At 43.4% G+C, this 144,179-nt stretch overlaps 4 protein-coding genes, 4 non-coding genes and 1 pseudogene across 11 annotated transcripts in view; 2 read left to right on the forward strand and 7 right to left on the reverse strand.

The window, feature by feature from the left end:
* Positions 1 to 6,368: 6,368 nt before the first annotated feature.
* Positions 6,369 to 68,868, forward strand: LOC121575094 (lysyl oxidase homolog 2A). Its single transcript, XM_041887934.2, has 14 exons — positions 6,369 to 6,535; positions 21,953 to 22,292; positions 23,750 to 23,925; positions 43,918 to 44,126; positions 45,829 to 46,045; positions 46,670 to 46,853; positions 52,527 to 52,678; positions 55,105 to 55,272; positions 61,747 to 61,912; positions 63,348 to 63,588; positions 63,900 to 64,015; positions 64,119 to 64,255; positions 66,044 to 66,155; positions 68,408 to 68,868. The coding sequence occupies exons 2-14, from the start codon at positions 21,998 to 22,000 to the stop codon at positions 68,479 to 68,481; spliced, it is 2,247 nt and encodes a 748-aa protein (XP_041743868.1). The 5' UTR covers positions 6,369 to 6,535; positions 21,953 to 21,997; the 3' UTR covers positions 68,482 to 68,868.
* Positions 32,286 to 34,901, forward strand: LOC121575729 (annotated as a pseudogene).
* Positions 68,869 to 77,113: 8,245 nt separating the features above from the next.
* Positions 77,114 to 84,916, reverse strand: LOC121575093 (golgin subfamily A member 7). Its single transcript, XM_041887933.2, has 6 exons — positions 84,715 to 84,916; positions 84,186 to 84,311; positions 80,290 to 80,442; positions 79,940 to 80,041; positions 79,683 to 79,742; positions 77,114 to 79,355 (listed from the first exon to the last, which is right to left on the reverse strand). The coding sequence occupies exons 1-5, from the start codon at positions 84,721 to 84,723 to the stop codon at positions 79,695 to 79,697; spliced, it is 438 nt and encodes a 145-aa protein (XP_041743867.1). The 5' UTR covers positions 84,724 to 84,916; the 3' UTR covers positions 77,114 to 79,355; positions 79,683 to 79,694.
* A 16,650-nt stretch (positions 84,917 to 101,566) lies between these two features.
* LOC121575092 (60S acidic ribosomal protein P0) lies at positions 101,567 to 106,299 on the reverse strand. 2 transcript variants are annotated; one of them, XM_041887931.2, is made up of 8 exons: positions 106,200 to 106,299; positions 105,573 to 105,679; positions 105,045 to 105,220; positions 104,101 to 104,188; positions 103,527 to 103,673; positions 102,866 to 103,051; positions 102,277 to 102,417; positions 101,567 to 101,806 (listed from the first exon to the last, which is right to left on the reverse strand). In XM_041887931.2, exons 2-8 carry the CDS (start codon positions 105,624 to 105,626, stop codon positions 101,651 to 101,653), a joined length of 948 nt encoding a protein of 315 aa, XP_041743865.1. In that variant the 5' UTR covers positions 105,627 to 105,679; positions 106,200 to 106,299; the 3' UTR covers positions 101,567 to 101,650. The 2 variants fall into 2 exon arrangements, with proteins under 2 accessions (XP_041743865.1, XP_041743866.1); XM_041887932.2 differs by lacking the exon at positions 106,200 to 106,299 and having other exon boundaries at positions 105,543 to 105,613.
* On the reverse strand, positions 102,493 to 102,621 carry LOC121576096. Its single transcript, XR_006002448.1, has one exon. It is a non-coding gene; the product is annotated as a small nucleolar RNA SNORA63 (small nucleolar RNA).
* On the reverse strand, positions 103,245 to 103,394 carry LOC121576092. Its single transcript, XR_006002444.1, has one exon. It is a non-coding gene; the product is annotated as a small nucleolar RNA SNORD15 (small nucleolar RNA).
* Positions 104,262 to 104,390, reverse strand: LOC121576094. Its single transcript, XR_006002446.1, has one exon. It is a non-coding gene; the product is annotated as a small nucleolar RNA SNORA63 (small nucleolar RNA).
* Positions 105,358 to 105,487, reverse strand: LOC121576093. The gene has a single exon (XR_006002445.1). It is a non-coding gene; the product is annotated as a small nucleolar RNA SNORA63 (small nucleolar RNA).
* Positions 106,300 to 110,552: 4,253 nt separating the features above from the next.
* LOC121575091 (paxillin-like) overlaps positions 110,553 to 144,179 on the reverse strand; it is a 47,330-nt gene continuing 13,703 nt past the window's right edge. The window contains exons 1-12 of one of the 3 annotated variants that reach the window (XM_045223037.1): positions 128,972 to 129,087; positions 127,349 to 127,539; positions 127,058 to 127,113; positions 126,818 to 126,948; positions 126,433 to 126,628; positions 125,554 to 125,698; positions 121,592 to 122,806; positions 115,924 to 116,082; positions 115,053 to 115,226; positions 113,470 to 113,551; positions 113,133 to 113,281; positions 110,553 to 112,420 (exon numbers count right to left, since the gene is read on the reverse strand). In XM_045223037.1, coding sequence (XP_045078972.1) covers positions 112,154 to 112,420; positions 113,133 to 113,281; positions 113,470 to 113,551; positions 115,053 to 115,226; positions 115,924 to 116,082; positions 121,592 to 122,806; positions 125,554 to 125,698; positions 126,433 to 126,628; positions 126,818 to 126,914 — 2,484 coding nt within the window. In that variant the 5' untranslated portion in view covers positions 126,915 to 126,948; positions 127,058 to 127,113; positions 127,349 to 127,539; positions 128,972 to 129,087 and the 3' untranslated portion in view covers positions 110,553 to 112,153. Of the gene's footprint in view, positions 112,421 to 113,132; positions 113,282 to 113,469; positions 113,552 to 115,052; positions 115,227 to 115,923; positions 116,083 to 121,591; positions 122,807 to 125,553; positions 125,699 to 126,432; positions 126,629 to 126,817; positions 126,949 to 127,057; positions 127,114 to 127,348; positions 127,540 to 128,971; positions 129,088 to 144,179 lie in introns of those variants that run through there. The other 2 variants (XM_045223036.1, XM_045223038.1) reach the window with 2 other exon arrangements.

The following is a 144,179-nucleotide window of genomic DNA, read 5'->3' on the forward strand; positions in this document are numbered from 1 at the left end:
AGTTCCAGTGAAGGGAAATCTTAACACTACAGCATACAATGACATTCTAGATGATTCTGTGCTTCCAACGTTGTGGCAACAGTTTGGGGAAGGCCTTTTCCTGTTTCAGCAATGCAATGCCTCCGGGAACAAAGCGAGGTCCATACAGAAATGGTTTGTCGAGATCGGTGTGGAAGAACTTCACTGGCTTGCACAGAGCCCTGACCCCTAATCGGCCAACATCAGTGCCCGACCTCACTAATGCTCTTGCGGCTGAATGGAAGCAAGTCCCCAACAATGGTCTCCCCAACAACAGCTAGTGGAAAGCCTTCCCAGAAGAGTGGAGGCTGTTATAGCAGCAATGTGGGGGACCAACTCCATATTAATGCCCATGATTTTGGAATGAGATGTTCGACAAGCAGGTGTCCACATACCTTTGGTCATGTAGTGTATTTTAGCATTAAACAATGTCTTACTGCAGTAACACGCAGTAAACACTCAATTTCAACAGTGCCACAAATGACTACTGAAAGTGTGAAATATACAGTACTGAGTACATAAACACAAAACCTATTATAAATGCTTAATTTTAATTTGACTAATTAATGTGCATGCTTAAGCTAAATCTGTGATGTAAATTCTACTTAGTTTAAATAAGTTCACTGAGAAGCAGAATTGTTGTGTCGACGTTTGACAAATAAACGTTCAACAAAGGGAAATATTTACATTACAAACACCAAGCAATTAAAGCAGTAGCAAGAACATATCTGGGTCAGCGCCCGCAAGGTCCTCCGTGGGCCTCCCGAGTGGCGCAGTGGTCTAAGGCACTGCATCGCAGTGCTAGCTGTGCCACTCGAATCCAGGCTCTGTCGTAGCTGGCCGGGAGACCCATGGGGCGGTGCACAATTGGCCCAGCGTCGTCCAGGGTAGGGGAGGGAATGGCCAGCAGGGATGTAATGTAGCTCAGTTGGTAGAGCATGGCGTTTGCAACGCCAGGGTTGTCGGTTCGTTTCCCACGGGGGGCCAGTATGAAAAAAAATAAAAATAAAAGATTATGTATGCACTCACTAACTAACTGTAAGTTGCTCTGGATAAATGACTAAAATGTTTTAAAAAAAGGTCCCCCTGCTCAAGAAAGCACATATACAGGCCCATCTGAAGTTTGCCAATGAACATCTGAATGATTCAGAGGAGAACTGGGTGAAAGTGTTGTGGTCAGATGAGACCAAAATGGAGCTCTTTGGCATCAACTCAACTTGCCGTGTTTGGAGGAGGAGGAATGCTGCCTATGACCCCAAGAACACCATCCCCACCGTCAAACATGGAGGTGGAAACATTATGCTTTGGGGGTGTTTTTCTGCTAAGGAGACAGGACAACTTCACCGCATCAAAGGGACGATGGACGGGGCCATGTGAGAACCTCCTTCCCTCAGCCAGGGCATTGAAAATGGGTAGGGGATCAAATACTTTTTTCCCTCACTGTACATGTTACCAGAGATTTGATGTACTGTATTTAGGATTTCAAGCTGAAAGTCTGCACAAAACATTTTTCCAATTCTTGATTACCTTTACTGAGGTAATCAAGACCAATGTAAATCATCTCACCCTGACTATCTAGAGGCCAGGTGTGTGTGATGACTGGGCAGACTGACCACTGGGGATATCGGACTCTGATCTCTCCTGTTTGTCTCTGTGGACAAAACATGAGATTATACACCTTACTCTGTACATACAGTACCTGGACACACAAACAAACACACAGGTTTATAAATATCATATGGGCATATGATTATGTGCTGTATTTTAAGATATAGCTCTTGTATCTCTGTTTAGTAGATACGTCTTTCTTGCTGAATTTAAATGGACGTTTCATAGACTGGTTACTCTTCATGGGAACACAGCTGGGTGGAGGGGAGTCGCGTCTTTCCAGCTGGATTGGGCTTCAACACAACAGAGACCTTCAGTCTCTAATCTATTCTGTCTACTGATGATGTAATATACAAACTCAGAGCATAAACGCTACAGTGTACTCACGCATGCACCCACCCACCATGCATGCATGCACACACTCACTCACTCACTCTCTTTCTAAATTTCCTCCCACCTTTTAGCTTTTGTGTTAGTGTCATGTTCCCCAGAGAGATTCATCTTAGAGGCAGTGCACCGTCCTCTCTCAACCCCACAGAGACTCATCAGAGGCAGTGTCCCCCTTCTCTCTCTCCCTAGAGAGCCTCTTTGAGCCTAACCAAAGACATGCAGCGTGTGTTAAAATGAATCAATAATACACACAGCCATAAAATAGTTATAAAACACAACAGCTGAAGCAAAGTACAATGAAGCACAATACAATTACCAATAAAAACGTGCTTATGGAACAGTCTTGATAGGGATCATTTGGGAATGTGGATTACCTTTTGTGGGTGTCCATTTCTATTTCTATTGGAGATTTTGCTGTGTATTGTTCTGTTTCCTCTTCTCATGTTGTCACGCCCTGGCTCGGGGGACTCTTAAATGTTGAGCCAGGATGTGGAGTTTCTGTTTCATTTTCTATGTTTTCGTTCTAGATCGTTTAGATCTATGTTGGCCAGGGTGGTTCCCAATCAGAGGCAGCTGTAGCTCGTTGTCTCTGATTGGGGACCATACTTAGGCAGCCTGTTTTCACTAGTTTAGTGTGGGATCTTGTTCCGGAAGGTTTTGTGTATAACCTAGGACTTCACGTATCGTTTGGTTTATTGTTTTGGTTCGTGTTGTGTACGCAATAAAGTATGTACGCTTATCACGCTGCGCCTTGGTCCGCTTCTGTCGACGAGCGTGACAGAAGATCCCACCACCAGAGGACCAAGCAGCGTGCCCAGGAGGAGAAGTTGGCGATGTCCCAGGTGGGCAAATGGTGGTCTTGGGAGGACATATTCGCGGGCAGAGGGCCATGGGCAAAAGTAAATGCCCAGGCAGGAGAGGAGAAACGGTGCCAACCGTGCCGACGACGGACAAGCGAGAGGCAACCCCAAGTAATTTTTTTGGGGGGGCACACGGCGTGGACGACGGGGCTGCTGGAGGCAGCTACAGGGCGAATCGGCGGACTAGGAGAGGAGGCCACCAGGTTTGGGGGGCTGGAAGGGTGGTTGGCGGAGCCTAGAAGTAGAGCAGAGCCAACTCCCCGTACTCGGGCTAGGCAGCGTAAGACTGGGCAGGTTCCGTGTTATGCGGAGCCACGTACTGTGCCGCGAGTGTTCCGACACAGTCCTGTACGTCCTGTGCTAGCACCACGCACGTGTCGTGCTAAGGTGGGCATGCAGCCAGGACGGAGTGTGCCGGCTCAACGCTCGTGGCCTCCAGTACCCCTCCTCGGTCCCGGATATCCTGCGCCAGTGCCACGTGCTGTAGTGCCAGTACGAGTGCACAGCCCTGTACGTCCTGTGCTGATGCCTCACAGAGGTTGTGTGGAAATAGGCATTCAGCCAGGACGGGTTGTGTCAGCTCTCCGTTCCAGACCTCCAGTCCGTCTCCACAGTCCAGCCCGGCCTGTTACTGTCCCTCGCACTAAGCCTGTGGTGCGCGTCGCCAGCCCGGTCCGGCCTGTTCCTGCTCCCTGCACCAAGCCTGTGGTGCGCGTCGTCAGCCCGGTCCGGCCCGTTCCTGCTCCCCGCACCAAGCCAGTGGTGCGCGTCGCCAGCCCGGTCCGGCCTGTTCCTGCTCCCCGCACCAAGCCAATGGTGCGCGTCGCCAGCCCGGTCCGGCCTGTTCCTGCTCCCCGCACCAAGCCAATGGTGCGCGTCGTCAGCCCGGTCCGGCCCGTTCCTGCCCCTCGCACCAAGCCAGTGGTGCGTGTCGTCAGCCCGGTCCGGCCCGTTCCTGCTCCCTGCACCAAGCCAGTGGTGTGCGTCGTCAGCCCGGTCCGGCCCGTTCCAGCTCCCCGCACCAAGCCAGTGGTGCGCGTTGTCAGTCCGGCACGGTCCGTGCCTGTTCCACCGGTGCCTGGTCCGGCACCGGTCAGCTGCTCCACACCGGAGCCAGAGCAATCCGCTCCACCGGTGTCCAGTCCAGCTCCGGCCAGCGGGGCCAGACCAGACCAGGGGCGCTACGGGGGGGTAGAGAGAGAGTGGTGGTCACGCCCGGAGCCGGATCCGCTTCCGAGGCGGAATGCCCACCCGGCCCCTACCCCGTTGTGTTGGTGTGGTGCGGTCGCAGTCCGCGCCTTTGGGGGGGGTACTGTCACGCCCTGGCTCGGGGGACTCTTAAATGTTGAGCCAGGGTGTGGAGTTTCTGTTTCATTTTCTATGTTTTCGTTCTAGATCGTTTAGATCTATGTTGTTAGGTGGTTCCCAATCAGAGGCAGCTGTAGCTCGTTGTCTCTGATTGGGGACCATACTTAGGCAGCCTGTTTTCACTAGTTTAGTGTGGGATCTTGTTCCGGAAGGTTTTGTGTATAACCTAGGACTTCACGTATCGTTTGGTTTATTGTTTTGGTTCGTGTTGTGTACGCAATAAAGTATGTACGCTTATCACGCTGCGCCTTGGTCCGCTTCATCTGTCAGCGATCGTGACACATGTAGTGAATTCTTTATTTCTCTGATTCAAGCTCAATGATACAAACAGTTGCAAGTGAAGTGCTTTATCAATATTGTATCAATAAACCCAAGCCACAGTCCAGTGAAACAAACTGACACCTTGGCATAAGTACCACACCAGTGTTTATTATTTTAGCCTTTTCTTGTATTTACTTTACTAGAATAATTACTGTAAACTTTTTGTTTGTAGGTTGTGCTCTATCTAGGTAGAGAATGTGACAATGTTGCACTAGATAAAGTCCTTATCTCCATTGTGCTGAAAGCTTTCCTTTCTCTGCTACGTTACTAGAATCAGACAATACATTTCATATGTTTTCATCATTAGTTGGGTCCTTACCTTGTGGTCTGGAATCACAACCAGAACATCAGGACATCAAATCACTGAAATATCTTTATTTCTGTTTTGAAGGCAGCTTGAGAAAAGTTGTTTGTCCACCTCTGAAGTACAATGTAGCTCTTTGGCCTTTTAGGTGGCCTTCTCTGGTTTCTACAACTCAACTTTGGATTCCATGATACCAGCAATAAATGATGACAGGTAAAGTTCTGGGTGTACATTTATTTTGTTATGATAATTAATAACTGAAGTAAATATCCAAAATCCTTTACCCAGCATTTCCCAAACTCGGTACCCAGGACCCCAAGGGGTGCACGTTTTTGTTTTTGCCCTAACACTACACAGCTGATTCAAATTATCAAAGCTTGATGATTAGTTGATTATTTGAATCAGCAGTGTAGTGCTAGGGCAAAAACCACAACGGTCACCCCTTGGGGTCCCGAGGACCGAGTTTGGGAAACCCTGCGTTTAACCTTTAAACACCAACCCAATATGCAGGCTGACTCCACTTAGATTGCTTGAGAAAATCTTTTTGATAGTATTTTATTAATTTTTTTATTAAAAGGAATCCACAGAGCAGGTGTGAAGGCTCCAGCCAAAGTATGTATTGGGTATGATCACACTCCTGCAGTAGCTTACTCTCTGTTGGCCACTTGATGGGGGAACAGCACAGCAATATTAACTTCAGGATAGAGTAGGCTCAGTCTGTTTGAATACCATTTGAATATTTTCCTTCCTTGTAGAAATCACAAATCTGACATGGTAAAATGGTGAAAGCACTGGAGTGGAATACATGATATCACCTATTGACATACACACACGCACATACATACATACCCACACACACACACACACACACACACACACACACACACATACACACAGGATCATTGACAGATCAGGATGAAATTATGTATTTTAAAGTTCCTGAAAGACACCATAGGACTGACACCTACATGTCAGAGTCAGACACCTGAGAAACTCAACAAAGTGAGGTGCTAGGCAGCCAATCTATCTCAAGCATCGGGTCTTTATGTTAAAAACTTCCATCACATTTCCCAGATCTACATCCAGGGGTTGTCACTTCAGAAGCTTATTGTACACAGGATATTTTTTACACTTCTGGAATTGTTTTTGTTTTCAAGCAGCTGTAAATTATTTTAATATTAGGCTCATTGAGGTGAGAGAATGTGTTTGTCGCTGATGTAGCCTATGATGTAGGGCAGGCCTATGCCTACTAGTCTTTTATATTGGCTGGTGTAATGTAATGTCTATTTTGAGGGGATCAATTTAGCAAGCCTTTATGGAAATATAAACTATTTGTTTTCCCCTAGCAACTGGCAGAACTTCATACTAGTGCTACAACAAGCCAAGTTCAGTTGTTTTCGTAACCCTCCTGTGGACAAGGGGGCGGGAAGGATGCCGAATACGTCATGACTGCAGGACTCCGCTTCCATAGATATTAAGGGAGGAGAACGTTTCGAGGATTGACCGGAGTGAGAGCGGTTATAGGACTGAAGCAGAGGTTGGAGGGAGGCTTGACAGCATCTTCAATAAAGGGACCAAGTCACTGCTGCAGCCTAGACACCGAGAAGCCCAATTCAATTGAAACGCTGCTCTTTTTGGCGCGAGGTTATCTTCTGCATTTCTTAAAGTAAGTGGGTCTTTTCTATGCATATTATAGTTGTGATATTTCAAGATGCAGAGCATTTTAATTAAATAACGGGAAAATCTTGAATTTATACGCGTATTATAATCGTCAACTTCATAGCCATGTTTGATCAGGCTATGGTTGTTGGTTCTGAATAACACAGTAACTTCGACTAAAGGTAGTTGAAGGGAATGATGTTCCATTATTCCCGTAGTTAGTAAAACTGCTCTGTATTTAAAATGTATACTTAACTTTTTTTTCTCAATTTGCTTAACCTTTTTCTTTAAAAGCCAATGTCAATTATTATATATTAAAAGACTAGACACATCAAAGAGCAGGTGTATACCAAATAGCCTACTTTATTAATTAAACATATATTTTGGTACTCTTGTTGTAGCCTAAAAGGGCTTTACATGTAGACTTTCAAGGCAGTTATGCCTCAAACTGCTTCCAAACGTGATTGACGTTGATTCTGGATTGTGAACAACCAAATCAAGTTTTCATATTAAGCCTGTAAGCCTAGCACCTTCTACAGTCATTTACTTTTTAAAAACTTCTTAAAGGTGGAGAAAAGAGAACATTTACTCACTTAAAGGTGGAGAAAAGAGAACATTTAATCATACGGATGAGATGTAGGGTACTAGGGGGTAACTAGCCCCCTGTGGCAACTGCCCCCCTCCCCCCTTCTTAAAGGTGGAGAAAATAGAATATTTACTCACTTAAAGGTGGAGAAAAGAGAACATTTAATCATATGGATGAGATGTAGGGTACTAGGGGGTAACTAGCCCCCTGTGGCAACTGCCCCCCGCCCCCCCTGTAACTCACATTAAGACCACAAGATGTCACCAAATTATTTTTCCAACACTTTCCCTGGCTGGCACTGCTCTTGCTAAAAGAAAAGTCCTCTGTGTCATCTTGTGGTAAATTGATCCAATTTTTGAAATTTTCAAAAAGTTGTAGATATATTGCAATGAAGTTAGATCTATAATGTTTTTTTTTTAATATACAAGTAGGAAAGCCTTTAGAGAAATAATCCACTTGTTTAGAGAGAAAAATTTAGATAATTTTTGAGTAAAGTAGTAATATGTTGGATGAGTGTGTTGGTGGGGCTAGTTACCCCTTTATGGTTATGAATGTGTTTCTACCTATCATATAGACAATGACAAGCCCAGTTAGCGCTAGTTTATGCTAACTTGCTAGCTAGCAACTTCACTAGCAGTCAATGCTAGCCAGCTAGCTAGTTACCATAAGCTGCTAGGAGTACTAGCTAGCACCTTACTACCAGATCGTCTGAGGTAAAATACATTAAAAAGATAACGTAACTTAATTGTAGTTGTAAATGTTTCCACTAGTGACTGATAGCTTTACAGTTAATGTTACTTTATAGCCTTTTAGCTATTTTACACAGCATTTTATGTCATATAGCTAGAAAGCTAGCTACGTTTTTAAGAGAGCGCTTTTCCATTGGCATCTCTACCCCTGTTTTCAGTCACTGTCACGACTTCCTCCGAAGCTGCCTCCTCTCCTGGTTCGGGCAGGCTACGGCGTTCGTCATCACCGGCCTTCTAGCCACTGCCGCTCCTCATCTCATCATTCCATTTGTTTTGTCTTGTTTATTACACACACCTGATTCATATCCCCTCATCAGTACCTGTATAAGTGTTCCCTCTGCCCCCTTGTATTTGTGTGTGATTGTTTATTGTGAGGAGAGTGAAGCTTGGTTGAGCTCCTTGTATTTTGTATTGCCGGGTTATTTTCTGCGTGTGCCTAGTTGGTTCCAGTGCGGCTGTTTTGCGCACTGGACTGTTTTGACACATTACTGCGTAACTCTGTATTCCGGAATAAATCCTGTTATTCTGTGATTTACCCTCCTGCGCCTGACTCCCTCAAATCACCTATCACAGTCACAGGTGGGGACTGGATTAGGTGTGAGCAGTGCAGGAGGTGGGCTTATGAGTTGTGCTCCAATTTGACTGGGGATAGCTTTATTTGTGACCTACAGCATGTCACATGCGCCGAATACAAGAGGTGTAGACCTTACAGTGAAATGCTTACTTACAAGCCCTTAACCAACAATACAGTTTTAAGAAAAATAAGTGTTAAGTAAAAAATAGATAAGACAAATATTTAAACAAAACAAATAATTAAAGAGCAGCAGTAAAATAAAATAACAGAAGGGAGGCTATATACAGGGGGTACCGGTAAGGAGACAATGTGCGGGGGCACAGGTTAGTCGAGGTAATTGAGGTAATATGTACATGTGGGTAGAGTTAAAGTGACTATGCATAGATAATAAACAGAGAGTAGCAGCAGCGTAAAAGAGGGTTGTGGCGGGGTGACTAAAACTGAGCTTTTTGGCCATCAAGGAAAACACTATGTCTGGCGAAAACCCGACACCTCTCATCACCCCAAAAACACCATCCCCACAGTGAAGCATGGTGGTGGCAGCATCATGCTGTGGGGAAGTTTTTCCATCGGCAGGGACTGGGAAACTGGTCAGAATTGAAGGAATGATGGATGGCGCTAAATACAGGGAAATTATTAAGGGAAACCTGTTTCAGTCTTCCAGAGATTTGAGACTGGGACGGAGGTTCACCTTCCAGCAGGACAATGTCCCTAGGCATTCTGCTAAAGCAACACTCGAGTGGTTTAAGTGGAAACATATAAATGTATTGGAATGGCCTAGTCAAAGCCCAGACCTCAATCCAATTGTTAATACAGTGGGGAAAAAAAGTATTTAGTCAGCCACCAATTGTGCAAGTTCTCCCACTTAAAAAGATGAGAGAGGCCTGTAATTTTCATCATAGGTACACGTCAACTATGACAGACAAAATGAGAAAAAGAAATCCAGAAAATCACATTGTAGGATTTTTAATGAGTTTATTTGCAAATTATGGTGGAAAATAAGTATTTGGTCAATAACAAAAGTTTCTCAATACTTTGTTATATACCCTTTGTTGGCAATGACACAGGTCAAACGTTTTCTGTAAGTCTTCACAAGGTTTTCACACACTGTTGCTGGTATTTTGGCCCATTCCTCCATGCAGATCTCCTCTAGAGCAGTGATGTTTTGGGGCTGTCGCTGGGCAACACGGACTTGCTAAGATTTTCTATGGGGTTGAGATCAGGAGACTGGCTAGGCCACTCCAGGACCTTGAAATGCTTCTTACGAAGCCACTCCTTCGTTGCCCAGGCGGTGTGTTTGGGATCATTGTCATGCTGAAAGACCCAGACACGTTTCATCTTCAATGCCCTTGCTGATGGAAGGAGGTTTTCACTCAAAATCTCACGATACATGGCCCCATTCATTCTTTCCTTTACACGGATCAGTCGTCCTGGTCCCTTTGCAGAAAAACAGCCCCAAAGCATGATTTTTCCACCCCCATGCTTCAAAGTAGGTATGGTGTTCTTTGGATGCAACTCAGCATTCTTTGTCCTCCAAACACGACGAGTTGAGTTTTCACCAAAAAGTTATATTTTGGTTTCATCTGACCATATGACATTCTCCCAATCCTCTTCTGGATCATCCAAATGCAAACTTCAGACGGGCCTGGACATGTACTGGCTTAAGCAGGCGGACACGTCTGGCACTGCAGGATTTGAGTCCCTGGCGGCGTAGTGTGTTACTGATGGTAGGCTTTGTTACTTTGGTCCCAGCTCTCTGCAGGTCATTCACTAGGTCCCCCCGTGTGGTTCTGGGATTTTTGCTCACCGTTCTTGTGATCATTTTGACCCACGGGGGTGAGATCTTGCGTGGAGCCCCAGATTGAGGGAGATTATCAGTGGTCTTGTATGTCTTCCATTTCCTAATAATTGCTCCCACAGTTGATTTCTTCAAACCAAGCTGCTTACCTATTGCAGATTCAGTCTTCCCAGCCTGGTGCAGGTCTACAATTTTGTTTCTGGTGTCCTTTGACAGCTCTTTGGTCTTGGCCATAGTGGAGTTTGGAGTGCGACTGTTTGAGGTTGTGGACAGGTGTCTTTTATACTGATAACAAGTTCAAACAGGTGCCATTAATACAGGTAACAAGTGTAGGACAGAGGAGCCTCTTAAAGAAGAAGTTACAGGTCTGTGAGAGCCAGAAATCTTGCTTGTTTGTAGGTGACCAAATACTTATTTTCCACCATAATTTGCAAATAAAATAATTAAAAATCCTACAATGTGATTTTCTGGATTTTTTTTTCTCAATTTGTCTGTCATAGTTGACGTGTACCTATGATGAAAATGACAGGCCTCTCTCATCTTTTTAAGTGGGAGAACTTGCACAATTGGTGGCTGACTAAATACTTTTTTTCCCCACTGTATGTGGTATGACTTAATGATTGCTGTACACCAGCGGAACCAATCCAACTTGAAGGAGCTGGAGCGGTTTTGACATACCCCAAGAGACTTACAGCTGTAATTGCTGCAAAAGGTGGCTCTACAAAGTATTGACTTTGGGGGTGGTGAATAGTTATGCACGCTCAAGTTTTCAGTTTTTTTGTCTTATTTCTTGTTTGTTTGACAACAAAAAATATTTTGCATCTTCAAAGTGGTAGGCATGTTGTGTAAATCAAATGATACAACCCCCCCAAAAATCAATTTTAGTTCCTGGTTGTAAGGCAACAAAATAGGAAAAATGCCAAGGGGGGTGAATACTTTCGCAAGCCATTGTAGGTGTTCCTTTTGTCCAGGTGGGAAAGGGCAGTGTGGAGTGCAATAGAGATTGCATCATCTGTGAATCTGTTGGGGCGGTATGCAAATTGAGTGGGTCTAGGGTTTCTGGGATAATGGTGTTGATGTGAACCATGACCAGCCTTTCAAAGCACTTCATGGCTACAGACGTGAGTGCTACAGGTCGGTAGTCATTTAGGCAGATTACCTTAGTGTTATTGGGCACAGGGGCTATGGTGGTCTGCTTGAAACATGTTGGTATTACAGACTCAGTCAGGGACAGGTTGAAAATGTCAGTGAAGACACTTGCCAGTTGGTCAGCGGATCCTCGTAGTACACGTCCTGGTAATCCGTCTGGCCCTGCTGCCTTGTGAATGTTGACCTGTTTAAAGGTCTTACTCACATCGGCTACGGAGAGCGTGATCACACAGTCGTCCGGAACAGCTGTTGCTCTCATGCATGCTTCAGTGTTGCTTGCCTCGAAGCGAGCATAGAAGTAATTTAGCTCGTCTGGTAGGCTTGTGTCACTGGGCTGCTCGTGGCTGTGCTTCCCTTTATAGTCTGTAATAGTTTGCAAGCCCTGCCACATCCGATGCGCGTCAGAGCTGGTGTAGTATGATTCAATCTTAGTCCTGTATTGACACTTTGCCTGTTTGATGGTTTGTCAGAGGGCATAGCAGGATTTCTTATAAGCGTCCGGGTTAGAGTCCCTCTCCTTGAAAGCGGCAGCTCTACCCTTTAGCTCAGTGTGGATGTTGCCTGTAATCCATGGCTTCTGGTTGGGGTATGTACGTACAGTCACTGTTGGGACGACGTCATCGATGCACTTATTGATGAAGCCAGTGACTGATGTGGTGTACTCCTCAATGCCATCGGAAGAATCCCGGAACATATTCCAGTCTGTGCTAGCAAAACAGTCCTTTAGCTTAGCATCCGTGTCATCTGACCACTTCTTTATTGACCAAGTCACTGTTGCGTCCTGCTTTAGTTTTTGCTTGTAAGCAGCAATCAGGAGGATAGAGTTATGGTCAGATTTGGCAAATGGAGCGCGAGTTAGAGCTTTGTACGCGTCTCTGTGTTACCCCGGTACTTAAAATAAACATCCCTTTTCTAAAAACAACATTTCATGAAATAACTAAAAAAGTGTAAACTGTAGCAACTTATTTACATTAATAGTTTATTCGCCTAAGCATGACCTTCATCCACATAATTAATTTTTTCCAAATGTTGCTTTTTTGTGTCAGCAATTAGATATTGTTCTTAAATGGGGCTAGTTACCCACTAGTACCCTTATAGCTATCCAAGTCAACTTTAGAAAACGACCTACCCTTGCACTGATTTTGTGGAGTGGAGCAGGGGGGACTGGCCATCTGCCATTACAGGCAAATGCCAGAAGGGCTGGTCTACTTTTAGTCTGGTGGGTGGGCCTGTCTAACTTGTTTTTATTTTTGGTCAAAATTTGCCTGATTTTTTTTATTTTTATCCTTGTCTGCCTTTTGCTGGGAAACAGTTGCCAGGGCTTTGATACAGTTGAAGTCGGAAGTTTACATACACCTTAGCCAAATACATTTAAACTCAGTTTTTCACAATTCCTGATATTTAATCCTAGTAAAAATTCCCTGTCTTAGGTCAGTTAGGATAACCACTTTATTTTAAGAATGTGAAATGTCAGAATAATAGTAGAGAGAATGATTTATTTCAGCTTTTATTTCTTTCATCACATTCCCAGTGGGTCAGAAGTTTACATACACTCAATTAGTATTTGGTAGCATTGCCTTTACATTGTTTAACTTGGGTCAAACGCTTCGGGTAGCCTTCCACAAGCTTCCCACAATAAGTTGGGTGAATTTTGGCCCATTCCTCCTGACAGAGCTGGTGTAACTGAGTCAGGTTTGTAGGCCTCCTTGCTCGCACACGCTTTTTCAGTTCTTCCCACACATTTTCTGTAGGATTGAGGTCAGGGCTTTGTGATGGCCACTCCAATACCTTGACTTTGTTGTCCTTAAGCCATTTTGCCACACCTTTGGAAGTATGCTTGGGGTCATTGTCCATTTGGAAGACCCATTTGCGACCAAGCTTTAACTTCCTGACTGATGTCTTGAGATGTTGCTTCAATATATCCACATAATTTTCCTTCCTCATGATGCCATCTATTTTGTGAAGTGCACCAGTCCCTTCTGCAGCAAAGCACCCCCACAGCATGATGCTGCCACCCCGGTGCTTCACGGTTGGGATGGTGTTCTTCCGCTTGCAAGACCCCCCTTTTTCCTCCAAACATAACAATGGTCATTATGGCCAAACAGTTATATTTTTGTTTCATCTGACCAGAGGACATTTCTCCAAAAAGTACGATCTTTGTCCCAATGTGCAGTTGCAAACCGTAGTCTGGCTTTTTTATGGCGGTTTTGGAGCAGTGGCTTCTTCCTTGCTGAGCAGCCTTTCAGGTTATGTCGATATAGGACTCGTTTTAGTGTGGATATAGATACTTTTGTACATGGTTTCCTCCAGCATCTTCACAAGGTCCTTTGCTGTTGTTCTGGGATTGATTTGCACTTTTCAACCAAAGTAAGTTCATCTGTAGGAGACAGAACGTGTCTCCTTCCTGAGCGGTATGACGGCTGCGTGGTCCCATGGTGTTTATACTTGCGTACTATTGTTTTACAGATGAACGTGGTACCTTCAGGCGTTTGGAAATTGCTCCCAAGGATGAACCAGACTTGTGGAGGTCTACACATTTTTTTCTGAGGTCTTGGCTGATTTCTTTTGATTTTCCCATGATGTCAAGCAAAGAGGCACTGAGTTTCAAGGTAGGCCTTGAAATACATCCACAGGTACACCTCCAATTGACTCAAATGATGTCAATTAGCCTATCAGAAAATTCTGACGCCATGACATCATTTTCTGGAATATTCCAAGCTGTTTAAAGGCACAGTCAACTTAGTGTATGTAAACTTCTGACCCACTGGAATTGTGATACAGTGAATTATAAGTGAAAAATGTTTGTAAACAATTGTTGGAAAAATTACTTGTGTCAGCTGTGTTTTTGGTGTCGAAAGAAGGATGGATGTGCAGGAAAGAACCTTATACCTACTGTAAAATATGGTGGTAGATCTTTGATGTTATGGGGCTGTTTTGTTTCCACTGATCCTAGGGCCCTTGTTAAGGTCAACTGCATCATGAACTCTACCAAGTACCAGGACATTTTAGCCAAAAACCTGCTTGCCTCTGACAGGAGGCTGAAACTATATCTTCCAGCAAGACAATGACCAAAGGATATCCATGATCTGGAAAGATTCTGTATGGAGGAATCGCCTAAGATCCCTTTCAATGTGTTTTTTAACTTGTTAAATAAAATCAATTTCTCTGAGCAATTGTACAGTGGGGAAAAAAAAGTATTTAGTCAGCCACCAATTTTGCAAGTTCTCCCACTTAAAAAGATGAGAGAGGCCTGTAATTTTCATCATAGGTACACTGTCACGGTTTACTAAGCCAGAACCCAGAAGCAGACCAGGACAAGGTAAGTGGTGTCAAAGGTGAGTGTTTATTTAACTGATCCACGAGTGCTGCTGAATAATCCAGGGAACAGAGCGGGCGGCGTGGATGAGTTGTTGAGGGTGCAGTAGTTGGTCCAATGATGGCTCGGCAGCCGCCGACCATCAGGCAGAGGTTGGGTGAAGGTTCCGGACGAGTGACTGCAGGGAGAACAAAACGGAGGTAAGCATACAACAAGCAAACAAGGTGCAAAACAACAAAACTAATGCTCTAAGCTCTAAGACTGATCCGCTGATAAACATACTGTTCATGGCTAACGATCCGGCAGGGAATGGATGTTAGGCCAGAGCCTAAGAAGGGTGATGATCAGGACCAGGTGTGCAGATTGCTGATGGGATGCAGGTGCGGAAATCAAGAGAGCTCCCGCCTAGCAACGTTGCCCGGCAACCAGGCAGGGAGCGTTCCAGAACCCTCGGGAAACTGGAGATCACGAGCAGAAAAACTAGTACACAGACAGGACCCGACTCAGACTGCCGGGATCGTTACATACACGTCAACTATGACAGACAAAATGAGAGAGAAAAAATCCAGAAAATCACATTGTAGGATTTTTTATGAATTTATTTGCAAATTATGGTGGAAAATAAGTATTTGGTCAATAACAAAAGTTTCTCAATACTTTGTTATATACCCTTTGTTGGCAATGACACAGGTCAAACGTTTTCTGTAAGTCTTCACAAGGTTTTCACACACTGTTGCTGGTATTTTGGCCCATTCCTCCATGCAGATCTCCTCTAGAGCAGTGATGTTTGGAGCTATCGCTGGGCAACACAGACTTTCAACTCCCTCCAAAGATTTTCTATGGGGTTGAGATCTGGAGACTGGCTAGGCCACTCCAGGACCTTGAAATGCTTCTTACGAAGCCACTCCTTCGTTGCCCGGGCGGTGTGTTTGGGATCATTGTCATGCTGAAAGACCCAGCCACGTTTCATCTTCAATGCCCTTGCTGATGGAAGGAGGTTTTCACTCAAAATCTCACGATACATGGCCCCATTCATTCTTTCCTTTACACGGATCAGTCGTCCTGGTCCCTTTGCAGAAAAAACAGCCCCAAAGCATGATGTTTCCACCCCCATGCTTCACAGTAGGTATGGTGTTCTTTGGATGCAACTCAGCATTCTTTGTCCTCCAAACACGACGAGTTGAGTTTTTACCAAAAAGTTATATTTTGGTTTCATCTGACCATATGACATTCTCCCAATCCTCTTCTGGATCATCCAAATGCACTCTAGCAAACTTCAGACGGGCCTGGACATGTACTGGCTTAAGCAGGGTACACGTCTGGCACTGCAGGATTTGAGTCCCTGGCGGCGTAGTGTGTTACTGATGGTAGGCTTTGTTACTTTGGTCCCAGCTCTCTGCAGGTCATTCACTAGGTCCCCCCTTGTGGTTCTGGGATTTTTGCTCTCCGTTCTTGTGATCATTTTGACCCCACGGGGTGAGATCTTGCGTGGAGCCCCAGATCGAGGGAGATTATCAGTGGTCTTGTATGTCTTCCATTTCCTAATAATTGCTCCCACAGTTGATTTCTTCAAACCAAGCTGCTTACCTATTGCAGATTCAGTCTTCCCAGCCTGGTGCAGGTCTACAATTTTGTTTCTGGTGTCCTTTGACAGCTCTTTGGTCTTGGCCATAGTGGAGTTTGGAGTGTGACTGTTTGAGGTTGTGGGCAGGTGTCTTTTATACTAATAACAAGTTCAAACAGGTGCCATTAATACAGGTAACGAGTGGAGGACAGAGGAGCCTCTTAAAGAAGAAGTTACAGGTCTGTGAGAGCCAGAAATCTTGCTTGTTTGTAGGTGACCAAATACTTATTTTCCACCATAATTTGCAAATAAATTCATAAAAAATCCTACAATGTGAATTTCTGGATTTCTTTTTCTCAATTTGTCTGTCATAGTTGACGTGTACCTATGATGAAAATTACAGGCCTCTCTCATCTTTTTAAGTGGGAGAACTTGCACAATTGGTGGCTGACTAAATACTTTTTTCCCCCACTGTATCAGTATAAAATAATATAGTTTCCCCCAAAATAATTAGCATACTGTCACGATCGTCGTAGAGAGTAGACCAATGCGCAGCGTTAGTTGCAAACATACTTAACTTTATTATCTTCAGTGATAATAAGAACAACAAAACAACAAAACGAAACGTGCAGTCCTACGGTTCAACACAACCAACAAGGAACAAACCAAACGGAAACAAGATCCCACAAACACTAAGGGAAACAGACTGTTTAAATATGGCTCCCAATCAGAGACAACCAGCAACAGCTGACACTCATTGCCTCTGATTGGGAGCCACTCTGGCCAACATAGAAAAGCAACAACTAGAACTCCCACACAGAACATAAACACATGGAATCTACACACCCTGGCTCAACATATAGAGTCCCCAGAGCCAGGGTGTGACACATACAATATAGCTCAGTATTTGTATAATGTATTTTATACAGTATTTTTTGCTTATCTTTATCAAGGGTGCCAATCATTTTTACTTCACTATTTCATGAAATCAAGTTCCTTGTTTTACTGCTGCTGAAGTGATTGCAGCTTGGGAATCTGAAATCAGAGCCACATTGTGGTTGCAGACAGTTACGGTAGGTAAGGGAAAGATTGAAAGCCAGTCAGAAATTTTGAAAAAGTGCTGACAAATCCCTTTTAATATGTTCCATATAAGAAACGTCTGGGTCAGGGCCGGTTCGTGTCGTTCTGTGTTGCTTCACAGTCCCCGCTGTTCCATAAGGTGCATTTTTATCTGTTTATTAAATCAAATTGTACTGCTGGCATGAGCTACTTGATGTGGAATAGAGTTCCATGTAGTAATGGCTCTATGTAGTACTGTGTGCCTCCCATAGTCTGTGCTGGACTGTGAAGAGACCTCTGGTGGCATGTCTTGTGGGGTATGTGTGGGTGTCCGAGCTGTGTGCCAGCAGTTCAAACAGACAGCTTGGTGCATTCAACATCAATTCCTCTCACAAATACAAGTAGTGATGAAGTCAATCTCTCCTCTACTTTGAGCCAGGAGAGATTGACATGCATATCACTAATGTTAGCTCTTTGTGTACATCCAAGGGTCAGCTGTGCTGCCCTGTTCTGAGCCAATTGCACAAAGTCCCGCTTTGTGGCACCTGACCACATGACTGAACAGTAGTCCGTCCAGGTGCGTCAAAACTAGGGCCTGTAGGACCTGCCTTGTTGATAGTGCTGTTAAGAATGCAGAGCAGCACTTTATTATAGACAGACTTCACCCCATCCTGGCTACTGTTGTATCAATATGTTTTGACCATGACAGTTTACAATCCAGGGTTACTCCAAGCAGTTTAGTCTCCTCAGCTTGCTCAATTTCCACATTATTCATTACAAGATTTAGTTGAGGTTTACGGTTTAGTGAATGATTTGTCCCAAATACAATGCTTTTAGTTTTTGAAATATTTAGGACTAACCTATTCCTTGCCACCCATTCTGAAACTAACTGCAACTCTTTGTTAAGTGTTGCTGTCATTTCAGTCGCTGTGGTAGCAGACGTGTATAGTGTTGAGTCATCCGCATACATGGACACACTGGCTTAACAATCTTTGTCGTTAGTAAAGATTGAAAAAAGTAAGGGGCCTAAACAGCTGCCCTGGGGAATTCCTGATTCTACCTGGAGAGGCTTCCATTAAAGAACACCCTCTGTGTTCTGTTAGACAGGTAACTCTTTATCCACAATATAGCAGGAGGTGTAACGCCATAACACATTAGTATTTCCAGCAACAGACTATGATATATAACGTCAAAAGCCGCACTGAAGTCTAACAAAACAGCCCCCACAATCTTTTTATCATCAATTTCTCTCAGCCAATCATCAGTCATTTGTGTAGATGCTGTGCTTTTTGAAACAGGAAAGGGCCTTCCCCAAACTGTTGCCACAAAGTTGGAAGCACAGAATCGTCTAGAATGTCATTGTCATCAACTAAGTGGCCTAGCCCGAACCATGAAAAACAGCCCCAGACCATTATTCCTCCTCCACCAAACTTTACAGTTGGCACTATGCATTGGGGCAGGTAGCGTTGTCAAACCCAGATTCGTCCGTCGGCGTGTCAGATGGTGGAGCGTGATTCATCACTCCAGAGAACGCGTTTTTACTGCTCCAGAGTCCAATGGTGGCGAGCTTTACACCACTCCAGCCGACGCTTGGGATTGCGAATGGTGATCTTAGGCTTGTGTGTGGCTGCTCTGCCATAGAAACTAATTTCATGAAGCTCTCGACAAAAAGTTATTGTACTGACATTGCTTCCAGAGGCCGTTTGGAATTCGGTATTGAGTGTTGCAACAGATTTTTATGCGCTACGCGCTTCAGCACTCAGCGGTCCTGTTCTGTGAGCTTGTGTGGCCTACCACTTCAACAGCTGAGCCGTTGCTCCTAGACATTTCCACTTCACAATAACAGCACTTACAGTTGACCGGGGCAGCTCTAGCAGGGCAGAAATTTGACGAACTGACTTGTTGGAAAGGTGGCATCCTATGACGGTGCCACATTGGAAAGTCACTGGACTCTTTAGTAAGGGTATTCTACTGCCAATGTTTTAGCCTATGGAGATTGCATGGCTGTGTGCTCAATTTTATACACCTATCAGCAATGGGTATGGCTGAAATAGCCAAATCCACTAATTTGAAGGGGTGTCCACATACTTTTGTATTTTATACATTTTATGAATGCCCATCCATGTGGTAGGCCCACCATTTGTAAAAAAATAAAATAAATAATAATTAAAAAAGGCAGTTGCATTGGCTTTATTAGTCCTGATTCCTGTGACTAATCAATTTGGCTATTTAAGCTCTGAATATCAGCTACCCAACTTTATCAGGAGCTATTGTGAGCCTATTTACAATGTGTTTACACAGCGGGAAATGCAAAAGTATTTTATTTTTCGCTATGATCAGCTTGTCAAAAATTGACGGATACAAACTTGAAGCCGCTGATCATGACAATGGTGTGAAACTCCTCGACAACAGTTGTGATTGTCCATTCCATATTGTCAATTTTACTTTGATCTGTCGTGTTTTTAGGATATGTTGTTTGTTAATATGACAGTGCATTTTTTATTTGATTGGGCGCCATTTAGGTTAGGCTATTTGATCGGAGAAACCTGCATGATGTAAAAAGTGTCTGTCTCATTACAATGTCATACATTTGATCTCCAGTCTGTAGGCTACAGAAAAGGCAACATACTCTTTATACCATATCCTATATCTGCTACATGATTTATGTTATTAGATTTTTTTTGACGGAACGTTGGTGGAGCGCCGCAGCGATGCGTCTCTCCAACAGCACCCTGGAGAGGCGCGCTGGGAATGGGCAAGCTAAATACAGTGGCTTGCGAAAGTATTCACCCCCTTGGCATTTTTCCTATTTTGTTGCCTTACAAGCTGGAATTAAAATTGATTTTTTGGGGGTTTGTATCATTTCATTTACACAACATGCCTACCACTTTGAAGATGCAAAATAACAAAATTTGTGAAACAAACAAGAAATAAGAAAAAGAAAACAGAAAACTTGAGCGTGCATAATTATTCACCCCCCCCAAAGTCAATACTTTGTTGAGCCACCTTTTGCAGCAATTACAGCTGCAAGTCTCTTGGGGTATGTCTCTATAAGCTTGGCACATCTAGCCACTGAGATTTTTGCCCATTCTTCAAGGCAAAACTGCTCCAGCTCCTTCAAGTTGGATGGGTTCCGCTGGTGTAGAGCAATCTTTAAGTCATACCACATATTCTCAATTGGATTGAGGTCTGGGCTTTGACTAGGCCATTCCTATTTTGTGTATGTCCATTACATGAAATCCAAATAAAAATCCATTTAAATCACAGGTTGTAATGCAACAAAATAGGAAAAACGCCAAGGGGGATGAATACTTTTGCAAGGCACTATATTTTGCGCCCCTGCCTTTGACAAAGTGGGCACTGTTTATCACAGGGCGCCATCAGTGCTCACCTAAAAAGCCCATATTCCAATGGTTGAGAGAAACTGTCATAGTTTTTGGGCATAATTATGTGATATTTATGTGTTGTTGTTGGAGGTGTGTCTTGGTCAGTTTAGCTCAGAAAATGATGCCTCGTCAATCTGCCGCCATAGGCGGCCACCTAATCCTGCCTAATGAGCAGGCCGGCTGTGGTCCGGGTTATATATAATATTAAGGAAAAACTAAGATATTTATGACTACTTGATTAATAAAGGGTGAACAGTTTGATCATTGCCCCCTCCCCCCATGACGTCAACAGGGAAAGTTGCCCCCTGGCTGGGGCTTACGTGCAGGGCTGTCTCCTCTCCCCCCTCAAAGACCTCTCGCCGTTGACACTTTCATGGCCTGGCTGAAAAGAGAAGTAAAGCAAACATTCCCTTTATCTGGTTCAACAGCCCTGAGGGGTAGTTGAGTCCCTGTCTGGGGCATGCTGTTCCCTTCCGCCCAGCAACAGGAGAAAAGCCTGCACTGCTGACAACCCTACACATACTGTACCTCTGTCAGTAAATGGTGAAGCAAAGCAGTAAAATGTCCATAACATAGAGGCAGCAGTTGATTTATTTCTCTAAAATGTATTATAGTGTATTATGGACTTTGAACTGAATGGGGAAATCTTCCCATCCACCCATCTATCTTTCGATCAATCCACCCATCTATCTATCCATTAAACTAACATCTCTCCTCTGCTGTAAACATTGCTCACCGTGAGATAGATTTGTTTTGCTCCCACCATCCCCAATCCTCCAACATTGCTCAGTCTACCCTGGCCTGGAATTGTGGAGAATTCTAGATTGTTAGAGAAGGCTGTGAGGCTGAATGTCTGCCAAATAGCCAGTCTCTAATGATTTGATAACTGACGACCACCCAAACTGTAGCGGTCCATTGAATACGTTTCTGTTTTCTGTTGGTATAGAATAGATGTTTTAGAATAGATTTCAGAAATCCCTCAATTGTTAAAAGGTGTAAAAAGAAAAAGAAACTTTTGATACGTGAATATCCCTTCATATTCAAGTTTGCATCCACATTTTTAATTTCTGCAACCCATAGCATAATACAATGGTCTTCAACTGGCGGCCTGTGGTCCAAGTCCGAGTCGATTTGATGTGGCCCGCAAAAGTTGCCTAAATGTAGTTAAATACCTATGTAATAATACATTACGTTGCTTATTCCAGTAATTCATTGGTCTCTCTGGTCTGTGTCCCTCCTCCAGGTGGTCTACAGTACAGTGTGGTGAGTTCCCTGCTCATTCCTAGCAATGCCGTCTCCTTGCTCTCTCCTGTGCCGACTGGCCACGCTTCTCTGTGTGTGGACACTATGCCAGGCCCAGTTGGACACCAAACCACCCCCTGGCACCCCCATCATCCAGCTGCGTCTGGCAGGGGACAAACACAAGCACTACGAGGGCCGGGTTGAAGTCTACTATAATGGAGAGTGGGGCACGGTGTGCGACGATGACTTCTCCATCCATGCGGCCAATGTCGTGTGCAGGGAGCTGGGCTACGTTGAGGCTGTGTCTTGGTCTCCTTCCTCCAAGTACGGCAAGGGAGAAGGTAAGGAACACAGGGAGAAGAGATAGTTCAGTAACATGTTGGAATCTGAAATCCACTCTGACCATTAAGACTTAATTAAAGGGATAGTTCAGAGAAATTATATATTTTGAAACAAATACATGTATCCCAGAGAGACTTACATTTTGTATTTTTTTGTCATTTAGCAGACGCTCTTATCCAGAGTGACTTACAGGAGCAATTAGGGTTAAGTGCCTTGCTCAAGGGCACATCAACAGATTTTTCACCTAATGGGCTTGGGGATTCAAACCAGCGACCTTTCGGTTACTGGCCCAACGCTCTTAACCTGTTCTATTACAGCAGAAATATACATAGGTGAGATACAGTATGTCCCTCTTTGCAGGAACTATGATTAGCATAGCAAGGAGACGATGTCTCAATGGGAACACATGAGTCATTAACAAGGGCCGGTTGTGTTAATAACATCAATCATCTAGCTTTTATAGAGAGCAGCTGGAGCTTCATACAGCTCCATACATACTGTTTCATTTACAACCTTCAATCAGAATTATGGAGTTGGGAAAGTAATTAGACATATGACAGTACTAGAGATCTTCAAGACAAGGGGATGATGAGATTATGTCTATGCGTCTGGCTTAGTGTGTTTCCAGTTGCCAGTCGTTTTCCCCACGTAGGGTTTGATTGGTGTGTATCAGATAGACTGTAATGGGTAAAACATTGCTTTTTGAGGGATTAGGGTCCAAGACAGGGGAAACATTAGTCCCGGGATTTCCATAGAACATGTCACTCTGTTCTGAGCTGCTGAGACAGAAGTCATATAATGTCAGTGGTGTCTAGTTCACTGCATGTGCCCAGATGATTTATTGATCTTGAAATATGTAGACTGAAGAGTTGTTAGCTGGGAAAGCTAGACTTATTTTTTCCAGGTAACATAGGAATAAGGTGTGGATATCCACCAGCATAGGGCCAACATCCCCAGAGCAATTCTGCAACATTTATCATCTCAAAAGGCTGAGTTAATATGCCCTATCAGAACCTGAATGGAACATTATCAGAATGTGAAGAGAACGTTAGACCATTTAGATTAGTCTAAAGAGCCATAAACCTTTTTTTGACAAGTGATGGCAACTGGAATTCTGTAACACTTATTTCTTGCACGAATGGTCAAATTTGGCCATTCTAACCTAAGCATTAGGTGAGTTGTCAGGAACTTAAAAATGGATTTGATCAATCTCATGGCCTGCTTTATGAAGGTCCCGGACCCAGATTAAGCCTAGTCTTGAACTTAAAATAATGTTAAATGGAGAATATACTGTACATTGAAAGTTGATAACTAGACAGGTCCAAATTGTTACCCAAAGGTGTTGTCTGTTGAAGCCTAAAATGGATATAGGGTGTTGCTGTTGAGAATGGAGAGGGTTCCCTTACCTTCATGTGTGGTCATCAGAGAATATGTCTCTGTCCCCCATTGTTCGTAGGTCGGATCTGGTTGGACAACGTCCACTGTTCGGGACAAGAGAGAACCCTGGCCCAGTGTGAGTCCAATGGCTTCGGAGTGTCTGACTGCAAACACTCTGAGGACGTGGGAGTGGTGTGTAGCCAGAGACGAATCCCCGGCTTCAAATTCATCAGCACCCTCACCAACAATGTGGAAGTAAGCCTAAAAACATACAGACACACGTGTGAGCACATAGAAATGCACACACGCACGTTCATACACACAATTATGTACGCATGGCTGCGCACACACACACATGCCATCTACATGATTGCATCATGTTATGTTGCTTGTGTAGCAATTTCACAGCAATGCAGGACAGATGAGAATATGTGTTTGAAGTTTGAATAAACAACAGAGTAATAATTCTAGTGTCGAAATGTCTTACAGTTAGGTCGTTTTCAGTGACCGTATAACCACCACACTGGCAGTCATGAGTCATGACCGCAGTGAAATTCCACTGGACATGCGTTGGTAGTACCTAACTCGCTAACGACCGTCAGGTCGCTAATGGCCTGGCACTCAGCGCTCTATTGTCCCTCTAACCACTCTGACATCAATGTAAATGCAATTGAAAATCACATCAAACACTTATCATCAAAACAGTATCATTCTTTAAAAATCACCTCACTGTGATGATCAATTTGAAGAAAGAAGTTTAAAAAACTGGTTGAAACTGAGTGGAAAACATTTTTTGGCTACTTTCTCAAATCATCAATAGCCTATAGTCACACCATGCAGCCCATATATGTTTTGATTTCTAAGACAGTCTAAGGTTTGTATCATTCACAACTAAAGTTGCCAAATAACTCTAAATCTAGCATATAGGACCTGTTTCAAATGATCACTTCTACGCTCAACATAGTCACTTCATATGCACACTCGTTCCGGAATGGGAAAAATATCCTTTCTATTTTATTCAGCTAGGTTCAATTATATTCTTCTTACTATAAAATCATATAATATTAAATAATGGCACGGGACTTATAAGCATACCTTGTCTGCTAAATGAACTAGATAACATACAGTAGGCCAACTCATATTCTGTTCTTCTGAAATACATTTTCTTCATATCATGTTTATTTAGACCTGCCTAAAATAAATAATGGATTTATTGTGATGGTGTACAGGTATATATATATATAGGGCGGCAGGTAGCTTAGTGGGTAAGAGTGTTGTGCCAGTAACCGAAAGGTCGCTGGTTCTAATCCCCGAGCCAACTAGGTGAAAAATCTGTCGATGTGCCCTTGAGCAAGGCACTTAACCCTAATTGCTTCTGTAAGTCGCTCTGGATAAGAGCGTCTGCTAAATGACTAAAATGTAAATGTATATTAAATGGATTTATTATACTTTTTTAAAGATGTAGATGTTCCAAAGGCGCACATCAAAGGCTTGTATGTGTGGAGGCCTGGAGATACTAAACGTGTTTATGTTAATTAACGGTCAATTACTGCGAGACAATATTTTGCATGACAATACTCAGCTGACAAAATGTCATGACCGCCACAGCCCTACATACAGTAAACCCTTTCATTAAACCTAGTTTCCATGCTCTAACCTGTTGGAGGTGGAAGGGTAGAGCAGGGAGGGAGTTGTAAGGGTAGGAAACAGGAGGATGTCTGAGTTATCTTTAATGAGACATGAGAAATGATATCACATTCCATCCAAACAAGCAGAGGGGGTTCCCGCGGGTGGTTTTATTTCGCCCCCCATGTTTTCTGAGCAAAACAATTAAATATACAGTACCAGTCAAAAGTTTGGACACACCTACTCATTCAAGGGTTTTTCTTTATTTTGACTATTTTCTACATTGTAGAATAATAGTGAAGACATCAGAACTATGAAATAACACATATGGAATCATGTAGTAACCAAAAAAGTGTTAAACAAATCAAAATATATTTTAGATTTGAGATTCTTCAAAGTAGCCACCCTTTGCCTTGATGACAGCTTTGCACACTCTTGGCATTCTCTCAACCAGCTTCATGAGGAATGCTTTTCCAACAGTCTTGAAGGAGTTCCTACTTATGCTGAGCACTTGTTGGCTGCTTTTCCTTCACTCTGCGGTCCAACTCATCCCAAACCATCTCAATTGGGTTGAAGTCGGGGGATTGTGGAGGCCAGGTCATCTGATGCAGCACTCATCACTCTCCTTCTTGGTCAAATAGCCCTTATACAGCCTGGAGGTGTGTTGGGTCATTGTCCTGGTGAAAAACAAATGATAGTCCCACTAAGCGCAAACCAGATGGGATGGCGTATCGCTGCAGAATGGTGTGGTAGCCATGCTGGTTAAGTGTGCCTTGAATTCGAAATAAAATCACAGACAGTGTCACCAGCAAAGCACCCCCACACCATCACACCTCCTCCTCCATGCTTCACGGTGGGAACCACACATGCAGAGATCATCCTTTCACCTACTCTGCGTCTCACAAAGACACGATGGTTGGAACCAAAAATCTCAAATTTGGACTCATCAGACCAATGGACAGATTTCCACCGACCTAATATCCATTGCTCGTGTTTCTTGGCCCAAGCAAGTCTCTTCCTTTTATTGGTGTCCTTTAGTAGTGTTTTTTTTGCAGCAATTCGACCATGAAGGCCTGCTTCACGCAGTCTCCTCTGAACAGTTGATGTTAAGATGTGTCTGTTACTTGAACTATTTGAAGCATTTATCTGGGCTGCAATCTGAGTTGCAGTTAACTCTAATGAACTTATCCTCTGCGGCAGAGGTAACTCTGGGTCTTTCTTTCCTGTGGCGGTCCTCATGAGAGCCAGTTTCATCATAGCGCCTGATGGTTTTTGCGACTGCACTTGAAGAAACGTTCAAAGTTCTTGACATTTTCCGGATTGACTGACCTTCATGTCTTAAAGTAATGATGGACTGTCGTTTCTCTTTGCTTATTTGAGCTGTTCTTGCCATAATATGGACTTGGTCTTTTACCAAATAGGGCTATCTTCTATATACCACCCCTACCTTGTCACAACACAACTGATTGGCTCAAACGCATTAAGAAGGAAAGACATTCCACAAATTAACTTTTAACATGGCACACCTGTTAATAGAAAAGCATTCCAGGTGACTACCTCATGAAGCTGGTTGAGAGAATGCCAAGAGTGTGCAAAGCTGTCATCAAGGCAAAGGGTGGCTACTTTGAAGAATCTCAAATATAATATCTATTTTGATTTGTTTAACACTTTTTTGGTTACTACATGATTCCATATGTGTTATTTCATAATGATGTCTTCACTATTATTCTACAATGTAAAAAATAGTAAAAATAAAGAAAAACCTTGAATGAGTAGGTGTGTCCAAACTTTTGACTGGTACTGTATATCTTTTTTTCGTTGTTGGACATGAAAGACAAGGAAATCAGCTCCAGGTGATTTTAATTTAAGAAATCAAGTATTCCCATGCATAATAGAGAGACACGTGATCGTATACAAATGTAAGCATGGTTTGAAATGATTATGTTTTAGTCAAACATTATATCTGTTTGGGTTTCTTGCAGTTAATTTGCAGTCTACAAATTATTTGTAATTATGTTCCGGCCCCCCGACCATCCACTCAAGAAAAATTAGTCCCGTGGCTGAATCTAGTTCATGATCCCTGCCTTAAAAGGTCTGGACTGTGATTGTAAGGATGAATCAACCAAGAGTTCCTGTATGGAAAGTTTACTTAGCACTAACAGAGACACATTTAGTTGGCAATGTTTGTTCATTGAGAGGGTCTGTGTGACTTCAATCAGCATGTCCACAACACTAAAGCTCGAGTTTAGTTTAACTCAAGTTTGACTGTATCTGTATTGATTTTGGCAGTTCGCTGGGAGTTGAAAAACAGCCTTAGCTAAGTTTAGGGATCACACAAAGTTTTGACTTAGAGTGCCCTGAACACACAGAGAGAAGCAGGTTTTGCAGTGGGCCGGAAACGTGACATCATAGAATGTCAACAGATGTGACACAGGTGGGCCACATTTTAGATCTTCCACTAGTGCTCTCACATTCGCCTACAACAGTGTGCTATGGTCTGTCTGTGGCCTGATGACTTTACCACAATAGGCCCTTCTTTCTGGCATCTGGGATGCTAACTAGGTGACTCACAGAGAACCAGACTCTGACTGGTGTGGAGGAGATAACGACAGTGTGGATGACACACACATTCACACACACACACACACACACACACACACACACACACACACACACACACACACACACACGCACGCACGTGCACACACACACACACACGCAAACCCACACACACATACATACACACATACGCACAGGGGGAATACCATCCCATTCCATCACGTTGATGAAAGCACTTCTGTGCCAGACGGAAAGTCTGCGTGGGATTTATATACCTAAAGGGAGGAGGGAGGCATTTCTGGTTTAACATGGAACACTTCAACACTAATCTAAAACTGCTGCCGTTCGACAGGAGCGAGGAAAAGCATGAGTATGGCCATTTATATTTATATGAGCCTAGCTCATCCAGGACTGTTTGTGTTTCCCTTGAATGTGTTTGAAATGAAATAAGAGTTTAAAGTCATCTAAAGCTGAGAGCCCAGTCTGTGGTTTATCTTTTAAACAGTTAGCAGTTGAGAGCAGCAGGATAGTCAAATGCAACAAACTGCGCTAGACTAAAGAATTGGCAGTGTTGCCCGGATTCAAATTCCAGTGGATTCTCCCTCAGTGTCTGTGTTTTCACTAGGCTTCATAAGATAACAAGGCTTTGGAGGATGTCTCCGATCCCTGTGTGTCTTTCTCATTAAATGACCAACTCCGTGAGAAAGGATGAGGTAAATGGAGAGTGGAGGAAGAGAGGTAGTGAAATAGGACACGTGGTCATGACATGAACTACTACTTTCAAGGCTTAATGAAGCCTTCATACACCCTTTATAAGGCCTATATAGATGCTTCAGAAATCATTCATAAGCTTTAGCGTGGAATCTAAATGGGCAAAGCTAGTTCAATAGATGAATCCCTATCCTCAAACTTTACCCTGTTCTTTTAATACCTAGATGTCTGCTTTACAAGTACATGGCACCCTCCCGCTGTTTATTTGTGCCCTGTTTATATTTACCTCTCTATGGGTGTTATTACAGCTAACTGTCCCCACCCTGTCAATATTTCCCTCGACTGGCCAGAGTCTTTCAACTAGCAGGGGAGTGGAATGGGAGTGGAATGGGAAAAGGTGTCGTTTCGCCCCTTCACCAGGCCTGACCTTGCGTCAGAAACAGGCACAAGCAGCTCCTGTGACTGACTGTCTTCTATTCATTCATGGGATGAAATGGTATTCTATTCAGGGTTTCCAACCAGGTCACGCCCTGACCCGACTGTGTCAATATGACTTTATGTAGCCTAGTTAGACCCAACCAGACAAAACTGTGCTACATGCTAATTCAGTTATTCATATTTCCTCAGAGATATTCCTATCTTGTAATGCTCTACCCTGTCCTGAAGTTTAAAAAACACTATTGAGAAAGGTATATGAGTGTTTTGGGGGTTCTCTGCTTGTCAAAGGCTTGTTTGTTGTGTGTGTGTGTATGTATCTGTGTTTACTTTACACTAGTTAGCTGTCAAAAAAGAACACAAGACCACACAGATCTGGCAATTAAATCAAGCCTTTACCACAAATGATAGGTTGTCCATATTGAAGACATGAATACTGCAGCTGACTAAAAGTTGTCTCTCCATCATTTCAGATAAATCAATGCTCTTTCGGTGGAAAGACACTGAATTATTGTCATCTTCTGATAATCGTTTCACAAACTCACAGACATATTTTTTGTTAGTTAAGCAACATTTTAATGTCATGATATAGTAACTAATGACCATTTCTTCCATCTCACTTTACACGGGGACTTTTAAGTGTCTCCTAGCATTTAGTCCTTCTCAGTTGTTTAGCTCTGGTCCAGGCAGATTCTCCTTGTATGTGTTCCCTATCCAAGCAGCGCATTCCAGACCCCGGTCATTTAGCTATTTCCTGTCAGTGATGCTAACCTTTCTTTAGTGCCGCCTCATATTGACCTTTTTTGGTCAGTGTCAGCCATGTTTTGACAATGGAACTAGATGGATAATGTGCAAGACTCCGCTCTGCTGTGCTATGTAGCTAATGAGAATCACTCTACTTATGCTTACGCTAGTGTTGTATATCTTAGTAGGAGTCGTTGTGTGATATTTGGTCTCTGCTTTGTATAGGTCTGTTTGTCCTCTGTTTGGTTCCTCCAAGAAGCCAAAGAATGAAGCCAAAGAATGAACTGAATGAAGTAATCTAATGGGGGCTTCTCTCTTCAGAACCAAACATTAGTAGGTAGGCAGAAAGCGTTGTTTATCATTAGCAAAGTAACGCCATGATTCAACAAGGACAGCGGCTCACGCAATAGTTCACATGCACGTGGGGATAATGGCTTGCCATACGTGGAACCAATCGCCAAAGGGGCCTAGGGAGTTGGCTCTCAGACAGTCAGCTGGGAGGTGCATCTCGATGTGGAGGGATATTCCATGGGTCTTATTATACACTGTATGGGCAATGTATCGTATGATGCTACAAAACAAAATTGTCAGTGTTCATATCCTGGTGAAAGCTGTTTTGGTGTTGATGTGGTGTTACTTTGTGTTATTTTGAACGACCTGAACGCCAGCTGGTGTTGCTTTTTAAGCTTTTGTTAAAAAATACTGTTGTTCAATCAGGGTGTCAAATTGGCCAGTGTTACCTAGTGTTGATTTTTCAGTTGAACATTTCTAGTGTTGATTCAGGTGTTAAATTAACTCTGTAAGTAATAAATAATTAGCACTCATTGGTGTAAAAGAACCCCAGTGTTGGTGTTAATAACTAGTGTTACACCAAAACCAGACCCATCATTGTCATATTTCCCAGCATGCTCTATTGCAGTTAGATCTTTTTAATTGTTTGTTTCAATATCTATGTTTTTGCATGTACATTGATTGCACCCGTTACTGAAATGGTTGTTCCAGTTTAGATGCTTAACGTAGCATATCTTAGTCTTCCCAACCCGGCAGTCATTCTGAATGCAGGTTGCGGGTGAATTTCAAATTCCAAATGTTGGATATCCCCACTCTCGCTGGATTCCAATCGGAATTGCACATCACTTGGCAAGCCAGCATAATGTGACTTGCAAGTCTGATTTTGCCTGTAAACCATGAGTTTCAGGTCACTGTATTAGGGTAAAACTAGGCCCTGAAATAAGGCCTCATGAATTATGTGTTGTATTGTGTGTGTTAAAGAATGTAATTTTAATAATACATATGTGCTTAGGATCTCACTTGGTGAAGGCCAAGGACTGAAAATGGATGAATGCAACAACTCTGTCACTAACAAATATAGTCATGGGTGGTAACTCTACAATTCACTAGAAAGGCAAAGCACTATGGTAAATGCAAATAAGGCTTTACACTAAGCAGTGTGTTAATTTAAAACTGAAAAGTGTGGACCCGTATAGACACTGGATCAGTGTTAAATTTAACACTATCCGTGTTGATTTAACACTGGATAATTTGCTGTGAAGGTATCAGTGAACACCATAATAATGTACATTTAACACTGACCTAGTATAAACATTTAATTCTAAAGTGTTAAATACAAGGTATTAGTGAACACCATAACAGCATAACTTTAACACTGAGTTATTGTAACATTTTAATGCCACTGGTGTTGGAAAGTATCAATGTTCAAAGGACAACACTTTGAAAAGTGTAAATTCAACACTTTCTGATGGTTCTCACATAAACACTTCAAAAGTGTACCCACAGTGTTCAATTTACTGATATAATTTTGCTGTGTAAGTATAGGTTTATAATTTAATTAGGATGCACATTCACTAACATTTTATTTTTCTTTGTGTTTTTTAAATTAGCCTACCAACAGTATCTACAACGTATTTGATTACGCTTCATGATCGTGTATGATGAATTTTCAGCAATGATCTTTTCAGAGACACACCAACACCCATGCAATATTAACTATTTTGAAGACTCTATGGTGTGTCAAAGCCTTAAGGGGGTTGTTTCCTGGACCCAGATTAAACCTAGTCCCGGACAGAAAATCATTCTCAATGGAGAATCTCAATTAAAAGTGCTTTTTAATCCAGGACTAGGCTTAATCTGTGTTTGGAAAATCATCCCTAAGAGTGTAAAGTCTTTGCAGGTTTTGATTAGTTCTTCTTTCCCCGAGTCATTGCAGGTCTTGACCGAGAGGTCTTCCCCAAAGTACTTATGAGTTATGACAACACATGATGTGAAGTCCTTCCATAAAAAGAGCGAAGCAGCAGCTGCTAACAGTCTCCAGATGTCGGTAACGATTGTGTCTGTTGCTCCCGGCCAAACATATTGTCAACAGACTGCCTAGCGGCAGACCTTTGAGGTCCATATACAGCTACAGGGGGGGGGCAAATGTTGCATTTTTCAACCGGGCAAACAAAGGTGTTTACAAAATTCCGATTTTTCACATTCTCCCTACAGTACAACAAATGGAAACTCAAGCTCTGTGTGACAAGATGGAGTTGGAGGGTTTGAGACAGGCTTCAGAGGAGCCTCATGAGTGAAGGGAGGAAGGAATGTTGCATATTTGGCTGAAGAACAAGGAACATGTATTAGATGGTTGTTTCCCTTGGTGGCAATCGGACTAGAATGTCCTCCCTTACTGCATTCGCTAACGTCTCACATGTTCGACAGCTGTACCAAATCATTCAAGTTGTAGTATTTCCTCCGAATTATGATGCGTAGCTAGCAGGCAATGGTGTTGTTTCCCATGTGTTCATCCATGCTTGGCACGTTGCACTCATAAACAACCCTGGCCTTATGTGCTGTTTTTATCATAGGACAATTTGTAAATGAGATGAGGCAAAAGCAAGCTGTGGAAGTCAATGTGAAGGTTTTCAGCCTCAGTTTATCTACACTACAGGACTGCCTAGGCCTAAGGGGTAGAGGCTAGGGGTCAAATTGGAGTTATTGGAAAGGCTTGCCAAGACAATGCTGCTGCTAGCTCTGAAGATTATTTTGCTAACAAGACTCCCCTTAGTTAGATTCCTCCTGGTTTTTTGTGTGTGTACTATATAGAAATAATGATAATAAGACTAATAAAATATTTGATAACAGATTTTATATACAGTGGGGTCTGAAATTATTGACACCCTTAAAAAGATGAGCAAAAATGACTGTATGAAATAAATAATTCCAATACTGAGCTACAGTGCCTTGCAAAAGTATTCATCCCCCTTGGCATTTTTCCTATTTTGTTGCATTACAACCTGTAATTTAAATGGATTTTTATTTGGATTTCATGTAATGGACATACACAAAATAGTCAAAATTGGTGAAGTGAAATGAAAAAAATTACTTGTTTCAAAAAATTCAAAACAATAAATACCGGAAAAGTGGTGCGTGCATATGTATTCACCCACTTTGCTATGAAGCTCCTAAATAAGATCTGGTGTAACCAATTACCTTCAGAAGTTACATAATTAGTTAAATGAAGTCCACCTGTGTGCAATATAAGTCTCACATGATCTCAGTATATATACACCTGTTCTGAAAAGCCCCAGAGTCTGCAACACCACTAAGCAAAGAGCACCACCAAGCAAGCGGCACCATGAAGACCAAGGAGCTCTCCAAACAGGTCAGGGACAAAGTTGTGGAGAAGTACAGATCAGGGTTGGGTTATAAAAAAATATCAGAAACTTTGAACATCCCACAGAGCACCATTAAATCCATTATTAAAACATGGAAAGAATATGGCACCACAACAGACCTGCCAAGAGAGGGCCGCCCACCAAAACTCACGGACCAGGCAAGGAGGGCATTAATCAGAGAGGCAACAAAGAGACCAAAGATAACCCTGAAGGAGCTGAAAGCTCCACAGCGGAGATTATCTGTCCATAGGACCACTTTAAGCCGTACACTCCACAGAGCTGGGCTTTACGGAAGAGTGGCATAGAAAAAAGCCATTGCTTAAAGAAATGAATAAGCAAACACGTTTGGTGTTCGCCAAAAGGCATGTGGGAGACTCCCCAAAATATGGAAGAAGGTACTCTGGTCAGATTAGACTAAAATTGAGCTTTTTGGCCATCAAGGAAAACGCTATGACTGGCGCAAACCCAACACCTCTCATCACCCCAAGAACACCATCCCCACAGTGAAGCATGGTGGTGGCAGCATCATGCTGTGGGGATGTTTTTCATCGGCAGGGACTGGGAAACTGGTCAGAATTGAAGGAATGATGAATGACGCTAAATACAGGGAAATTCTTGATGGAAACCTGTTTCAGTCTTCCAGAGATTTGAGACTGGGACAGAGGTTCACCTTCCAGCAGGACAATGACCCTAAGCATACTGTTAAAGCAACGCTCAAGTGGTTTGAGGGGAAACATTTAAATGTCTTGGAATGGCCTAGTCAAAGCCCAGACCTCAATCCAATTGAGAATCTGTGGTATGACTTAAAGATTGCTGTACACCAGCGGAACCCATCCAATTTACCAGAGATTACCAGAGCCAGGCTAAGCAGCTGTGCCACAAACTAAATGCCCAGAGTCCCAATAGATGTACTCTGGAGGCTGGGGTTATGTCCTTCCACTATGTAATAGAACACGGCGTGTGCTACTTGGCCTTGTGTGAAGCTGTGTTTCCCAAGAAACTGGTCTTTGGATACCTGGAAGACCTCCAGACAGAATTCAATGAACAGCATGGAAAGAAAGTCTCCACAGTCTCCAGGCCATACTCTTTCATTGAGTTTGACATGTACATCCAGAAGACAAAGAAGAACTACATTGACAGCAGGGCGCGGAGGAACCTGGGCAGCATCAACACAGAACTGCAGGACGTCCAGTAGATCATGGTGGCAAACATTGAAGAGGTCCTGCAACGAGGAGAGGCCGTATCTGCTCTTGACACCCAAGCCAGCAATCTGTCCAGCCTTTCAAAGAAGTACCGCAGCGACGCCAAGTACCTCAACACCCGATCCAGCTATGCCAAGATAGCCGGGGCAGTCTTCTTCATTACACTCATCGTCTATGTGCGTTTCTGGTGGATCTGATGGATTGGCATAAGGACTTTGAAAGAGGAGAGTCTGGATTCCCTTTAAACAAATATTTAAACTCACTGGTACCTATTAATTATAGGCTACTATATTGGTGGTTTCTGTTAACAGCAAAGGTTAAGTTCCTACATGGATGCCTTAGGGAGAGACCTTGTGAGTTTTGGATGAGTGTAAGTCGCTCTGGATAAGAGTGTCTGCTAAATGACTAAAATGTAAATGTAAAACTTGAATGAGCTGGAGCAGTTTTGCCTTGAAGAATGGGCAAAAATCCCAGTGGCTAGATGTGCGAAGCTTATAGAGACATACCCCAAGAGACTTGCAGCTGTAATTGTTGCAAAAGGTGGCTCTACAAAGTATTGAATTGGGGGGGGGGGTGAATAGTTATGCACGCTCAAGTTTTCTGTTTTTTTTTCTTATTTCTTGTTTGTTTCACAATAACAAATATTTTGCATATTCAAAGTGGTAGACATGTTGTGTAAATCAATTCCAGGTTGTAAGGCAAAAAATTTGAAAAATGCCAAGGGGGGTGAATACTTTCGCAAGCCACTGTATATTGTATGCTCAATAAAACTGGGAAATTATATTATTTTGTACTAATACAATTGCTCAGAGAAATATATTTTTGTTTAACAAGTAATAAAAAATATCTCAATAGGTAGATTATTGACACCCTTGTTTTCAATACCTTTCAAAACCTCACCTTGTGAGGATAACGACACTGAGCCTTTGTCTAAAATGTTTTATGAGTAGGAGAACACATTGGCAGTAGTGGAAAAAAGTACCCAATTGTCATACTTGAGTAAAAGTAAAGATACCTTAATAGAAAATGACTCAAGTAAAAGTGAAAGTCACCCAGTAAAATACTACTTGAGTAAAAGTCTAAAAGTATTTGGTTTTAAATATACTTAAGTATCAAAAGTAAATGTAATTGCTAAAATATACTTACACTACCAGTCAAAAGTTTGGACACACCTACTCATTCAAGGGTTTTTCTTTATTTTGACAATTTTTTACATTGTAGAATAATAGCGAAGACATCAAAACTATGAAATAACACATATGGAATCATGTAGTAACCAAAAAAGTGTTAAACAAATCAAAATAGATTTTATATTTGAGATTCCTCAAATAGCCACCCTTTGCCTTGATGACAGCTTTGCACACTCTTGGCATTCTCTCAATCATGAGGTAGTCACCTGGAATGCATTTCAATTAACAGGTGTGCCTTCTTAAAAGTTAATTTGTGGAATTTCTTTCCTTCTTAATGCGTTTGAGCCAATCAGTTGTGTTGTGACAAGGTATACAGAAGATAGCCCTATTTGGTAAAAGACCAAGTCCATATTATGGCAAGAACAGCTCAAATAAGCAAAGAGAAACGACAGTCCATCATTACTTTAAGACATGAAGGTCAGTCAATACGGAACATTTCAAGAACTTTTAAAGTTTCTTCAAGTGCTGTCGCAAAAACCATCAAACGCTATGATGAAACTGGCTCTCATGAGGACCGCCACAGGAATGGAAGACCCAGAGTTACCTCTGCTGCAGAGGATAAATTCATTAGAGTTACCAGCCTAAGAAATTGCAGCCCAAATAAATGCTTCACAGAGTTCAAGTCACAGACACATCGCAACATCAACTGTTCAGAGGGGACTGTGTGAATCAGGCCTTCATGGTTGAATTGCTGCAAAGAAACCACTACTAAAGGACACCAATAAGAAGAAGAGACCTGCTTGGGCCAAGAAACACGGGGAATGGACATTAGACCGGTGGAAATGTGTCCTTTGGTCTGGAGTCCAAATTGGAGACTTTTGGTTCCAACCGCCGTGTCTTTGTGAGACGCGGTGTGGGTGAACGGATGATCTCCGCATGTGTAGTTCCCACCATAAAGCATGGAGGAGGAGGTGTTATGGTGTGGGGGTGCTTTGCTGGTGACACTGTTGGTGATTTATTTAGAATTCAAGTCACACTTAACCAGCATGGCTACCACAGCATTCTGCAGTGATACACCATCCCATCTGGTTTGGGCTTAGGGGGACTATCATTTGTGTTTCAACAGGACAATGACCCAACACACCTCCAGGCTGTTAAGGGCTATTTTACCAAGAATGAGAGTGATGGAGTGGTGCATCAGATGACCTGGCCTCCACAATCCCCCAACCTCAACCCAAATGAGATGGTTTGGGATGAGTCGGACCGCAGAGTGAAGGAAAAGCAGCCAACAAGTGCTCAGCATATGTGGGAACTCCTTCAAGACTGTTGGAAAAGCATTTCAGGTGAAGCTGGTTGAGAGAATGCCAAGAGTGAGCAAAGCTGTCATCAAGGCAAAGGGTGACTATTTGAAGAATCTCAAATACATTTATATGTAGTGAAGTAAAAGTAAAAGTAGTCAAAAATATAAATAGTAAAGTAAAGTACAGATACCCCCCAAAACTACTTAAGTAGTACTTTCAAGTATTTTTACTTAAGTACTTTACACCACTGCACATTGGGAGGGATCTTAGACCATTCCTCCATACAGAATCCTTCCACATCCTTGATATCCTTCGTCTGCGCTTATGGACTGCCCTATTCAATTCAAACCACAGGTTTTCAATGTGTTTCAAGTCCGGAGATTGAGATGGCCATTGCAAAATATAGATTTTGTGGTCAATTAACCATTTATTTGTGGATTTGGATGTGTGCTTGGGGTTATTGTCTTGCTGGAAGATCCACTTGTGGCCAAGTCTCAGCCTCCTGGCAGAGGCAACCTGGTTTTTGGTTAAAATGTCCTGGTACTGGGTAAAGTTCATGCCGTTGACCGTAACAAGGGCTCAGGACCAATGGAAGCGAAATAGCCCCATAACATCAAAGATCCCCTACCATATTCACCCTGGTCTCATAGACTAGACATAAAATAGTACATGTAAATCCGGGACACTCAAATTAGTAAGATATGTTACATTTGGTATGCTTACATAAGACATAATTATACTAGTGGTTGGATGAATGGATAGGTGGGTGTATAACGCGAACGTCTATCAATTCAAAGGTTGCGTGTGCGAATCTCATCATGGACAACTTTAGAATTTTAGCTAATTAGCAACTTTGCAAGTACTTACTACTTTTTAGCTACACTGCAAATACTTAGTATGTTAGTTAACCCTTCCCCTAATCCTAACCGTAACCCTTTAACCTAACTCCTAACCCTAACCTTTAACCTAACTCCTAACACTAACTTTAACCCCTAGCCAAGCTAAAGTTAGCCACATAGCTAATGTTAGCGTTAGCCACCTAGCTAACGTTAGCCACAACAAATTGCAAATTCGGAACATTTTGTACGAATTGTAATTTGTAACATATCATACGAAATGGATGATGGACATCCCCAATTTAATACATACCATATGAAAAATAACATATCATACTAAATGGAGTGTCTTGCATTTACGTACAGAATCATACGAAATGCTCTGAGACCAGGTTGCATACCGGCTTTATTTCTGTATTTTGAAAGTTATGTATCTTGAAAACTTGATTGCTGGCATGAAAATCATTTTGGGACTATATGTACAATGGACTAATGAAACAAATACCAAAATATACTTTTTGGGTGGGGTTTTCCTTTATGAACTTTAACCAGTACTTTGACATTTTAACCAAAAAACCTGGTTGCCTCTGCCAGGAGGCTGAAACTTGGCCACAAGTGGATCTTCAAGCAAGACAATAATAGCAACGGGAAGTAGGGGTGCTGAGTGTGCTACAGCACCCCCTTAAAGGTCTGAAAAACATCCCCTCCCCCCCCGTGGAAAAAATTATCGCAGCACCCCCACCCCCAAACTACTTCCCGTGGCTATGAAGACAATAACCCCAAGCACACAGCAAAATCCACAAATAAATTGTTAATTGACCACAAAATCAATATTTGGCAATGGCCATCTCAGTCTCTGGACGCATTGAAAACCTGTGGTTTGAACTGAAGATGGCAGCCCATAAGCACAGATGAAGGATATCAAGGATCTGGAAGGATTCTGTATGGAAGAATGGTCTAAGATCCCTCGCAATATGTTCTCCAATCTCATAAAACATTTTTGAAAAAGGCTCAGTGCCGTATATAAAAAAAAGGGGTGTCAATCATTTTGATCACTACCTTTTTGAGAAAAAAAATGATTACTTGTTAAACAAAATCTCTTTCTCTGAGCAATTGTAGTCATATAAAATAATATAATTTCAAAAAATTTTTAGCATACAATATACCTCAGTGTTTTAATGATTTATTTTATACAGTCATTTTTGCTCATGTTTATCAAGGGTGTCAATCATTTTGGACCCCACTTTATGTGGCACAATTTTTTTCAGTACTACGTCTCCATTCACTCATCGAGGATCTAAGGGCTACCACTGTAAAAGCAGTGTCAGACTGGAATGTGACGACATGCTCTGTGTGTGTGGTGCTGTCCACTGACTGGACACAATGGTTTAGTCTGCTGGTAGAACTGATGGGACTTGGCTTTGCTGAGCTTGTCCATGTGTGTGTGGGGGTGATGGGTGGGGGGGTTCCTTGTACATTCTGTCTTGGTGTTACACAATAATAGATATTCCAGATGCGAAACACACAAACGCATGCACGTAAGCACACACACACGCACACACACCGCCAGAGCCAGTCCTTCGTTCCAGTCATTTATGGGGGAAAGCCTTGGAAACGGCAGGGCTAGGGGCAGATGTGAAAGTCATTTCAAATAATTTATTTTCTCTGGCTTGGGCTCTTTTGCTACTAAACTGTTGCAGCATGATTAACATTAATTTCCCCCATGTTTAGTACGAGTAGACAGGCACGTGTAAGCCCAACGTGAAGCACAGTCGGGCAGTGGGGTGAATAAGAGGAAAGAAATGCACAGTAGTTTCAGGCTGAATTAGTCAATTACTGGAATGACTGTGGCCTGCCTCACGTTCACCTCCAGATGGATGGGGAACCCAGACAGATAAACATTCTGCCTTGTTCCAGGTGGCTGCTGTGGAAATGGTTGAGTAATCAGTAGGGTATTAAAAACTCTAACTTACATAAGGACATGTCCATTCCAGTAGTAATACCATTTCAGAAGTCCATTGTACTGGAAATGACCATTTTTGGACGTATTTACTTGTACATAAGAGTTGTAAGATTTATATTGTTAGTGAATAGTCTTAGGATGAATCATACAAACAGGCTTGATGGGCCCTATCGGCGAAAGGTCAGTTCAGTTTAGCATTGGGTTACACAGATGAGAACTGAAAGGATAAACAGAAAAAGATTAATAGTTTATTTGCATATTTGTTTCCCGACACAAGTCTGTTGACCCAAGTGACTCCCACAAACACATACGTTTTTAGTTATTTTCTGTGATATTATTGAGTTCTGCTGGAAGGTCAACATGAAGCTTATGAATGTCTGCTGCTATTCCCATTAACCCTGAGGAGCTAAGGGACAGACACTGTTCATCCAATTTGTAAGTCGCTCTGGATAAGAGCGTCTGCTAAATGACTTAAATGTAAATGTAAATGTTATGACCTAATAAGGGACAGTACGAAAGTTACTGGGGTGGGGGGGGCTGGTCCAAAATAGGGGAGGATTGTTTTTTTTTTTATTGGGCACAGGGAAGGGTAGTGTGTTTTTCCTGATTTACATTCGCCTTTTTATATAATATAATAATATGCCATTTAGCAGACGCTTTTATCCAAAGCGACTTACAGTCATGTGTGCATACATTTTTACGTGTGCTCCTAATCTCAGCTCATTACCTGTATAAAATACACCTGGGAGCCAGAAATCTTTCTGATTGAGAGGGGGTCAAATACTTATTTCCCTCATTAAAATGCAAATCAATTTATAACATGCGTTTTTCTGGATTTTTTTGTTGTTATTTTGTCTCTCACTGTTAAAATAAACCTACCATTAAAATTATAGACTGATCATTTCTTTGTCAGTGGGCAAATGTACAAAATCAGTAGGGGATCAAAAACTTTTTTCCCTCACTGTATATGGACTCACGCTGTGTGAAATAATAGGGGTTGACATGATTTTTGAATAACTACCCCTTCCTCTGTCCCCCATACATACAACATCTGTAAGGTCCCTCAGTCAAGTATTGAATTTTAAAAACAAATTACAAACAACTACAAAGCCTTATAAAGAAGGGTAGTGATTGGTAGATGGGTAACAATAACAAATCAGACATTGAATATTAAGCATTAAGCATGGTCAAGTTAATAATTATACTGTGGATGATGTATTAAACCACCCAGACACATCAAAGATGCAGTCGTCCTTATGAACTGAGTTGCAGGACAGGAAGGAAACAGCTCAGGGATGTCACCATGAGGCCATTGGGGATTTTAATGGGAGAAAACTGAGGATGATCAACAACATTGTAGTGACTCCACAAAAATGACCTAAATGACAGAGTGAAAAGAAGAATACAAAAATACAGAATAAAAACATATGTATACAACAAGGCACTAAAGTAATACTGCAAAAAAACATGGCAAAGGAATACACTTTTTGGCCTAAATGCAAAGCCTTATGTTTGGAGCAAATCCACCACAACACATCACTGAGTAACTGCCTCCTTATTTTCAAGCATGGTGGTGGCTGCATCATGGCATGGGTATGCTTGACATCGGCAAAGACTGGGGAGTTTTTCAAGATTAAAAGAAACGGGATGGAACTAAGCACAGGCTAAATCCTAGAGGAAAACCTGCTTCAGTCTGCTTTACACCAGACACTGAGAGAGGAATTCACCTTTCAGCAGGACAATAACTTACAACACAAAGCCAAATCTACACTGGAATTGCTTACCAAGAAGACAGTGAATGTTCCTGAGTGGCCAAGTTACAGTTTTGACTTAAATCTGCTTGAAACTCTATGGGAAGACTTGAAAATTGCTGTCTAGCCATGATCCCTAACACTTTGACAGAGCTTGAGGAATTTTGAAAAGAATAATGGGCAAATATTGCACAATACAGGTGTGCAAAGCTCTTATGAGACTTACCCAAGAAGACTCACAGCTGTAATCGCTGCCAAAGGTGTTTCTAACATGTATTGATTCAGGGGGGTGAATACTTATTTAATCAAGGTCAATTTGTGTTTTATTTTTCATTAATCTTTACAAAAATATAATTTTGTTGAAAATCTGATTTCCCTCTAGCTGATCATTGTCTGCAGTCAGCTCTGATCGTAGTGTGTGAGTGAGCTCCTCTGTGGTGATCGGTGAACCCTCAACCTTGGCTAGGGTGATAACAATGAATCATTAATGAAGGTCACTAGTTCTGAGACATTTGTGTCTGAAACTTCCCAAAAGAGTGTTTCTACATTCCTAAACAAGGTGTAGTTTTAGGTGGGCCTTGAGCAAACTGGCTGATGCCGGTGTTATGTCTGGTGGTCTCGTTTCGGGGAAATTAGTGTATATGCATCCCAGCTGCAGGTCTCATGTGCCCCCCTTCCACCTCACATTCTCAGCCCTTTGCTTTCCTTTTGGCCATTCTGCCAAACCAAACACTGAGATGGTTTTAAGAGCCCCTACTTCAAACCGGCATCCCCTCCTCCCGTCATGTATTTACATTAGAGAGAAACCTCGCCCATTTTGTGTCTAGAACCTCAGAATCCTTTCAAGGCCCTCTTCCCATGACCACATGACCACGTTCATCCTGCCTTGCTCTGCTTTGCTGATAGAAACTCACAGTTATACCGTGACCGTCAGGATTTAAATTGATGAAAGACTGTCTTCTCTCTTGCCACTGTGGTCAATAGTCGGGTAACTGGGGTCACTGGGGTCACTGCAACATTCTGACTCAGTCACGTCTTTCCCTTCACCGCTACATTTTTGGCGTCGAGGGAATCCGAACGTTCCAAGAGGCTGACGCCATTTCAGGAAACCACCCCCATTTTTACTAAACGCTAATGTTTCTGGATTCACACAGAAATGTTGGACTGTCTTTCTTAGCAGGCGAGATGACTGGCTGTTGAAGAAAAGGCTGAGCTCAGCATTCATGGTTTAGCAAAGCCGTTTTTAGAGGGTTGGCACTGAGCACTCCGTGTCCCCACAATACACATTACAGCCAGACCAGCCAGGAGTTAGACTGCTGGTCTATGGTTCTATGTGCTTATGGGGCTGAACAGAGTCAGAGGTCAGATGGATGAGTAAGGGAGCAGGGAGCAGTCTTCACACGCAACCTGGAGGTCAAAGATTCAGCGGGGTTAAATGTGGAAGACACATTTCAGTTGAATGCATTCAGTTGTACAACTGACTAGGTATCCCCCTTTCCCTTTCCCTCAAGGGTGAAGACGCCGCTCTCCTTTAAGGGTTCTTAGGACAGACAGAGGAGGGTAATTGAGGACCATGACCCCCCTACTGACTGGTTGGGTTTAGGGTTAGCCCCATACTTTAGGGTTAGAGTCAAGGGTTAGGGGAACACCCTCAGCCTACTTCAACCCTCAGGCAACAGCTTTTGTCTTGACTGTTATTGTAGCTTGGTGAAAAGGACACACAATTCTCATTTTTGTTGTGTTGGATCAAGATACCGTAAAACCGTGATTTGATACATGTGTTTTTGCAGCCCCACTTTGTATTTTACTGATTGATTTTAATTGAGAGAAGATCAATGGGAAAACATAATTTAATGATTGATTATGCAAATTGAAATCCCCTAGTCCCAATCACTTTTATTTTCAACGTCTCATTTACTTTCTCAAAAGTTGCGTAACATAGGCCTACAGGAAGTGAAAAGTCACCAAGTAAAACAGATTGATGATGCGTGTGGTTCAAAGGTTATCTCCCTGTTGAGAAGCCCATCTGTGCTGCCACTGTGTATCCCAACCTGGCCCTTGATACACCTTACCCTGAACTTACCTCTCTGGTCAAATTGGTGACAGATCACAACAAATTCCAGACATTCATATGGTTAACTAAGGCAGTGCAGTTTAAAGGCAAATATGCCCTAAAAAATGAAAAATAAGGTCTCAATAGGGCTCCATACCATGGCTGCACTGTCTTGAATCTTTCATTGATAATCTTCAAGTTAAATAATACCTGATTGAATGACTGTGGCTGATCCAGGGTCTCTGTATCTCTCTTTCTGCAGAGTCTGAATGTCCAGGTGGAAGAGGTGCGTATCCGGGCCATCTCGTCCCAGCGTAAAAGGGTCCCTCTGACGGAGGGCTACCTGGAGGTGAAGGACGGGGGGAAGTGGAGACAGATCTGTGACTTGGAGTGGACTGAGATGAACAGCCGGGTCATCTGTGGGATGTACGGTTTCCCTGGAGAGAAAGGATACAACACTAAAGTCTACAAGTGAGCAGCATAAGAGAAAAGAGGGAAAGATACATGTAGACTTCATGAAGTGCTCCCAAATGTGTGTGTCTCTCTCTCATCATATTCCATTTAGTTGGACTCGAGTGATAGCCCGTGCATGCGCACACGAAAAGTTTTGCTCAAGCCCAACAGAAAAATGTAATATAACGTTGCGATAAAGTTTGGAATTACACAATTTCATGTGTACAACATCTAAAGACCTGCACACTTCTATATCATGCCATTTACATCCAAAATACAGATTTAGTAAAATAAAATAAAAAAAGACAAAAAAATGGGAATCTCTCCTTTAAATGTGCCAGATTGTTTATTCCAGCAGGCAGCCATATCATTCTGGCCTGTATCCCTCTATTGGCTCTCTTCTAGGGGAGGGGGTCGGTCCTTGCACCACCAGATGCTGTTGGAAGTAGTGTGGGGGGCCAGTAGGGGCACTCATCCCATTTGGTGGCCCTACAAAGGGTCCTGTCCCTCACATGAGACATTAAACTAAAGCTCTGACTCTCAGTGGTCACTAAAACTCATGTGGCACTTGTGAGAGAAGTGGTGTTAACTGGAGCAGAAGAGAAAGTGGTTGGGCAACAATCACACTTTGTGTGTGTCCACTAATATTCCCACAAAAGTATTTTGTTTCACACTTGGACCATGAATGACTTGGACCATGAATGACTTGGACCATGAATGACTTGGACCATGAATGAGAAAACATCTCTACTGGGAAAACCTTACTATTACTGGTCCATTACTGTGGACTAGCCCCTTCATCTTTTACAGGCTATGAGAGCAGAGTCAGGAGGGTCAGCTTGTAAAGTTTAATATTAGCACTCCATCAACCCTTAAGACAAGATGATTATAACCTAAAATGTTATATCTTGTGTTCACTTCTGTTGGTCTGACTGCGTCTGTGCAGGATTTGATAGCTTGGACCTAAGGCTTTAAATGTAGGACATGCTGTTTTCATTAAATACTCTAGTTGACTGGAAGGAAGAAAAGCCCTGGGTTACGTCCCAAATGGCACCCTATTCCCTACATAGTGTACTACTTTTGACCAGAGCCCTATAGACCTTGGTCAAAAGTAGTGCACTATAGGGTATAGGGTACCATTTGGGATTAAGCCCTGGCCTCTCTTCCTAGCCCACTATAGTTGAGCTGAGCCCCTCTGACCTCCTTGACAGATTACTTCCATTTGACTCTTAAAAGGACTGGTAATGGGAATCACAGGGGGTGGGACCTTAATTGGGGAGGACGGGCTCGTGGTAATGGAATCAGTGGAATGGTATCAAATACATCAAACATATGGTTTCCATGTGTTTGATGCCATTCCATTTGCTCCATTTCAGCCATTATTATGAGCCGTCTTCCCGTCATCAGCCTCCACTGTTGGGAATTGCATATCGTTTTGACTACAATACTGCCATTGTACTTTGTACTAAAACAGTCAATAAAAAAAGTTTACAATTCCCAAGTTGAACTGGGGAAATGTCTTAATTCATGAGGGGTAGGGTAGTGTTTTATGTATTAAAAAACAAAACATTTTGTATAATGTTTCCTCATCAGGTACTGTAGACAATATCATGATTTCACAGCAGGCTAAAAGATGAAAATGTACCATTTCAATTCAGTGCATTTCAACTAAATTCAATTCAAATCGACTCAACTCAATCTCTTTGTTCTCCTGTCTCAGGCTGCTGGCTAAGCGCAGGAAGAAGAACTACTGGGGCTTCGGGGTGAACTGCACGGGGAACGAGGCTAGCCTGCACGGCTGTAAGCTGGGCCACAAGGTGGAGCTGAGGAATAATGCCACCTGTGAGAAGGGCTTGCCCGTGGTGGTCAGCTGTGTCCCAGGACGGGCCTTTGCGCCCAGCCACGCCCAGGGCTTCAGCGAGGCCTACAGGGTGGAGGTAGGTTGGATCATCTGGAACGAGAGAGAGCATAGAATTGTGATTCATAGGACCTCTATGCAAGAGACTGCTTATGATGGAGACGTCTCTGGCCTTTTATCTTGTATTGAAATTGAAAGCATTCAGAAGAGGAGAAAATTATGAAAGACAAACCTTAGTTGTTAATGTTAATTAATGAAACGAAGCAGTTACAATTACAGTTTGATTTAGTGATCTTTCCTATAAAATCCACTCTTTGATTTCTGCATTCTGCCTTGTGCTGTTTTGTATCACGTTGCATGTGATTCAACTTAGAGACTCCAGCTGCAGAACACTGTGTTCGAACACTTCACAGATGAGTCATGGGCTCTGGACAAAAGAAAAAATAGATACACTGGGATCTCAAACTCTCTCTCCCTTTCTCTGTCTGTGATTCACAATAAGCTCCGATGTATGGAACAATATGATACTGTTTATCTTTGTGTGGTTCTACTAACAAAATCCATATATGAGTTAATGGCCTGTTTCAGTAAAAATACATACACACGTCTCGAAGTAATTGGATATTTTAAAAACTATGCCAAGTGATTGTAAACTATTGTTTCTCATTAACAGTAGGCCTAACACCATTAATTGTTTCCGCAGCAACCCCTGGTGCGTTTGAGAGGCGGGGCCAACATAGGGGAGGGGCGAGTGGAAGTGCTGAAAAATGGTGAATGGGGCACCGTCTGCGATGACAGCTGGAACCTGAAGGCAGCCACCGTGGTGTGTCGAGAACTGGGCTTCGGTAGTGCCAAGGAGGCCCTCGCTGGAGGCAAGCTGGGACAAGGTAGGTCTCTACTCTCTCTCTCTGTCTCTCTCTCCCATTCAAGTACATGAATCTTCTGTAATGGAATATGGAAGCATTTATCCATAGTGATCCAAGTCTCAGACCAACCACCTCTGCCATCCACTATTCAGATACTGTATAATCACACAGTAACAGAGGATACTTTTCTGTTTTCTTGTGTGTTTTCTTGATCTGCTGTCAGTCTGTGTCTTGTACCACCTTGGCTCTAGTTACAGAGCAAACACTGCCAGAGAAATGTTCCTGTCCAGTCACATGCTGGAGACAGGACACAGCAGGAAGGGAGTGATCACATATTATTGTGGAAAATCCATTTTTGTTCACATGAATTATTTTGACTTGACAAAGTTTTAAAAAGAGAGAGGAGAGCAAGAACAGTTCAATGTTCCCAAGTGCCCCTCTTGAATGGGTCAGAGTTGGCTTAACATTGGCAGGAGAGTTCATATCCACTCTCAGTGTGATTTCTACTCCTGTTAGGCATCATTGCTATGCAATTAAACATAGTGGGCCGGTTTCCCAGACACAGATTAAGCCTAGTCCTGAACTAAAAAGCTCTTTCATTGGAGGGCTCTCCATTGAGAATGCTTTTTAGTCCTGAACTACGTTAAATCATTATCTGGGAAACCAGTCCAGTGTCCTGGATTATTGAAAGCATTGTAGAAAAGGCTTATGGAGTTGGTGGAATCGTCCTTTAATTCATGGCCACTTGCGCAGCTGGGCCAGAGCGCTTTAATTAGATCAGGTGGAAATGTCAGACAGAGCTCAACTCATTAAAAGGAGGAAATCGCCACTGCCCGACCTCGCTGCTTTCTCTTCCCCAACTCTGTGCGTCCACGAATCAACGTAAATCCACCAAATCTGTTATCTTTCATCTGATCTATCTGTTGTGATCTGGAGGGCGGGCCATAAGTTATTGTTTATATTTATTACAGCGGAGCGCGGCTTGGAGCGCACACTTCAACCCTATTGTGTTATGTCAATGGACAATGATCACTGCCCTGCAGATAATCACAGGCCAATTATTCCATTGAAATCTGGTTATAATGTAATGAAATGACATGTACATATGAAGACAAACCTGGAAGGATGAAATATGAAACTTAATTATTATTTGCTACATTGATAAATCATGATATAAAATTGATTGAGATTATAGATTGAATAATTGATAACTGATAGATTTATTTGCATTATCATTCTCAAGTGTAGCTCAGCTGGTAGAGCATGGCGCTTACAACGCCAGGGTTGTGGGTTCGATTCCCACGGGGGGCCAGTATGAAAAATGTATGCACTCACTAACTGTAAGTCGCTCTGGATAAGAGCGTCTGCTAAATGACTAAAATGTAAAATGTAATGATCATGCTTCATATTAAATTACTGAATTGAGAATGATTGTTATGATTTGACTTTTGTGATTATGACTTTTGTGATTATGAATTGATTGGATACATCATACATGTTATTATGTTTCCTTTGTTATGTAGCACAGACAAACTACCCAGTAAATATACCACTTTGTGGTTAAAGGAATTTCCGCCTCATTCTCCTCCATTCCTCTCAGTCACCTGACCCGTGACCACCTGTTCACCTTCACTATTGTCAGTCATCCTACCTGTCCAGCTACCCACACAGATTATAATAATATTTCAATGGTCCTTCGAGCCGGATGATGACTGAACCAAAGAAAAGGAAATGGAGGAGGAGAAGGAAGAATTGTCTCCACTGGAAGGAAGGAGAGAGGAAGAAATACCAGCTGAGGCTAAAGATGAGGGTAATGTCCTGGAACAAATAAAAGATCCAGGAACTAAGCTTAAAACACGAAAGAAGGCTTCATCTTCAACCACCAGCAGCACCAAGAGAACCAGACAACCACCTGTTTATCTTAAGGATGATGTGGTGGAGTTTCCCCCACCAAAGGGCAAGCCCACTAGGGCTTAAAGTAGCAATGGATCAACTGTACATTTCAGCCATCAACCATCCTGTCCAAGCCAAGGACCGGAAACTGCTTTGGAACGGGAGAGTGGTCTACAGGAAGAACCCATGGAAGAGGTATCTCCCACAGCACAGGTCGACCAGCTCCCCAAGGCGGGCTCCGCTCACCCCTTATGTAATGGGAAATCGTTCAGGCACTCTAGATGGAGTGAGAGTTTGACCGGTGGATACCCCTTTGGAGGTGGCCATGGCAGCCGCCATTCACTAGCCCTCAGCGATTCACAGACCGCTGTCCTACGAGAGAGGATGAAACTACTAGCGTTGGAGGAAATTGAGCGTCAGATTGAGGAGGAACGACAGGCTGATGAACGATGTCACCTATTGGATGTGCAGGCCCGTAGAGCTCTACAGGAATGGAAATTCATTGCCAAAGACCTGGCACAGCAGCGGCGCCGCCGTCAAGCAAGATGGGAATTGGAGGAGGCACGGATGGTCTCATCCTTCCTGGAGAGGAACGAACAGGGAGTTGACCTGACCACCACTCCACATGGACCTGACCTGTCTGCCTTTCTTTCCCAATCTGCTCCTCTGGTACAGCATGGCACACAGTCCCCGGAGGCTCCACGGTCAACAGCCAGCATGGACCACGGGGGACAGGCCGCTCTATGCCAGTAACACAAGTTAGCATTCCTCCTCCATCTAGCCAAAGCACCTCTCCTTCACCTTTCCACCAATTACCAACAACGGCAAATCATTCCTCTCGTCCAGGGCCTGTACCAGGCCAGTCATCAACCATCAGGGGGGAGAGCTCTCACTCGATTCAGGCTGCCACCAATGGAGGGTCTGGGCTGGTAGGGGAAAAGACCAACGAGGCCACAGTGAGCTCCTCAGCAGTCCTGGGTTATCCTTCACGCAACCAGAAGAGGGAGCCAATATCATGAAACTGCTTGTAGCCTCAGCCTATGGAATTCCCAGACCCAGACTGCCATACTTTGAGAGCAGAAAGGAGAGTGATTTTGTCCTCTTGAAAATGGCATTGGAGAGTCTACTGGGTTTTCACAGTCATCTGTCAGAATGCCTCAAATGCCAAGTGCTGATGGATCACTTGCGGTTTCCCAGTGCATACAAGCTGGCCAAATCCTTTATGCACTCCGCAACACCATACACTGCCACTCTCCAGGCCCTGAAAGCGAGATATGGTGAGCCACGCCAGCTAGTCTAGAATGAACTAAACAACATCCTGAATACGTCTCCAATCAAAACAGTAGACCATGCTGCCTTCCAGGAGTTCTCCCTTGCTGTCCAATCCCTGACCTCGACGCTCCAATCCGTTGAAGGAGAGGACGGGAACGAGCTGAAATGTGGCTCCCACGTAGACAGGCTCCTTGGCAAGCATCCAGCCCAACTCAGAGACAGTTTCATCAAACATTGTTTGAACAAAGGCATCCTGAAAGAGGGCTCGAGAGGCACCTACGCCCTCAAAGACCTGGCAGTATGGTTGCAGGTGAAGGCGAGGGTGAAGAGCATCGCTCACCAGGCCACAATCTCAGCCCCAGCCTCTGGGGTAAGGAAGGAGTTTGAACGCTAGGAAGGTCATAAAAGGCAGAATCCCACTACCATGTACTTAAATAGTGAAGCCGGGGAGGAACCTGGAAGGGAGGAACCGGAAAGAAGACCTCTCTCAAGAACATCAAATTCCAGCCTTACTGTCCCTATTGCAATAGTAAGGGGCACTTTCCTGGGCTCATGCGCCAGGGTACAAAAGCTCACTCGACCCCAATTGAAGCCCTGGATAACTTCAGGCGAGCGATGCTACAAGTGTGCCCGTAGCCATAAAGCCCAGACCTGCACATTGAGGAAACCCTGCAATCGCTGTAAGGAAATCCATCTCACAGTGTTGCATGATGTAATTCCCTAAGCAGTGAAGGAGCAGAGTATGCTCATGGTAGGAGCCGCAAAGGAGCTCAACCTCGAGCAGCAGAACCGGTCTCCAAGGGTCATGTTGAAGGTGGTAAAGGTCACTCTGCAAAGCGAAGGGAGGAGCATGGATACATTCTCCGTGCTAGATGATTGGTTTGAAAGAACAATCATTCTCCCAGCTGCCGCCTGGCAGCTTAACCTGGAGGGGACTCCCGAGATCCTTAACCTCAGAACGGTGCGACATGATGTTATCCAAGAGAAAGGCTCTTCCGTGACCTTCTGCGTTTCACCTTCAGGACAGAGGGACGTGGCTACAACATCACTAATGCCTTCACGGCAGATGGCCTGAATCTCGCAGAGCACTCCTGCCTGGTGAGTGTTCTACAGAAGCAATATCCTCACCTCAGAGGACTGCCTCTTCCTAACATGGCCAGGGTTGCACCACTCATCCTGATCGGGCAGACCACCCACACCTCGTTACCCCAACCGAGCCTATACGAGCTGGACCAGAAGGAGGGCCCATTGCTGTCCATACATCCTTGGGTTGGGCTGTGCAGGGTCCAGCCCATCTACTTATCTCTACCCAAGCTGTATAGTCACAGCAAGTCCTCTTTACCAGAAGCAGTCCAGCTTCATCTCCCTGTCCAGCTACTGACCTCCTTCGGAATGTGGAGATGCTCTGGAAGATGGACACCTTCTCCAACCGGAAGCTACAGGAGGTCACCCGTTCGAAACATGACTCCTATGCATTAGACCTCCTGGAGAAGCACACCACCACCACTGAAATGGATGGCGTTCAGAGGTACGCGACCCCACTGCTACGGGTGCCCAACCATCCTCCTCTGGCAACCACAACACGAGCTGTACTCCCAATACTCCGCTGAACGGAGCGGCAACTGGTGAAGAATCCTGAGCATGCTGAAGTTCAGAACTGAGAGATTCATAACCTTGTGAAGGCAGGCTATGTCACCATGTTATCCAGCACCTCCCGCCACAAGCCAGGTCCAGTAGCTGTGAATTATGGCTGTCGCAGTCTGGCGCTAACCCACAAGAGCCCACTCTAGGACTGAGATGGAGTTGCATACTGGATACCCTGGGGTACAAGCACCACTCAGCCCTGAGCACCGAAACCCCCACTCTGCGCATCATCTATCGGACCCTGGCCAATCAATACGATCCCCTCGGGTATATCCTGCCATACACAACCCGGGCCAAAGTCTTAGTCCAGGACCTGTGGCAGACCAAGAGGAACTGGGATGAACCAATCCACCCGGCTGACCTAATTAATATTTGCTACATTGATAAATCCTGATATCAAACTGATTGAGATTATAGACTGAATAATTGATAACTGATCGATTTATTTGGATTATCATTCTCATGATTATGATAAATGGTTATGATCCTAAATGACTCAATCATGCTTCATATTGAATTCCTATTGAACTGAATTATTGAATTACCTCATTATGTTAATAATGAGAATGATTGTTATGATTTTACTTTTGTGATTATGAATTGATTGGATACATGTTATTCTCTTTCCTTTGTTATGTAGCACAGACAAACTACCCAGTAAATATACCACTTTGTGTTTAAAGGAATTCCTGCCTCATTCTCCTCCATTCCTCTCAGTCACCTGACCCGTGACCACCTGTTCACCTTCACTATAGTCAGTCATCCTACCTGTCCAGCTACCTACACAGATTATAATAATATTTCAAGCATAGAGATACATATTTCATTCTGTGATTGAGAGAGTGGGATGAATCTGACTCCCAGTGTGTCTTCTCTCCCCTGTAGGAATGGGCCTGGTCCATATGAACGAGGTGAAGTGCTCTGGCTTTGAGAAATCCCTGACAGAGTGCTACTTCAACAGAGATGCCCTGGGCTGCAGTCACGAGGAGGATGCTGCAGTTAGATGTAATGTTCCTGCCATGGGCTTCCAGAACAGAGTGAGTAGGCCTAGTACATGCCCACTACATGTTGTTGCTTACAGTGCATTCGGAAAGTATTCAGACCCATTCAGACCCCTTGACTTTTTCCACATTTTGTTACGTTACAGCCTTATTCGAAAATGGATAAAATAATTTTTTCCCCTCATAAATCTACACACAATACCCCATAATGACAAAGCGAAAACAGGTTTTTGAAAAGTTTGCAAATGTATTAAAAATAAAAAACAGAAATACCTTTATTACATAAGTATTCAGACCCTTTGCTATGAGACTCGAAATTGAGCTCAGGTGCATCCTATTTCCATTGATCATCCTTGAGATGTTTCTACAACTTGATTGGAGTCCACCTGTGTTAAATTCAATTGATTGGACATGATTTGGAAAGGCACACACCTGTCTATTTAAAGTCCCACAGTTGACAGTGCATGTCAGAGCAAAAACCAAGCCCGTAGAGCTTCGAGACAGGATTGTGTCGAGGCACGGATCTGGGGAAGGGTACCGAAACATTTCTGCAGCATTGAAGGTCCACAAGAACATAGTTGCCCCCATCATTCTTAAATGGAAGAAGTTTGGAACCACCAAGACTCTTCCTAGAGCTGGCCGCCCGGCCAAACTGAGCAATTGGGAGAGAAGGGCCTTGGTCAGGGAGGTGACCAAGAAACCGATGGTCACTCTGACAGAGCTCCAGAGTTCCTCTGTGGAGATGGGAGAACCTTCCAGAAGGACAACCATCTCTGCAGCACTCCACCAATCAGGCCTTTATGGTAGAGTGGCCAGACGGAAGCCACTCCTCATTAAAAGGCATATGACAGCCCGCTTGGAGTTTGCCAAAAGGCACCTAAAGGACTCTCAGACCATGAGAAAAAAGATTATCTGGTCTGATGAAACCAAGATTGAACTCTTTGGCCTGAATGCCAAGTGTCACGTCTGGAGGAAACCAGGCACCGCTCATCACCTGGCCAATACCATCCCTACGGTGAAGCATGGTGGTGGCAGCATTATGCTGTGGGGATGTTTTTCAGCGGCAGAGACTGGGAGACTAGTCAGGATCGAGGCAACGATGAACGGAGCAAAGTACAGAGAGATCCTTGATGAAAACCTGCTCCAGAGCGCTCAGGACCTCAGACTGGGGCGAAGGTTCACCTTCCAACAGGACAACAACCCTAAGCACACAGCCAAGACAAAGCAGGAGTGGCTACGGGACAAGTCTCTGAATGTCCTTGGGTGGCCCAGCCAGAACCCAATCCAACATCTCTGGAGAGACCTGAAAATAGCTGTGCAGCGACGCTTCCCATCCAACCTGACAGAGCTTGAGAGGATCTTTCCGAATGCACTGTATGGGTATTACACAATGATTTATATAAACCCTGGATTGCTGATGCTATGTATTGACCATTGAGAGGCTTTGAAGCCACTGGTCGGCATAGCCGCGGGAAGTATGGGTGCTGAGGCTGCAGTACTTCTATAGTACTTGTATGTTACTTGTATATTACTAATATAAGTCATATAACTGTATTGCCAACCATTGCCATTTGCAAATGAACAAATCCACTCAATGTTAGTTTTATGTCATCCGTTTACATTTACGTCATTTAGCTGACGCTCTTATCCAGAGCGACTTACAAATTGGATGTGCACATTTTTTTTGTTATTGTGATTTCACTATTGACACAAAACACACATTTTTGCCAAACATTTTCATAATATAATAAATATTTAATGTTATATTGCCTCTGAAAATACTTTAGGTAAAGCCTTTCACAGCCAAAGATAGGATTTATGGCAAATCTTTGAGTTTTCTCTGCAGAACAGAATACTCAACACAGATGTGAGGGAATATACTACCTCTTTTGAATCAAGTGGATTTTTGGGCTCATAATAAACAGTTAATCTGTGGCCTAGCAGGTGGTCTTGCTGTCTAGCGGTCTAAGCCGCTGCCCCAGAACACATACATTTACATTTACATTTTAGTCATTTAGCAGACGCTCTTATCCAGAGCGACTTACAGTTAGTGAATACATATTTTTTTATACTGGCCCCCCGTGGGAATCGAACCCACAACCCTGGCGTTGCAAACGCCATGCTCTATCAACTGAGCTACATCCCTGCCGGCCATTCCCTCCCCTACCCTGGACGACGCTGGGCCAATTGTGCGCCGCCCATGAGTCTCCCGGTCGCGGCCGGCTGCGACAGAGCCTGGATTCGAACCAGGATCTCTAGTGGCACAGTTAGCACTGCGATGCAGTGCCTTAGACCACTGCGCCACTCAGGAGTACTGCTGCAGCATGGGTTCGAATTCAACCCACTGCTATTTCAGCACTTTCTCCTCCTGTCTTCCCTCTCTATCTCTACCATGTCCAATAAACCCCCAAAATATGAGCAGAATGGGACTGCCTTTATAAACATCTAATCTCTGGTTGCAGCTGCGTCTGAGCGGTGGGCGGAACCCATTTGAGGGGCGCGTGGAGGTGCTGGCGGAGAAGAACGGCTCGTTGGTGTGGGGCACGGTGTGCAGTGACAGCTGGGGCACCATAGAGGCTACAGTCGTGTGCAGACAGCTGGGTCTCGGTTTTGCCAACAATGCCTTCCAGGTGAGTTTATACAAATCCAAATCTCATCACATTGGCTGGTCAGCCAGACAATCAAGAGCCTAACATTCTTTGACAAAGGGTACATTTCACACAAAAAAACATTATGTAGATATACTGTACAGTAAAACTATTACTATATATATGCTTCTGTGTAATTATCAACAACATGTCATAATATTAAAGGGTTAATTATACCTTTTGTATGATTTTGTGATTGGACCACACAGATAAGCTTGGGTTTTCCCCCTAGTGTGGATGTTGGGGAAATAGTCTTCGTAATACTTTGTAAAAGTACGTAAAATCTGGTCTTCCTCTATTTCAAGTGGGCCTCAGTTATATACGTTAGAGCCACCAGCAAACCCCATTTATCCACTTGGCGCTTATATACGTCCTTTCGCTGTAAACAGCTGGAGATGTTCACTAAAGGAAAGTAAAAGGGGCTCCGACCTTAGAGCTTATAGTCTCCACACTGAATGAGGTGATGGAGTGAGGAGAGGCTACAGGCTAGTCCGGGATACTATAAACTTCACATGTACAGGCCTGTGACTATATGGCATAGGTGAACAGTGTACATTTGGTGGTGGGGAGTTCATTCCTGCTCTTTGAAGTTTAATTGGCCCACCACAATCAGCAAACTGTATGTAGGCTACGTACACTTATCTGCTGCTGATTAGTGCTGCCATTTTCATTATTTGTTGTATTTAAAGGGTGATTCAAGAGCTGTCTTTAGTCCCATGGTGTGTGATACACCACTCTAAGGAAAGCCCTCGATACACCATCGAAAGGAAAGCACTATCTGCGTTCTTTATTTTTAAAATCTTGCAGTTCGGACAAGTCTACAGTTTGAGACTTTCTCTAATTTGCAGTGTACTAAGAACTGCCGAATGCCACTGGCAGTGGTGATATAAGTCTGGAAAGTATTTATGAATCATGGAATAACTGGGTTTATGGGAGGGAGAGTTTTATGAGTGGAAATTGGACTGGGCTGATAGAGCTCTTCTGCACAGTAATTGCGTGATTGTGTGATTTTGATGATTGTGTACTAATGCTCGTTTTAATGGCAGTTTACATAAGTGTCATTATATGTTTGGGGATCCTTTAAATGTACTTGGACCTAGCACACACACACCCATGTGCACAGACAGACACTTTCCTGCAGAGATTCAGTCATGTTATGTTAACAGAGAGGTTAGTCTGTTACAAAAGTCTGTTGGTGTGGATAGCAGAGCAGAGCAGAGCGAAGTAGCAGAGCCCATCCCAGAAGGTGGAGCAGCAGCAGCAGAGTAGAACAGTCCATCATCAAGCACACACAGTCTCCTGACAGCCTGCTCTGGTGCCTCTTTCCAGACAGCCTGCTCTGGTGCCTCTTTCCAGACAGCCTGCTCTGGTGCCTCTTTCCAGACAGCCTGCTCTGGTGCCTCTTTCCAGACAGCCTGCTCTGGTGCCTCTTTCCAGACAGCCTGCTCTGGTGCCTCTTTCCAGACAGCCTGCTCTGGTGCCTCTTTCCAGACAGCCTGCTCTGGTGCCTCTTTCCTGACTGACAGCTCTGATGCCTCTTTCCTGACAGCCTGCTCTGCGCTCTAAGGTTGCTTCCCAAATGGCACCCGATTCCCTATATAGTGCACTGGTCAAAAGCAGTGCACTAAGGAAAATAGGGTACCATTTGTGACACAGCCTAAGTGTTTCTGCAGGCAGCGGAACAGACAGAAAATATGATACTAAAGTCTAAAACCCTGTTCCTTCCGTAACCCCCCTCCGTCCCCCGCAACCCACCCACCCTTACTCCTTCCGTGGGAGATCCTGGAAATAATTAGTTATGCAGGAGTATTCCTTTAGCTTTGGGCGTTGTCAGATACATACAGATGATAGCATAAAGAGGCTGAGTCTCTCTCTCTCTCTCTCTCTCTCTCTCTCTCTCTCTCTCTCTCTCTCTCTCTCTCTCTCTCTCTCTCTCTCTCTCTCTCTCTCTCTCTCTCTCTCTCTCTCTCTCTCTCTCTCTCTCTCTCTCCCCCCCCTTCTCTCTCTCTCTCTCTCTCTCTCTCTCTCTCTCTCTCTCTCTCTCTCTCTCTCTCTCTCTCTCTCTCTCTCTCTCTCTCTCTCTCTCTCTCTCTCTCTCTCTCTCTCTCTCTCTCTCTCTCTCGACATAGCAACATTTGTCTTCAGACGGAGAGACTTTGTTTCCTTAAGGATCTTGCTACTTGCTTTATAAAGTCTCATCATCAGAAACATGAAATCTAGAAAACATCCACCAGGGGAAAAAGTGCCCTAACCAATATCCTGCTATGTAAAAAAAAAAAAAAGTATTTGTCACATGCGCCGAATACAACAGGTGTAGGTAGACCTTACAGTGAAATGCTTACAAGCCTTTAACCAACAATGCAGTTTTAAGAAACATAAGTGTTTAAGTAAAAAATTGATAAGTAAAAAAGCTGTAAATAACAGCAGTAAAATAACAGTACCGAGGCTATATACAGGGGGCACAGGTTAGTCGAGGTAATTGAGGTAATATATACAGTTGAAGTCGGAAGTTTACATACACTTAGGTTGGCGTTATTAAAACTAGTTTTTCAACCACTCCACACATTTCTTGTTAACAAACTATGGTTTTGTGCATGACACAATTAATTTTTCCAACAATTGTTTACAGACAGATTATTTCACTTAAAATTCACTGTATCACAATTCCAGTGGGTCAGAAGTTTACATACACTAAGTTGACTGTGCCTTTAAACAACTTGGAAAATTCCAGTAAATGATGTCATGGCTTTAGAAGCTTCTGATAGGCTAATTTACATCATTTGAGTCAATTGGAGGTGTACCTGTGGATGTATTTCAAGGCCTACCTTCAAACTCAGTGCCTCTTTGCTTGACATCAATGGAAAATCAGAAGAAATCAGCCAAGACATCAGAAAAGAAAATGGTAGACCTCCACAAGTCTGGTTCATCCTAGGGAGCAATTTCCAAATGCCTGAAGATACCACGTTCATCTGTACAAATAATAGTACGCAAGTATAAACACCATGGGACCATGCAGCCGTCATACCGCTCAGGAAGGAGACGCGTTCTGTCTCCTAGAGATTAACGTACTTTGGTGCGAAAAGTGCAAATCAATCCCAGAACAACAGCAAAGGACCTTGTGAAGATGCTGGAGGAAACAGGTACAAAAGTATCTATATCCACAGTAAAACGAGTCCTATATCGACATAACCTGAAAGGCCGCTCAGCAAAGAAGAAGCCACTGCTCCAAAACCGCCATAAAAAAGCTAGACTACGGTTGGCAACTGCACATGGGGACAAAGATTGTACTTTTTGGAGAAATGTCCTCTGATCCAATGAAACAAAAATAGAACTGTTTGGCCATAATGACCATCGTTATGTTTGGAGGAAAAAGGGTGAGCTTGCAAGCCGAAGAACACCATCCCAACCGTGAAGCACAGCGGTGGCAGCATCATGCTGTGGGGGTGCTTTGCTGCAATTGGGATTGGTGCACTTCACAAAATAGATGGCATCATGAGGAAGGAAAATTATGTGGATATATTGAAGCAACATCTCAAGACATCAGTCAGGAAGTTAAAGCTTGGTCGCAAATGGGTCTTCCAAATGTACAATGACCCCAAGCATACTTCCAAAGTTGTGGCAAAATGGCTTAAGGACAACAAAGTCAAGGTATTTGAGTGGCCATCACAAAGCCCTGACCTCAATCCTATAGAAAATTTGGGGGAAGAACTGAAAAGCGTGTGCGAGCAAGGAGGCCTACAAACCTGACTCAGTTACACCAGCTCTGTCAGGAGGAATGGGTCAAAATTCACCCAACTTATTGTGGGAAGCTTGTGGAAGGCTACCCGAAACATTTGATCCATGTTAAACAATTTAAAGGCAATTCTACCAAATACTAATTGAGTGTATGTAAACTTCTGACCCACTGGGAATGTGATGAAAGAAATAAAAGCTGAAATAAATCAGTCTCTCTACTATTATTCTGACATTTCACATTCTTAAAATAAAGTGGTGATCCTAACTGACCTAAGACAGGGAAGTTTTACTAGGATTAAATGTCAGGAATTGTGAAAAACTGAGTTTAAATGTATTTGGCTAAGGTGTATGTCAACTTCCGACTTCAACTGTACATGTAGGTAGAGTTAACAGCTTCTACCCCCAAGCCATAAGACTCCTGAACAGCTAATCAAATGGCTACCCAGACTATTTGCATTGTTCCCCCACCCCTTCTTTTACGCTGCTGCTACTCTCTGTTTATTATCTATGCATAGTCACTTTAAGAAGCTTTTTGGACCTACACTTGGCGCTCCGGTACCGCTTGCCGTGCAGTAGCAGATTGAAAAGTCTATGACTAGGGTTGGAGTCTTTGACAATTTTTAGGGCCTTCCTCTGACACCGCCTGGTGTAGAGGTCCTGGATGGCAGGAAGCTTGGCCCCAGTGATGAACTGGGCCGTACGCACTACCCTCTGCAGTTGCCATACCAGGTAGTGATGCAACCAGTCAGAATGCTCTCGATGGTGCAGCTGTAGAACTTTTTGAGGATCTGAGGACCCATGCCAAATCTTTTCAGTCTCCTGAGGGGGAATAAGCTTTGTCGTGCCCTCTTCACGACTGTCTTGGTGTGTTTGGACCATGATAGTTTGTTGGTGATGTGGACACCAAGGAACTTGAAGCTCTCAACCGGCTCCACTACAGCCCTGTCGATGAGAATTGGGGTGTGCTCGGTCCTTATTTTCCTGTAGTCTACAATCATCTCCTTTGTCTTGATCACGTTGAGGGAGAGGTTGTTATCTTGGCACAACACGGCCAGGTCTTTGACTTCCTCCCTATAGGCTGTCTCATCGTTGTCGGTGATCAGGCCTACCACTGTTGTGTCGTCAGCAAACTTAATGATGGTGTTGGAGTCGTGAATGACGGGCCCCCGTGTTGAGGATCAGCGTGGCAGTTGTGTTGTTACCTACCCTTACCACCTGGGGGCAGCCCGTCAGGAAGTCCAGGATCCAGTTGCAGAGGGAGGTGTTTAGTCCCTGGGTCCTTAGCTTAGTGATGAGCTTTAAGGGCACTATGTTGTTGAACGCTGAGCTGTAGTCAATGAATAGCATTCTCACGTAGGTGTTCCTATTGGCCAGGTGGGAAAGGGCAGTGTGGAGTGCAATAGAGATTGCATCATCTGTGGATCTGTTGGGGTGGTATGCAAATTGAGTGAGTCTAGGGTTTCTGGGATAATGGTGTTGATGTGAGCCATGACCAGCCTTTCAAAGCACTTCAAGGCTACAGACGTGAGTGCTACGGGTCGGTAGTCATTTAGGCAGGTTACCTTAGTGTTCCTGGGCACAGGGTATATGGTGGTCTGCATGAAACATGTTGGTATTACAGACTCAGTCAGGGACAGGTTGAAAATGTCAGTGAAGACATTTGCCAGTTGGTCAGCGGATCCTCGGAGTACATGTCCTGGTAATCCGTCTGGCCCTGCTGCCTTGTGAATGTTGACCTGTTTAAAGGTCTTACTCACATCGGCTACGGAGAGCGTGATCACACAGTCGTCCGGAAAAGCTGTTGCTCTCATGCATGCTTCAGTGTTGCTTGCCTCGAAGCGAGCATATAAGTAATTTAGCTCGTCTGGTAGGCTCGTGTCACTGGGCAGCTCATGGCTGTGCTTCCCTTTGTAGTCTGTAATAGTTTGCAAGCTCTGCCACATCCGACGAGCGTCGGAGCCGGTGTAGTACGATTCAATCTTAGTCCTGTATTGACGTTTTGCCTATTTGATGGTTCGTCGGAGGGCATAGCGGGATTTCTTATAAGCTTCCGGGTTAGAGTCCCGCTCCTTGAAAGCGTGAGCTCTTCCCTTTAGCTCAGTGCGGATGTTGCCTTTAATCCATGGCTTCTGGTTGGGGTATGTACATATGGTTACTGTGGGGACGACATCATCAATACACTTATTGATGAAGCCAGAGACTGATGTGGTGTACTCCTCAATGCCATCGGAAGAATCCCGGAACATATTCCAGTCTGTGCTAGCAAAACAGTCCTGTAGCTTAGCATCTGCATCATCTGACCACTTCTTTATTGACCGAGTCACTGGTGCTTCCTACTTTAGTTTTTTCTTGTAAGCAGGAATCAGGAGGATAGAGTTATGGTCCGATTTGCCAAATGGAGGGCGAGGGAGATCTTTGTACGCGTCTCTGTGTGTGGAGTAAAGGTGGTCTAGAGTTATTTTCCCCTCCGGTTGCACATTTAACACACTGGTCTATCTTGTGAAGGGGTTTTGGACAATCACAATCAACTACATCTAGGCAGAAGTTACCATATCCCAACAATAGCTGTGCAGTCCCATGACTTGCAGGGATGGAAATGTAGATAGGGAAACCTCTTGTGGTAGGATGATGAAATTACAGTTTTCCATCTTGAGTTTGAAGAATTGAAGCTAGGCCTATGTTTGATCAGTTTGTCTGTGTGGTGTTATTTCTCACTACCAGGAGACGTGGTACTGGTCAGGAGATGTGAGTGCTGATGACGTGGTGATGAGCGGGGTCAGGTGCTCGGGGACGGAGATGACTCTGGCCCAGTGCCTCCATCATGGAAAACACCTCAACTGCCCCCGAGGGGGAGGACGCTTCGCTGCTGGAGTCTCCTGCTCTGAGAGTAAGTCACTGATAATAGCTGGGTCGCATTTATTATAGCACACCGTTGGAAAACGTAAAAAAAGATATATATACTCTACCAGTCAAAGGTTTGGACACACCTACTCATTCAAGGGTTTTTCTTTATTTTTACATTGTAGAATAATAGTGAAGACATCAAAACGATGAAATAACACATATGGAATCATGTAGTAACCAAAAAAGTGTTTAACAAATCAAAATATATTTTATATTTGAGATTCTTCAAATAGCCACCCTTTACCTTGATGACAGCTTTGCACACTCTTGGCATTCTCTCAATCAGCTTCATGAGGTAGTCACCTGGAATGCATTTCAATTAACAGGTGTGCCTCCATAAAAGTTAATTTGTGGAATTTCTTTCCGTCTTAATGTGTTTGAGCCAATCAGTTGTGTTGTGACAAGGTAGGGGGGGTATACAGAAGACAGCCCTATTTGGTAAAATACCAAGTCCATATTATGGCAAAGAGAAACAACAGTCCATCATTACTTTAAGACATGAAGGTCAGAACATTTCAAGAACTTTGAAAGTTTCTTCAAGTGCAGTTGCAAAATGCGCTATGATGAAACTGGCTCTCATGAGGACCGCCACAGGAATGGAAGACCAAGAGTTACCTCTGCTGCAGAGGATAAGTTCATTAGAGTTACCAGCCTCAGAAATTGCAGCCCAAATAAATGCTTCACAGAGTTCAAGTCACAGACACATCTCAACATCAACTGTTCAGAGGGGACTGTGTGAATCAGGCCTTCATGGTCGAATTTCTGCAAAGAAACCACTACTAAAGGACACCAATAAGAAGAAGAGACCTGCTTGGGCCAAGAAACACGAGCAATGGACATTAGACCGGTGGAAATGTGTCCTTTGGTCTGGAGTCCAAATTTGAGATTTTTGGTTCCAACCGCCGTGTCTTTGTGAGATGCGGTGTGGGTGAACGGATGATCTCCGCTTGTGTATTTCCCACCGTAAAGCATGGAGGAAGAGGTGTTATGGTGTGGAGGTGCTTTGCTGATGACACTGTTTGTGATTTATTTAGATTCCAGGTGAAGCTGGTTGAGAGAATGCCAAGAGTGTGCAAAGTTGTAATCAAGGTAAAGGGTGGATATTTGAAGAATCTCAAATATAACAAATATTTTGATTTGTTTAACACTTTTTTGGTTACTACATGATTCCATATGTGTTATTTCATAGTTTGTCTTCACTATTATTCTACAATGTAGAGGTGTGTCCAAACTTTTGACTGGTACTGTATATAATAATAATAATATTAATAATAATGTTGTTCTTGGACAAGTCCATTTTACCCCCAAAAAGTGTTGGTTGGCCATTTTGCTGTTGTTTGAATCCTTGATTGGGTCTCTATTCAAAGTGTGGGCTCTAAACTCTGTATTAACAACAACAACCTCTCTTCGGCATACAGCGGCCCCAGACTTGGTTCTAAACGCTCAAGTGGTGGAACACACCACATACCTGGAGGACCGGCCAATGTACATACTGCAGTGTGCCAACGAGGAGCACTGTCTGTCCAGCAGCGCCGCCACCGCCACAACCTCCTCCTACCGCCGCCTGCTGCGCTTCTCTTCCCAGATACACAACAATGGACTGACAGACTTCCGCCCAAGGGCCGCACACCACTCCTGGGTCTGGCACGAGTGCCACAGGTAGAGTAACATGGGAGGATGAATTCCTGTGTCCTTCAGTTTAGTCATTGAGTTAAGTAGTGGAAGATATGATAAAGGGGGGTTGGACAATGGCATGCAAACGACCATCGTTGTGAGTGTTACATGAGTTGAGAACAATCACAGTGCTGCAAAAAAAGTCCTCTGGTGGTTGTCATTGTTGCAGTCTTGTGAGATCATAGATTTGTGGTCTATGATTTGTGGTACCTGCTGTGGTTGTACAGAGGCTGGTTATGGTGATGATAAGGAGGGTGGTGATGATGATGATTGACTGTCTCTGTCTCCCTGTCCAGGCACTACCACAGCATGGAGGTGTTCACCCACTATGACCTACTGAGCCTCAACGGCACCAAGGTGGCAGAGGGACACAAGGCCAGCTTCTGTTTGGAGGACACCCAATGTGAAGAGGGTAAAGAAGCTTTAATGTGAAAAACAAATGATGAATATTATCATGACAAACCTCTTGTCTATTTTCCTGATTCTCTGCTTTAGCACTGTTGTCTCTCTGGCAGGTATTGAGAAGAGGTACGAGTGTGCTAACTTCGGGCAGCAGGGCATCACTGTTGGCTGCTGGGATACGTACAGACACGACATCGACTGTCAGTGGATAGACGTGACAGACGTTGTGCCAGGAGACTACATCTTCCAGGTGAGAATCTTATTTAAAGTAGTCTTATTTCAAAACCGTCAATAACAATTATGTTAGAATAGGCATGCAAGTCTCTACATCCAAATATGATATGGGAACAAGGTGCTTGTATAACATGAGAATCTTATACTCTGAACAAAAATGTAAAGTGTTGGTCCCATGTTTCATGAGCAGATATAAAAGATCCCAGAAATGTTCCATAAGCACAAATGTCTGATTTCTCTCAAATTTTGTGCACAAATTTGTTTACATCCCTGTTAGTGAGCATTTCTCCTTTGCCAAGATAATCCATCGGCCTGACAGGTGTGACATATCAAGAAGCTGATTAAACAGCATGATCATTACAAAGGTGAACCTTGTGCTGGGGACAATAAAAGGCCACTAAAATGTGCAGTTTTGTCACACGACACAATGCCACAGATGTCTCATTTTGAGGGAGCGTGCAATTTGCATGCTGACTGCAGGACTGTCCACCAGAGCTGTTGCCAGATAATGTAATGTTTATTTCTCTACAATAAGCCACATCCAACATCATTTTAGAGAATTTGGCAGTACATCCAACTGGCCTCACACCATTAGACCACGCGTAACCACGCCAGCCCAGGACATCCACATCCGACTTCTTCACCTGCGGGATCGTCTGAGCCCAGCCACCCGGACAGCTGATGAAGCTGTGGGTTTGCACAACCAAATTATTTCTGCACAAACTGTCAGAAACCGTCTCAGGGAAGCTCACCTGCGTGCTCATCGCCCTCACCAGGGTCTTGACCTGACTGCAGTTTGGCGTCGTAACCGACTTCAGTAGACAAATGCTCACCTTCGATGGCCTCTGGCACGCTGGAGAAGTGTGCTCTTAATGGATGAAACCCGGTTTAAACTGAGCGGTTTGCTGATGTCAACGTTGTGAACAGAGTGCCCCATGGTGGCGGTGGGGTTATGGTATGGGCAGGCATAAGCTACGGACAACGAACACAATTGCATTTTATCGATGACAATTTGAATGCACAGAGATACTGTGACGAGATCATGAGGCCCATTGTCGTGCCATTCATCCTCCCCCATCACCTCATGTTTCAGCACGATAATGCACGGCCCCATGTCGCAAGGTTCTGTACAAAATTCCTGGAAACTGAAAATGTCCCAGTTATTCCATGGCCTGCATACTCAGACATGTCACCCATTGAGCATGTTTGGGACACTCTGGATCAACACGTACAACAGCGTGTTTCAGTTGTCGCCAACATCCAGCAAATTCGCACAGCCATTGAAGAGGAGTGGGACAACATTCCACAGGCCACAATCAACAGTCTGATCAACTCTATGTGAAGGAGATCTGCCGCACTGCATGATGGTGGTCATACTAGATACTGACTGGTTTTCTGATCCACGCCCCTACCCTTTCTTTTTGTAGAAAAGGGTTGTATTCCCAGTCATGTGAAACCCATAGATTAGGGCCTAATGAATTTATTTCCAAAGACTGATTTCCTTATATGAACTGTAACTCAGTAAATCTTTGAAATTGTTGCATGTTGCATTTATACTTTTGTTCAGTGTAATAAGCTTGGAGTAGTGACAGTTCTTCTTTCCACTTTTTGTTCCGTGGCGTTAACAGGAGTCGATTAATTTCAATGGAATCCACTGTTACTCATTCAGCTGGTCACTTTCCCAGCATTTTATAATTGTTACAATTTCACTAATGGTTGCTGCCAAAGCAGATCGGTCTTTTAGTCATAGCAAGAGTATGTGGGTGCTCTGATGACATCATCAATATGTTGTTTCTCTCCCTAGGTTGTGATCAACCCAAACTATGAGGTAGCAGAGTCCGACTACACCAACAACATTATGAAGTGCAGGTGTCGATATGACGGCCACAGGATATGGATGTACAACTGTCATATAGGTGAGAGACTGGAGATAACAGTGGAGATTACTGGCTACAGCCTTATTGAATGTGATGGACACTTGTCATGTTCAAAGCCATTGTCTATGGATGACCACATTCTGAAGAGACTTAAATTCATAGAGTAAATAAATGCGTGAAAAGGCAATCGCAAAATTCAAATAAACGTTTTAATAGTATGGCATCCCGGTCTTGATCAAGGACAGACTTTTCACCTTGACGGTTCAGTTATTCAAACCAGCAACCTTTCGATTACTGGCCCAACGCTCTAACCGCTAGGCTACCTGCCTCATCAAGTGTAAAGCTCAACTTAAACGTTTCAGATGTTTGTGCGTGGCAGTTAACATTTAAAAAGAAAATCAACCATTTTATTCTGCCTGGAATTTCATATTTTGAGAAAATAACAGTGCTTATGAAAATAGATTTCACCCCTGTTATGATGAGGTTCTCGGGTATCAAGTAATTCATGATGTAAGAATATACTTAGACACTTTTGATGGGGAGTTCATATAAGTATTTAATAGGGATGTAGCTCAGTTGGTAGAGCATGGCGTTTGCAACGTCAGGGTTGTGGGTTCGATTCCCACAGGGGGCCAGTATGAAAAATTAAATAAAATAAAATAATGTATGCACTCACTAACTGTAAGTCGCTCTGGATAAGAGCGTCTGCTAAATGACTCAAATGTAATAGGTACCATGGTTCAGGGCTCTGCCTCTTGCCATTTCGAACTACTGAACAAAGACCATATCTCACTTATATACCCTCTGTTACACGTTTCTTCAACCACATCTGTTAACCATCAGTCGGCACTCCCTTCTTTGATGTTATTACTCTTTACCCCAAGTCAGTATATCCTGTCCATCAATCATTCTAAGATCAACATCAGTAATCTCCTTTGACATAATGGAATGTAGACTCTGTGGCACCAAGTCACTTATCTACTAACTCTAACCTGGTCCACACAACACTATGAAAACATCATATCAACCCCTCAACACGTTTTTAGTTTATTGTTCTTCACAGTTGTTAATTGAACATTTCACATCATGAATGCCTAATTTACACCCTAGGTACGTACGCAACGTAAGAGCACAATTAGTTGTGCAAAATGGTGATCCTGAAAAATTGTGTCAAGTTACAAATTAAGTCGCTGCAGTTTTTTTAATCAAATCAAACTTTATTTACATAGACCGTTTTACAAAGTACATTAATCACCCATAAATGTATCTGAAACCTATAACATGAATGATACAGAGTTGCTTTGCTTTCCTAACAGAGTTGTCCATATCCTGCCTTTTTATTCCCATCTCCAGACAGAAGATCTGTGTTAATTTAATTATCTTTACGTTTTCTTAAGTCACTGCACATGTTTACGTATTTTTGCTATGCAAGTATGCAGGGTATAAATTAGACTTAATAGGAATCACAGGAGATTGGTGGCACCTTAACTGGGGAAGACGGGCTCGTGGTAATGGCTGGAGCGGAATAGTATCAACTACATCAAACATATGGTTTCCATGTGGTTGATACCATTCCATTAGCGCCGTTCCAGACATTATTATGAGCCGTCCTCCCCTCAGCAGCCTCCACTGATAGGAATTATACAACTGGTGCATCTGTTTGCGATGCATCACCAACTCTGAGTATTAACTTATCCATCTATGTATGGATGCATCCAGGGTGTTAAACTGACATGTTAAGTGTTTGGCATAGAACAAATGACAAAGTAAAATACAGTAATAACTGTCGACGCCCCCCACTCCATAGTAGAACACAATGCCCCATCCCCTTTAAAACACTATAGGGCCAAAAGGAGATAAACCAAGCTGTACTGAGTTGGCCTAGTTACAGATCCACCATAGTTGTTGGAACCATGCTAGAAAAGACTACGTGAAAATAAATTATCCAAGCCAGCATAGTATGGTTTCGGTTGGCCCTATAGTGTGAATCAGGCACTTGAGTACTACAATGGCATTAACAATAGGAACTTGAAAACAGGAACAATCCATAGGATGGACGTGGTCTGCCAGTTATTTATCAGTGAGGACATCTGTAGTTGTGTAGTCCAGTTGTAGCCTGGCATTCCTGTAAAAGCTCATTAAAACAATCAGTTCAAGGCTTGTGAAGACTTCAGTGAGTGAAGTATTTCTACCATTGTAACTATATAGACTCATTTCTATTGCCATTCAAACTGTGCCCACTATTAAATGAGTGCAGTTCTTCACGTGTCCCGTTTGTCTCTCCTCTTCAGGTGGCTCAATGAGTTCTGAGTCAGAGGATTCCTCTTTCCCTGGCCTCATGAATAACCAGCTGGGACACAGGTAGTGTGGACGGACTCAATGGAAAGACCGGGAGGAACATTTTATTTTGCGAAACTGATGAGAATGTCCAGCAAGACTGTTGTGAAATTACCAACCACTAGAGAGAGAGCTGTACCGGCTTTTCCCTCCCTATTGGTGATGGATGAAAATTGAAAAGCATAGCTTACCTCAGTGTCAACGTTTTATATAAGGAAGTTGCAGACGAAAAAACCCTGTTTTAAAGATCCAGCTTGAAGAAGCAACTCTGTCTTTACTGATCTCACACATTTCTGTCACATGTACAGTGGAGTGATGGTGCTATCAAATCAGAGCTATATATTTACATGTATCCAACCTTTCTGGTCCATCGTAAGGAAGAAATAAATATTTTTCAACACCTGCTGCACTTTGAGACAGTGTACTGTATTGTTGATTTTTATTTTTTAAGGACATTGTTGAGCAGGTAATTAGCTATGCACCTATGAACAATGGCATAACACAGTTTAACTTGACTCCCCCCACCCCGCAAGGTCATACTTCGGCCCTTTTTCTGTTCAAGCCCTCAAGAACTGTTGTCTGCTAAAGATGATAAACTGTTTGCATCTGTCAGTTTATTGGCTGTCCAGTATGCATACGACCTGTCCCCAAAGTAGTGCTGAGCGATTAACAGAATTTTGTTATTTTTCGGTTTTTAAACAACTAATTGACAGACGTCGGTTCAATTATTTGAATTTCATTTTATTCTGTTTTTTTCTGTGAGCTCAATGCACAAAGTTTCTCTAGAGATAAATCAGATATGTTCTGTTTCTTTGACGACTGCTACACAAGAGAGAAGAATGCGCGATCGTTAGGGGATATAGAGAGCAGCTGTTGCTTCGCGAGGTATCTCTACTTGAAAATACATTACCTAAGTGATTGATAGTTGGTATTCAGCAGTCATAAAAGTATGCCTTATTTAATTTGAAGAACTACAAAATAGTGATTTTGTCAGATAGCATAGGCAGCAATTATTTTTTCATAATTGAACAGAAACTGAACAGACTTCAAAAACACTAATCGCTCAGCACTACCTCAGAGCTTCCTATACAGTTAGTCTCGTTCCGTAATGTGTTGAGGCCGGCAATTAAGAAGAAAGAGAGGCTCAATTAAAGTTATGCTTCAAATACTTAAGTTCTGAAACAACTCCCTTCTGCCCAGTTTCCCTTATGTCGCTACGACAATCAAGCTTTTTTTTACCATCCCTGTAACTGTCACTTCTGCGGATATTATTTTCTCAACTAAAACTCATATAGAACTACCTAAGAAGCATTACTTGCTGACCACACCGTGCATGTTGATTTTGTCCACCCACACCAGATGCGATCAGGACACGCAGGTTGAAATCTCAAAACGAACTCTGAACCAACTATATTAATTTGGGGACAGCTTGCTGTTGCTAGCTAATGTGTCCTGGGATATATACATTGGGTTGTTATTTTAACTGAAATGCACAAGGCCCTCTACTTCGACAATTAATCCACAGATAAAAGGGTAAACCGAGTTCATTTCTAGTAATCTCTCCTCCTTCAGGCTTCTTCTTCTTCAGACTTTATATGGCGGTTGGCAACCAACTTTAAGGTGCATTACCACCACCAACTGGACTGGAGTGTGGACCTCAGTTCATCTTTCAATCACCCATGTGGGTATATGCTCCTAAAAACCAATGGGGAGAGGCGGGACTTGCAGCGCATCAAGCATCACAAATAGAACCAAGTTCTATTTTAGCGCCTGGCTACGCAGACGCTTGTTGACGCGCGCGAGCAGTGTGGGTGCAATCATTGAATAACATGTATGTGTACATTTATTTTGCAACGCGGGCGGTGTGGTCAGTATGTTAGGCTCTCGGTCTGATATGCGCTTTTGAACACCTGAGTAAAATCCACTCATTGCACTGGGGCCGTCGTAGCCTTGACCATGGCATTTGTTCACTGATATCCCCTCATACTCAGTTTATTTTGAATTTTTCACTTTTTCAGTCACATTCCTGAAGCCCAAGAAACAAACACTTAGCTTCCTAATACATATGGAAATTAAAAAAGGTTTATGAATGACTGAGGGTTACTGTCAAAATTATGTTAATTTAAATTTTAAAAAGTAGGACGTCGATGACGGACGCATGGGCCAACAGCCTTGCAGGGGCTGCCCGGTACGTCAGTGCCTATGAAGTGGGGGTGGGGAAAGTAGCGAAAGAGTCTTACTTCCTCTGAGAATATTATTTCAAAGTCTATGACGTGACAATGTGGCAGAAGCCATTGTGAATATAAATAGGAAGAACATATGTATTATTTCTTGCTGTACAGTAATCACTAAGGATAAGGCAGTATTATTACAACCATACAGCTACCACTTAGGAGCAACTTTTTTTCCCCTCTTTGTTTTTCATTATCAAACCTGTATTTGTACATCTCTAAAGAGGCAATGAGCATTTAAGGCAGAATCCCAACTTAAAATGTACATAAACTCTTGTCCAAATCAGCCAAACAGCATGATTTAGGTAAAAGTGAGTTAGTTATTCATGCAATTTGTGTTGGGATTCTGACCCAAGTTAACATACTGTATCTTGCAATCACTTAATATAGCAACTCTGGTAATATATTTAATAACTTTAATCTTAGGATCCTAAGATAAACATACATTTTAGTCTTATCAGCATATTTTTGCTCAGCTTAGTTCATTTTTCAAACATCCATTTTATGAAATGACTACCGTCAGGGACTCTTATCTGTTTGTTTTCTCAATTCAAGTCACAAATGACGTGAAAATGCATCTTTGCATTCTTTTGTCCTATTTTTGTGATACTGCAACTACAGGGCCCTTTATTTTACAAGGGTGCTCTTTACTAGATGGGTGATTATTCTATACTGTATACACATTTGAATGTTTTAAAGCATTTTGTGCTTGCATCATGTTTTCTCTAATAAAAAGAATAAAACAAGCAAACCATGACATGTTCTTGTATTGATTTCTTAAACAGAGACTCAGCAATATGACGTGATCATGAGCAGCAATGTGAACAAAATCTATTGCAGAGTAATGCAGTTTAGTCGTCCCGATACTGTGGCTTACTTTGTGTATCTCTGAGCCTACATCTCACCTGCTGTTGCGGTCAGAAACGTTGTGAGCGCGCTCTACCTCTCTGCAGCACCAAGGCTCTGGTCACCATTCTCCGGACCACCGCAGAGTCTGTCAGTGGCCTCTCCTTTAACGGCTGGATAAACTCTGGGAAATACAGAAGGACTTTACATTACAGCAAGGAAAGTGGTAATAACATGGAATTAATATGGTAATAAGTTAGTTACTCACAATGAAAACATGATTTACCCAGATAGCAGATACTTCTTAAATTTCAGTCTAATAATATTCTTGTTTCAGGGTAAAACACGACAGACCACATACTTTCTGTTCCAGTATAGAGGGATCAAAATACAAGAACAATACCTGCGCATCTAATGGCATTCCCTTTGGCCTTATTGCTACCCTCAGACAGAGTGCATGTCTTCAGGAGAGGGTGCAGAATCATTTTAATTTACAGTGTGACCTGATAATATATCATATGAATTTGCCAGTTGTTTATCCAGTAAGTCCGATTGAGGTCAGAATACTTATTTTACAAGGGTGACCTGAATGTAAGACCTTGTTGTGTGTGCTCTACCTGTGGCGCGAGTAGCAGATGACTACCCTGCAGCTCCAGCCCTCCCCACACAGAAGGTAGCGAGGATAGGGTGGTTCTGTGGTTTTGTGAATCAGGTAGCGAAGTCTGCTTGGTAGAGGGGGGGGAAGAGTAGGGCGCTGGGGAGGGAGAACACTCAAATCACACCTTATTCAGAATATGGTGGGTGACTTGCTACAGTTTGTACGCCAGATAATGTGATACAACCAAAAAATGTTGGTGTCCATTACTGGAAGTTACAGGTTTGCCTATACAAAAACATTGCCATAAATATTCAACTAACCTGGTATTGACTATACTCTCTTCGTTCTCGATATATATATATTTTTTCACCTTTATTTAACCAGGTAAACCAGTTGAGAACAAGTTCTCATTTACAACTGCGACCTGGCCAAGATAAAGCAAAGCAGTGCGATAAAAACAACAACACAGAGTTACATATGGGGTCACTTAGAAATGTCCTTTGTTTTTTTGTCCATTAAAATAACATCAAATTGATCCGAAATACAGTGTAGACATTGTTAATGTTGTAAATGGCTATTGTAGCTGGAAACAGCAGATTTTTAAATGGAATATCTACATAGGCGTACAGAGGCCCATTATCAGCAACCATCAGTCCTGTGTTCCAATGGCACGTTGTGTTTGCTAATCCAAGTTTATCATTTTAAAAGGCTAATTTATCATTAGATATCATTAGAAACAGACGCCTCACAGGTCCTCAACTGGCAGCTTCATTAAATAGTACCCGCAAAACACCAGTCTCAACATCAACAGTGAAGAGGCGACTCCGGGATGCTGAACTTCTAGGCAGAGTTGCAAAGAAATAGCCATATCTCAGACTGTCCATCTTAATATTTTATTTTTATTGGCTAGTCTGACATATGGCTTTTTCTTTGCAACTCTGGCTAGGTCAGCATCCCGGAGTCGCCTCTTCACTGTTGACATTGAGACTGGTGTTTTGCGGGTACTATTTAATGAAGCTGCCAGTTGAGGACCTGTGAGGCGTCTGTTTCTCAAACTAGACACTAATGTATTTGTCCTCTTGCTCCGTTGTGCACCGGGGCCTCCCACTCCTCTTTCTATTCTGGTTAGAGCTGTTCTGTGAAGGGAGTAGTACACAGCGTTGTACGAGATCTTCAGTTTCTTGGAAATTTCTCGCATGGAATAGGCTTCATTTCTCAGAACAAGAATAGACTGACGAGTTTCAGAAGAAAGTTATTTGTTTCTGGCCATTTTGAGCCTGTAATCGAACCCACAATTGCTGATGCTCCAGATACTCAACTAGTCTCAAGACGGCCAGTTTTATTGCTTCTTTAAAATCAGCACAACAGTTTTCAGCTGTGCTAACATAATTGCAAAAGGGTTTTCTAATGATCAATTAGTCTTAAAATGATAAACTTGGATTAGCAAACACAACGTGCCATTGGAACACAGGACTGATGGTTGCTGATAATGGGCCTCTGTACACCTATTCCATTAAAAATCAGCCGTTTCCAACATTAACAATGTCTACACTGTATTTCTGATCAATTTGATGTTATTTTAAAATGGACAAAAAATTTGCTTTTCTCTCTAAAACAAGGACATTTCTAAGTGACCCCAATTGTATTGCATAACATAAGTATTTGATACATCAGAAAAGCAGAACTTAATATTTGGTACAGAAACCTTTGTTTGCAATTACAGAAATCATACGTTTCCTGTAGGTCTTGACCAGGTTTGCACACACTGCAGCAGGGATTTTGGCCCACTCCTCCATACAGACCTAAAAATTACAGACCTCTACATGCTTTGTAAGTAGGAAAACCTGCAAAATCGGCAGTGTATCAAATACTTGTTCTCCCCACTGAGAGAGAGAGATATATATATATATATATATATATATATATATATATATATATATATATATATATATATATATATACACACACACACACACACACACAGAATTATATTTCATTTTCTTAAAACGTGTGTGCTTGGTTATGTTCTTTGCTAAATATGCATTTTGAATGTATAATTCAACTTCCGTATGTTTGTACAATTTGAAAAAGTTAATAAATAAAAAAATACACGCATACTGAAAACATTTTTAAAAAATACGGATTGGTTTGGTAGAAGACGAAAAGGATACCCTGCACATATATAATATATAATAACGAAAAGGATACCCTGCACTCGTCTATAATAATTTGTCCGTTCTAAATTATTTTGACCAGCAGGTGCCACTAGTGTACAACGTGTTGATCAAAGCCTTGAGTAATGAACCTATAGAGTACCACAGTATGAGTCATAATACCCATAAAACTTAGCGGTAAAACAAGGAAATGGTTCCTATCATTCTTCCACCATTCATTTTTCCCATAGGGGATTTTAGAAACACTTAAAATAAGGGCTGTGTTTCGTGTAGGCTTACCCTGGTGTGACATTTTGATAACCGTGTAAATCTCTCTAGGACAAGATTACTTTTATCAATATATTCACCTGTATAAAAAAAAAAAAAAACGAAATGCTAATTAGCTGCTAATGTGGCTATCATAAAGAACTACCAATGCCATGATGATCTGGACGAGTCTGCCGAATCAAGGCAAAGGTAAGAATCTCTGGATTAACTATCTAATGTTAGCTAAATTTAGTAATGAATATGTTGGCTACATTTCTTTTAAATTGACAATACCTGTTAGCAAAGGTGTCAGCTAGAGATGATGTGCAAGAACTTGTAGGGATGTGTAGTCTTGCATGTTGTCTACTTTGATGCTAATTTGCATTTTCGAATCAGAGTAAATAGAGCCGAAAATATTGATAAAAGTCACCTTGTCCTCGGCCTCCCGAGTGGCGCAGCGGTCTAAGGCACTGCATCGCAGTTGCGGCATCACTACAGCCTGACGTTCGACCGGGAGTCCCATAGGGCAGCGCACAATTGGCCCAGCGTTGTCCGGGTTAGGGGAGGGTTTGGCCACGGGGGCTTTACTTGGCTCATCGCGCTCTAGCGACTCCTGCAGGCGGACGTCAGTTGAACTGTGTTTCCTCCGGCACATTGGTGCAGCTGGCTTCCGGGTTAAGCGAGCGGGTATTAAGAAGCGCGGCTTGGTGGGTCATGTTTTAGAGGACGCATGACTCGACCTTCGCCTCTCCCAAGCCCGTTGGGGAGTTGCAGCGATGAGACAAGATCGTAATCACGAAATTGGGGAGAAAAGGGGGTGAAAATGACAAAAATCACCTTGTCCGAGATACATTTCCATGGTTATCAAAACATCACGCCAGGGTAAGCCTACATCAAACACATCCCTTTAAGTGTTTCTACAATTCCCTATGGGAAACATTAATGGTGGAAAAACAATTGGAACCATTTAGCTGTTTTATGGGTATTATGACACCTCCACTGTGGGGCTCGATTTGACAATTGACTGGAAATTATCAATGCTTCACTACTAAGTAATAAGTTACCAAGCAATTTTTTGGGGTTGAAAGAATTCAAAAGGAATACAACAGACATCTAACACAGCAACCAACCATAGGCAACCAACGCTTAAACAGAAAATGTAGCCAGCCTCTTCCAAATAATGATTGCTGGTTCCATCTGTGTAAATGCGCCCCCTTGTGAGCAGGCGCAGAATGCATCCATAAACTGTATTTCATTATATTGCTAATTAACGATTACGCCATTGACTGCAGAATATTGTTAACTGCTATTATAAATTGTAGTGATTAATTTGCCGTTTTTGTCTAGCTAGCTCCTTTCACAGGTTATATAGAAAAAACAAAACGTATGCAATGTGATGCATGCTATATTTAATTGAGTATGGCTTTTCAGATTTTTCAAGAAAATAGTTTATTAATAGATACAGTACATATAATAAGAACAAGAACAAACAATACAATAGATAGGAATTAACAGGCAGTCGTAAACTCCATTGAGAGTCAAAGTATGCTTAAGGTTTCTGTGGTGGTTTTGTGTTGTGGTCAATAATTATTTACACATATTGGACAACATCAAGGATATGGGGTAGTCTAAAACTCTTCATAATTATGTTGAACCACAGTCAGGGTTGGAGTCCCAATTCCTGTCAATTCACATTCAGTCAAGCTAAGCAGTGACAATATTGGAGGTCAGATCTAGGTAAGTTATTTTTAACCATTTCTTACACATTCATAAATTAAACTAGCCAATGTGAACCTGATTCATATTGGCAATAACTGGTAACCCGTGTGCTTAAAACACTGTGGTTAACTGTCACTACAGATAAGAGTCTGTAAATGACTTAAATGTAAATGTATGCAGACCCACACAAGATGATTCATACGAAACAAGTTCATATTGAATAGCCTGCATCTAAAAAGGTGACCAAAAGTGCACCCACACCAAATCAATTAGTTATCTTCATGAACATTACATACAAAAATGACAGGAGGCTGAATAAAAGGTGCAGTATGTAACATTTTAGCATGAACTTAGTTGGTTTTTGAGGAGTAAAACTTAGAAATACCTAAAATAACAAATCATAAACTTAGCAGGGACTTGAAATGTTGTTCTTGGAGGTTGAAAACTTAAACAGTATCAAGAATCCACAAGTTTGGAACACGCTAGCACTGCCCCATTCCCTCTCATTGTTTTTGGTCATTAATGCTAAAGTTAGCAGTTGGGTGATTCTCATGAAACAAGATTTAACCATGGCAGTAACAAATTGCGTTAGAAAACCATGATGCATCTGCAACAATCAACAATCATTCTGAAGACTAGGATGCTTAGTGTATGGCACAGTGTCTTACATTTTCACCCCAAATTCTCATTACCGAAATGCGTCCGGATTAAACTCTTGGGTAATTTTATAAAATTGTACTATTTTTATTTTTTTTCTTAGTCATGCTCTTATCCAGAGCGACTTACATGAGCAATTAGGGTTAAGGGCCTTGCTCAAGGGCACATTGACAGATTTTTCACCTAGTCGGCTAGGGGATTAGAACCAGCGACCTTTCGGTTACTGGCACAACGCTCTTAACCACTAAGCTACCTGCCGCCCCTAGAAAAACCTAACTTATTTGAATAAACACAATATGTTGCTGTAGTTTGTCGATAAATCATAAATTGTGTACTAGTTGAAGTTTACATTAAACTATAATATTTATTACATTAAAACAGTGTCTGTGGACATGTTTCTCATTACCGTAACACTTTCAAATTGCTGTAAAAACTCCAATTTTATTCACCCATGATGCATCATCTAGAAGAGTAGTCCTTAGATGAACACAAGTTCATTTAATATCTTTATTTATGTCTTCAGAATGAGAATCATATTCTCAAACACCCCCTTTACGACACTTGACAACCTCATTACCAAAATTAGGAAAAAGCTCTAATTGGGAAAAACAGAACCATCACCTTACCAACATGGAGGCATGAATGGGCTTTAGTGATGTGGTCAATTGTTTGCTGTCTCCTATTACTTGCAGATTGAGCTAAGTGCCTCTCATTACCGCATCACTTTTAGGTATTTCGTTAATGAGAACCTTCATTTCTGTAATGATAATAAGCTAATTTTTTATTGTATAGTCAATGGGTGTGCTGTGCTGGTAACTTTAATTATTTACTAGGACTACTGCTTACACCTATTGTATAGATATTTGGTAAAACATAACTTATTCGATTAAGTAGGATCAAAGAAATATGGGTGTATAAACCCCATTGAATTTACTTAAAGCCACAATCTGGAGTTTGTTTCAACAATGAGCAGCCCTGCCACTTAAAGGAGGATATCCCCCATTTTTACATATGTACCTGTTTTACCACTTTTTTTGGTCCATATCCCACATATTTAAATACTTCATAGGCATATTGTGTTATGCCATTTGCGCATAGGAGGCTATTCAATTTAGAAATACATCTAAAATACCTTAGAACCACACATATCCACGTCCTTATACACCAATATTACTTGTAAAAAAAGTCACCTTTTTATGCTCAAGTCCACTTTCGAAAATAAATAAACAGTACTTATGCTAAATTAAGGCATATTTTAGTAAATTGCATTAAGATCAGTGATTTTCATATTATTCAAATCATTTGGGATTAACAAATGACACAGTTTGATGATGTATTGGGTTACTGAATCTAATAGAGCTCAGTACAGTTTTTAAATGGCAAACTATGCAACACTCATTACCGAAACATGCATTCTCATCTCCGGATCCATCTTATCATTACTGCAATACACCAATATTTAGGAAATATTACAAAAAGTAAAATGTACACTAGTCATTTTGGCTTAATCTGATAGTGTGCCTTTTGTTCTTTATTGTTAAAGTAAATAGGTTTACATAAAAACAAGTTATTATTCAAAAAAACTAGATGATTCAGCAAAGGTTGTGTGTTGCGGTAATGAGAAATTACAAAATACATTAAGAAACGAATTTTAAATATATTTGTTTTTAGTGTTATGTTTAACACAGGCCTTTTTATTAGGTGAGCAATGCTAAAAAATATATATAGAAATTGGTTGGTTTATTACTTTTTGGGACTTCGAAAACTATTGCGATAATGAGAATTTTTGCATTGGTAGTTGTGGAAATCGTGGTAAAATGCATAATATCTGATCAATAAACATAACAATAATGATGAAATAGATAACTATAGATCCTAATCTTAGTGATCCAAGAGGAATTATGGTGGAAAATGTAATGTGCCAGCTTCGTGAGAATCACCCAGTTGGTGTCAGTGACTTAGTAAACAAATATGAATTGTAGTGGATTACAGTTTCTCCTGGCCCATAGACTACTGTCAAGGTAAGGAACCATTTTGCTAATGTTGTGAACAAAAGAGGGTATATTAAACACAGGTTTAAAAACTGTGGGTGAACTATATCTTTAAGGGCTATTTGTATTTGGAGATATTACACAATGCACCTTTAATGAGTAAGAGTTTAAAATGGCAATATAAAACAAAACGGCACCATTCATACTAAAGGTGTGGTCTTGCTAAACTAGAATAAGACTTGTTCACGTTCAAATGAATAATCTCAATAAACATGTAAAAACAGGTAGTGTTTGTTTCAGCGGGATATAGGCTACTAGCACACATAGCCCATCCCTTTTGTGAAATAAATAAAAACAGAAAACAATGATCTCTACATCCAGAAGGACTTATTGATGTGTGTGGCGAGACAATTGGGATGCACCAGGTGAAATAGGCCATCCTGCATAAGAGCAAAAACAAACAAACTTCAAATTAAGAATACTGTGAAGGTAGTCTTGATAGCTTATAGCTTTAGGCCAGGAGCAGTGGTTGTGAAATAACATTGCTTGTAATTGCTGCTCATTAACCAGAGGGAATTTAAGTCAGAACATGTCATTTGACAGTATCTACAAGTCAATATTCTTCTATTCTTTCTAGTTATATAGAAACCTTTGTGAGGTTGCTGTGAAACGTAGTACATATTTCCATTGAAATCCCCCGTTAGAGTTAACAGGGTGAGAAGAAAGCTCATTTCAATGAGGTGAATGTTTTCCCTGACAACACTCACCTTTGGTGTGGTTCATCTTCCAGAGCAAATACTTCTGTCCTCAAAAATTGTGATTTCAACCTGGTGAGGGGGTTAGTTAAGGAAACTGGGATCCAGCAAGAAATGAAAGAAGGGTACACAAGAAAGGTCTGAGTGTGTGTGTCCCAAATGGCATCCTATTCCCTACTTTTGACCAGACCCCCAGAAAATATAAAGGGAATAGGGTGCCATTTGGGATGAACCCTGTTTGTGTGAGTCTCCAAGACAGTAAAGGATACAACCCTGAGACCTCGCTCTATTGGGTCTGTCAGCAGCAGTCCCAGAGGAGCGTAGATCTTCTCATTCTGCTCCTTGATGAACCTAGCGATCTTCTTCAATACCTAGAGACAAAAAAAGTAAGCCCTTTCACCCATTCATGGCTTGGCCTCATAAAAAGACCACCCAATATGGCCACTGGTCAATGCGTCATTAAACATTGGTTGTCCCAAAAGACACCCTTTTCCCTAAATAGTAAGTGCACTACTTTTGACCAGGGCCCATAGCGTGACACTTGGGACCCAGATTGCTTTTATTTTGAATGTTATACCAACCCTTGGCCTATATACTTCTAGAAGACTGAGGGACCTACTTTCTCATAGTGAGTCTCCATACAGAGGAAGATCGTGTAGGCTGTCATGCAGGCCAAGCAGCCCTCCAGGTAAGACTTGCCACCAATTTTCTCGGCCTCAGCGTAAAGGTTGTTAAGCGTCTGCATCGTCTCCTCAAACTGCTGCTTATCAACCTGAAAAAAATAACGCCCACCGACCCCTCAGTAAAAAGGTCTGCACGGCCAAATACACTGAGTAATAATTATCCTTTCTTGGGGGTCTGGAGAAGTGGAAACCTCACTCCTTTGAAAAGGAAACAGGTGAATAGCTAGTTGTTTCCATACATTGGGCCTAATTCAGGTGCTAATAAGGGTGAACACTGTACACAATCTTAAAGAAACCAATTCACTGCTAAGTAGCTCTCTGTGTGTGTGTGTGTGTGTGTTAACGTGCTGAGCAATTATCCCAAATTATTATTTTTCAGTTTTTAAACAACTGACCGGCATCGGTTCAATTATTTGAATTCCATTTCGTTCGTTTTTTTCTGTGAGCTCAATGCACACATCACACGGTTTCTCTAGAGATAAATCAGATCCAGCCTGAACTGTGCGATGTAGTAGGGAGTTGCAGTTTCCAACAGGCTAATATTTTTTGCATAGTTTAGCGCGTAATACGTGGTAATTAACTACAATGACCATAATCCATTGCGCAGCTACTTGTCTGGTCTGTTTCTTTAAAGCCTGCTACTGAAGAGAGAAGGATGTGCGATTGTGAGGTGATATATAGAGCCCCACAGTGGAGGTCATAATACCCATAAAACCTAGTGGTCAAACAGGGAAATGGTTCCAATTGTTTTTTCCACCATTCATTTTTCCCAAAGGGTATTTCAGAAACACTTCAAATAAGGGCTGTGTTTCGTGTAGGCTTACCCTGGCGTGACGTTTTGATGTCAGAGTGAGATTTACATGGTTAAGGTGACTTATCAATATATTTGGCTCTACTTACGCTCAGATTTGAAAATGCTAATTAGCATCAAAGTAAACATGCAAAACTACAAATCCCTGCAAGCTCCTGCACGTCATCTCTAGCTGACACCTTTGCTAACAGGTAATGTGTCAATTCAAAACTTGCACAAGACAGTTCACAATTGTCCATTTAAAGAAATGTAGCCAATTTATTAATTACTACATTTAACTAACATTAGATAGTTAATCCAGAGATACACACTACCAGTCAAAAGTTTGGACACACCTACTCATTCAAGGGTTTTTCTTTATTTTTACATTGTAGAATAATAGTGACAACAAACTTCACTATTAAGGAATTAAGGAAAGAAATTCCACAAATGTACTTTAAGAAGGCACACCTGTTAATTGAAATGCATTCCAGGTGACTACTTCATGAAGCTGGTTGAGAGAATGCCAAGAGTGTGCAAAGCTATCATCAAGGCAAAGGGTGGCTATTTGAAGAATCTCAAATATAACATATTGTGATTTGTTTAACACTTTTTTGGTTACTACATGATTCCATATGTAGTATTCCATGTATTCCTTAATGCGGTTGAGACAATCAGTTGTATTGTGACAAGGTAGGGGGTGGGGGTATACAGAAGATAGCACTATTTGGTAAAAGACCAAGTCCATATTATGGCAAGAACAGCTCAAATAAGTAAAGAGAAACGACAGTCCATCATTACTTTAAGACATGAAGGTCAGTCAATACAGAACATTTCAAGAACTTTGAAAGTTTCTTCAAGTGCAGTCGCAAAAACCATCAAGTGCTATGATGAAACTGGCTCTCATGAGGACCGCCACAGGAATGGAAGACCAAGAGTTACCTCTGCTGCAGAGGATAAGTTCATTAGAGTTACCAGCCTCAGAAATTGCAGCCCAAATAAATGCTTCAGAGTTCAAGTAACAGACACATCTCAACATCAACTGTTCAGAGGGGACTGTGTGAATCAGGCCTTCATGGTTGAATTGCTGCAAAGAAACCACTACTAGAGGACACCTATAAGAAGAAGAGACTTGCTTGGACCAAGAAACACGAGCAATGGACATTAGACCGGTGGAAATTTGTCCTTTGGTCTGGACTCCAAATTTGAGATTTTTGGTTCCAACCGCTGTGTTTTTGTGAGACGCGGTGTGGGTGAACGGATGATCTCCGCATGTGTATTTCCCAACGTAAAGCATGGACGAGGTGGTGTTATGGCGTGGGGTTACTTTGCTGGTGACACCGTCTGTGATTTATTTAGAATTCAAGGCACACTTAACCAGCATGGCTACCACAGCATTCTGCAGCGAGTCGCCATCCCATCTGGTTTGGGCTTAGTGGGACTATCATTTGTTTTTCCACAGGACAATGACCTAACACACCTCCAGGCTGTGTAAGGGCTATTTTACCAAGAAGGAGAGTAATGGAGTGCTGCATCATATGACCTGGCCTCCACAATCCCCCGACCTCAACCCAATTGAGATGGTTTGGGATGAGTTGGACTGCAGAGTGAAGGAAAAGCAGCCAACAAGTGCTCAGCATATGTGGAAACTCCTTCAAGACTGTTGGAAAAGCATTCCAGGTGAAGCTGGTTGAGAGAATGCCAAGAGTGTACAAAGCTGTCATCAAGGCAAAGGGTGGCTATTTGAAGAATCTCAAATATAAAAATCTATTTTGATTTGTTTAACACTTTTTTGGTTACTACATGATCCCATCTGTGTTATTTCATAGTTTTGATGTCTTCACTATTATTATATAATGTAGAAATTAGTAAAAATAAAGAAAAACCTTTGAATGAGTAGGTGTCCAAACTTTTGACTGGTAATGTATATATCATTCTGTTGGTGGCAAGAATTTTTTATAATAATTTAAATAGAAAAACTCAGTGTTGAATAAAGTGTTATTTTTTGTATCCGTTCATATACCATGGAATCAGTACATCGAAAATCTCTTCCCATTTATTTTGCAACCTGTATGGCGCAGCTGTCAACATTTTTGTCCTCAAATGAAAATGGTAGATTTGTCTATTTATGCCAATCCTTTTCAGCCAATTTGGATCTTTAGTATATGGCAGACGAACATGTTCCCTACCTTCTCCCTCTTACACTTGCATCCTCCATTTTTGTGGTAATGCTGCAATCAGTTGGTTCTAACTTTGGATTGAGCAGACATTCCCATATATATTTTGATAGCTGCATATGTGACACAACTCCACCATTTCTATTCATAATATCATTAATAAATAATACAATCCAGAGATTCTTACCAGTGCCTCGATTCGGCAGTCTCGTCCAGATCATCATGGAGTTTGTAGTTCTTTATGATAGCCACATTAGCAGCTAATTAGCATTTAATTTAGAGATTTACACGGTTATCAAAACGTCACACCAGGGTAAGCCTACACAAAGCACAGTCCTTATTTGAAGTGTTTCTAAAATCCCCTATGGGAAAAATGAATGGTGGAAAAACAATTGGAACCATTTCCCTGTTTGACCGCTTGGTTTTATGGGTATTATGACTCATACTGTGGTACTCTACAGAGTGCACTAGTGTTGAATGATTAGTGCTTTGAGGTCGTTTCGGTTCGATTATAAAAAGTAATCAGGGTTTATGATTATTTATTTATTTTACATTAAATGCACTATGCATTGTTGGTTGAATGCTGTAACACAGAATACAATAATTATTAAAAGTCACATGATGGTATTGACTGCCCATACTGCTTATCACTTATTAACCATCATTTATACACGACTTTACTAAAATATTTCCGTTTTGTATATTACATTTGTTTTATAGAGCTGATGCCTATGCTGTCTGACTATTTTATAGTTCTTCAAATTAAATAAGGCATACTTTATGACTGCTGAATACCAACTACCAATCCCTTAGATCATGTATGTTCAGGCAGAGATACCTAACTAAGCAACAGCTGTTATCATACCCTAGACTCCAGCTCAGAGGGGAACTTGGTCTGGAACTTGCAGATTTTACCCGAGTTGTAGTCCCTCTGGACATACACTTTGGAGGCGACGGCTGCTTGTTGCTGCAGGTCCTGCAAGCTGTGCGTCTGGGTGGGGTAAAGCATGACTTGAATAAACATCTCATGGGGTCACTTGAATCCATCAGAATTCTAGTTATTGAGTTAATGGAAAAAGCTATCTAGCTAGCTACATACCTCTGCTTCAAACAGACTCTGGGCCTTAAGATTATTTTGGGAAACCGGGCCCTGGACAGGCAGAGAGCTAACTAACTTTAGCTAACGTTACGTTACCTAGCTAGCTAACGTTAGCTAGCTAGCCATACTTGTTGACTGCAGTTTGCTTGGCTAGTAGACCAAGCACCACAGTACAGGCAGCCACCAAATGGTGAAATATATATCCACAATATCTAATTTGGTCAGACACGGCTCATAACATAGTTGTAAATGTCTCAATACACACAGTTAAAACACAAAAATGAACGTAATTTACCTCCGCCATAGTGGACTGTGTTCCTTCCTCCAGCTAGCTCACTACTGCCGCGTTCAAACCAACTGGGAACTCGGAAAATTCAGACTTCAGTGTGTTTAATAAAAACTGGGTTATCGGGGGGGGGTAACTAGCGGGGAAAATCGATTTGAACGGTCATCCAACTCGGAATTATCTTCTTCTTCTTCTGTGGGTTTTATGGCGGACTACATCCAAAATTTGTTTTCAACTCGGAATTCCAACACCAGAACTCGGGCCTCTTTCTAGTGCCGCGTTCAAAGTAACTGGGAACTTGGAAAAATACGAGGTCAAATCATGACGTTCATGATCATCAGGTCGGAAAATCGGAGCTCTAGAAAAAGTTGGATGACCGTTCAAATAGATTTTTCCCAATCGGACCTTCTGAGTTCCCAGTTGTTTTGAACGCTCGGAAGTAGGAGATTTCCGAGACCAAGTTCCGAACTCCCAGTTGTTTTGAACGCGGCATAAATTCCGACCTGAAGCTCACTGACGTCATGATATCACCTTTATTTTTCAGAGTTTCCAGTTTGTTGTGAACGCTGCATGACAGCGCTTTGAAGCGGCAAGAATAACTACACACTTCCGGGTCACGGATTTTTGGAATCCTTCATTTTACATTTTAGTAATTTAACAGACGCTCTTATCCAGAGCGACTTACAGTTAGTGAGTGCATACATTAAAAAAAAAAAAAAATTAATACTGGCCCGCCGTGGGAATCGAACACTCAACCCTGGCGTTGCAAGCGCCATGCTCTACCAACTGAGCTACACAGGATCAGAATAAGAGTTGTGTCCTGTATACTTTCTAAATGAATAATTAGGGCGAAAATGATAAGACGTGCATAATTATCGATATATTTGATACTACTTATCATACAAAGAATGATTACAAGTATTTCTATAACATATTATGTGATTTATTTGTTTATTTTTTAAAGCCTAAATGGTCAACAATGTTTATTCATGTGTGTGTACATTTATTGCACCATACATAATTGCCTGTACGTTGTGTCACAGTAAAAAGGAGGTCCATTCTACTCAGGAGCAAAACATATTGATACAACAGTAGCTAAGATGGGGAGGAGTCTGTCCATAATAAAGCGCTTCTCTACCTTCCTAACAGCACTATCAACAAGGCAGGTCCTACAGGCCCTAGTTTTGTTGCACCTGGAGTTCTGTTCAGTCATGTGGTCAGGTGCCACAAAGAGGAGGGACTTAGGAAAATTGCAATTGGCTCAGAACAGGGCAGCACGGCTGGCCCTTGGATGTACACAGAGAGCTAACATTAATAACGTAATAATGGCTCAAAGTGGAGGAGAGATTGACTTCATCACTACTTGTATTTGTGAGAGGTATTGACATGTTGAATGCACCGAGCTGTCTGTTTGAACTACTGGCACACAGCTCGAACACCCATTCATACCCCACAAGACATGCCACCAGAGGTCTCTTCACAGCCCCCAAGTCCAGAACAGACGATGGGAGGCGCACAATACTACATAGAGCCATGACTACATGGAACTCTATTCCACATCAAGTAACTGATGCAAGCAGTAAAATTTGATTTAAAAAACAGATAAAAATACATCTTATGGAACAGCGGGGACTGTGAAGCAACACAAACATAGGCACAGACACATGCATACACACACATGATAACATATGCACTATACACACACATACATATGGATGATGTGTTGTAGATATGTGGTAGTGGAGTAGGGGCCTGAGGGCACACACTTAGTGTGTTGTGAATGTATTGTAATGTTTAAAAAATTGTATATCTGCCTTAATTTTGCTGGACCCCAGGAAGAGTAGCTGCTGCCTTGGCAGCAGCTAATGGGGATCCATAATAAATACAAATACAAATACTTCTGGTTTCCAAATCCACAGAGTTTACACCCAGAGGAGCTTCGATGCGTTGCGGCCAATCAGCATGAACGCAGTACGGTTTTTGCTATCGGGGTTCCCCAGGTAGCGAGCGGAATGGCATCCCTTGAGAGGGCAAGAACGAGATGTATGTTAGGGGAAGTACAATATTATCATAAGGAGACGTATACTTGGAATACAGAGGAGGAATGGAGAGAAAAAGAGATGCAGAGGAGGTCGAAGAGAGAGGGGGAGGAAGAGGGTGTGCTTGAATTGGTAAAAAATAGCGGAAAAAAGGGAGATGGTTTGTTGAAGAATAATGGTAGAAAGTACAGTGACTTCGGAAAGTATTCAGACCCCTTGACTTTATCCACATTTAGTTACATTACAGACTTAATTTAAAATGGATTTAAAAAAAGAAATATCCTCAGCAATCTACACACAATACCCCATAATGACAAAGCGAAAACAGGTTTTTTATTACAAATAAAAAACAGAAATACTTTATTTACATAAGTATTCAGACCCTTTGCTATGAGACTCTAAATTGAGCTCAGGTCCATCCTGTTTCCATTGATCATCCTTGAGATTTTTCTACAACCTGATTGCAGTCCACCTGTGGTAAATTCAATTAATTTGACATTATTTGGAAAGGCACACACCTGTCTATATAAGGTCCCACAGTTGACAGTGCATGTCAGAGCAAAAACCAAGCCATGAGGTCGAAGGAATCACAGATCTGGGGATGGGTACCAAAAATGTTTTGCAGCATTAAAGGTCCCAAAGAACACAGTGGCCTCCATCATTCTTAAATGGAAGAAGTTTGGAACCACCAAGACTCTTCCTAGAGCTGGCCGCCTGGCCAAACTGAGCAATCGGGGGAGAAGGGCCTTGGTCAGGGAGGTGACCAAGAACCCGATGGTCACTCTGACAGAGCTCCAGAGTTCCTCTGTGGAGATGGGCGAACCTTCCCGAAGGACAACCATCTCTGCGGCACTCCACCAATCAGGCCTTTATGGTAAAGTGGTCAGACTGATAAAGAAATGTGTGAGTAAGATATGACTAAAATGTCACACCCTCAGTTAAACTAATAATGTATGACTATTAGAAGACTAGAGCTTAGAGAGTTAATCATATGTGTTTATATAAGATGCATATTTGCCCAGCAACAGAGTATTTGTGTCTTGTACTGGACTTGGACTGGAACCTGTGCATTAGCTCAGCTGGTAATGCCTTTCACTCTCGTCAAACAATCTAACATGTTAGAGACTGGTGGGTTGTCGCGTAAAAAGCGAGACCTCCTTCCGGGATCTTTTGATGAGAGGATATATATCGATGGGATAGGAGTACCTCGAGGGGTTCCAGACGAATTCAAAGCTAGGAATCAGATCGCAGCTGGGTTTGAGTCAAATCTTTTCTTGTAGTCAACAATTAATAAGAATGTGGATTGGATAAATTACATTACTACAACCAACAGAGATTTATTAACCACACTCGTGATGCAATGAAGGGATTGGCTGAGCAGAGAGCGGCAACGAGCTTAATGGCATGGCAGAATAGAATAGATTTAGATATGCTTTTGGCTGAGAAGGGCGGGGTTTGTGTCATGTTTGGATCTATGTGTTGTACTTTCATCCCCAATAACACAGCGCCCGATGGGTCAGTGAACAAGGCTCTTCAGGGACTCACCACGCTGGCAAACGAACTGGCTGAGAACTCTGGTATTGATAACTCGCTAACCAGTTGGTTCGATAACATGTTTGGAAAATGGAAGGCTATTGTAGCGGCTGTATTGGGGGCGGATCTGGCTGGGGTGTTCATGTTGATGTTATGTGGATGTTGTTTAATTCCGAGTGTGAGAGGTCTTGTGTTTAGGACTCTGGAGAAAGCGGTGACCCAACAGATGGTGAGGTATGGACCAATTCCAGACTCAGACCAATGGGATGAACACTACATGCCACCCGCTCTGTTGGATGATGCAGACGATTTCAATCCTGCTCTGTTGGATGATGCAGATGATTTCAATCCTGATGAACCTGAATTGAATGAGACAATTTTTAATGTTTAGTATGCTATCTTTTCAATGAAGATAATAATGAAAATCCTAACAAGAAGAGTTAAAATTTGTTAGCATGTAAGACAAGTTGTATTTTTATTGTGTGTTTCATTTTATATGCAAGAAGAGTATATTTTTATTGTGTGTGACATTTAGTCAAAGGGTGGATTGATAAAGAAATGTGTGATTAAGATATGACTAAAATGTCACACCCTCAGTTAAACTAATAATGTATTACTATTAGAAGACTAGAGCTTAGAGAGTTAATCATATGTGTTAATCATATGCCCAGCAACAGAGTATTTGTGTCTTGTAATTAGGCAAGCAGAAGTGCAAAACGTTGAAACCAATAACAGGTGACCGGTTTCAAAAACAGATGTCCCCACACAGGGAAGGGGAGTGAGAGGCTTGCAGAATATTGTGAGAACAGCAATAACTATGTATGGGAATAGAGAAAAAATGCAGCCTGCCTGAGCAAGGAGTAGGCTATGATAAGAACATGTGTGTGTGACGTGTGTGTATAAAAAGACTGTGTGCCCATTTTGTGGCAGAGCGCTCTCTGAATAAATACTGATCATTGCAGAAAGGGGTCTTTGTTTAATTCATTATTTAACTAGAGATTTACAACCTCTGGGAATTATTCAAAGATTTGAGAAGTAGTTGACTTCAACCATTGAGATGACAAAATTCTTGTGACACAGACGGACGCCACTCCTCAGTAAAAGGCACATGACAGCGTGTTTGGAGTTTGCCAAAGGCACCTAAAGACTCTTCGACCATGAGAAACAAGATTCTCAGGTCTGATGAAACCAAGATTAAACTATTTGGCCTGAATGCCAAGCGTCACGTCTGGAGGAAACCTGGCACCATCCCTACGTTGAAGCATGGTGGTGGCAGCATCATGCTGTGGGGATGTTTTCAAAGGCAGGCACTGGGAGACTAGTCAGAATCGAGGCAAAGATGAACGGAGCAAAGTACAAAGAGATCCTTGATGAAAGCCTGCTCCAGAGCACTCAGGACCTCAGACTGGGGCGAAGGTTCACCTTCCAAAAGGACAACGAACCTAAGCACACAGCCAATACAACGCAGGAGTGGCTTCGGGACAAGTCTCTGAATGTCCTTAAGTGGCCCAGCCAGAGCCCGGACTTGAACTCTATCTAACATCTCCGGAGAGACCTGAAAGTAGCTGTGCAGCAACGCTTCCCATCCAACCTGACAGAGCTTGAGAGGATCTGCAGAGAAGAATGTGAGAAACTCCCCAAATACAGGTGTGCCAAGCTTGTAACATCATACTCAAGAAGACTCAAGGCTGTAATCGCTGCCAAAGGTGCTTCAACAAAGTACTGATTAAAGGGTCAGAATACTTTTTTTAATGGAATATTTCTAAATATAATTTAGCAAAAATGTTTTTGCTTTGTCATTTAGGGGGTATTGTGTGTAGATTGATGAGGGGGAAAAAACAATTTAATCAATTTTAGAATAAGGATGTAACCTATCAAAATGTTGAAAAAGTGAAGGGGTCTGAATACTTTCCAAAGGCACTGTATAAGCAAGCTGTAAGCCGGATCGAAGACAGGGGGAGAAATGGAAGTGAGTGAGGGCGAATTGTCAGAGGTGGTAGGTGTGGTGAAGTTCTCAGGGCCGAGGAGACTTACACCGAGGGTCAGGATAAAGATGAGTCTGTGACGGTAGAGTGAAAAATAAAATCAAAAGTGGACCCTTGCGTTTTTGCTGATTCATTTGTGGTTTCAGGGTGGGTGAAAACAGAGTTGGGTGCTGTGGAATCGGTGAAGGTAACCAGAAGTGGTCTTGTGATAATTGTTTGTTTTTCTGCTGGTCAGAGGGAGCAGGCGCTCCGCCTCAAACGAATGGGAACAAGAGATGTGAATTGTTTTGCTCTCAAGAAAAGGGCGCCATTGAAAGGAGTGATTACTGGGGTAGCGGTAAATGTGAAAGTTGACCAACTGAAGGGGAAGATTCCCGGTATTTGTGATGCTCGTCATTTGGTGCGACACAGACAGGGTGGCGTGAGTTGTGAAACAGAAGAGTCTTTGTCTGTTCTTTTGAGTTTTGATGTTGAGTCTTTGCCCGACGAAGTGATGTTAGGATGTATAAGTTATCCCGTACGAGCTTTTGTGCCGAAAACATTACGTTGTTACAGTTGTCAAGCTTATGGGCATGTTGCAGCAGTGTGTAGGAGGGAGGTTCCTACATGTGAGAAGTGTGCAGAAGGGCATGAGACAAAGGAATGTGTAGCATTGAGGAAAGAAGCGCTATGTATTAATTGTAGGGGTGCCCATGGGGCTGGGGATCAGAAATGTCTGGTGCGAGAGAGGCAGGTTGAGGTTACCAGGGTTAGAGTAGTGCAGAAGTTGTCATATGCTGAGGTAGTGAAGAAAGTAGAGGAAGATGGGTCAAGGTGGAGGGATCCTGAGAGGAGTGGTGTGAGTAGTAGATCTGTACCAGTACAGAGGAATAGGCCAACAAGGGATATATGCTTCAGTAAGATTGGATTTTTAGCGTTTATAGCAATGGAAATCAACTGTACTGCAGGGATGAAATGTAAGTCGCAGAAACTTGAGGTTATGGTGGCAGCTGCAGAGAGGTATTTGGGTGTACGAGACGTGACGTCAGAAGAGTTACAGGGTGTGTTGAGTGGTGGTGTCTCGTCCTTTCAGGCTGTTGGCCTGAGATAGATGGTATTTGTTGATTTATTTCCTCTTTTTTTTTTTATATATATATATATTTTAAAACAAAGTATAAGGGAGTTATACTCCAGTGTAGTTAGTGGTGGTACTGCAAAATGTATTGGATGCCAACCGCCGTTAAACCTCATCGAAGAAGAAGAAGTAAATGCAGTACGAGTGGGCGGGATAAAAGTGACCAATGGAGGGGTCTGTGAATGAGTGCGTTGAGGCAGTAAAGTCTGTAATTATATCAGCTGCAGATATGACCATGCTAGTGTGTTCGCGGGGAGGAAGATGGCGGGTGGTGCCATGGTGGACAGATGAGAGCTCAAAGGTGGTGCAGGAAAGGGATATAGCTCTATCAAATCAAATCACATTTTATTGGTCACATACACATGTTTAGCAGATGTTATTGCGGGTGTAGCGAAATGTTTGTGTTTCTAGCTCCAACAGTGCAATAATATCTAACAATTCACAACAATACACACAATACGCACAAATCTAAAAGTAAAAGAAGGAATTAAGAAATATATAAAATATATTAGGATGAGCAATGTTGGAGTGGCATAGACTAAAATACAGTAGAATAGAATACGGTATATACATATGAGATGAGTAAAGCAAAAATATGTAAACATTATTAAAGTGACTAGTGTTCCATTATTAAAGTGGCCAGTGATTTAAAGTCTATGTACAGTGGGGGAAAAAAGTATTTAGTCAGCCACCAATTGTGCAAGTTCTTCCACTTAAAAAGATGAGAGAGGCCTGTAATCTTCATCATAGGTACACGTCAACTATGACAGACAAATTTAGGGGAAAAAATCCAGAAAATCACATTGTAGGATTTTTAATGAATATATTTGCAAATTATGGTGGAAAATAAGTATTTGGTCACCTACAAACAAGCAAGATTTCTGGCTCTCACAGACCTGTAACTTCTTCTTTAAGAGGCTCCTCTGTCCTCCACTCGTTACCTGTATTAATGGCACCTGTTTGAACTTGTTATCAGTATAAAAGACACCTGTCCACAACCTCAAACAGTCACACTCCAAACTCGACTATGGCCAAGACCAAAGAGCTGTCAAAGGACACCAGAAACAAAATTGTAGACCTGCACCAGGCTGGGAAGACTGCATCTGCAATAGGTAAGCAGCTTGGTTTGAAGAAATCAACTGTGGGAGCAACTATTAGGAAATGGAAGACATATAAGACCACTGATAATCTCCCTCGATCTGGGGCTCCACGCAAGATCTCACCCCGTGGGGTCAAAATGATCACAAGAACGGTGAGCAAAAATCCCAGAACCACACTAGTGAATGACCTGCAGAGAGCTGGGACCAAAGTAACAAAGCCTACCATCAGTAACACACTACGCCGCCAGGGACTCAAATCCTGCAGTGCAAGACGTGTCCCCCTGCTTAAGCCAGTACATGTCCAGGCCTGTCTGAAGTTTGCTAGAGTGCATTTGGATGATCCAGAAGAGGATTGGGAGAATGTCATATGGTCAGATGAAACCAAAATATAACTTTTTGGTAAAAACTCAACTTGTCGTGTTTGGAGGACAAAGAATGCTGAGTTGCATCCAAAGAACACCATACCTACTTTGAAGCATGGGGGTGGAAACATCATGCTTTGGGGCTGTTTTTCAAATCAAATCAAATCAAATCAAATTTTATTGGTCACATGCGCCGAATACAACAGGTGCAGACATTGCAGTGAAATGCTTACTTACAGCCCTTAACCAACAGTGCATTTATTTTAAACAAAAAAAGTAAGAATAAAACAACAACAACAAAAAAGTGTTGAGAAAAAAAGAGCAGAAGTAAAATAAAGTGACAGTAGGGAGGCTATATATACAGTAAAATAAAGTGACAGTAGGGAGGCTATATATACAGGGGGGTACCGTTGCAGAGTCAATGTGCGGGGGCACCGGCTAGTTGAGGTAGTTGAGGTAATATGTACATGTGGGTAGAGTTAAAGTGACTATGCATAAATACTTAACAGAGTAGCAGCAGCGTAAAAAGGATGGGGTGGGGGGCAGTGCAAATAGTCCGGGTAGCCATGATTAGCTGTTCAGGAGTCTTATGGCTTGGGGGTAGAAGCTGTTGAGAAGTCTTTTGGACCTAGACTTGGCACTCCGGTACCGCTTGCGTGCGGTAGCAGAGAGAACAGTCTATGACTAGGGTGGCTGGAGTCTTTGACAATTTTGAGGGCCTTCCTCTGACACCGCCTGGTATAGAGGTCCTGGATGGCAGGGAGCTTTGCCCCAGTGATGTACTGGGCCGTACGCACTACCCTCTGTAGTGCCTTGCGGTCAGAGGCCAAGCAGTTGCCATACCAGGCGGTGATGCAACCAGTCAGGATGCTCTCGATGGTGCAGCTGTAGAATTTTTTGAGGATCTGAGGACCCATGCCAAATCTTTTTAGTCTCCTGAGGGGGAATAGGCTTTGTCGTGCCCTCTTCACGACTGTCTTCTGCAAAGGGACCAGGACGACTGATCCGTGTAAAGGAAATAATGAATGGGGCCATGTTTCGTGAGATTTTGAGTGAAAACCTCCTTCCATCAGCAAGGGCATTGAAGATGAAACGTGGCTGGGTCTTTCAGCATGACAATGATCCCAAACACACCGCCCGGGCAACGAAGGAGTGGCTTCGTAAGAAGCATTTCAAGGTCCTGGAGTGGCCTAGCCAGTCTCCAGATCTCAACCCCATAGAAAATCTTTGGAGGGGAGTTGAAAGTCCGTGTTGCCCAGCGACAGCCCCAAAACATCACTGCTCTAGAGGAGATCTGCATGGAGGAATGGGCCAAAATACCAGCAACAGTGTGTGAAAACCTTGAGAAGACTTACAGAAAACGTTTGACCTGTGTCATTGCCAACAAAGGGTATATAACAATGTATTGAGAAACTTTTGTTATTGACCAAATACTTATTTTCCACCATAATTTGCAAATAAATTCATAAAAAATCCTACAATGTGATTTTCTGGATTTTTTCCCCTCATTTTGTCTGTCATAGTTGACGTGTACCTATGATGAAAATTACAGGCCTCTCTCATCTTTTTAAGTGGGAGAACTTGCACAATTGGTGGCTGACTAAATACTTTTTTCCCCCACTGTATATAGGGCAGCAGCCTCTAAGGTGCAGGGTTACGTAACCGGGTGGAAGCCGCCTAGTGATGGCTATTTAACAGTCTGATGGCCTTGAGATAGAAGCTGTTTTTCAGTCTCTCGGTCCCAGCTTTGATGCACCTGTACTGACCTCGTCTTCTGGATGATAGCGGGGTGAACAGGCAGTGGCTCGGGTGGTTGTTGTCCTTGATGATCTTTTTGGCCTTCCTGTGACATCGGGTGCTGTAGGTGTCCTGGAGGGCAGGTAGTTTGCCCCCGGTGATGTGTTGGGCAGACCGCACCACCCTCTGGAGAGCCCTGCGGTTGCGGGCGGTGCAGTTGCCGTACCAGGCGGTGATACAGCCCGACAAAATGCTCTCAAGTGTGCATCTGTAAAAGTTTGTGAGGGTTTTAGGTGCCAAGCCAAATGTCTTCAGCCTCCTGAGGTTGAAGAGGCGCCTTCGTCACCACACTGTCTGTGTGGGTGGGTGGACCATTTCAGATCGTCAGTGATGTGTACGCCGAGGAACTTTCCACCTTCTCCACTGCAGTCCCGTCAATGTGGATAGGGGCGTGTTCCCTCTGCTGTTTCCTGAAGTCCACGATCAGCTCCTTTGTTTTGCTGACGTTTAGTGAGAGGTTATTTTCCTGGCACCACACTCCCAGGGCCCTCACCTCCTCCCTGTAGGCTGTCTCCTCATTGTTGGTAATCAGACCTACTATTGTTGTGTCGTTTGCAAACTTGATGATTGAGTTGGAGGCGTGCATGGCCACGCAGTCATGGGTGAACAGGGAGTACAGGACAGGGCTGAGCACGCACCCTTGTGGGACCCCTGTGGGACCCCTGTGTTGAGGATCAGCGAATTGGAGGTGTTGTTTCCTACCTTCATCACCTGGGGGCGGCCCATCAGGAAGTCCAGGACCCAGTTGCACAGGGCGGGGTTCAAATCCAGGGCTCCGAGCTTAATGATGAGCTTGGAGGGTAATATGGTGTTGAATGCTGAGCTATAGTCAATGAACAGCATTCTTACATATGTATTCCTCTTGTCCAGATGGGATAGGGCAGTGTGCAGTGCGATGGCGATTGCATCGTCTGTGGATCTATTGGGGCGGTAATCAAATTGAAGTGGGTCTAGGGTGTCAGGTAAGGTAGAGGTGATATGATCCTTAACTAGCCTCTCAAAGCACTTCATGATGACAGAAGTGAGTGCAACGGGGCGATAGCTTTCTTGGGAACAGGAACAATGCTGGACATCTTGAAGGAAGTGGGGACAGCAGACTGGGATAGGGAGAGATTGAATATGTCCGTAAACACTCCAGCCAGCTGGTCTGAGCATGCTCTGAGGACGCGGCTAGCCTTGCGAGGGTTAACTAAAAATGGCTTGCCTAAATGACTACCGCCCCGTAGCACTCACGTCGGTAGCCATGAAGTGCTTTGAAAGACTGGTCATGGCTAACACCATCATCCCGGAAACCCTAGACCTACTCCAATTTGCATACCGCCCAAACAGATCCACAGACGACGCAATCTCAATCGCACTCTACACTGCCCTTTCCCACCTGGACAAAAGGAACACCTATGTGAGAATGCTGTTCATTGACTACAGCTCAGCATTCAACACCATAGTGCCCACAAAGCTCATCACTAAGCTAAGGACCCTGGGACTAAACACCTCCCTCTGCAACTGGATCCTGGACTTCCTGACGGGCTGCCCCCAGGTCGTAAGGGTAGGTAACAACACATCTGCCACGCTGATCCTCAACACGGGGGACCACCAAGGGTGTGTGCTTAGTCCCCTCCTGTACTCCCTGTTCACCCACGACTGCGTGGCCAAGCATGACTCCAACACCATCATTACGTTTGCTGACGACACAACAGTGGTAGGCCTGATCACCGACAACGATGAGACAGCCTATAGGGAGGAGGTCAGAGACCTGGCAGTGTGGTGCCAGGACAACAACCTCTCCCTCAACGTGAGCAAGACAAAGAGCTGATCGTGGACTACAGGAAAAGGAGGGCCAAACACGCCCCCATTCACATCGACGGGGCTGTAGTGGAGCGGGTCGAGAGTTTCAAGTTCCTTGGTGTCCACATCACCAATAAACTATCATGGTCCAAATGCACCAAGACATTCGTGAAGAGGGCACGACAACACTTTTCCCCCTCAGGAGACTGAAAAGATTTGGCATGGGTCCCCAGATCTTCAAAAAGTTCTACAGCTGCACCATCGACAGCATCCTGACTGGTTGCATCACCGCCTGGTATGGCAACTGCTTGGCATCCGACCGTAAGGCGCTACAGAGGGTAGTGCGTACAGCCCAGTACATCACTGGAGCCAAGCTTCCTGCCATCCAGGACCTCTATACCAGGCAGTGTCAGAAGAAGGTCATAGATTGTTCTCTCTGCTACCGCACGGCAAGTGGTACCGGAGTGCCAAGTCTAGGTCCAAAAGGCTCCTTAACAGCTTCTACCCCAAAGCCATAAGACTGCTGAACAATTAATAAAATGGCCACCCGGACTATTTAGATTGACACCCCTTTGTTTTTACACTGCTGCTACTCGCTGTTTACTATCTATGCATAGTCACTTTACCCCTACCTACATGTACAAATTACCTCGACTAACCTGTACCCCCACACATTGACTCGGTACCGGTAGCCCCTGTATATAGCCTCATTATTGTTATTTTATTGTGTTACTTTTTATTTTTTACTTTATTTTACTTTGTAAATATTTTGTTGAACTGCATTTGTAAGTAAGCATTTCACGGTAAGGTCTACCTACACCTGTTGTATCTGGCGCATGTAACAAATAAAACTTGATTTGATTTTAAATGCTTGTGTTCCTAGCTCCAACAGTGCAGTAGTGTCTGTGCATTGGGCATTCGGGAACGTCTGTATAACTGGATCATGGACTTCCTGTTCGATCGAGTCATACAGGTGAAGGTGGGGTCAGAATTGTCAATGTGGTTTGAAGTGGACAATGGTACTCCTCAGGGAAGTGTGGTTAATCCGGTGTTGTTCACCCTGATGATACAGTATATAGATAATCGGTTTAATTCATTTTTAAGGATATATATAGAGATGGTTCAAAGGATCCAGTCAGCGGTAGGGTGGGGGCAGGGGTGTATATCACATATTTCAATGTTAAGAGTATGTAAGCGGTTAACTGATTGTGTCAGTGCATGCGGCCGAGTTGATGGCCATGATTATGGGTTTGAGATGGGTGGAGAAGGTGAAACCACTCTGCCCAATCTGCTCTGATTCGGCTGCAGTGTTGAGTAGTGTGAAGACGGGCAGGTCAGATATGGGAGACTTGTTTGTGGAGATGACGGTGCTTTTAATGGGATTGGAGAGGATGGGAGTGGTGTTAAGCGTTTGCTTACCAGGGAGTGGGATGCTAGTAGTAAGGGGAGGCAATAATTTTGCATACACCGGTCAGTAAAGGAAGAGGTGGGGAGTATGGGATGTCAGAGAGAGGAAGTTGTGTTGAGTAGACTACGGTTTGGGCACACAGTGTGAATGCCACGTTGTGGGAGACATGAAACAGGTCTGTGTGACGAGTGTTTAGTGGAGGAAACGATGGAGCATATGCTGATATTTTGTGAACTGTATGACATAGACAGGGAGAGATTGTGTGAAAGGGTTAGAGAGGCTGGATGGGGTTGGGGTTTGGGTGGTGTAGTGGGGGGAGGGAAGTGGTGTCTAGGGCTCTATTTCACTTTCTTAGAAGAACAGGACTAATTAAGATAATTTAATGTAGATAGGCTGTGACTGGCCTCACACTCCAGTACAGTAGGTGGCAGTATATGCACCTTAAAAGGTGAATGCGATCCGCCAACCCATTCTCAAAGAATAAGAAGAAATGTAGTAGTATATTGGACATACCGTACATAATTTCCTGTACATTGTGTTGCAGTAAAAGTGGGGTCCATTCTACCCAGGAGCACTTCTACTTTCCAAATCCAGTTTATACCCCCAAGGCCGTCATTGATATTATTGTGGCCCTTTAAGAATGGGAAATCAGCTTAAATACATGTGCTACAACGGAGTACTTTGGCAGTTTACAATAAAACTGAATTACAGTGCAGTTTCCATAAGATATAAGAAAAAACATATTAAAAGAGAAACACATTACTGTTTTCTTCAATGAATTTGGTGCACATTTCACAAGTATATGATACATTTTCACAACTCTAAGCACAGAGCTCTAAACAGATCATAAAAATGGCTTGTTTCAAAACTAAGTACAACAAATTCACTCACATCCTACGTATACTGTATAAGAATAATGAAACTCTAAGACTGACATATTTCTCAAAATGCTCACAACCTGCCATTGGATACAAACTCTAAAAAAATGTATTGGTTTGTAAAAAAAAAAATGTTCAAGTCAAATACTGTATAGAAAATATTTCCCATCTACTATTCTTTATATTCAACACTTCAAATAGAATCGTTTTTAAATTTGTATATATTTTTTTTTTAATCTAGTTAAAATTACTAAACTATGAGCCTATCATTATCTGATGTAGGCCAATTGGTGACTAAAAATGTTGTCATGGTACTTCACAGAAAATGGAATTTGCATGAATGGCTCAGGAGTGAAAGATGTGTTCAACTCCAATGAATGCACAATCAAAGGTTCTGAACATAAGATAGGGGACATCACAAGTGTTACCAGTTAAGCGTTTAGTACTTAAAGAGTTTTACATCTGAAAATGGTGCCAAAATGAATGAAAAAACTACATAATACAAATATTTCACATTGAACAACTACCCCATATAGTGTCCGTTTAAAAGCATAACTTATGATTGAATTGAGTTTACACCCCCAGGGTCGTATCTGCTAATTTTGTGTCCCATAAAAAGATTACCTGTAAGTCGCTCTGGATAAGAGCGTCTGCTAAATGACCTAAATGTAAATCAGAAATCAGCTGTAATGCATTACATTTTGCATACTGAACTCAGAATATATTGTTTGTTTGTTGTGTTGCATTGTAACATGCTGTTAGATACCTGCAAGGACTGGGAAGGGATAAGAGAGTTAGGCCTACACCAATCACCTACGTATTATACAGTGCCTTCGGAAAGTATTCAGACCCCTTGACTTTTTCCACATTTTGTTACGTTACAGCCGATTTGTTGTTTTCAAAAACGTTTGACTCAATTTAGCATGAGGGTCTGCTATATAAATTGATGGAAAGCAGTGTTGGGGGGGAAAACATGACAGAATCCATGTACACAAAAAAGTGTGCATTTAAAATAGGCAAAAAACGGTTCTTTCCTCAGGGCAGGGGGAGAGAGACAGGGATGCAGCTTGAGCCCCACCCTCTTCAACATATATCAATTAATTGGCGAGGGAACTAGAACAGTCTGCAGCACCCAGCCTCACCCTACTAGAGTGAAGTCAAATGTTTACGGTTTGCAGATCTGGTGCTTCTGTCCCCAACCAAGAAGGGCCTACATCAGCACCTATATCTACAAATTCCACCTAGACACTGTTGCCCTAGAGCAACTATACCTACCTCGGCATAAACATCAGCACCACAGGTAACTTCCACAAAGCTGTGAACGATGAGACAAGGCAAGAAGGGCATTCTACGCCATCAAAAGGAACAAAATCTGACATCCCAATTAGGACCTGGCTAAAAATACTTGAATCAGTTATAGAACCCATTGCCCTCTATGGTTGGGAGGTCTGGGGTCCACTCATCAATAATTCACAAAATTGAGGCTCTGAATGCAGAACTCTGCAAAAACGTCAGTGTACAATGTAAAATACAAAAGAATGCACGCAGAGCAGAATTACGATGTTTCCTGCTAATTATCAAAATCCAGAAACAAGCAATTAAATTCTACCACCTATAACTAAGCGATTATCAAACCTTCCATAACAAAGCCCTCACCTACAGAGACATGAACCTGGAGAAAAGTCCCCTAAGCCAGCAGGTACAGGGACTCTATAAAAAAAGAGCAAACTGGAATGCTATTTGGCCGTAAACAGAGTACAGTAGCAGAGCACCTTAACACTGACTGACCCAGCTGCATTCCTATCTGCCAAATGTATGACCATATTAAAGCCACAAGAAAAACTATATTTAATCTGTTTATTTTCCCTTTCATACTTCAACTAGTTGCACATTGTTACACCTTACATAGCCCATAACATTTGAAATGTCTACACTCTTAACTTTGTGTAATGTTTATTTTCTGATTATTTCCCCTTGTCTAGTCCACTTTTTTTTATTTAACTAGGCAAGTCAGTTAAGAACAAATTCTTATTAAAAATGACAGCCTACACCGGCCCAATTGTGCACCACCCTATGGGACTCCCAATCACGGCCAGTTGTGATACAGCCTGGAATCTAACCAGGGGGTCTGTAGTAACGCCTCAAGCACTGAGATGCAGTGCCTTAGACCACTGCGCCACTCGGGGAGACACCTGCTTTGGCACTGTAACCATGTTTCCCAAGCCAATAAAGCCCTTTGAATATTTATCTTCAACGACAATTTGAATAATGCAATGGATGTTTCGTGCAGAGAAGTGATGACTAAAGTGACATGAATTTTTTTATCTGACTTCTCTATTGGCCGTGTTTGGAAATGGTTGTTCTGGGCCAGGCATCTTTTAAAAGTGCAGTACTGAAACAAAACCATGCCCTTTGAACAGAACTCTGGCCCCTTCTTGCTGGCTTCAGAGGTCCGACTAGCTTCTTCATGTACGACTTCCGTCACACTTGACGCGACATGCTGCTTCTCACAGGTCAAATACTGTACCACACCCTAAATATCAGAGGTCAGTTCGCAAGCTGTGGAAGACATGTTCAGTTCTTTCTGATCATACAAGTCTACCCACAGCCACTACAGGTTGTATTTCTCTACCCATATAAATCTATTCTTGGGAACATTGACATCTTCCAGTCACAAGGCCCGCCTTCAGTTTGCGACTATTCAGAAGGTTTTCCATTAAATTCTCTTTACAATACAGTGTCTGACTTAAACTTGACAAGAACCTTCTCATTCAGGTGTGGCAGTCACACCAATCAGGTTGTGGCCCAAAACCTGACTTTATACCTAGCCACTTGGCTAAAACATGAACACAAAGGTGGATTGATTTTCTAGATGTTATTTATTTTAATTCAAATGATCTTCTTGAATTTGGATAGCAACCATAGGAGTGGAGTTGACTGCCGTCTAGTCAAACAGGCCGAAGCCCATGTCATCGTCCGAGCCCTCCTCAGACTCCTCCTTGGCCTCTTCTTTGGCGGCGGCTGGGGCAGCGGCAGTCTCTGCCGCAGCCACAGGAGCAGCGACAGCGAAGGCAGTGGGGTCAGCCAGGTAGGCCTTCACCTGGGAAAAAAGGGGGTAGAGAAGCAATGTCAACTAAAATGTAGATATCTATGGATAAAACATGCTGATGGGCAACCTGGTGTCTGAGACCAAGGGTCCTTGCCAGCCGTGGGTTGCAGACACAGGGATAGTAGGAGACAGATCTGTGCAGGGTGAACGACAGCCCAGCACTTTAACAAGCTGCACTGTAACTTATCCTGCAGCTGGGAATCAAAACTGTGGCCTACTCAAAAACAAACAGCGCCCCCTATATCCCATGTACATGTTAGAACAAAGGATTTGATAGGCATAAGCAATGTGAACATTCCTAGCCTGGTGGGCAAGGTAGAGCTACAACCATATTACTTAAACAGTTATTTTAGACCTAAAGCAACTGCCTAGGGGCTAGGTTTTGTTTGTGGACTGGGCCAGTATTTGGTCTGTCATCCATTTCAATACTATGTGGTCCAAATGTGGGTGGGACAACATACCTTGTCTGCCAGGGGGAAGGAGTAGTCAGTCTCCACGGCGACAGCCAGGACCCTCTTGTATCCGTTGATGATGGTGTGAGGGACAGAAGCCAGAGTGGGGTATCCGATCTCCAGACACACACTGGCTATGTTCCGCACACCCTGAAAGACAACAAGTTGGTCAGGTATGACAGCAACTTACAGCACTTCACTCAAGTCTATTCAACACATTTAGATTTGTCTGAGACCAAGCGTCCCTGTCAGCCGTGGGATGCAGACTAACAGGGATAGTAGGAAACTAGTTGATGTGTGCAGGGGGAACGACAGAGTAGCACTGAACAAGCTGCACTGTAACTTATCCTGCTACCTCAAAGGCAAAAAAAAAAAAAAAAGAATTTCCAGATTCTTCTTCCAATGGTTCAGTTGTCATTTTCAGAACATTAGATATGGACAGAAGACTATGGAGGAAGGGGAACCAATTAAGACTTAATAGGACAGAGCTACACTTCAGTCAGTTTCATTTAGTACCCAGGGCACCAATAATAATACAATGGGTTTTGATCATGGACCCAAAGTGGCTTTACAAGGCATTGTGTATGTGCTTCCTCACCTCCAGGAACCTGGCGTGCAGAGCATCCTCAGTAATGTCGAGCACCTCAGGGCTGTAGACACTACCGTTGTCATAGACCTGCTGGATGAGCAGACCGAAGGAGAAGGGCGAGATGTTCAACATGTTGAGCAGCGTGGCCTCGCTGGCTCCCACCTTGTCTCCAGGCTTGATGAGCATCACATCGCTCTGTAGGGAGAAATTAAGGGATCAGATAGTCTAGTGTTTAATTTTCAGAAACACCTTTCATTGTTTTCTAGAGAAAAACTGATTACATACTAACCTAACCCTACCTGAATCAGTGCATTACACACACAATAGCCTAGCAACTTGCGCATGGTTATCTATTCAGCCAGCAACATATTTGATCAAATCAAGAAACCCTTCTCAGACAAATGCCTCGATGTCTTCAATTGAAAAGACACACTGCTCTGGGGAGCTGAACCCAGAGACACAGAACGTGACCCTGACCCAGTGACCCCAGAGACAGACTTGTGTCCCATTCCGACTCGTCATCGTCTCATCACTGAAGAACCTCTTATTTTGATGACTGAACGCAATTCCACCATACCATTATTCTATTGTAGAGCCCAATAAGCATAGACTGGCTGAGATATTGGCTGAGATATTGCCTAAGGACCAAGACTGCAGTCGCCACACTCACCAGGATTTCAATAGTTCCTCTGGAGATCTTGGTGGTGATGCCCAGGGCCTGGAAGAAGGAAGTCTTCTCAGGACCCAGCCCAGTGTTCTGGGCTGGCACAGTCACATCACAGGGGGCAATAGCGCCGGCACGGGCAGCAGCTGGCACCTGAGGGGCAGAGGTTTGGAGGTTAGTGAACAATCAAGCTATGGCTCCCATTCAAACAAAAGTGCAGAGTCCATGGATGCATGCCAAATGACAGCCCATGAGACTGCGCAAAATCCATAGGAAAGTGTCAGTATGAAAAATGACTCAAATGTAAATGTGTCTGAGACCAAGCGTCCCTGTCAGCCGTGGGATGCAGACAGACAGGGATAGTAGGAAACTAGTTGATGTGTGCAGTGGGAACGACAGAGCAGCACTGAACAAACCGCACTGTAACTTATCCTGCATTGTCCTTCACCAAATGACACCCTATCCCCTATATAATGCCCTGGTCAAAAGTAGTGTACCACAGAGCGCCAAATTGGGATACACATGGACAATTCACTACTAGACCAGAGCACCAAACACTGCAGTCAGATAGAACATTCACCTTGTTGGCCAGTAGCATGTCCCTGATCTCAGCCAGGTCCTCCTTGGTGAAGACAAAGCCCACATTTCCCTTGATGTGGGGCAGCAACCTGTGAAGATAGCGACACTTAACATCTCAATCCAACCCCAACGGATACATGAATAACAAGACTGAGAAAATACTTGTCTGAGACCAAGCGTCCCTGCCAGCTGTGGAATGCAGACAGACAGGGATAGTAGGAGACAGGTTTCTGTGTGCAGGGGGAACGACAGAGCAGCACTGAACAAACCGCACTGTAACTTATCCTGCTTTATAAATAGCCAATCCGGAGGCTTGAGATATCAAAGGCTAAAATTCTGCTAACGGTTGTATTCATGAATGCACACAGCAGTAAAACCTTTTGCAACAGATATCTATAACACGCTCATTTTACAACTTCAGGCTGTCCCTCATTTTACAGATTATTTCCTTGTTGAATCAAATGTTATTTGCCACATGCGCCGACTACAACAGGTGTAGACAGTGAAATGCTTACAAGTGGTCCTCTGTAGCTCAGCTGGTAGAGCACGACGCTTGTAACGCCAAGGTAGTGGGTTCGATCCCCGGGACCACCCATACACAAAAAAAAAAAATGTATGCACGCATGACTGTAAGTCGCTTTGGATAAAAGCGTCTGCTAAATGGCATATTATTATTATTATGATAAGCCCTTAACCAACAAAGCAGTTAAGAAAATAAAAAGTTACGTAAAAAAATTAAGCAAATAATTAAAGAGCAGCAGTAAAATAAAATAACAGTAAGGAGGCTATATACAGGGGGTACCGGTACAGAGTCAATGTGTGGGGGTATCGGTTAGTCAAGGTAATATGTACATGTGGGTTGAGTTAAAGTGACTCATCACTTCACCTTGTGAATACGACCCTTGGTTAGCCTCTCAGGCCAAAATGTGTTTGCTGTGAACTTACTTCTCCAGGGCGGGGTTGTTCTCCAGGTGGCCGCGGATGGCTTTGCGCATCATGGTGTTTTTACCCATGAGCACCACAGCCTTCCCACGCAAGGACAGACGGATGGCCTGCATCTGCTTGGAGCCCACATTGTCGGCGCCGACGATGAAGCATTTGGGGTAGTCATCCAGCAATTGCTGCAAAGAGAATAGCAAAAGTGAGTCTAACAACCACTTCTAAATTCACTGTTTGAAGAAATGTAAACCCTCCCCCATGGGATAACAAGGAAGACTGTGCAAAATCTTTATTCAGTTGGCTACAATGCCGTACAAAAGTGTCTGAGACCATGCGTCCCTGTCAGCCGTGGGATGCAGGCAGACAGGGATAGCTAGGAAACTAGTTGATGTGTGCAGGGGGAACGACAGAGCAGTACTGAACAAAATGCACTGTAACTTATCCTGCTTTGTACATGGTCAAGCATAAGCTGGTTTATACACTTTCGGGCATCATTGTTCTTACAGTCAAAAGTGATCAATTGTTTCAACGTACGATGATTTTCATAAAATAGTTGGACTTCCACGTGGTCCTGTCTTCCCTCGGCATCTTTGCAGTGCTTCGAAGGATCGCTTAAAAAGCTGGTTTAAAGACAAGATTTTCTATGGAAAATAAAACGATGTTAGACATGTAGCAGGTTCAAAACTAACGTTAAGTTACCATTACAGTAACCACCAACCTAGCTAGTAGCCATCTAGCTAAACTAGCAGTCACTACGCACCTAGCTAATACAATGCAAAATTGGACTAGCTTTAACTAGTAGCTAGCTGACATAGCAAATACATATAATGTAGACTAGACATCTCTATACCTATATAACTAGTTAAGACTTGTTTTTGGACGTGACTTTAAAGTGAAAATATTGTACCGGTATGGGTAACAAGAAATGTAACTAGCTAAATGTTACGGAAATAATGGTCGCACATGGCAGTAACCCACACAGCGAATAGGCCGCACAGACGAAACACAATAAATTAAAAGAATAAGTCATCCTATTGATCTTTTAACATTATCACAGTACTGTATTGGAACGTAATCAACAAAGTATTTTATCAACCAATACAGCGAAACACATTTTAACATGTAATCACACATAGACTCAAGGCCGTAAAAATCCCTTACCTCGTACCATGGACGCGTGAAAGAAAGAGAACCACATAGTAAGCGCACAAGCAATATACAGCACAAACAGCCAATCACAATCCACTACGACAACTATGGTCCACAGACATGATTGGCCATCTGTGTAAATCTTTTGTCGGTTGCTGGCCGTGGGTGCGTTCGTTTTATAACCCTGTCCACATCGGCAGAGCGAGCCAGGCAGGAAATGCAGACTAGATTGCGTACGTGAGTATGTCAAGATCAAAAGAAAAAAAGATGGAGCAAAACTAAAACTAAAGACCCATCCATACCTATCTGCTTATAGTCTTAGCATTCATTTTGTGTCGTGTGCATAGTAATTGAGACGAAACCAATGTGTCAGAAATAAAACAATGTATTTATTGGCATCAATCACATTTAATTAAAATTGATCAGCAATCAGGTACCATATAGCCATCCCAGAAACCATAACAGAGGTACATGGGCAAATAAAACAGGCAAGAAAGGAAAAAACAAAACCACATACAGTATTGGGGGGAAATAGTTCCTTTCAGATAAATTAAAGGGATCAAATGACAAGGTTAACTTGTAAATGTTTAAATAAAAAGGCTTTGATTTTCCAATAAAAGGCATAGAGTCGTCTGCGTAGGCAGACGGGTTGCTTCCCACATAGGTCTGGGATTTCTGAGTCAACAGAGAGGGCAGAGAATTAAAGCAAAGAAATGTAATAGGATAAATAAATGTAACAACAATTTTTTAAAAACTAAATTACAATCCCACATAGGGTGTAGAAAAAAAAAAAAAAAAAACATACATATGGTGTAGAGATACACCAAAGTAAACATGCTCTCAAGCCTCTCTTTAAAGGGCCCCATTTGTTGCATTCCAACATTTGGGCTGGTGCCTAAACCTGTCGTCTTGGCTTCTCTCAAGGAATCTTTCCAGTAATTTCCCCTTGATTGAGGAACTGTACTGTCCAGGACTAGATTCAGGCAGCCTGGCAGCACTTACACCTGTTTTCATTGTCTGTGTCTCTGGTTTCCAAAGCATGGCTATAAAGGCTACCAGAGGGATATTTCACCAAGCTTGATCCATTATTTGGCACACTAACTTGAACATTCACTGAACAATTTAGGATTTAATGGCTTAGAAAGAGAGCCTGACTTAAAGCAGTCAATAAGAAGTAGTACTAACCCTTCTTCTGTTACACCTCAGTCTATGAATTCCAAAATTTAATTAGAATATTATGTTAGCAGCATTTCCTCATTAACCAGGCTAGGTGAAATGCCCCTCTGTAGATTCATCACGTTCATGTCAACACAGTTGCACTACTAGAGAAGCTCAAGGAATCTATGGCATAGCCAGGCTGAAAGTGCTTTAAAAACCCACATCTCAGGGGGTTGAAGAAACAAAACCGTTCCAAACATCACCAGAAATGGCACCCCAGCCTGAGGAGGGCAGACACAAAAATCACCCAATAGCAACATGTAGTAATTTTACATCAACAATTACTATACAACTTTAATATGCCAACTATACTGTGCTGTGAGGCCAGCCTGTTTTACTGACACCCAATACCCAGAAGTGCATGTCAATAGTCTAAAATGGCTTCCCTATTTGTCTCTTCTTCATTTACACTTCATTGTAAGCTATATTGAGGTTGTATTCCAGGGGTTTGCCTTCAGCTGTCCAGTACTTTCACATCAGTGCATATGGAGGAAATAAGCAGAGGAGAGGAAGACAATTTAGATGTTTGAGATCCACCCCAGGCCACTGGCTGGTCCAGCCATTGTTGTTCTACGATATCATAATGGCTTCACCAATCCGATCACAGCAAGGACTTGGAAGTCCGCCATATAACTCCACAGTGTTAAAGACATTGCATTGAACATTTGGCACTAGAAAAATTATCTTTATTCTCTCAAAGTGTTTAGAAATGAAAACTAAATGTATGCGTATATATACCACAACCAACATGCCAAGTGATGACAACTGGATTGGAAACCATTAAAACAAATATTTAGCATAAAAGCAACATGTGTAAAGTTAAAATCTCTGTTTCACAATGATTCACATATGCAACATTACAAGGTCACTTGAAAAAAATTAAACAGTGGATGATGAAATAAGTACAGTGGCTTGTGAAAGTGTTCACCCCCCCTTGGCATTTTTCCTATTTTGTTGCCTTACAACCTGGAATTAAAATTGATTTTTTGGGGTTTGTATCATTTGATTTACACAACATGCCTACCACTTTGAAGATGCAAAATAGATTTTCTTGTGAAACAAACAAGAAATAAGACAAAAAAACAAAACTTGAGCGTATATAACTATTCACCCCCCCCAAAGTCAATACTTTGTAGAGCCACCTTTTGCAGCAATTACAGCTGCAAGTCTCTTGGGGTATGTATGTCTCTATAAGCTTGGCACATCTAGCCACTGGGATTTTTTCCCATTCTTCAAGGCAAAACTGCTCCAGCTCATTCAAGTTGGATTGGTTCCGCTGGTGTACAGCAATCTTTAAGTCATACCACAGACTCTCAATTGGATTGAGGTCTGGGCTTTGACTAGGTCATTCCAAGACATTTAAATGTTTCCCCTTAAACCACTTGAGTGTTGCTTTAGCAGTATGCTTAGGGTCATTGTCCTGCTGGAAAGTGAACCTCCGTCCCAGTCTCAAATCTCTGGAAGACTGAAACAGGTTTCCCTCAATAATTTCCCTGTATTTAGCGCCATCCATCATTCCTTTAATTCTGACCAGTTTCCCAGTCCCTGCCGATGAAAAACATCCCCACAGCATGATGCTGCCACCACCATGCTTAACTGTGGGGATGGTATTTTCGGGGTGATGACAGGTGATGGGTTTGCGCCAGACATAGCATTTTCCATGATGGCCAAAAAGCTCAATTTTAGTCTTATCTGACCAGAGTACATTCTTCCATGTTTGGGGAGTCTCCCACATGGCTTTTGCTTATTTTTTTTCTTTAAGCAATGGCTTTTTTCTGTCCACTCGTCCGTAAAGCCCAGCTCTGTGGAGTGTACGGCTTAAAGTGGTCCTATGGACAGATACTCCAATCTCCGCTGTGGAGCTCTGCAGCTCCTTCAGGGTTATCTTTATAGTCTCTTTGTTGCCTCTCTGATTAATGCCCTCCCTGCCTGGTCTGTGAGTTTTGGTGGGCGACCCTCTCTTCGCAGGTTTGTTGTGGTGCCATATTCTTTCCATGTTTTAATAATGGATTTAATGGTGCTCTGTGGGATGTTCAAAGTTTTGGATATTTTTTTATAACCCAACCCTGATCTGTACTTCTCCGCAACTTTGTCCCTGACCTGTTTGGAGAGCTCCTTGGTCTTCATGGTGCCACTTGCTTGGTGGTGCCCCTTGCTTAGTGGTGTTGCAGACTCTGGGGCCTTTCAGAAAAGGTGTATATATACACTGAGATCATGTGACAGATCATGTGACACTTAGATTGCACACAGGTGGACTTTATTTAACTAATTATGTGACTTCTGAAGGTAATTGGTTGCACCAGATCTTATTTAGGGGCTTCATAGCAAAGGGGGTGAATACATATGCACGCACCACTTTTCCGTTATTTATTTTTTAGAGTTTTTTTGAAACAAGTTATTTTTTTTATTTCACTTCACCAATTTGGACTATTTTGTGTATGTCCATTACATGAAATCCAAATAAAAATCCATTTAAATTACAGATTGTAATGCAACAAAATAGGAAAAACACCAAGGGGGAAGAATAGTTTTGCAAGGCACTGTAAATCAATTACATATCAAAAACAAAAGCTCAAACCTGACCCACTGCAGTGATTTGGGATCAGGTAACAAGGAGATCTAGGTGCCATTATTGACCTGGTGTGCATCCCAAATGGCACCCTATTCCCTATATAGTGCACTACTTTTGGCCAGAGCCCTATGGGCCTTAGTCAAAAGCAGTACACTTTATAGGGAATAGGGTGCCTTTTGGGAATCACACTAGGTACTGACTGCAGATCAGTGTGTCCAGATTACCATGTGACTGAGGACATTTCGGGAACCCATGGTTAGAAAATGGCCCTGTTGCCTGAAATCCAACCTAGTGTGTGTGTGAATTAGGGTCCATTTATGTCTATGTCCATAGAGCCAGCTCTTTGCATATCAGCGTGAGCTACAGAGCTCAAAATCATACAGTGACAATACTGCTCCATGTCACTAAACCAAGTATGTTAAAGTCAATTTAATATTGTGATTGTAAGAACAATCAGCAGAAAATGCTGACAAAAATCTCTTCAACTTGTATTGCAGAATGTGTGTTGCTCATTAAGTCAATAAGCAGTGAGGTTAAAAACCAATCCACCCTGTACATTAAAAGGACCAAGTCTCTCTCTATTACTTACTCTTTATGTATCTGAGGGAAAACACACACATTGTCAGTAGCTAAATGTACAACAAAACATTGCCCCAAGAAAAGCACTCCCCATTCACTCTGAATTAATTCATTTTAAGACTTGGATAAATGTGTGGGCGAATACAGTAGCAAATAAAGAGGCAAAATACACACAATGAACATGTTGTTTCTAACCAACATGCTCCAGTATTTTGTCCTGTTTCCTTATAGAGGGAGAAGTCTAGCCTGGTTACACCAGACGGAACAACGCTGTGCTCAGTTTGGTTGCCAGGCTAAGAGATGCCTCCCTACCCAAAGCTGATGGAAAGTAAGGGACGAGCAGAGATCCTCCGAGATGAGAGGTCCCCAACACTCACCCGAACACCCCCATCCTCTGTCCACATCAAGGGAAAGACAATATTCAAATGTACATTCTTTTAAAATCAGATGACATTAATGAGAATTCATATGAGATCGGTGGCGCAAAGACTGATCTACAGAAAATAGAAATGGAGAGTCCATAGCACATGGAAAAAAGCAGTAGTCTGGAGAGTAAGTGTGTGTGTCTCTAAACAACGTGTCTCATTTTGTACAAACACATTTGAGAGTTTTGTACAGTTCCATTGGAAAAATTAAGCAAACAGGGAAAAGGAATTTGGATCTACTAAATCTATGCTGCTGAGCCGTCCTTGTTAGTCTATGAACATTTCCATAGGAAAAGTGTACAAAAATAGGACCCTGATATCTTGACCATACCAGGCTGTAAAATGGCCCCATGAGGGCCGCAGAGAGAGGAATCTGTGATTGAGTTGAGTGAGCACCAAGTGTTTGAACTGGTCTTAGAGAAGTGAAGAGAAAGGGAGGAGACGAGGAGGGAAAGAGGAGACGAGAGCTTTTCCTCTTCTCAGAGTTTAAAGTGTGTGTCTGTGTGTGTGTGTGTTTGAGATCAAGAGACAGTTTATAGGTGTGCATTTGTAATGGCACCGACATACCCCTATGACCTGACCTCCACGCGTCGGTCACATGATAACGCAGGAAAATAAATCCTTTGCAGAGACTGTTGCTCCGAACAGGACATTAAAAAAGTTTCACACACAAATGGCTTCTCTCGCTCGTTATACATTTACAAAAATCTCTTTGGGCTCTCTTTAAACCTCATGCTTTCTGGAACTCTTAAAATATCAACCCCACGGCCCTCAAGGCTCTGTTACCTCCAGGTAACTGTAGGGGAGCTTTTCAAATGGCCAGTCTCATCTTAGCTACATGCACAGTAAGGAACAACTCTCTGCTTCCTCATCATAGCCACTGACTACCTTCTATCCCAGCCTCCACCTTTCGACACACACATCCACCCCGTGTCCTGATTCTCTTCCTGTGTACTTCTCCCCAGACATTTTAAAGCATTGGACTGGTGTAGAGATGGCTGGAGTTTCCACTATATTTCCTACACCTGTCATTTCCTTTTAAATTCATGAAGGGAGCAAGTGCCCACTTAGGGTAGAACGGTAGAGAATTGGGACACAGCATACACACACACACACGCAGGCACACGCAGGCACACGCAGGCACACACACGGCTGGGGAGTGGGTTAGCTCCCTAGCTGAAGAGCTTGATGAAGCAGCCCTGGCAGTAGGGCTTGTCGTTCTGCTCCTTGAAGGTGCCCTTATTGAGCTGCTTGAGGCAGAAGGCACAGACAAAGTGCTCGGGGTGGAACTTCTTGGCCATGGCCGTGATGCAGCGGCCCGTGATGGGCTTCTGGCAGCCGGAGCACAGGGAGCCGCGGCGCTCGTGGTAGTGGCCCTCGCAGTAGGGCTGACCCTCGTGCTCAAAGAAGCTCCCATTTACAAAGGGGGTGAAGCACTCCTGTAATGCACAGAGGTGGGAAGAAAAGGAAAGGAGGTTGTCACAAAATGGCTGAGGCAATCAATACTGTTTTTGGAAATACCTTTTTTTCAAGAACTATATGAAAGCTATAGGTAACTGCCAAAATAAAGGAAACATGAGTAAATGAGGGTTCTGGCGGCTCTGTTATGGTGTGGGGTGCATTTTCCTGGCATGGTTTAGGTCCACTCAAGCCCTTAGAGGGCAAGGTAAACGGCAATAATACACAGCCATTCTGAGTGATCACCTTCGACCTATGGTGAAGCATTTCTATCCTGATGGGAGTGGTCTCTTCCAGGATGACAATGCCCCCATCCGCAGGGCAAGTGGTCACTAAATGGTTTAATGAGCATAACATTTGATGTAAATCATACGCCATGGCCGTCTCAGTCACCAGATCTCAACCCCATTGAACACTTATGGGAGATTCTGGAGCGGCGCCACCATCAACAAAACAACAAATTATGGAATTTCTCGTGGAAGAATGGTGTCGCATCCCTCCAACAGAGTTCCAGACACTTGTAGAATCTATGCCAAGGCGCATTAAAGCCGTTCTGGCGGCTCGTGGTGGCCCAACGCCCTATTAAGACACTATGTTGGTGTTTCATTTATTTTGTCCGTTACCTGTATGTCTCACCATATGTAGATGAGGGATAATACGCTTAGAATAGCACCACAGCACACACCCACTTACCCTGCAGACGAAGCACTCAGGGTGCCAGAGGGAGTTGAGGGCTGATATGTAGTTCTCCAGGATGGCACGGGCACAGCCTCCACATTTGGGCGCAAACATGTCAAAGTAGTCCTTCCGACAGTACGCCTTCCCATCCTTCTCATGGAAGCCTGTGGAGGAGGGGCAGAGAAGGACACTGCCTTAAGACGACAGAGAGAGAGAAAAGTGGAGAGGGGAGGAGAGAAGAGAAGAACGACAGACAGAGGAGACTGAGGGCAAGAGAAGCTAGAGAGAAAGGAATAGAGAAGAAAGATGGAAGAATAGAGGAGAGGAGAGAGAGGGGAGAGAGATAGCTTACCCTCTGGACCAAAGAAAGCTCCACACTGAGCACAGAAGAAGTGTTCTGGATGCCAGTTCCTGTCCAGTGCCGTCACCACTTTCTGTAGGGGACAAAAAAAGATCCATATTTTTCCTCAAATGCAGTTAGCATACAAAACATTAAGAACACCTGCTCTTTCCATGACAGACTGACCAGGTGAATCCAGGTGAAAGCTATGATCCCTTATTGATGTCATTTGTTAAATCCACTTCAGGAGACTTAAGCCTTGAGACAATTGAGACATGGATTGTGTATGTGTGCCATTCAGAGGGTGAATGGGCAAGACAAAATATTTAAGTGCATTTGAACGGGGTATGGTAGTAGGTGCCAGGCACACCGGTTTGTGCCAAGAACTGTAACGCTGCTTGATTTTTCACACTCAACAGTTTCCCATGTGTATCAAGAATGGTCCACCACCCAAAGGACATCCAGCCAATTTGACACAACTGTGGGAAGCACTGTAGTCAACATGTGCCAGCATCCCTGTGGAACGCTTTCGATACCTTGTAGAGTCCATGCCCCAACGAATTGAGGCTGTTCTGAGGGCAAAAGGGGGGTGTGCAACTCAATATTAGGACAGTGTTTTTCATGTTTCGTACACTAGTCTCTCTAGACAGACGGGTTGGCTCCCACAATGTACCAATGTTCCGGCTTACGCATCTGTATGGATGCAACGTCAGTTTGGCATAGAGGAACTACGTCACTGCTTTATCTGCTTGTTGCCCACATCCTCCCGGACACAAAATATTAGCTAGCAAGATGGAAATCACTGAGGTTACTTTTAATGAGTGCATTTTGCAAGTGGCTAGTTTGCATCAACTACTTTCACTTAAACCACTGCAAAGGTTCTGCCTGCAAATCGCGACGTTTTGACATGCCTGCCTCGTGATTTGTTGGGAGAGTTGTCTGTCTGAAGAGGTCCCTCCCCGGAACATATTTTTCCCCTTTTCGAAGTTAACAAGAGTCCGTTATTAATCCCAGACCCTAGTCACTGCTGTTGCCTAGGGTCTGGGTTTCCTAGGCTAGTTAGCAGCATATTGAATTCATAAAATCAAGGTTTTAGGCATTTTGCCTATAGCCAGCAGATGGCAGCACTACTATAGTGAGGCTGACGACAGAGTAGTAGAGAGCAGTCTGTCTAGTGAGGACAAAGTAGCGTGACGAGAGAGAGTAATAGAAAGAAAGGAGAGAGAAAGGAGTGATATGAATACACCACATTGGACCAATGAGGAAGCTTGTCTCCACTGTGACTAATCTGACCTATCCCGAGGCTAAAGTCCAGTCGCTGTACTCTTCCCCCTTCTGCTGTGGTGCCTCACCCCAGGCAGTGTGTGTGTTCATGTGTGTGTGTGTGTGTTCATGTGTGCAGTGGCTCATACACACGCTGCAGTGTGTCAGTGCAAGGATATGAGTGAGTGTTGACGTGCGGAGTGAGACAGAAACAGAGATAGGGTGTGGAGAAGAATGGCTCAAAGCTGGGTCTGTGGGATTCAGGGTGCCATAATGTGTGTGTGTGTGTGTGTGTGTGTGTGTGTGTGTGTGTGTGTGTGTGTAATACTAACGTCCAGGATAGGTCCGTTGCAGTAGTGGCAGCGTGGGGAGAACAGGTCGTGGTAGTCCTTCTCACAGTAGGGTGCTCCGTCCCGCTCAAAGAAGTTTCTGGAGCCAATCTCCTCTTGACAGTGGGTACACACAAAGTGCTCCGGGTGCCACGTGCGCCCCATGGCGGTCACCACCTGGGCACAGGGAGGGCACAAGACAGACGCAACACAAATCTAAACTAGGAGCCTCAACCTAGAATTTTGTGAATCTGGACTCGTATTCATAAACTGTCTCAGAGTGGGATCAGGTCCCCCCATCCATGTAATCTTAACCATTAGAATCTAAAAGACCACACTGATCCTAGATCAGCGCTCCTACTAAGAGTCTTTACGAATATTGGCCCAGGGGTGAATCCTAATCAGAGATGTGCGTATGACCATGCCAATGTCCCATTGACATCAATGCATGATTGATTTCCACCGGTTAATGGTGCATATCTCCAGTTCAGATTCAGCCCTCAGTGTGGAACAGTGACCTTCCTATTGTGGACAAAGTAATTAACCTTATTTCCATTACCAGCAAACATCGATTATATGGAAGAATGCAAACCATGCAAGCTGTGTAGGCAGCTCAGAACAACAGGGTGGATTAACCAATCATGACCACTGTTGTATTGACCACGAGCAGTCAAAATTGATCTAGGAATACATTCAACAGGGACCCAAAAATGTATGTAATAAGCACAGTAAAGGTGAATGTGAGTGTGTGCGTAAGTGTGAGTGCGTGAGTACGGCCTGTGTGTGTTGTGCATGTGTGCGTGTGTCTTCCTGTGTGTATGTGTGTGTGTGTGTGTGTGTGTGTGTGTGTGTGTGTGTGTGTGTGTAAGGTCACCTGTCCAACGATGGGCTTGTTGCAGGCCCCACACACTCCCTTGGCCACGGTCTGGACGCCCAGTTTATGGAGGTCTGACTGGAGGCTGCCCAGCATGTTGTCCAGCTTGTTGGCCTGTTTGGGGGGAGCCGTGGGCAAGCTCTTCCCCTGGGCCAGAATCTGTGGATGGGTCACACACAGACAGACATGTCAGAGAAAGAAACAGACGCACAGAAACACACACGCAGACATTAAGCATACACACTAACATATAGAAACATACACATGCAAGCAACACAGTTCCACAAATAGAGATCCCTTCCCAATTAATGTTCTGCTCAATTCACAGAAAACCTAATTAAAGCGTAGAAGAGTCTCTCTTCAACAACTCTGCTGATTACATCTGAATGTAATTGCCCCTCTGGGATTAAGTATTTGGAATTTAACTGAGTCTTCATAGACAGCAGTAATTATTCTTGACGAAACAGAACACACTCTCCCTGGGCTTATGTGACGTGCCAAAGAAAGCAGTCTTTTTAATGGCTGAAATGGAGAATGCCACTGGCATGGCATGCCAGGCTAGAAAGAACATGTTCGACTCATCGCATAAAAGCTGACATTACATAGAGCACTGCAGTCCAACCCTGGAACTCTTTAATTGGACTACTGTCTCCAAGAGTAACTCCTCTTATTAGCTACCTATAGAGCCTATTGATTGTGTTGATGGGCATAAGTAAGTTGGGAGGGAACTACACTTCTCAAATGGTTTGGTCATTGGAGCTTCCTGACCTAGTCAAATTCCACAGAGGGAAAAAATAGCCTGTCAGTGGGCCTACTGCTTACAAAAAAACGTGTGCGCACACACACACACCCACAGGGAAAAACAGTCACGTACAGGCAAATTTCACTGATGAAAGGCAACCCTCACTAAACATCCACCCTTCCATCTGGAGTAAAATCAAATACCAACTTGGTTTAACCTTGATGAGTTTGTTAAAGAGGAAGGGAACGACATGGCCCAAGTTGCCGCCGCTAGACGTCATTCTCCAAAAACCGGGACAGTTCACTCGCCAGCCTGGATGTCATGCTCTTTAATCTCTACAGAATGGATTTCACACATCCTTAAAGAGTTCCTTCCTCATCACAACCCCTCTCCTAGACTCTTGGTGCAGCAGTGTTTAGAGATAGGGCCCAAAATAGATCTGTTTTCTCCACACACACACACACACACACACAGTGAAGAGTTTTGGTTTTGACAACACGTCCACTGACAGACCACTCAATACAAACCAAGAAATTGAGAAACAAAGTTGGTGATAGTGAGAAAATAAATAAGTGAGAGGCAGATTAGGCCAAAGAGAGAAAGGGAGAAATAGAGAAAACAGAAGGATAAACGAACAAAGTGGATTGAGTGTTCCATGCCTCCATTGGTGGGAAGATGGGATTGTACTCAGTCTGGCAGCCAATAGACACAAAGACCTTTGGGGGAGTGGGCGGGGTGACAGACTTGGGCGGGGGGCTAGGGGTTTTGTGCGGGGCAGGTTCCCTGGGTGGAGGGGTGGGCTCTCTGGGGGTCGGCGTCCAGGAAGAGGTGGGCTGATGCTCCACAGGTGGGGGGGAAGGGGTGCGTGGCGGGGGAGGGATGGGGTCCTTGGGAGGAGGCGAGGGGGGTGGGGGCGGGGGAGGAGGCAGGGGCGGAGGGGTCTGCTTGACAGGGGATGGCTTTTTGGGTGCCGGGGGGGACTGCGGAGGGGGAATGACTTTTCTCCGAGGGACAGGCGAATCAGGAGGGATGACAATCTGGGTGCGGGAAGAGACAGAGAGCAAGAGAGAGACATCAAAGATGAGTGAAATTAAACCACAGGAAATAGAAAGCCTCAGTTGGGGCAAGAAAACATCAACAAGTGGTTACAGAAGAATACGGTTGAGAAACTGTTCGCTAGTCATAATCCATATGTGTGGTATAGAAAAGGGCCTTGGTAACGTTACTCTAGAATAACAGCACAAATCAAGAACAACGCTACTGGAAGGTGCTGCAATGAGAGGACTTAGTACTGGCTCCGGCCACATCACTGTACCTTGTCCACCACCGGCGAGGCCCGATCTTCCCGTGTGCGCTGCGGGTTGTTCATGACGATGACCCCTTCAGTGAGCCAGTCGTCTGACTGCTTCTTGCGTCGGCGCTCAACGGCGCATTCGATTCCTAGCTTACCCTGCAGCTCTGCGATGAGACAGTCCTGGGAACTGCTCTTGGTGAAGATGACAGGACCCAGTTTACGCCTCAACAAATGCCCGTCTCGGTACATGGGGTGCACGTTGGGCGTCTCTTTGGTGCGGCAGATAACCGACTTGAGCTACAGAGTTGGGTAGAAGGAAGTAAGGGGGGGGGGGGCATGGTGGTGCTTCCCCATATCTCCCATGACGACACACATATCAGGGGTGCTGCAGAGCCAGGCACGAAACACCAGGAAGCACAATCCTTCAGGCCAGGCCGGCTGATCGCAAAGGTCAAAGGGCACTCCACTCGACTCCATTCCACTATTTTCCGAGGCAGTCTATTTCACACCTGCTAGGCTGCAGTGTGTGAGCATGCTGGCTGATTGAAAACACGTAACAAACGTCCATTCTTCTCAGCGCAAAAACATACAGTGCAGCAGGTAGCCTAGCGGTTAAGAGCGTTGGGCCAATAACCGAACGGTCGCTGGTTAGAATCCTAGAGCCGACTAGAGGAAAAAAATCTGTCGATGTGTCCTTGAGCAAGGCACTTAAACCTAATTGCTACTGTAAGTCACTCTGGATAAGAGAATGACGTAAATGTAAAATACACGATGTGCAAAACAACGACTAGAAATGTAATGCTCCTGCAACACACAGGCGGACATAAAATGCAAGCAGCAAAACCGATGGTCTTAGATTCTTGCAGTAATGTCACTGTAGAGAAGCAGCTCAAGTCCTGCTAATGTCCTTGAAAACAGATTCTCAAACATGGTTCCACAGGCCTATATAAACATGTTTTAGGTTTGTCCCCTCTCCACTCAAACATTGCACAGAGAATGTGTGTAGTACCTAGCCCTGTGGAACACCAGTAGTGAGACCACATGGTGCAGATACAGACCTTCTTCACGTCACCTGGAAGAAGCGGTACTAGGTCAAATCAAATTATTCTCCCTTAACACCACTGGCTCTATTTTCGGCTGCCGCTAAGAGAGGCACAAGTGTCAAACACACGTTAGTTTGCAATTTCGTCATGTAAAAACGGGCATTTTCCAACCTTTACACCAGGTTCGGCAATTTACCTGTCTAACATCAGCTTGCTGAGATGGGAGGGTGTGTTCATAAAAACAAGCGCAAAAGTGACAATTTTATGCAGAGCTGATGGTAAATTTGAAGACCCACCAAAAGCAGGTCTTAACGGTAACGCATGGATTTTGAGAGTGAAAGCGCAGCCTATCCAGCTATGACGCACAGTCCCCATGGAATGAGAGATGTGCCTTTTGTGCCGGTGAATCTTATATTTAGAAACATAAAAAAACTATTGGTTTCCCTCCCATTTCATTTAATTTGATTAAAAAACATGCATAGCCTACCTTCCCCCTTATTCAAGGCTGGTTTAGCAGCTTCACATAAGTGTTTATTTTTATCCTGGCCTTGCATTAGCCAAGTAGCCTATGAATAAAGGGGTTTTAAATGGTATACTGAGAGTGCATTATCATCATCAACATATAATCCAGCATATTGACATGAGGTGGCAAGCTACACACGGCTGAGCGGTGAAGGTTTGCATCACTCTTGACTGTGCAAGTGACAAGCTCACAGATGCAAGTTGAGACGTGCAATATAGCTGTAAACAACACACAGCGGACATTTCCACATGGTAGGCAGTTAACCCTCGTGACTTTTCGCTGACTTATATCCTTGTGCAGTTCACAATAGCCAACATTCTTCACAATGCAGACAATACAAACTCCATGCATCACTTCTCAGGTAAAACTTTGACAAGATGCCCTATATATTCAAGTCCTTGTGTCCTCATGTGTTCATGTGAGTCGCTCTCCCAAAATAAGAGCCCATCTCAATCACTTCGACTTGAAAATGACTAACAGATCATGAAGGAACTTGAATGAGCCTAGCCTGGTGGAAACAGTCTGATCGCTGCTTTCACCATTCTATTTCACTTTACTTATCAGTCTGTGCTTAATCTAATAGATGGGCACTTGGAATAAGCCAGAAAATGGACGGTCCAATCAGCATCCTCTCAGAAACAGTGGGTGGGTTTTAATTAAGCCATCCTCTGATTGGTTGAAGGTGATCCCATCGCTGACAAGTTATTTTTGAATAATGCCCCATTACAGACAGACTCAAACAGTTTCCAAGATAAGAAATCCCAGACTTACACTAACTGTCAAAAGTTTGGACACAAGAAGTTTCTTCAAGTGCAGTTGCAAAAACCATCAAGCGCTATGATGAAACTGGCTCTCATGAGGACAGCCACAAGAATGGAAGACCCAGAGTTACCTCTGCTGCAGAGGATAAGTTCATTAGAATCGAATTGCTGCAAAGAAACCACTACTAAAGGACACCAATAATAAGAAGAGACCTGCTTGGGCCAAGAAACATGAGCAATGGACATTAGACCGGTGGAAATGTTCCCTTTGGTCTAGAGTCCAAATTTGAGATTTTTGGTTCCAACCGCTGTGTCTTTGTGTAGTTCCCACCGTAAAGCATGGAGGAGGAGGTGTTATGGTGTGGGGGTGCTTTGCTGGTGACACTGTCTGTGATTTATTTAGAATTCAAGGCACTTAACCAGCATGGCTACCACAGCATTCTGCAGCGATATGCCATCCCATCTGGTTTGGGCTTAGTGGGACTATCATTTGTTTTTCAACAGGACAATGACCCAACACACCTCCAGGCTGTGTAATGGCTATTTTACCAAGAAGGAGAGTGATGGAGTGCTGCATCAGATGACCTGGCCTCCACAATCCCCCGACCTCAACCCAACTGAGATGGTTTGGGATGAGTCAGATGGCAGAGTGAAGGAAAAGCAGCCAACAAGTGCTCAGCATATGTGGGAACTCCTTCAAGACTGTTGGAAAAGCATTCCTCATAAAGCTGGTTGAGAGAATGCCAAGCGTGTGCAAAGCTGTCATCAAGGCAAAGGGTGGCTATTTGACGAATCTCAAATATAAAATATATTTAGATTTGTTTAACACTTTTCCGGTTACTACATGATTCCATTTGTGTTATTTCAAAGTTTGATGTCTTCACTATTATTCTACAATGTAGAAAATTGTAAAAATAAAGAAAAACCCTTGAATGAGTAGGTGTGTCCAAACTTCTGACTGGTACTGTATAAGTGAAGTGAAAAAGGATGGTGAACTTAGCGATCAGACTGATTCCACCAGGCTAGAATGAACCATCATCTGATAAAAAGCCAATGGCATCATATATATTAGTGATCATTTACATCTCTGTATTTTACTGTATCGGTTACACCTATCAGTGTGTGACACCACCAGTGCCAGGATACATGGGAAAGATGAAATGTGTCAAAGTGGGGATTTGGCCTCAAACTTGGCCTAATAAAAGATAAACCATATGGTGCCTTACAGCCTTCAAACTCGCGTGCCAGCTTATTTTGGGAGAGCGTTGTTGTGGATGGATGGCCTATTGGAAGAGAGCGTCGTACTTGGCCCGAGGTGGACAGCCTCTCCACGGCCGAAGGCTGGTTCAGGGGCAGGTCCAGGGTGGTCTCGGGGGTTCCCGGGCACGCCGACGGGGTCAAGCAGTCGTCCATCCAGCTGGCCTTGGTAAGGGGGGTCATCGTCCCCTCGCGCCCATCCAGGGGTGTGCTGTGCCTTGGGTAAGTCCTTTCCTCATCCTCCCAAGTCCTTTCCTTGTCTCCTGCCATGGCACAAAGCTCCACTTTGTCCTGATAAGTCATCTTGGCATGCTTCACTTCTCCCTCTGGCAGGGTAAAGTCGAAGGACAACAATCTGCCAAGAGTGTCCTCCAGCAAGGGCTCCCGACATGGCCATGTTATCCTCAAGTCAGGACATGCAGAAGGGGGCTCTGCTGGCTGAGCAGCGGTTTTGTCTGGCTGCTTCTCCTTCGGTGGGGAAGATTGATCAATGGGGGCTGACAGAGGAAGGGTGATTGTTTTATGAGTGGGACTCTTAGCAACACTAACAGGAATGGGGCTCTTAGCAACCAGAACTTGACTGGGGCTCTTAGCAACTGGAAGAGGACTGAGGCTTTTAGGAATTGGAACAGGACTGAGGCTCGTAGCAACCATAACTGGAATGGGAGTCTTGGCAACAGTTATAGGACTAGGGGTCTTGACAACAGTCACAGGACTGAGGGTATTGGCAACAGGTACCAGACTAGGGGTCTTGTCAACAGTTACTGGACTAGGCGTCTTGGTGGTCTTTGTATCCACTGCAGGACTGGGGTACTTTACAACTGGGGCAACAGGAGGATCGGGGGTCTTTGGCAAAGTGTGGCTTGTGGTGTTAGAGACCACAGTGAGGGATTCCATGTGGGAGGTCAGCGTAGTTCTCACGCTGGGATCAGTTTCTCCTCCCAGCTGTGTGTGGATCTGGGTGTACTGGAGGCTCTGGGATGAGGCCAACACAACGGTGGAGGCTGAAGCAGCTGAGAGGGGGGTGGAGGAGGGAGGGCAAGCGCAGGCATCTTCATCTATGTGGAGTTCTAAAGGAACAGGGGTACAGGAGGGGGACGTGTCACTGGGGGGCTCCAGCTGCAGATCCACAGGCCCAGTTGGGTCTCTGGTTACAACTACTGGGGAAGCAGGGGCTGCAGGTGACTTCGTCTCCAAGGAGGAGGGTTCTGATCCTTGACTGAGCAGGAGGGGATTCATACTGAGAGACAACTGAGAACCAGACTGGAGGACGGGCAGCAATGGAGCCGGAAGGGGAAAGAAACACACACACACAGAAACAATAATAGAAGACAGAGAAAAAAAAGGGGAAATGGTTTGAGGAGAAAAGGGAAGTTGCCACAGCGGCAGAAATGCACCATGGCATATCAAATCATGACCACCTCCTCAATAAAGCTGTGTGAAAATTGGCATTATATATCATAGTAATGGATATAAAAATCATTCACATTCCACACTTATTAACTCACAGTGTAAATAACTTAGTATTGTGGGATCGATAAGGTGAATGGTAGTAAATGCCCGACACAGTCTAGACCACAGCAATCTACCTGTGTGAAGAACCCCCACATCGATGCCAAAAATCTAAATACAACCTACATTTTAAAAGTAACACATCCACCATTCATTTGACTGCACATTTCACCCTACAGTAAGTCCTTTCATCCCATCTGCACCTGCCTACCTCTCTTTCTCATCCATCTCTACACCCACCCATCCATCCATCCAGCTGTCCATCCACCCATCCATCCATCCATCCATCCATCCACAACCACCCACCCATCCATCGGTCAACCCACTCATCCATATAGCAGTTAGAGCGTTGGGACAGTAATTGAAAGGTTGCAGGTTCGAATACCTGAGTTCACAAGGTGAAAATCTGCTGATGTGCCCTTGAGCAGGGCACTTAACCCTAATTTGTTCCAGGGTGCCGTACTACTATGGCTGACCCTATAAAACAACACATTTCACTGCACCTATGCGAGAATAAAACATATATACACAAACACATTTACACACACACACACACACACACACACATGTGTTTATGTATGTAAATACAGTACCAGTCAAAGGTTTGGACACACCTACTCATTCCAGGGTTTTTCTTTATTTTTACTATTTTCTACATTGTAGAATAATAGTGAAGACATCAGAACTATGAAATAACACATATGGAATCATGTAGTAACCAAAAAAAGTGTTAAACAAATCAAAATATATTTTATGTTTGAGATTGTTCAAATAGCCACCCTTTGCCTTGATGACAGCTTTGCACACTCTTGCCATTCTCTCAACCAGCTTCATGAGGTAGTCACCTGGAATACATTTTAATTAACAGGTGTGCCTTCTTATAAGTTAATTTGTGGAATTTCTTTCCTTCTTAATGCGTTTGAGCCAATCAGTTGTGTTGTGACAAGGTAGGGGTGGTATATAGAAGATAGCCCTATTTGGTAAAAGACCAAGTCCATATTATGGCAAGAACAGCTCAAATATGCAAAGAGAAACGACAGTCCATCAATACTTTAAGACATGAAGGTCAGTCAATACGGAACATTTCAAGAACTTTGAAAGTTTCTTCAAGTGCAGTCGCAAAAAACATCAATCGCTATGATGAAACTGGCTCTCATAAGTACCGCCACAGGAATGGAAGACCCAGAGTTACCTCTGCTGCAGAGGATAAGTTCATTAGAGTTACCAGCCCAAATAAATGCTTCACAGAGTTCAAGTAACAGTAACATCTCAACATCAACTGTTCAGAGGGGACTGTGTGAATCAGGCTTTCATGGTCAAATTGCTGCAAAGAAACCACTACTAAAGGACACCAATAATAAGAAGAGACCTGCTTGGGCCAAGAAACATGAGCAATGGACATTAGACCGATGGAAAATTGTCCTTTGGTCTGGAGTCCAAATTGGAGATTTTTGGTTCCAACCGCTGTGTCTTTGTGAGACGCGGTGTGGGTGAACGGATGATCTCCGCATGTGTATTTCCCACCGTAAAGCATGGAGGAGGAGGTGTTATGGTCTGGGGGTGCTTTGCTGGTGACACTGTCTGTGATTTATTTAGAATTCAAGGCACACTTAACCAGCATGGCTACCACAGCATTCTGCAGCAATACGCCATCCCATCTGGTTTGGGCTTAGTGGGACTATCATTTGTTTTTCAACAGGACAATGACCCAACACACCTCCAGGCTGTGTAAGGGCTATTTTACCAAGAAGGAGAGTGATGGAGTGCTGCATCAGATGACCTGGCCTCCACAATCTCCCGACCTCAATCCAATTGAGATGGTTTGGGATGAGTCGGACGGCAGAGTGAAGGAAAAGCAGCCAACAAGTGCTCAGCATATGTGGGAACTCCTTCAAGACTGTTGGAAAAGTATTCCTCATAAAGCTGGTTGAGAGAATGCCAAGAGTGTGCAAAGCTGTCATCAAGGCAAAGGGTGGCTATTTGAAGAATCTCAAATATAAAATATATTTTGATTTGTTTAACACTTTTTTTGGTTACTACATGATTCCATATGTGTTATTTCATAGTTCTGATGTCTTCACTATTATTCTACAATGTAGAAAGTAGTCAAAATAAAGAAAAATCCTTGAATGAGTAGGTGTGTCCAAACTTTTGACTGGTACTGTATATACAGTTGAAATCGGAAGTTTACATACACTTAGGTTGGAGGCATTAAAACTCGTTTTTCCACCACTCCACAAATTTCTTGTTAACAAACTATAGTTTTGGCAAGTCGGTTAGGACATCTACTTTGTGCATGACACAAGTAATTTTTCCAACAATTGTTTACAGACAGATTATTTCACTTATAATTCACTGTATCACAATTCCAGTGGGTCAGAAGTTTACTTGGGAGCAATTTCCAAACGCCTGAAGGTATAACGTTCATCTGTACAAACAATAGTACGCAAGTATACACACACACATCCTCGTAAAAATAATATTTCTGTAAAACTCACATTGCTCTGGACTTTGAAGTCAGACAGCGAGGCCATGAGCTCGTCGAGCTCCCGCGTGGCGGAGGAGGCAGAGATTCTGGCCTGCAGCTGGGAGGGTGTCTCCTCCTCCCCCTCCGTCAACTCCTCTACCACCAAGGCGGTGGGGCTAGAAATTAAATAAACAACAACAAACATTAGGTCATAAATTCCCACAGTCAAACATGAAAAACACACAGGAAAATAGCACAATCAGTGTACAAGATTAAACGGTCTTCCGGAACTTGAGGTGCAGTGCAATTGCGTCGCTGTCAATTTTCCCCCATTTCTGGGGAAAACCTTCTCTTGAAAAACGATAGTACAGTTTGTCCATCTTGAGACGCCGTAGCCAGTATACAATTCCTCAAAATAGTCAGAATTAATCTAAGATAACTCAAGAACTCTGTCATAAAATTTGACGTTTTTGTCGAGGAGATCTTAGTCGCGCAATTTTACATTACATTATAGTCATTTAGCAGACGCTCTTATCCAGAGCGACTTACAGTTAGTTAGTGAGTGCATACATTTTCATACTGGCCCCCCGTGGGAAACGAACCCACAACCCTGGTATTGCAAGCGCCATGCTCTAGCAACTGAGCTACAGGGGACATCCAACTAAGATGTTTGGTGCAGTATTTCTCAAGTGAAATTACAAAAACTTCATTGAAGAATCCCTCCTGCTGACTAATCACCGACGAAGGGGCGTAGACTTCGGCTCCCCACTTCAACAATTTTTGTGTGTGCACGAACAGAGGAAAAACCCCTCGCCGAAGAACAAAAACGTCATAAAATGTCGTCATAATATATGCACAAACTGTTCCGAATTGATTCGGATGGGAAGCATGCGGACGCCTTAATCCTTACGTGGGGGAGGGCACAGAATTTTCTAGCTCGTCCAGAAGGCTTTCAACGCTGGGGCGTACATCTTCAATGACCCTGGTGGCCACGCTGCGCTTGGGCTTCTCCATGGTTGGGGGAGGCACCTTGCCGGCCACCGAAACCCCGTTCTCCTGCACATAGTGGGTGGTGCTGCTAGAGGGGAGGGGCGGGGCTGTCTCCTCTGCAACACAGAAGGAAAAAAAAACATCTTTACATACAGTATTCCCAAGTTTCAACAACAAAGACATAGTGCCTGTTAAAGGATTTATGTACCAAACAGGGGTTTCTACCCGTGAGCCCTGGTCAAAAGCAGTGCCCTATATAGGGAATAGGGTGCCATTTGGGATGCACACATAATGGTATAGCGTACCCTCAGTGGGGAAGGAGGGCGTGTTGTGCTGCACGGCGTTGAGCTCAAGAAGCAGCCGGTCCAACTCCGACAGGTTGCTGCCCAGGAAGGAGCTCATGGCAGCCTCCGCACTCTTTTGCTTGTTGGGGAAGCTGCAGGAACCAAAAGAGACACACAAACATCAGTAACAGACATCTGATGTTCATTTTGTCTTGTGATGCTACACAAACAAATGTGTAATGTTATTATTATTATTATTACCTGTAGACGTGGTCGTCTTCGCTTTGGGGTAAGGAGGGGGAGCTACTGCTGTAGGACTAAGAAATGGTAGGTACATATTTAGAAGTGTAGTATTTGAGTGCTCTAGATGGGTAATGTGGTAAATGGGTGTTTGTCAGGGGTGTCCAACTTCACCCTCAATAGGGTCATGTGGGTACAGGCTTTCGATCATCCATTCATAGTCTTCACCAAGACTATTAGTTTAATCAGGTATGTAACTTACTGCCCACACCTTCCGTTTGGGTATGTACAAAGGTGTATATGAGTATGTACCTGTGTGGACGACCGGGTGGATTCTAGGGGGTTGAGCGCGGTTCCGTTCAGGGCCTCAGCAGAGGGAGGTGGGGGTACAGGGGGAGGAGCCTGTCCTCCCGTGAGGAAAGAGTAGGGCGTCTCGTCCGGCAGAAACACCGGCCGCTTGGAGATGTGGGAGGTTGTCGACTCCAAGTCCGCCAGCAAAGCATCTAGGAACATAAAGATTAAGATCCTTTTTTTTTTTTTATGCAGTAAGTGGCAATCTTAAAACCAACAGTTGACCTGGTGTAAACAGAAAATCATTGACAAGATTGACAAAACTCATAGGGAAATCCCCTTTGCTTGTTTGAATGCATCTCTCAAGGCGAGGTTTCGTTTTAAAACGTAGGCTATCCTGTCCCTAGATCTCTCATCATCTAATATACCACAATGTTGCGCAGGACAGTAAGCCACTAATCTACTGTAGTCTCAAACGTAATTGTTGTGGAAGTTTATTTCCTCAACTGCAAACATGAGTTATGACCTTTGACCATTCATCATCATCATCCTCCTCCTCCTCCTATTGGTCATCAATAAGTACACCTGACAGTGTGAGGTCCAGACCCTTTCCCAACGTGTCCAAACACAGCCAGATGGGAATAACATTTAGACTGTACAGGAGGAGCAGCAGAGTAGTAAGTAATCCACTTCACTGAATCATCTGGACTATGTCACCACTCAGCACCACTCCTTTGGTTACTCATTTACCCTGCTGTAGTACACTTACTCTGTTTTACCGCTCTGCTGCTCCCAGACTTCCACTGCCAAGAATAGAGTGTGAAGTGAACAGCAGCGACACGTGAAAGCTTTGGTAACTTAACATTAAAATGTATACTTTATTAAGGATTTATGGTAACGCTTTACATTAAGGTAACCTTTAAACAAACTATAAATAAACAGTTTATATACTACTTATAAACCTTTCATAAATCATGTGAAGTATACCTTAATCTAAAGAGTTCGCCTACTACCAAAACGTTCTCTGCCCAGGTTGTATTCACTGCCAACCAATTGTTGCTTTCCACCTTTGATTGAAGTGGTTAATCTAGATCATGTTCATTCAATGCCTAGGAAACATGGACCAACCCCAATTTGTGATTCAACACCACACCTCCCCAGCTACCCTCTAAATGCAGCCATTATATCGGAGTTAACAAAACAGCAAGCCAGTTAGCCTCCCAGACAGTTTGTGGGTATTGAAGAGAGCGAGGAAGACTACATCATCCACACCAACTCTGTTAACCACCTCTACTGTTACACACCCATGTCCCTACACAGAGATCACTTCTCTTAAACTCTTAAATCGATGCCTCTGATTTCACAAGTGTGAGAAACTGTGTGCAATGCAATCCCCCTTCTTCACTAATAATACTTACCCTACTGTCTCAATAGACTCTGCTTCAGTCAGAACATGAAAACAAACACATCCATAAATGAACTGTGAACGATATGCACCTAAACTTTAAGAAGTCAACAACACACTGCCACACTGAACCAAATATCTGATAAGATGATCGAAACATAATGCGCTGAAAACTGACGACGGCAAAAGTTGAGAAATAAAAGGAAACCATGAGACTCACATCAGTGGAAATGACATACCTGAGGCGATAAAGACTAGCACATACACACCCCAGGAGGACCAAAAGAGGAATGCAGAGGAAGACAGGGAGGAAGAACGCAACCAACACACTGGCTGACAGGCAGGAACTGCTAATCTTAACTACCATCAGAGACTGGTAATGAGAGACTGAGATGGGAGGGAGGGAAGAGGGGAGGCGTCACTTTGGTGGCAGCGGGAGGATTAGGTTTACCCCTAGCAATGCAAGTTTGAAGTTTCAGTCTTCTTGGCTCTCTGAAGGCTGAGGTAATAACTCACACGACTGCTGCAGAGAACAGTCGACTAACTAGGCAAGTAGAGCCAACTCGACAACTTATTACGACAAAGCCTGGGAAAAACAACGTTGTGAAAAAGTTGTGAAAGTGCTGGAAGATATGTTGTGAAAGAGGGGAGGAGGGGTAGAAAAGAAAGACCCTTATTAGAGTGCCGTACCCACAGAGGGAGTGGTGTGAGAGGGGTAATTCAATTGAGCCTTTCTTCACTCTGTCTCTTGTTCTGTCGGTCTCAAGGTTCAGTCCAAGTGCACTTGACTTCAGTGACCAAGTCATTTAATAACATAACACACTTCCTCATCAGTACGGAGAGGCTGAGACAGACAGAGTATCCCATGGCACAAGGAATCATGGATGCCAGTGGTGATCTGTCACGACTTCCTCCGAAGCTGCCTCCTCTCCTTGTTCGGGCAGGCTTCGGCGTTCGTCATCACCGGCCTTCTAGCCACTGCCGCTCATCATCTCATTTGTTTTGTCTTGTTTATTACACACACCTGGTTCATATCCCCTCATCAGTACATGTATAAGTATACCCTCTGCCCCCCTTGTCTATGTGTGTGATTGTTTATCATGGAGGTTACATTAGCTCGGTGGAGCTACATTGTATTTTATATCGCCAGGATATTCACCCGTGCCTTGTTTTAAGCATTGCTGCGTACCGCTGTCTTACCGAATAAACCATTTATTTTGTGATTTACCCTCCTGCGCCTGACTCTGTCCAAATCACCCGCCACAGAATCACACACCCAACAACATGGAGTCAGCAGGAAACGGGAATACAGTGGCTTACGATAGAAAAATGCCAAGGGTGGTGAATACTATTTTGTTGCCTTACAACCTGGAATTAAAATTGATTTTTGGGGGGGGTTTGTATCATTTGATTTACACAACATGCCTACCATTTTGAAGATGGAAAATATTTTTTGGGGTGAAACAAACAAGAAATAAGCCAATAAAAACTGCAAACTTGAGCGTGCATAACTATTCACCCCCCAAATGCAATACTTTGTAGACATTTAAATTTTTAAATTTTATTCATTTAGCAGAGGCTCTTATCCAGAGCGACTTACAGTTAGTGAGTGCATACATTTTGCATACATACAATTGCCACCTTTTGCAGCAATTACAGCTGCAAGTCTCTTGGGAAATGTCTCTATAAGCTTGGCACATCTAGCCACTGGGATTTTTGCCCATTCTTCCAGGCAAAACTGCTCCAGCTCCTTCAAGTTGGATGGGTTCCGCTGGTGTACAGCAATCTTTAAGTCATACCACAGATTCTCAATTGGATTGAGGTCTGGGCTTTGACTAGGCCATTCAAAGACATTTAAATGTTTCCCCTTAAAACAACTCGTGTTGCTTTAGCATTATGCTTAGGGTCATTGTCCTGCTGGAAGGTGAACCTCCGTCCCAGTCTCAAATCTTTGGAAGACTGAAACAGTGTTCCCTTAAGAATTTCCCTGTATTTAGCGCCATCCATCATTCCTTCAATTCTGACCAGTTTCCCAGTCCCTGCCGATGAAAAACATCCCCACAGCATGATGCTGCCACCACCATGCTTCACGGATGGTGTTCTCGGGGTGATAAGAGGTGTTGGGTTTGCGCCAGACATAGCGTTTTCCTTGATGGCCAAAAAGCTCAATTTTAGTCTCATCTGACCAGAGTACATTCTTCCATATGTTTGGGGAGTCTCCCACATGGCTTTTGCTTATTTTTTTTCTTTAAGCAATGGCTTTTTTCTGTCCACTCGTCCGTAAAGCCCAGCTCTGTGGAGTGTACGGCTTAAAGTGGTCCTATGGACAGATACTCCAATCTCCGCTGTGGAGCTCTGCAGCTCCTTCAGGGTTATCTTTATAGTCTCTTTGTTGCCTCTCTGATTAATGCCCTCCTTGCCTGGTCCGTGAGTTTTGGTGGGCGGTCCTCTCTTGGCAGGTTTGTTGTGGTGCCATATTATTTCCATTTTTTAATAATGGATTTAAATGGTGCTCCGTGGGATGTTCAAAGTGTCCGATATTTTTTATAACCCAACCCTGATCTGTAGTTCTCCACAACTTTGTCCCTGACCTGTTTGGAGAGCTCCTTGGTCTTCATGGTGTCGCTTCCTTGGTGGTGCCCTTTGCTTAGTGGTGTTGCAGACTCTGGGGCCTTTAAGAACAGGTGTATATATACTGAGATCATGTGACAGATCATGTGCCACTTAGTTAAATAAAGTCCACCTGTGTGCAATCTAATTATGTGAATGTCCATTACATGAAATCCAAATAAAAATCCATTTAAATTACAGGTTGTAATGCAACAAAATAGGAAAAACACCAAGGGGGATGAATACTTTTGCAAGGCACTGTATATGCCTGGAGTTGTGGAGCGGGCCCGGGAGCATTCCAACATGCTAGCCAGCTTGGGCGAAGCGATGGATCGGGTTCTCCAGGTCGTCCAACACCTGGAGAGGACCCGACCCATCGGGACCAGCTGAGCGACCGGATCCAGCCACCCACACCCCAGCACCCAGAGGGATTCACCTATCCCGACCGAGGGAGTACGACGGGACAGCGGCCCGCTGCCAGGGATTCCTCCTGCAGCTGGACCTCTATTTTTCAAACATCAGCCCGGCTCCCTCGGGTGGAACGAGCGGGCCCTCATCGACCACTTCCGGTGCAGCCTGCGGGAGGACGTCCGAAGGGAGCTAGCCTGCCGGGATACCACGTTGACTTTCAACCAGCTGGTGGACATGGCCATCCAGTTGGACAACCTGCTGGCTTCCAGAGGACGTCCTGGAAGGGGCCTGCCCGTTTCACCCCCCTGCAACCCGGATTACGTGCCGATGGAGCTGGGTGGGGCAGCAATCCAGGAGAACGACAGATCCAGGTCACTCTTGCTCCGCACTTTTGCCTTCTTCTCTAAGAAGTTCAGCACACCAGAGCAGAACTACGACATTGGTGATCGGGAGCTGTTGGCTGTTGTCAGAGCCCTGACCGCGTGGAGGCACTGGCTCGAGGGGGCGAAACACCCTTTCCTCGTCTGGACTGACCACCGTAACCTGGAGTACATCTGGGCAGCGAGGAGGCTGAACACTCGCCAGGCCAGGTGGGCCTTGTTCTTCACCCTGTTTGATTTCACGTTGTCATACGTACCAGGTACTAAGAACATGAAGGCAGACGCACTGTCACGGCTGTACGACACAGAGGAGAGGCCCATAGACAACACCCCCATACTCCCGGCCTCCTGCATTGTGGCGCTGGTAGTGTGGGCAGTGGACGTGGACATAGAGCGGGCGTTACGCACAGAGCCATCTCCACCTCAGTGCCCAGCTGGGCTGCGGTACGTGCCGTCTCTTGTCCGCGATCGTCTGATCAATTGGGCACACACGTCCCCCTCCTCTGGTCACCCAGGCATCGGCCGTACAGTGTGCTGCCTGACCGGGAAGTACTGGTGGCCTACATTTCTTTACATTTGAGTCATTTAGCAGACGCTCTTATCCAGAGCGACTTACAGTTAGTGAGTGCATACATGCCTACCTTGGCTAAGGACGTGACGGTGTATGTCTCCTCCTGCTTGGTGTGCGCCCAGAGTAAGGCACCTAGGCACCACCCAGCGGGTAAATTACATCCCTTACCAGTTCCATAACGGCCATGGTCTCACTTGTCAATTGACTTTCTCACTGATCTTCCCCTCTCTCAGGGTAACAACACCATCCTGGTCGTTGTGGACCGCTTTTCTAAAGCCTGCCGCCTCCTTCCTCTGCCCGGTCTCCCCACGGCTCTGCAAACAGCGGAAGCCCTGTTTACTCACGTCTTCTGGCACTACAGGGTGCCAGAGGACATAGTGTCTGACCGGGGTGCCCAGTTTATATCCAGGGTCTGGAAGGCGTTCATGTAACGTCTGGGGGTCTCGGTCAGCCTGACCTCTGGGTTTCACCCCAAGTCTAATGGGCAGGTGGAACGGGTAAATCAGGATGTGGGTAGGTTCCTGCGGTCCTATTGCCAGGACCGGCCGGGGGAGTGGTCGGTGTTCTTGCCATGGGCCGAATATGCCCAGAACTCTCTCCGCCACTCCTCCACTAACTAAACTCCCTTTCAATGTGTCTTAGGGTATCAGCCGGTTCTGGCACCGTGGCATCAGAGCCAGACTGAAGCTCCTGCGGTGGACGACTGGTTTCGGCGCGCAGAGGAGACGTGGAACGCTGCCCATGTCCACCTCCAGCGCGTTGTGCGTCGCCTGAAAGCCGACGCTGACCGCCACCGTAGTGAGGCCCCGGTCTTTGTACCTGGTGATCATGTCTGGCTCTCGACCCGGAATCTGCCCCTCCGCCTGCCCTGCTGGAAGCTGAGCCCGCGGTTTGTGGGGCCGTTCAAAGTCCTGAGGAGAATAAATGAGGTTACGTATAGGTTACTACTCCCTCCTGATTACCGTATTAACCCCTCATTCCATGTGTCTCTCCTCAGGCCGGTGGTGGCTGGTCCGCTCCAGTAGTCTGAGGTGCGGGAGGTCACTCCGCCCCCTCTGGACATCGAGGGGGCCCCGGCGTACTCCGTCCGTTCCATCCTGGATTGGAGGCGTCAGGTGGGGGGCCCTTCAGTACCTCGTGGAGTGGGAGGGGAACGGTCCGGAGGAGCGGTGCAGGGTCCCGGTGAGGGATGTCCTCGATCCGTCCCTGTTGCGGGATTTCCACCGTCGCCATCCGGCTCGCTCTGCTCCGCGTCCCCCTGGCCGTCCCCGAGGCCGGTGTCGGCGCGGGAGGGGGGGGGGGTGGGGGTGGGTGGTACTGTCACGAAGCTGCCTCCTCTCCTTGTTCGGGCAGGCTTCTGCGTTCTTCGTCACAGTATAAATATTCCCTCCGCCCCCCTTGTCTTTGTGTGTGATTGTTTATCTTGGAAGTTACATTAGCTCAGTGGAGCTACATTGTATTTTGTATCGCCTTGTTTTCTCCAGTGCGTCGTATTTCCGTGCGACTGTTTTACGCATTGCTGTGTACCGCTGTGTTACCGTATAACCATTTATTCTGTGATTTATTCTGCACAAGATCCACTTTGGCTGGAGTTAACATCATTAGCATGCCAGATAACGACAGGGTTTCCGAAGCAGAGGGGTTTGCTCACCAACTCTGAGACAGTGTAGACATTCCAGAGGATTTGATTCTGGATACAGTAGAGCCGGGTGTTTATTCAACTACAGCCAGATACTCCCTCTCAGGGGAGATAGACAGTCTAACAACAAACCAACTGCCCAGAGGGAAGTGAGAGAAAAGTCGAAAACCTCAGCATCCAACAAAAACGCTCAAAGATCCATTACCTTTTGTTTCCAGTAAAAGGGGTTTCTATAAGGTTTTTGTGGGGAAGGTTGTGTGCTAGTACACCTGCCAGCAAAGAAGTGGAAGAGGGACAGTCTTTTGGCCAACGCCAGCCTCCAGTTATTATTTCTGGTAGTTCTCAGGGCTCAGAACATGAAGGAAACAGATTGCAACGAGTTGTGCAATACGGAGGCAGTTTTTATTTATTTATTGCTGTAGACATTAGCATTTGTGTGGAGGCCTACAAAAAGGCCTGTGTCAGTCCTCCCTGCCAAAGGATTGAGGGGAACATGCCATAACACATCAGCTCATAGCCAGCCATTCACATGGCTCTCTTCCAATATCCAAACTCAAATATCACTAAGAATGAAGCAAAGTACTCATATGCCTTGACTTATTCAACATTTAGTTGTGTTCCAGCTTGAATTTAAAATGGAGAAGAAAAAATATATATATCTCACCTCACCCATCTACACACAATACCCCATAATGACAAAGTAAAAACATGTTTAGAAATTTTTGCAAATGTATTTAAAATTAAATACAAAAATATATAATTTACATAAGTATTCACACCCGAGTCAATACATGTTAGAATCACCTTTGGCAGCAATTACAGTTGAGTCTTTCTGTGTAAGTCTAAGAGCTTTGCACACCTGGATTGTACAAAATTATTTAAGCTCTGTCAAGTTGGTTGTTGATCATTGCTAGATGTCCATTTTCAAGTCTTGCCATAGATGTTCAAGCAGATTTAAGTCAGAACTGTAACTACGCCACTCAGGAACATCCATTGTCATCTTGGTAAGAAACTCCAGTTTCTCCAGTGCATTCGGAAAGTATTCACAGTGGTGGAAAAAGTACTCAATTGTCATACTTGAGTAAAAGTAAAGATACCTTAATAGAAAAAGACAAGTAAAAGTGAAAGTCACCCAGTAAAATATTACTTCAGTAAAAGTCTAAAAGTATTTGGTTTTAAATATACTTAAGTATCAAAAGTAAAAAGTATAAACCACTTCAAATTCCTTATATTAAGCAAACCAGATGGCACAATTCTTGTGACGGATAGCCAGGGGAACACTCCAAGACTGAGACATAATTTACAAACAAAGCACTTGTGTTTAGTGAGTCCGACAGATCAGACGCAGTAGGGATGACCAGGGATGTTCTCTTGATAAGTGTGTGAATTGGACCATTTTCCTGTCAAAATGTAACAAGTACTTTTGGGTGTCAGGGAAAATGTATGGAGTAAACAGTACATTATTTTCTTTAGGAATGTAGTGAAGTAAAAGTACGCACAAATATAAATAGAAAAGTAAAGTACAGCTACCCCAAAAAACTACTTAAGTAATACTTTCAAGTATTTTTACACCACTGAGTATTCAGACCCTGTGACTTTTTCGACATTTTGTTACGTTACAGCCTTATTCTAAAATTGATTAAATAAATCATTTTCCTCATCAATCTACACACAACACATAATGACAAAGCGAAAACTGGTTTTAATAAAGTTTTGCAAATTTTAAAAACATTTAAAACAGAATACATAAGTATTCAGGCGCTTTGCTATGAGACTCAAAATTGAGCTCAGGTGCATCCTATTTCCACTGATCATCCTTGAGATGTTTCTACAACTTGATTGGAGTCCACCTGTGGTAAATTCAATTGATTGGACATGATTTGGAAAGGCACACCTGTCTATATAAGGTCCCACAGTTGACAGTGCATGTCAGAGCAAAAACCAAGCCATGAGGTCGAAGGAATTGTTTGTAGAGCTCAGAGACAGGATTGTGTCGAGGCACAGATCTGGGGAAGGGTACCAAAACATTTCTGCAGCATTGAAGATCCCCAAGAACAGAGTGGCCTCCATCATTCTTAAATAGAAGAAGTTTGGAACCACCAAGAGTCTTCCTAGTGCTGGTCACCTGGCTGAACTGAGCAATCGGGGGAGAAGGGCCTTGGTCAGGGAGGTGATTGTGATTCTCTGGTCATTTTGACAGAGCTCCAGAGTTCCTCTGTAGAAATGGGAGAACCTTCCAGAAGGACAACAATCTCTGCAGCACTCCACCAATCAGGCCTTTATGGTAAAGTGGTCAGACGGAAGCCACTCCTCAGTAAACCGCACATGACTGCCCGCTTGGAGTTTGCCAAAAGGCACCTAAAGACTCTCAGACCATGAGAAACAAGATTCTCTGGTCTGATGAAACCAATATTTAACTATTTGGCCTGAATGCCAAGCGTCACGTCTGGAGGAAACCTGGCTCCATCCCTACGGTGAAGCATGGTGGTGGCAGCATCATGCTGTGGGGATGTTTTTCAGCGGCAGGGACTGGTAGCCTAGTCAGGATCAAGGGAAAGATGAATGGAGGAAAGTACAAAGAGATCCTTGATGAAAACCTACTCCAGAGCACTCAGGACCTCAGACTGGGGTGAAGGTTCACCTTCCAACAGGACAATGACCCTAAGCACACAGCAAAGACAATGCAGGAGTAGCTTTGGGACAAGTCTCTGAATGTCCTTGAGTGGCCAAGCCAGAGCCTGGACTTGAACATCTCTGGAGAGACCTGAAAATAGCTGTGCAGCAACACTCCCCATCCAACCTGACAGCGCTTGAGAGGATCTGCAGAGAAGAATGGGAGAAACTCCCCAAATACAGGTGTGGCAAGCTTGTAGCGTCATACCCAAGAAGACTCGAGGTTGTAATCGCTGCCAAAGGTGCTTCAACAAAGTACTGAGTAAAGAGTCTGAATACTTATGTAAATGTGATATATACAGTGGGGGAAAAAAGTATTTAGTCAGCCACCAATTGTGCAAGTTCTCCCACTTAAAAAGATGAGAGAGGCCTGTAATTTTCAACATAGGTACACGTCAACTATGACAGACAAAATGAGGGGAAAAAATTCCAGAAAATCACATTGTAGGATTTTTAATGAATTTATTTGCAAATTATGGTGGAAAATAAGTATTTGGTCAATAACAAAAGTTTCTCAATACTTTGTTATATACCCTTTGTTGGCAATGACACAGGTCAAACGTTTTCTGTAAGTCTTCACAAGGTTTTCACACACTGTTGCTGGTATTTTGGCCCATTCCTCCATGCAGATCTCCTCTAGAGCAGTGATGTTTTGGGGCTGTCGCTGGGCAACACAGAAAATCTTCGGAGGGAGTTGAAAGTCTATGGGGTTGAGATCTGGAGACTGGCTAGGCCACTCCAGGACCTTGAAATGCTTCTTACGAAGCCACTCCTTCGTTGCCCGGGCGGTGTGTTTGGGATCATTGTCATGCTGAAAGACCCAGCCACGTTTCATCTTCAATGCCCTTGCTGATGGAAGGAGGTTTTCACTCAAAATCTCACGATACATGGCCCCATTCATTCTTTCCTTTACACGGATCAGTAGTCCTGGTCCCTTTGCAGAAAAACAGCCCCAAAGCATGATGTTTCCACCCCCATGCTTCACAGTAGGTATGGTGTTCTTTGGATGCAACTCAGCATTCTTTGTCCTCCAAACACGACGAGTTGAGTTTTTACCAAAAAGTTCTATTTTGGTTTCATCTGACCATATGACATTCTCCCAATCCTCTTCTGGATCATCCAAATGCACTCTAGCAAACTTCAGACGGGCCTGGACATGTACTGGCTTAAGCAGGGGGACACGTCTGGCACTGCAGGATTTGAGTCCCTGGCGGCGTAGTGTGTTACTGATGGTAGGCTTTGTTACTTTGGTCCCAGCTCTCTGCAGGTCATTCACTAGGTCCCCCCCGTGTGGTTCTGGGATTTTTGCTCACCGTTCTTGTGATCATTTTGACCCCACGGGGTGAGATCTTGCGTGGAGCCCCAGATCGACGGAGATTATCAGTGGTCTTGTATGTCTTCCATTTCCTAATAATTGCTCCCACAGTTGATTTCTTCAAACCAAGCTGCTTACCTATTGCAGATTCAGTCTTCCCAGCCTGGTGCAGGTCTACAATTTTGTTTCTGGTGTCCTTTGACAGCTCTTTGGTCTTGGCCATAGTGGAGTTTGGAGTGTGACTGTTTGAGGTTGTGGACAGGTGTCTTTTATACTGATAACAAGTTCAAACAGGTGCCATTAATACAGGTAACGAGTGGAGGACAGAGGAGCCTCTTAAAGAAGAAGTTACAGGTCTGTGAGAGCCAGAAATCTTGCTTATTTGCAGGTGACCAAATACTTATTTTCCACCATAATTTGCAAGTAAATTCATAAAAAATCCTACAATGTGATTTTCTTCCCCTCATTTTGTCTGTCATAGTTGACGTGTACCTATGATGAAAATTACAGGCCTCTCATCTTTTTAAGTGGGAGAACATGCACAATTGGTGGCTGACTAAATACTTTTTTCCCCCACTGTACACAGAATGAGTCCATGCAATTTATTATATGACTTGTTAAGCAAATGTTTACTCCTGAACTCCAATGTCCACTTTGACACTATGGGGTATTGTGTGTAGGCCAGTGACACAAAATCACAATTTAATCTACTTTAAATTCAGACTAACACAGCAAATCTATTTAATCAATTTTGAATTCAGGCTGTAACACAACAAAATGTGGAAAAAGTCAAGGGGTGTGAATCCTTTCTGAAGGCACTGTATTGGGAATTAATTCGAAGCAATTCTTTACACACTAGATGACTGATAGGGGGCGCTGTTTTGAAGCCACCGCACCTCCATTTTGGCACTCTCCCACCAGTGTAAAACATATTTTGGAAGCTATAGAAATGCATTTATTAATGTCGACATTTGTTTTTGCCTCTTTTATGCTATTACAGACACCTTAAAGCTTACTTTTAAATGATATTATGTGAGCTAAACATTAATATAAAAAAATATAAAAACATATTCCTTAAAGTATAATTTTTTGAAAGTACTAATGTTACTGTCCCCACTACAAAAAAAATAATACTTTAATACATTTAATTGAAATACTGTAGAATTCCATTAATTCCTATAGAGGACTGCTCCTTCTGGGGAGTGCCAGTATGGCCGACTGGTGGCTTCAATGCCTCTCATTGCCAAATACATAGCATCATTGACTAAGTGTGCATATTGGAACATGGCCAAGGACCGTGCACTCCTGTCTGGAACTAAGCCCCTCAGTGGCCAGGAATGAAACTGCAGTAAAGTTAAAAGTACCCCGAATGAGGGAGTGTCTCCTCGAATCGCCTACAGCTGGGAGACAGCATTTCAACCTCTGCATACTAAATAAATCCTCTTCCCTTGAAAAAATGCTGACACCTTTGGAAGAGAACATCACGGATGGAATACATTTCATAAATGTAATACAGTAAAAAGATATGAGCCGTATTAGAGAACAAGTTCATAAACCAGTTGCCCAACAGACGGTAACTAGGGCGACTTGAGCCCCCGGGTAAGAGGTTGAGTGACCCCCTAGCTAAAATAAGAAGTCTAAAGCCCCTATATATATACACACCACCAGAGCTTTATGTACTTGGGTGAAGAGCATGACCAAACTGCAGGATCAGCAACCATAAAGAAGGTTCTAGAAGGTATAAAGAATAAAGAAGGTACATCATAATCAAATACTGAACAATAGGCCTACTACACCTGAATGAAGTGAAACCTGTAAGCCAAGATAGGTTAGTTGAAGGGTGCCACAACACAAAGAAAAGATAATTGAAAGAGATCGAGAGAGAGAGCTAGACCGTGGACTCCCTGTTCAAATTAACATTGAGTGTTTTTCTATTTATTACGATGCCGCCTTGAGCATAGAGTCACTTAGGATTCATTACCAGGCCAGACAGGGGAGAGAGAAAGAGTTAGAGACACAGAGCGAGAGAGAGAGGGGAGGCTCCTCCCTGGAGTGTAGAAGTGGGTTGGTGTGACTGTGGAGACTCCCTCCCTGTTCAAATTAACGGTGTGTGTTTTTTAAGGAGAAGGTGACAGTAAGATGAAGGGATCCAGACAGAGGAAAAAGAGAAAAAGGATTTAAGAACAGAGAGAGAGAACAGGACGAGAAGAGGGAATGAAGATAAACTGTGAGTGCCTTACCATTGGTTATTAATACAGTTACATATTGCAATATTATTTCTATACTTTGACTCGAAGTACCGATTTAAAAAAAAGAAAAAAAAAGGAAAACAAATATTTGTTGTTGTTGCTAGGTAGCGTTAGCAAGCGCTAGTAGGCTGTACCTGCGCCAAAACTCCGGTATTTTTATCCTACAGCTTGTTCTACATCTTCTTTTTAAATAGTGAGCCAACATGTTTTCAGCACTTTTATTTCCATGACTGATCAAAACTCATTTTTTCATGCTCTCTCGTGACTCTGCAGTAGACATACAGTATATTGAGCAATATATTTAACATCAAATCGCAATAAAAACACTATCGCAATACATATCGTATTGGCACCTAAGTATCGTGATAATATCGTATCGTGAGGTCTCTGGTAATTCCCAGCCCCTAGTTATTAAGACGAGAAAAAAAAAAAAGATCTCAGACAGGATATCCTGCCCACATAGCCAATTCTGCTATAGAAAATGGCCTTACATTTACATTTTAGTCATTTAGCAGACGCTCTTATCCAGAGCGACTTACAGTTAGTGAGTGCATACATTATTTATTTATTTTTCATACTGGCCCCCCGTGGGAAACGAACCCACAACCCTGGCGTTGCAAACGCCATGCTCTACCAACTGAGCTACATCCCTGCCGGCCATTCCCTCCCCTACCCTGGACGACGCTGGGCCAATTGTGCGCCGCCCCATGGGTCTCCCGGTCGCGGCCGGCTACGACAGAGCCTGGATTCAAACCAGGAACTCTAGTGGCACAGCTAGCACTGCGATGCAGTGCCTTAGACCACTGCGCCACTCGGGAGTACACTTCCTCTTGGTAGGGTCTCAGTGCTACCCACTCAGGCCCCATTTTCTACCCACACAGCTAAAAAGAAGGCCTTTGCCAAGACACTGCCTATCGTCAATGTGTCTTCAATGAGCATGTCTTCAACAATGCCTTGCTTTTAGGCTACAATTAGCTAACAAAATCGCTTTGCCACTAACACAACAGACAAAACGCTCCATCGGAGCATGTCGTCAATTATACAATGTGTGGGTCTAATCCTGAATGCTGATTGGTTAAAACCGCATTCCAGCCGGTGTCTATGCCACAAGTTACCACAGGCTAAATCTATGACATTAAAATGCCTATTTACTCTGTTCCATATTACTGCGCAATCCACTGTCTCATCAGCCCAGCCAGGCAATTTATAAACTTGATCTCCACTATAAAAAGCATCTAGACATTATCTCACATTTCTTTTAGACTAACATTTCTTTTTCAACAGCGGAGATTTGTATAAACCTTGTCTGTCTCTCCGACATTTGCAACATTGTTTCAATATTCAAATTCGATCTCCAGCTGTCCCATAGTAATGAACGTGTCGGGACGAGACAGACAGGCAGGCAGCGTTTCTCAGCCAGTCGAAAATCATGAATCAGCTGGCATCATTTTTATGGATATATACAAAGAAATGTCAATTGAAAAAAGGTGAAACGAAGTGCAGCTAGTTTGCAGTCGTTCCAGTTTCAGTTTGAAGTGATTGTGTTACTGTAGCTGTGTTGTTGGCTAGCTCCTCTGAACAACAGTGTCCTGACGAGAGAGCACATTTTCTATTCCAGGCAAAATCGCGCCTCATTAGGTCATTGTTATGGATGTATTCAAATAAAAAACAGCTTAAACAAATGCAAATGCAGCAACTGTTGTTATTCTGGCTGCACTGTTTGACGTGACTTTAAGTTAGCCGTAGTTGGCTAGCTAGCAAGCAAGGGATAAGAACGTTGCCAGCCAGTATGGCAATGGAACATTTAGAACGAACTAACGACTGGGTCGCATCCATAGATACAGAACAAAAAGACTGAACGACTGGGTCGCGTCTCTGGCAATCGAACCGATAGAACGAATGACCAGCCAGCTTGGGTAGCAACCCTAGATTTGTGTCGGGCCTATATCTTGTGGAAGGATGAAATATTATGAATAAATTCATCAAAATAAAGTAAATGAAAATACGTCAATCATTATTTGAATATGTTGGTAACCCGTTGTATAAAACAACACCCGTGCCAATATATCCTATTATTATTATTATTATTATATCCTCCAAACACCGGCTTCTCATGCATTATCACTTAATTATTCACCTAAGTAAGCCATAAATGTTTTATTCACTATACATGTTCATGCTGGATGATATTATGTGTCACTTCTTAGGAAATAAAATAGATAGATAGATGCTATCACCTACATGGGTTTCAGTAGTCTTCACCATTCTGCTTCATTCTAGATCAACCAGTGTCTGTTGCAGACTGAAGAGGGCGACATTGAATTGTTAGAAGAGCGCGAAAGAGAGAGAGAGGGACTGTTATGCAGAATGGGAAGTCAACATGAGGACTTTAAATGTCATTGTGTTGTGTGTTCCCATCTTGAAAATAGGCTACTTGGTATAGGGACATGTATTGTAATAGGCCATAATACAGTATGTCAAACAGGCATCCCAACAAGAGAATGGACAGAGGGAGTGAAAGATGGAGAGAATCTTCCATGGTTTAGGTTGTTGAACATTCCTCCCTTCTATATATCTGCATAAACTGTATGTCCCCACTCACTCTTCCTCCCCTTCGATCTCTCCTTCCCTTCATCGTCTTAACTGATGGGCAGCAAGGAATTCCTAACATGCTATCGCCTGCTCGCTTTTTATATACGAGAGAGTGAGGGGGCGGGTAGATAGAGAAAATATAGGTGTTTGACGGGCAAGAAAGCAAGGAAGGGAAAAGGGGAAGGTGTGAGGATTAAATAAAGGCAGAAATGACCCTGCTCATATGTTTAGAAGGCTGTTGGTTCTCCAATGAGTTGAACACTTGAGCAGAGATTTAGAAGGTACATTCTGATATACAGATGTACGATCTTCATTTCATCACTTTTGTTGCTGAAAAAACAGGAAATGCAAACTTGTAGTGAATTCCACATAATAATTCACGTCATGTTGCTGCAGGATTATTTTCCTGCTGTAGCAAACTGACTAAAATGAAGATCCTACATATGCAGGCTACCAGTAGGTAAAGCTTTCCTGATTGAACACTAAATGCCTTTAAAAGTGTTGAGCCTGCAGCATCAGAGTAGGTTGACTAAAACTGTTAAGTCAGCAGAGTGGCTTTTGAATATGACATGAGCCGAGCTGGCAAGCTATTTGATGAGATATCCCCTACATACCCCCACACCTCCAGGTCAGTGGTAGGCAGCAGAAGGCTCTTGCCTGTTGAAATGGTATGTGCATCAGTGGTTCCAGCTGCTTCTGCTACAATATTCACAGGTGCCTAGTACCACTAACACTAGTGTAAACAGTCACACAGGCAACCTCACCATACACATGCTCTGGACAGGACAGACCACCCAAACTGCAAACCTGGATGAGCCAATTACAGAACTGATTTCAGAAAATAATTTTTAAAAGGGTTTAAAGGGGCAATCTGGGTTTCAAACTAAAATAAAGCAATCACCCCGCCACTTTTTTGCTATACAGCTGAGGGATGGGACTAGAGAATCTTAACCACTCTCAATACCAATCACTGGCCGGGTCCGAATACCCATACTTGCGTTCTAAAT

Source organism: Coregonus clupeaformis, chromosome 10 (assembly GCF_020615455.1).
Source record: "Coregonus clupeaformis isolate EN_2021a chromosome 10, ASM2061545v1, whole genome shotgun sequence".
NCBI lineage: Eukaryota > Metazoa > Chordata > Actinopteri > Salmoniformes > Salmonidae > Coregonus > Coregonus clupeaformis.

Excerpts from the sequence above, each read along its gene's own strand:
- LOC121575094 (XM_041887934.2), top strand. The coding sequence starts at position 21,998 with ATGCCGTCTCCTTGCTCTCTCCTGTGCCGACTGGCCACGCTTCTCTGT. Across the intron at positions 46,046-46,669 it reads GCGAGGCCTACAGGGTGGAG|CAACCCCTGGTGCGTTTGAG; the intron begins GTAGGTTGGATC and ends TTGTTTCCGCAG. Across the intron at positions 66,156-68,407 it reads GATGTACAACTGTCATATAG|GTGGCTCAATGAGTTCTGAG; the intron begins GTGAGAGACTGG and ends TCTCCTCTTCAG.
- LOC121575093 (XM_041887933.2), bottom strand. Across the intron at positions 80,443-84,185 it reads CCTCTGAGCTGGAGTCTAGG|GTTGATAAGCAGCAGTTTGA; the intron begins GTATGATAACAG and ends TATTTTTTTCAG. Across the intron at positions 79,743-79,939 it reads TAGAGCGAGGTCTCAGGGTT|GTTGAAATCACAATTTTTGA; the intron begins GTATCCTTTACT and ends CCCCCTCACCAG.
- LOC121575092 (XM_041887931.2), bottom strand. The coding sequence starts at position 105,626 with ATGCCGAGGGAAGACAGGACCACGTGGAAGTCCAACTATTTTATGAAA. Across the intron at positions 104,189-105,044 it reads AACAACCCCGCCCTGGAGAA|GTTGCTGCCCCACATCAAGG; the intron begins GTAAGTTCACAG and ends CTATCTTCACAG. Across the intron at positions 103,052-103,526 it reads GAGGAACTATTGAAATCCTG|AGCGATGTGATGCTCATCAA; the intron begins GTGAGTGTGGCG and ends TTCTCCCTACAG.